The sequence below is a fragment of the Erpetoichthys calabaricus genome, chromosome 10 (assembly GCF_900747795.2).
Source record: "Erpetoichthys calabaricus chromosome 10, fErpCal1.3, whole genome shotgun sequence".
Classification (NCBI taxonomy): Eukaryota; Metazoa; Chordata; class Cladistia; order Polypteriformes; family Polypteridae; genus Erpetoichthys; species Erpetoichthys calabaricus.
In genome coordinates, this window is record NC_041403.2 from 115,444,082 (window position 1) to 115,588,260 (window position 144,179).

Sequence of the window (144,179 nt, forward strand, 5' to 3'; positions counted from 1 at the left end):
CAGCGGGTTGGACAATGGATGGATGGATGGATACCTAGGACATCACATTGCCAGGCATTTTTTGGTACAGCCATTCCAATACGCTCAGTACTTTTGGTATGACCTTTGTACCTACCGATATAACTGAGATGTCATCACCCAGTCTTTGTGGTCATGACTGAAGTCTCCTTATGTTAACATTGCCTTCTTAGCTGTGAGGCTGTTCATATTGTGTGTCTTTTGGCAGGGACAAGCATTATGACTGCATGTTACTAAAACAAGCTTTTCAAATTCTCTTCCTTGCAGTTTTGCTTGGTGCTGACCAGCAGCCATACCACTTGTACTTCAGGACAGGAAATTCACCTGAGGCTAAGCATATTTGGGACTGACCAGTACTTGGATGGGAGAACATCTAAGAGAACATTGGTGTGGTCATCAGGGGGTGCCTATGTTGTGCTCTATGTGTGGATCCCAATGCCCCAGTGCTATGACAAGGATACTGTGCTGTAAAGCCTGACACCTGGTCCTTCAGATGAGACATAAAGTCAAGGTGCTAACTCTTTGTGGTCATAAGAGATCCATAGGCATCTATTTAAAAAAGCAGGGTGTACCGCAATGTCCTGGCTAAATTGCCCACCTTGGCCTGGTCATTCCTATTCATACCTGGACAGTTACTTGCTAATGGTCTCCTTCACTACCTAATAGTGTGCTACTGTGTGGTGAGTATACTGATGCAAAAATGTCCACTGTCACATCATCCAGGTGGATGCCAACCATTGGTGATGGCTGAAGTGCTTCCCTGTAAAAAGCTTTGAGTAGTTAGAAAAGCGCTATATAAATGTAATTAATTATTAATATTGGAATTACTGGTATGTTGGCCAAGTTATCCCTTCTGGCCTTACAAAGAGAGTTCAGAGTTAATGGAGAGAATAACGTAATTTGTGACAGATTTATCACCAGACTATTTCATAATTCCTCCAAAATCAAGGACAACACACCACATTTTACTATATTATAGAAATTGTAAGAACAAGATGGACCGCCAGGTGGCCCAGGTCAAATACACTCTACATTTTCCAAGAACAATTGGCCTCCCAGACGTTCATTTTGTTCTGCAACTGTATAAAGTTGAATTTGGTTTCCTGCTGCCAAGTTACTATTAGTTTGGCTTACTTTTCCTTCATTTACTTTGTTATTAATTACCATGTACTTACATTAACATTACATAAAACATAACATAAAACCTAAAAAGTACAAAGTCTTCAAAAATGAATTAATTTAGAATTGAATATCAATTCAAATACCAGGAGGTGTATACTGTATGTACTGTAAGTACTGCTTTATGTTTTGTGTTTTAAATATGTTTATAATATCAATGTACTGAAATAATAAATTGATGAAACTGAACAAAAAAGCATATCTAAGTATGCATAGGGAATTCTGCCCAGGCTGCTTGATGGCAGTTTAAATTTTGAGAAGTACAGTGTATAAATCAGATCAGTCTTAAAGAACACCTGCAAGACAATGTCTCTATATTGGTGTATTTCACTCTTAGCTCAATAATTTTAGTTTTACCAGCTTTACGTTAGATGTTCCAGAGTTTTTCCATTCCAATTTACTTGCTAATGTTTTCTAAAGAGTGTTGCTAAGTTGCTGGTGAGACCTGTATATAAAAAAAAATTCCTATTCGCATGCAGCCAAGTTTAAAACAACACAGCGCTGAGCTGTAATGATTCATTTGTACAGCCCCTCCGCATCCCCCCTCATTCATCCCACACACACCCCCCACTTCGGGGGAACATCGCCCTTTTAAGCGTGGAGCTGTAGCTCCTGCCATTTAAAACAGCTTGCAGCGGGATGGCAAGGAGGAGCTGTAAAGAGGTCAGACCGGCACAGTGCTGTAAAACTGATGAGGAATCAATTTATCAAGTGTGCAACGCAAAGGGCAGAGGATTCTCCTGGCACAATTAGAAAAGAAAAAAGGGATGATTTGAGTCAAAATGTAGGGCAAGGTAAAAATATGCCTGCTTGGCACTGCACATTTCTTTTGCTTATTCAAAGATAAAACTGTAACTTTCAGTTGTATTCTGATGCAAAAGTGGACGTCAGGTCGCAGACACATAAAAGGATGCTAACAGTCTTGCACGCAGTGAGGCGAACATTTCAAAAGGATTACTTTTTAATCATCATTTATAATTAATTAAATTGTAACAAATACAACTCAATACCAAAGAGTTTAATAAGCAAAACACAGTAGAATTCCCTCTGTGTAAAGTCTAAAATTTAAGATTATTTCAACAACTGAACAGGATTAAGTTTTTGTTGATCTCATATATCAGTTTCCAACATTGCAAGTGCATCTATGAAGAGCAAGATGCCAAATATGAAATGCACCGCTGGAGTAGCACCTTCATCATCGATTAATAAAAAAAATTAGGCAAATGCTTTGAATAACTTGACAAGATCTCAAAGACATTATTATTAATACAGTAAAGCTCACAAGACAACCATAAAGAATAAAAATATCTGTGTGATCATTTTTCCATCTTGCAACAACCTCCCCTTTATATGTGTGACTGAGTTTCCTGTTCTATTATGGATGCACCTCTTCAGTGTCTCCTTCTAACCTTTCCGGTGCTGTTTGACTGTTGTCTCATTCCTCAAAGGTGGCTTTCCATTCACCCGGCCTTTTATCTGAGGTTTTGAGAGAAATCACATTATTTATGATGGCTACATTTATTCCACATTTAGTCTGTGCGTTATCAGATTCTCTGATGATTCTACACTGATGGGGTGTATTGATGAAGGTGGGGAGTCTTTGTTTCTTGGGACAAAGAGAATTGTCTGCGCCATAACATCAGCAAAACACAGCAACTTGTTATTGACTTTCGCTGCACCCAAGAGCCTCTATGTCCAGTCACTGTTCAGGGAGTGTATTTAGAGGTGGTCCACTCGTACAAGCAGGGGCAGATCTACTACGAAATTAATGAAGCTTAAGCTTCAGGGCGTCTAATCCCAGGGGTCCTCAGAAGCAACTTTAGTCCACATTGCTTTAAAATTTTGGCTGTCTATTATATGAGAAGGGTTTTTAAAAATAACAATATTAATGAATGTGTAATTCAATTCAAAATAGCAGCTAAAATCAAAATCAAAAGGTTATCCAAGTATCATATAGGCTAACCATAAATTATTATTTTTTCTTTGTTTTTGTAAAATGTGCTTCTTGTAGCATGTATTCTCATAGGTGTCTAAAATAAAATATTTCTTTGACTCTGGTCTTTTCTATGTGTTATTTCATCATTCTGTGATGCATCAAGTATTTATATAACTAATTTTCATCCCCCAGTAACAAAACTATAAGGCATTGCAATTTTCTATTCACACTAGTGACTTTGACATGCAAGAATATCCAGACAACAATTGAAATCAAAATCTGAGATGTAGTGGTTACATTTTTAAAAACTAGGGGGCTTCACCCACTGCTCACTTCGCTCACCAACACCCCCAGCCAGCACTACACACCAGCTACTTTGCGTCTCTGCAGCTCAAGTATACGGATTTCACTTTCACCAAACAACCAATCTTTTAATTCTAGTGGATACGCCTCTTCATTGGGAAGAAACACTACTTTTCCCTGATGGTAACACGAATTAGATGATCTACAAGTCTCTGACTTAAAGTTTAAATCCGAACAATATATTCAATCTCTTTTTGCTGTTCCATTATTTCACCAAGTAATCATTTCCGTTTGGTTGCGCTAATGTGATCATTACTATAATTTTTCTGAGACTTTCAAATTTTAGCACTTTCATTATCTCTAACCTGCTCTGCATGTGTATCGCGCCAACGTTTTTGAACCTCTTTATAACGTTCTACTTTGTCTTCTGCTCTTTGTCTTTTATTTCTGTCCCTGCTTGGAGTGGAGAGCGCAGGAACTGTGTCTCACAATAGCATTCACACGAATGAGAAGTGATTGGACTGTGGCCGTGGTTGTAAATGTTTGAGATGAGGGCAGGACTTGGCAAAATCTCTTGGCAAAAAGTCTTGTCTTGCAGGACTTGAAATTATCTTTCATGGGACTTGAAATTAAATTGGAATCAAAATCTGAGATGTAGTGTTGATCTGTCATCGAACAACCCAATCAAAGAAGATGACAGTGGTTACCCAGACCTTGTTGCTGGTTGTGAAGGGCCCTCATAACAGTTCAAGCTTCAGGGTTCCAAAACTGTAGGTCCGCCACAGCCTATAAGTACTTGGGGGTCCACAACAATGACAGGTTGGACTGGTCTCAGAACACAGAGGACATATATCAGAAAGGGCAGAGCAGACTGTTTTTTCTCAGAAGACTATGTTACTTTAATGTGGGAAGTGACATCCTTGATATCTTCTTCAACTGTATGATGGCCAGTGCGATCTTCTAAGCTGTAGTGTGCTGGGCTAGTAATAAGCTAATTAAAAGGGCAAGTACAGTTATAGGATGCACTCTGGACCCCCTGGAGGTTGTACCAAAGGAGACAGTTAAAACAAAACTGAGTGCCGTTGTGAACAATGCTGCACATCCTCTCTCTGACACAATAACATTGAGGATTTTCAGCCAACAAATCATTCAGCAGAATGATTCATGTATGTCACAGAATGTCATAGAATGTGTCATGTCACATAATTTCCTGGTCACCTGACTGCCAGTGGGTGCCATTGTTGCAAAGAAAACATGCCCACAGCAAATAGAAAAGATGAAAAAACTGGCAGCAACCTCAACAGAAAAAGGGTGTTATTGTCTTGATCTGGATAATTACTCATATCCTCAAATCAGGCAACTGGCCAATATACTATAAAGTCCTAAAAACTTTTGCAGAAAGCCCCACGTGAAGAAGGACGACCATCGAAACAAAGAATATCTATAAAATTAAAGATTTATTATAGCAAAAGAAGCTATGAGAAGGACAAAATACACAGACGGAGTCAAACATATCCCAAATGTGACAAAAATGTCCCAGAAACACAAATCCAGAGAGAGGTCAAAAAACAGAGTAAAGAAGTCATAGATCAATAAATCAACAAAACTGCAGCAATAATCAAAGAGAACTCACTAATACCCAGTGCATACAATGTCCTGCAAGGGATTGTGTGTTCCCTCAGCCTTACTAAGGCCAATGGCATTCTCTCAATGGAGACACACAAGTCTCCACACAAAACTAATACAAAACACAGAATACTGCAAAAAATAAACGTGAAGAGAAATAGTACCCTAAACAAAGGAATCAAAAAGACATAAAAAAGGAATCTGAACACAAGTCAGGGAAGGAATCCTGGATGAAACATAACAAGCATATGTCAAGATATGTATTTCTTTTCATTTTTTCTTTGCTTTAGTTTTATGAAAACTCTTCATTTCTTCATATTATCATATTATAGTTTTGGAATATAAGGAATCCAGCTAATCACATTGCTATACAGGACAATTAGCATCAAGCACTTTCTGGTAGTCCAAGATTGTGGATTGCAACAAAAAAACATTCACCAGGTTATAGTTTGAGATCAATTTAGGATTTTGTATTAGGTTTAATTCACTATGAGGTGTTATCAAAAAGTATGGTGAATGTTGATGCAGAGCACCATCCAAGAGCAACACTAAACAATTCAGTGCATGTTCTGACATGTCCATCCTAGAGCCGAGTTTGTGACAAGTTTCAACTTGTTTGATACTGTCAGTCATTTGTGAGCCACTGGTGAGTTCAAGTGTGTTTTTCAAGTTTGTCATTAATAATGGATATCAAACAATGCATTAACATGAAATTTTGTTTCAAATTGCAAAAAGCTCAGGAAACCCATCAGATGTTAAAATTGGTTTATGGTGACACTGCACCGACAATTAAGAATGTTTACAAGTGGTTTGATTTTGTAATGGATCTGACTTGGTTGAAGACAAGAAAAGATCAGGACGTCCTTCAACATCAATAACCGAGGAAAATGTTGAAACAGTTTTATTCTTCATCATGACAACGCTCCTTGTTACACATCCCTTCTAGTACGACAATTTCTGTTGAATAAAAACATTACGCTGTGTCCGCACCTACCTTATTTGCTGGATCTGGTACCGTGAGTCTTCTGGCTGTTCCCTAAATTGAAAATGACCATGAAAGGCAAACAATTTCAATCCATTGAGGACATCCAGGCAGCCACGACAGCCCAACTAAAGACACTCTTGAAAGAAAACTTCCAGAACTGTTTCGCAAAGTGGCAGGAGCGTTGGGATAAGTGCATTCAAAGTGGAGGAGAGTATTTTGATGGTGACTAGTAGTTGTAAATCTTTTACTGCAATAAACGTTTCTTTTTTAAAACGTTCATTGTATTTTGTGATCAACATCTCGCATATATTTATATCTTTCAGTTCTGACCACTTGCCTAAGGGTTTGACAATGACTTTACTTTGTCCATTTCCTGCTGCTAAAACTTCTTTACTTGTTCTGCTAATTTCCATCAGTCAGAACAGGCATCATCATAATAATAAATTTAACAAACAATGAAAAATATAAAGATCGCAAAAATAGCACAAATACATTTCCAGTAGGCTATAACACAAAAATGAATACAACTGGGAAGATAACTATCTAGTGCAAACTAGTTGATGACTTCCACGAATTACAACACAAATGACTTCCCAGAAACTGTATGGTCACAGCTTAGTGACACAAAGAGAACCTCCAGGAACCATTTTTTTAACCTTTTGACTAAACCTTGCCTAGTCATCTAGTGTTTCTGAGTCAAAGACTGACAATGTTGCAAACCTAGTTTTGTTAAACCTGAACTCTAAATAGTGTCCTTGTAACAATAGTCAACGGAGAGCATAAAGGTTTGCGGAATTCCACCCCATATACTCGAAAACAGCAAAAAAAGGGGAATAAAGTCTTTACAGACATGAGTTGAAAACTGATATACAAAGGTAAGATGGTGGATTTATAGTGAGAAAACTGGAAAAGAATGGACCAGAACCAGATGTGACATCATTAGAAGGAGCAATCTTGAGAGATGTAAGTGATGTCATTAGTTGGGTCTGCAGTGGGAAAAAAGGAGAAAGTATCAGAGGACAAAGCCAACCCTTGGCTCGGCTGAGAAACACCTATATTTCAGCTGTCTTTCTATATAATACGCTACTGCGGCTGTTTGTTTGTCTGTCCAGGATTTTACATCACCTGTAGCTTGCAAACCGTTTGACCTATTGACCTGAAATTTGGTACACATATACTATGTGACATCTACTATCCACTTTCGGGGTGATGATTGACCTCCAAGGTTATTCCTCTTTTTATTTTTATTTTATTTTATTGTCGAATCAACTCTCAGCAGCAGCCAGTAGAGCACCATTCTCATCCTTACCACTTTTGCTGTCACTTCCCGTACCTCTTCATATCTTAAATCATTCCTGAGGCAGCTAAAGTGCCAGCTTAAGTGATAAATTAAAGAAAACGTACAAAATAATTGCAACACAAACACTGACTTAATCAGTTTTAATGCGAAAAGATGCCGAAGAAAGAAGAGAAGAAGCAGGCCGTTAGGGTGGAGAAAAGAAGAGCTGCTCAGGAAGCAGCAAGCGCATTAACCTCTGAGCAAACGAATGCTAAACATTCAGAGAAAGAAAGAGTATGAAAACTAAGAATGCTCAAGTCAAGTGTATTCACGGCACGTTATTGTGCAGTGCGCCGTTACTGGTATTGAGCTATATTTGACATCGTACTGTAACTGATTTGTTTGTATTTACTTCCAAAAACCCTACAAAGTTTATTCAGAAGCTAAGCACTATTGTTATGATCAAAAGTTACAGACAGGTGTCTGTTATTAAAGACAGTTAAACTATTCTGTTCTCTACTTTGGATTGCATGGAGCACTGTTGTCTTTTTAGCATGTAACAGATGGAGTTTTTCATCTGCATCAAACCAATATTACGATGTTGTCATTTGTCATTGTCACACAAACACAGCTGAGTCTCTGCATCGGCCCTGTAAAACATAAGACCAAGGTTTTGATCCCAGATGTTTTCAAACTGTTGACTTTTATCATATGTTTGTTGAATGCTTCTCTGTGATACCTGCAGCTTTACCTTGTATATTAATATAGATGGCATCAATAAACGTATTTCGTTCTCCATTTTCGTGACTTGAAAATGGGGTTTTCTTCAGCCCCACTGGTTTTTAACCTAACCCTTTTATTCTTGTGATTCCACAGACTGGCAAATTCTAAAGTGGAAGTGGGAGAAGTGCTACTGTAATGTGAAAGGAGTTGAAAATTCCATTAGGATTCTTAAATATTCATTTCAGAGAACTGAGTTGTGCAGCTGTACAGTGTGAGGCATTGTCAATTAACTGGACGGCATATCTTAAAGAATGAAATCCATTTAAAGTCCGATCCAAAAATCAGGCTAGCATGACACTAGATTCAAGGAATGTAAGTTAGGAGTAGTTTGAAGATTACTCTGTTTTGAAATTAATGAAAGTTAAGAATCGCAAATACGATACAAACATGCAATAAAGAGTTCCAGACATCAAAAATCTCTCCTGGTATTATTAGAGTCAAGGTAAAGGATTCACTTCGTTATAAATTTTTTAGTCTACTACACTGTGCACTAACATACAGTACAAACCTAAAAACAAATCAAATGAACAGTCAAAGGTTCTAAGTAGTTTTAAGATGAGCCTGTTTACTTTTTTAAAAATAAATCCCCAAAATTCAAGTTACACTTGGAAAGCCGTGAGGTAGTTGTCTGGATACATTTAGGAATACTTACATCAATTTGAATTTTGTTTTGCTATTTTTTTAAATGGTTTTATTAATCATTTACTTTTTGTAATATTTTATCTTTACTTGGTAACATCATTGAGTCACCATTTTGTCAAGACATTTGTCATGTGGCCATAACTCATTCAAATTTTGTGACAATATAGGGAAAACTTATGAAAAATAATCATTGAAGCAAAAGAACTAAAGAGTGTACAAGTCAAATTCTATTAGAACTAAGTGCTCAGGACAGAAAAATAATTTCATTATAATGTAATTGGGCGGCACGGTGGCGCAGTGGTAGCGCTGCTGCCTCGCAGTTAGGAGACCCGGGTTCGCTTCCCGGGTCCACCCTGCGTGGAGTTTGCATGTTCTCCCCGTGTCTGCGTGGGTTTCCTCCGGGCGCTCTGGTTTCCTCCCACAGTCCAAAGACATGCAGGTTAGGTGGATTGGTGATTCTAAATTGGCCCTAGTGTGTGCTTGGTGTTTGTGTGTGTCCTGTAAACACATTTTTTGCATATTGCTCCCCAACCACCTGCTAAGACTTTCAAAAAGCATTGAATATGGCACTACACCAAAAGTTAATTCTGTAACTAGAAGCTGTCAGCATTAGAGGTAACCAACAAAAACTGCATCTCAGCTTGGTCAACCAACTGGAGACAAAGAGATCAGATAAGAGGAGAATGTACCACATGGAGTAAGGTGGAGTCTCTCAGGGGCCTGTCTTTGGATTGTTACTTTTTCAGATTTATATTTATCCCATTGATAGTAAACATGTTAAATTCACAAATGACACTAAAATTGGCAAAATGGCAGATATTGAAGAGACAGCATAAAGAATTCAAAAAGCTCTGAACAAGCTTCTGAATTGGGCAAAGTTTAATTTAAATAATAATAATAATTTACAATTTAATTTAAAAAAGTGCAAAGTGCTACACGTGGGCAGCAGGAACATCAATGATAAATACAACATTGGAGATAAGTTCTACAGTTAAGCCTCTGAACCTGATTTACAGGTTTATGTTGATGCATCATTTTCATCGTCTAAGCAATGTGCAGAAGCAATTAAAAGGGCAAGAAAAATATTAGGTTATATTTTTAATATAAATTTAACAATGTAATGCTTAGATGGTATAATACATTGGTAAGAATGAGGTCTTGAGGATTGTGTGTAATTCTGGTCACCACACTACATAGGAGAGCAGCCAGGTGCAATCCCAGGATTTAGGGACTCTGGTGTACCCTGACAGACTCAGAGAATTAAACCTGTTTAGTTTCCAGCAGAGGCAACTGTGGGAGAAACTAATCCAGGTCTTCAAGGCATTGATAAAGTAGATCCAGCAGAAAACTTTCAACTTAAGGGTGAATCACATATTCGAGGACATCAGTGGAAATTGAGGAGAAATGGATTTGGGACTGGGCCCAGAAAGAACTTCTTTACACAAAGTGTTGTGGGATTTGCAATAAACTCCTGAGACATGTGGTTGAAGCCTAAGTCTTGACAACCTTCAAGAAGATACTGGGACAGCTTAGCATTAGCAAAACAAACAAGCATGATGGATTGAATGGCCTCCTCTCATTTGTCAAATTTCTTATGTTCTTACGTTTTTGGGTGTGTTTTCAATCCATAATTACTTGAAGCTCAGAATGCCTGTCCATAGGATTATTTCAATTGTGTAACACCCCTACATTAAAAGCAGAAGGGTCTACTCAACCTTTCAATTAAGCTAAAGCCTGATTTAAATGTAAATTCCTTTCCATAGTGATATTAATAACATTTTTGGCTGTTCTGGAATCATCTAAAGCGTTCACTCCAAAGTGATTAATTCCTTAACTCAAAACTACAGGGACTTGTAAATGGTCATTAAATTTCTGAGGCAGTATGGTTCCACTAATTAAGTTTGCCTCATTACTTAATAAGTGACCCCTTCCGTGAAATTCAGGACAGATGTTTCTAAGATGCCCCTTTTTAGCACAATAAAAATAAAGTCGCAATGAAATATGCCTTTACTACTCCTCATTATTGAGACTTGCATATGCTCCTCTGGATTAACTGCAGGAGGTGTTGTTTTCTCTGGTGGAAGGCAATGAGCAAAATAAACTGGCCTAACAGCCACATCAGTAAGGCTAGGCAGATTATACCCTGCATTCTAACATGCTGTTTTATCTTTTAGTTTATCCCAAAACCATTTCTAAATGCTACCATTAGTGATGCTCAAAGTCAGTTTCCAATCTGAAATCCAGCCGAAAGTCAGCTACTTTGTAGCAACATAAATTGCTTCTACTTCAAGTAATACCACTCCCAAAAGTACTTCATCAGTTAGTGGCAAAATGATGTTTGCTGCTTTGGACATTATAATATAAAATAAGCTAAGGTGGAGCTTAAAATTTTACGTTAATTGGGAATTTAAAAATGTGTTCAATTCTCATGACAACAATTCTAATATTTGAGTACTGAAAATTACACTCCTTCTCCCACTGATGCTGCCTACAGCACAGCAAGGGCTTAAACCAAGGCCCATTGTTTACTGAGACAAGAAGCTATTGCAGAGCTTATGTTAAATCTGAGTTTGCTGTGAACACAAGCAGGCACCATGTGTGTGTTGAGCAGTCATTACAGAGTACTGGAGAGTTGCTGTCCTCAATGCTCTAGAGTTTACTTAGCTGGCAAAATCAGAGACATAAAGAATTATTAAGGTAAGGGAAGTCTAAAACCATAGGTTCAATGTTTGAAATACAAACATAACAAAATGATAAGACTATCTAGCCCTGCTTTCTAACTACCTCTATTATACGTTGTCACACACACACACACATGGGAGGCAGCTAAAGGGCTCAAAAGAAGGCAATTCCATACCGGACCAGGGGGTGTCAGAGTGCACTGATCCTTTCTCTTTTTTCCCTACAGACCAGCAACGGGAAGTTCCCTATGGGCCCAAGGACATCACTTCCAGTTCCGGGCCTGATGACATCACTTCCACATCCTCTCCAGATGACGTCATTTCCCCTGTCTGACTTTAAAACCACCATATTCCTTTTGTTACATCAGTTCTTTTTTGGGCTCATGTCTGTAAAGACCTATTACTCAGTATAGTCTTTTTCTGGCCAAACTTTTAAGTATACGTGTGGCCTGTTTGTTTTGTCAAGGCATATCATTTCAGAACATTTAATGATTTTAACTATCTTTTCCTTTATTGTTGCAATATTCTTTCTTCCTGGATGTTTTGTTTGTACACTTTACTACTAATCAATGACAGGTATGTGACGATCAGAAACTGATAAAAATCAGTACGATGAGCAGGCAATTGTCCACACTGAATACAAAAATAGATGAAACATTCTCTTTTAAATGTTGTGTGTCCCACTTCTTGTTACTTTCCATGGGTTTCCTCAAATATATAATTCAATAAAAACACATAAGCACACAAGGATAATGTGCAGACTTCAATAAGATGATGCCCAGGCTGAGATTCAAAAGTGTCACCACAGCTTTTGCATTTGCCATAGGTACCAAAAAAAAGAGCAGCACACTGCGATTCAATTGTTTTAGTTGTAAAGTTTGACAAATGCTGAAAGTATGGTACAGGATGTTTTGAAAATCAAGAATAACTATTGTTTTGTAATCAAATTGTAAGGATAACTTATGAAGGTGGGACCAAATCCCACACTGTATCATTGGCCCTTCTGTTGAAATAACACTGTGCTTTAGTGCTTTAAGGTTTTATCACGACCGTTATACCGCCTGATTCATTTTTCCATTAGGCTGCTTTCGGTGTGGGTATCCCATGCTAATGACTATGCTCTTTGGTTGTTTGGTCACTAACTTCACTTGGTTGGAGTGAGTACAGGATCAAAAGGCCTTGCAGTGGATCTGCATCCTTCCTGGGGCTGCTTTCTGACTACCATTTTTGAGAAATATTTAAGGTTAAGAATAAGCAAACATGAAGCAATGCATTCTGCAAGAAAAAAAGTGTATATTTCTTTTTGATAACATGTTTTTTGTATGTATTTTTTATTAGTATTGAAAATAAATTATTCCATTGTGAAATTTTAACTGTGCGTATCAATTCTAATATATTTTGTTTTCCATTATGTACTGTATAAAGGCATGAGCCCATGATGTCTCGCATGTCTCTAAAGTGTTCTGCACTCTGTGTCAGCTCAATAGAAATGACTTCATTCATAAATTCTTATGCCCCATCTCCCTCCCCCTGTTCTGCCAGCCATAGTTATATTACTCTTATTTTTAATGCCTAAATCTGCCTAGATTAAATGGCTAATCAAAATCTTGTCTTGCCTAATGGGATAAAATTGAAAGATAGATATTACACTTTACACACTTGATTAAACACAAGAAAGGTGTGAAAATCTTTCGCTCTGCTCATTAGATTAACTGGCTTTGGCATTTGCTAAAGACCTGGAAGCAAATGAGCTCTCATGAATATGCTTAGGGTTCAGTCTGCTGAGTCTTACAGGGTCTTACAGACTGGTGAGATTTTAGTGGACTGCCTGGATATGCACTGTATGTAATGAGATCTGAATGGGGATGAAGATTGTCTGTGTCTTACTGTCACGCCAAAAGATGTAAGACAACCGGCACAATTTAAAACCAGAGTGGCATCGGGCACTGATTTATTCAACGATTCCTAAGACTTGAGGGTCCACTCACCACTAGCAAAATAATGCTCTGCAGTCAGTATAAAAACTGGCTTGTCTTGTTATCTCAGAGGAAGCTGTTGTCCCGTGAAGTGCCTGTCAGGCAAGCTATGTAACTGAGCATTATTATTTTTCAGTTTTTGGTAACCTAAACTTTTATTTTAACCTCTGCCAGTTTACTGCTTACCTTTGTATCAAATTTGGTTATTCACTAGACTTGAACTGCTTTAATTTTATTTAAAACTGGAAAAATGGTGCTGTTCTAAAACTTTTGACTATATGCGTATGTGTATAAATATTAACATATTTAAGTATGCATATTTCTGCTCTGCTGTCTTTAATATTCTTACCATTTAAATCTTCCTTATCTTGACATGAGAACATCTGCCCCAAACCCCTTTTACCATATTATTATCATGTTCTTTTCATCCCTAATCTTTCAAGTTCTACGTTGTATTTCAAGTACACCCATTTTCAATTTTCCAAAACATTCTTCTTGAACACGGCCTGTCGTTCAGTCTTTTAACAGTGAAAAAATTTAGAACTTCTCAGTCTGCCCTGGAGAGTTCATTTATTACATCTCCGATTCTTATATCTAACTGGTATACTAAAAATCTTTCACATGGCATTGATGGACTTCCACACTGTTCCTGTTGCTAGAATATTGACACTTAAGTGACTACATACACTATAGTAACGTCTTCTCTGCTTTGGCTGGATTGACTTCCAGCCAGTTTCAGATCTTTCCTATGATAATCATTTACAAAGACATGACATGAAATATCCAGCGTGGTTTTGAATAATTCAGTTTGTCACAAAAAGTGATGCTATGAAACTGGCCATAAGCCTCATGGTTGCTTTATGGTACCCACTCCCTGGAATGTTCTGACAAGGTCTGCCTTTCGGGAAAACATTACAACATGGTCTCAAGAGTTCTTCATTGACCTTGTAACTTCTTATTTGTCAAATGAGTCCAAAGCAAATTCAGAACAGGTCTTAAATATATGTGAATCTGTAAATTATAAATCAGATCATGCCAATGGCGTGTCTAAGAGTAAGCCAGTACTATTTTACATTACCGCACTATTATGAGCGTTTCTTGTTTACTTCATTAAATGTTAACTGTGGTGTTTCTGCAATAAGGGTCAGTGGGGCACATCTGCACCAGATGTTGTACAAAGTAAGTAATAAGCTTTCCTTAATAATTTGTTTTATTATTCAAATGTTTATACCAGCCCTCAAGCTTTGTCTTTGTCTAGGGAAATAGTGCTTTCGTAGTATATCGGGGATTCTTTTCTGCCCATTGCTATTAGGCAATTCCACCAAATGTACTCATTAAGTTTATTTATTTATTTATTTGTTTGTTTGTTTGTTTGTTTGTCTATGAATCGTTTGGCTGTGTTATCTGTCCTGTCATTCTGTATCCTCGTTTTTTATGTTTCTGCTCCTGCATATATCTTAATTTCACCATGGATTAACATAGTTTTTAATCTAATCTAATTTAATCTAATCTAATTAAACTGTCTTTATGATGTTTGCTGCAAACCTGTTTCTAGTTCATGGGTTTGCTTGTATTGACTCTGAAGTGTTCTGGGTTTACACTTCAACTTGTATGCAACATGAATTTTTCAGTCTAGCAATGGGGTTTGAAGGTGAGAGTGTACCTGTATTCTTGATATTTTAAATTATGTGTTTTTACTGGTTAAAGATTTTTCTAGTCATGACTATGCTGTGCAAGCCAATGAAATGGTAAAAAAATCTGGAACCTTTTGTTACCTTAAACATAACCAAAGTAATTTACAAAAGAAAATAGGCCAATATCAAGGATCCATCAAGCACAATTCATTACACTAATCATTATTAAGGCTGATCACCATCTTCATATTCACGCACTAAGCTGACCAAGCTCAATTTGGAAAAGCCAGAATAGATACCTTACATGTGCTCATTTAAGGCAACACTGTTTCAAAGAAGTGCAAAGTGCTTCTGTGAAGATAACAGGTATGTAGAAAAATTATTTCTTTAAGTGTTTGAAGCTCAATCTGTCCAGCAAATACTTGGCTGCATGGTAGTTAGTGCTGCTACTGAACAGCCAGGGGTCTTGTGTTCGAGTCATGCAGGGTGTGTAGTCCACACTTGTTTGCTATGTTATAGTGGCTGATCCTTTTTCACTTCAAATAGTTCAATGCTAAATTTGAGATGATGTTGTTTAAATTGAAGTAGTTCAGAGCCAATAGATTCTTCTAAGAAGTGGGTTGTTTTAAGGTTGATATTCCTGTATTTTGTTAGGTTATATCACTGAACGTTTCCTCCCACAGTCCAAAGACATGCAGGTTAGGTGGACTGGTGACTCTAAATTGGCCCTAGTGTGTGCTTGGTGTGTGGGTGTGTTTGTGTGTGTCCTGCAGTGGGTTGGCACCCTGCCCAGGATTGGTTCCTGCCTTGTGCCCTGTGTTGGCTGGGATTGGCTCCAGCAGACCCCTGTGACCCTGTGTTCGGATTCAGCGGGTTGGAAAATGGATGGATGGATGGATATCACTGAACAGGGCACCACAATGATCAGATGCCAATGCTAACAATACTGCACATCTCACTTGTCATTAGCAAAATAGGGATAGATATTATCTATTAGAGAAGTTGATGTTAACATCAAACACGTCTGCTCACCTTCCAAGCTAGAGCTGATGTTATTTTAGTAGAATTAAGTAGACAGGACTTGTGAGCTTTGCTGTGCTGAATGACCTGTTTCGTTCAGATTATTTGAATGTTCTAAGAAAGTAAAATTCCACTATGCTCTGTAAGAATTTTCATGCCAAAAATGCCACTATAAATAACAGTTAATAATGGTTATCAAAAAGGAAAAAAAAACAGAATATATTTATCAAAATGCCTTAAGTGATTTTTTTTTTCATTTACCATAAATGTATAGCAAAGTTAAGTTGCTAGGTTCATTTAAATGTCAACAATGAACAACTGAAGAGTAACATAAATATACAGCATGTCCACTTACAATAAATACTTCAGGGCTATATAGTCAGTCAGTCAGTCATTTTCCAACCCGCTATATCCTAACACAGGGTCACAGGAGTCTGCTAGAGCCAATCCCCGCCAGCACAGGACACAAGGTAGGAACAAACCCCGGGCAGGGTGCCAGCCCACCGCTATATAGTGTTAAACTTTAATGTATTAGATAGATAGATAGATAGATAGATAGATAGATAGATAGATAGATAGATAGATAGATAGATAGATAGATAGATAGATAGATAGATAGATAGATAGATAGATAGATAGATAGATAGATAGATAGATAGAAACAATATAATAGATTGATGTGAAAGACAATATGTGTTAGATAATTGCTTCATGGTCTTCCAGGGCAAATTGCTGTACGATAGCTAAATGCACATATTAGTCAGATATGAACATAATCTCCAGAAAATCCTATATGTAGTCTCAAGTCTTAAGTGTAAAATAAATCAGTTAATAGGCTACTTAAAATTAGAATAAAAAAATGGCATAAAACCATATTCTAACCAGAAGATATGTTGTAAAGTCTGATGATAGTTTGTAAAACATACCTCCAATAACATCCCCTGGAACACAGTGGTAGAATATGCCATGTCATAAAGGTGCTTCACAGGTCATCATTTAATGAAGTTATACTGTATAATTTTAACCTGTTCATTAAATTCATTGATTTTCTTAATCCACTTATCTAAGTTTGGGCCACACAAAAGAGTACAGCAAATTCTTTCTTATGGCGTTTTCAGGTGCAGCAATTGCTCTTTGTTCTTACCAAGGGCTTAATATTCAGTGGCCATTAAATTATCAAACTGTTTCCCTAAAGTGCTCTTGTTATTCCTTAGTTCTTAAAGCCAGGAATAAAATAAGACATCAGAAGCTCTACTCAGAAGGGGGAATACATTCTATATCTCAGTGCATTTCATTTTGTCCCGGTCGTCATTAACTTCATTAACAGATGAGCAGAGCCGATTAAGCGTTGCGTCCTGCTGAGTCAGCCCTCGGCATGTGCGTGTTCGTGTGTTCGTGCATGAGCATGCGGACGTGTATACGTCTCTCTCCACTGAACACCACCAGAGTACAGATGATGTAGTACAACACCAGAAATTCATGCTGCTCTCTGAAATCAGAAGGCAAGTTTATGAAAACCATTTGATATTAACTAAGCAAGTGCCTGACCAAGCAAAGCGTATATACTTTATAAAGTCTTCAGGCTCGTCTGCTTAAGTAAAATGCATGATTTACAAAAAAAGGCAAAGCAGCGCACCAACAATGCTATTGTGTCACATTATCTACTTTGTAGATATGAGGCTAGAAGTAATAATCTTTAAACAAGGCTAAAGTTACAGATATAAACCTTTGGACTATAAACCTCAACTCGACTCAGTTGTGGCAGTTTCTGGAGTGCACAGCACCAGTGAAGAATACACTTCTTCAGGCTTAGACTCTGTGACAAAACTGCAGGTTTACAGTAGTCAACACATAAACACCACACTGAATATGCTTACTGTAAGTGGAAAATTAAGTTAAAAAATAAACTCCATAATCTACATTTACTAATTCTTTGTATTTATATAGCGTTTTCCTCACTACTCAAAGCGCTCAGCAATTGCAGATTAAGGGCCTTGCTCAAGGGCCCAACAGAGCAGAGTTCCTTTTTTGGCATTTACGGGATTCGAACCGGCAACCTTCCGATTGCCAGTGCAGATCCCTAGCCTCAGAGTCACCACTACGCAAAACTTTATTTTGTTTGATATTTTGTAACCTTCTGTTAATGATTTTAGTTCTAAAATTAAGTACATGTTACTAACATAAAATGCAGTATAACCCAAGTTTTTTTAGGTTTTTGATCACAATCCAAAGCATGCCCACCACAGAGCTACAGGGCCAAATAGTCAGCTCAAATTTACTTGACTTTCCTATTCTTATTCTTCAAGTCTTTCATGATACCCAGTTTCTGGACATTTCTTTTACCCTAATTGTTGTCTCATTAGATCTCTCAGATCTAACCTATGGAAAGATCACTATGCATCCTCTCACCTGAAACTTCCAGTGTAAACTCCACTAATATTGGACCTTTCATTTGAATTCGATACCTCATCAGGCTTGACACTTCACCAGTATTCTATTTAATTGCTGGAGACGTATCCTGACACATTGTATAGTGTGTACCCCAATTCTACCTGCCTCGCTAACATTTTTCCCTAATATAGAATTTTCCACCTAACCATCTGTAGATCTTTTTCTTGCATGATCCCTATTTGAAGATATATCAGGTATACACGGACTGTATGGATCTCACCAGTGCATATTTCTTCAACTACTTGAGATTTTACTTGTATCCCAACCATTTTGGGACACTTCAGTCATATGGCTCAAAATTAGGATGTATTTCATTTACAATTTCTATCAATAATATTCTCTCAATTTGACCTTCTCTTCTATTGCACCATAGTTACTAGATACGTCATTGTGTGTCAACACGTTCTTGGACATTTCATTTACTGTATGCCTTTTCTATTTTTTATGTGCCACCCCATTAGTGGATACTGTTGAACCTGTCACTTATGTGCTGCCCAGTTATGGGTCACCTGATTTGTCCATGTCTAGAATATTCTGATTCCATCTATCCATCCATTATCCAACCCGCTATATCCTAACACAGGGTCACGGGGGTTTGCTGGAGCCAATCCAGTTATATCCCAACAAACTATTGTCATGTATTCCATCTGCATGTCAATGAGTTTTTGTGGGTCACTCCGTTACTGGATACTTTGGATCTATCATTTCTGTGTGGGATTGGAATCATTTATTGCCACGGTGGGTGCTCTGTTATTGTCAGACCTTTATTTAAAATGAAAAGACCTTGATTTAACATAACATGACATTTTTAATCCCATATAATCAAGATCAGAGTTGTTTAGCTTGAGAAAAATATTTTCTTGGCAATTTCCTTTCAAAGTCACTTTTTCTCATTTGGTTTATTACTCCAAACTTGTATATCCCTTTTCTTATGGTTGTTGATTTATGAATAGATTCCTGCTCTGTCCTCTCTTGATTTGCCTGCCTCACTTCTGTGAGCAATCCAGGCCTTTTTAGTCCACTTTCAGGGAAGTATCTAATCTGTCAAAGCAATGTGCCACTACATGGCTTGATGCTTCACTTGTGTGCTGCATCACTGATGGGTGTCATCACATTACTAGATATTTCACTTATGTATCATCCAATTGAGGAGCAGATTAGTTGTTAGAGATAGGGCGAGAAGTGCAGATATTCGGGAGAGGGTTGGAGTAGAGCTGCTGACTTCCACATTGAGAGGAACCGATTGAGGTGGTTTGAACATCTGTTATGGATTCCTCCTTGATGCCTCCCTATGGAGAGACCCCGGGGAAGACCCAGGGCTTGATGGGAGGATTATATTTCCCAGATGGCCTGGGAACACCTTGGGATTCCACAGTATGAATTGGGAAGTGGGAATGGGAAAAGGTTTGTATGAGTCTCTCTGTTAAGACTGTTGCACCCAAGACCCGGTTTCAAATAAGCGATGGAAAATGAATGAATAAATGAGCAAATTAATTAGTTGTTTGTCATTCCATAATTGGGTATAATGAAAGGCAATGGGGTGCAGTGATTGAGGCTTTGGCCTTTAAGCTCTGAGGTTGTATGATCAGATCCCACTGCTGACACTGTATGACCATGAACAAGTCACTTCATTTGCCTGTGGTCCAACGAGAAAAATAAGAAATATAGTCATTTGTATCTCAGATGCTGCTAGTTACCTTGGATAACAGCATCAACCACATAAGTACACATAAAATACTAAGAATAATGATTTTGTGCCTTGCATTTCATGAACACTGACTTCTTTGACACCACATTTGCTGGGCATTTTCCGTATGTGTCTTCCATTTGTTAAACACATCAGCTGTGTGCCATCCTGTTGCTGGACATTGTGTCTTTTTGCCATTCAGTTAATGGGCATACCTGTACATTGTTGTAAATTCTACTTACATGTCACCCCATTGCTGGACACGTGACTTACATGTTCTACAAATGTCAGACACTTAATTTCCTTGATGCCCCACTACCACTTTTTTCACTCATGTACTATATTATTAATTTTTGTTGTAGCTAAGGGGCTTACTTGCTCTGAAGTTTCAGACTTTTTTCAAGAAGAGTTTGCAAAGAGCTTTAACAGAATGGGATAATATACTAAAATGTAATTGTTAATAGTTTAAGAGATTATTAAGAAATATCTTCACTTGGCTGAGCTCTTTTAGAGCTTACGAGATTTCCTTTTCTATGTACAATAGCAGAGCATGCATTTACTTATACTTTTCACAGCTTGTGCTAAACAAATGTATATTTTCAGGGTTCTACCTTTTATTATCCTGTTTTTCTTTTATCTACATTGCCATTTATGAAATGATGAGTGAGGAGGAGGATTGTAATGACCTGAGGTTCAGTGGCTGCCAAACTCTGCACAACAGCAGCTGACACAATGTGCTGAAGATGAATTATTAAATATCACCAAAATCATGTTTCAACTTCCACAGATTCCTTTTTTCCCTTTCCTCTTTCATCCAGCTTTCCTTGTTTCTGTCTGAGGGGTCCCACCAGTGATTGACGCCTTACAAGGCTCCTGCCTTGTTACTTTTACGCACAATCTCGCTGACTCAAATCCTGGCATATGCAGATTTCACACCGCTCAAATTAATTCTACCTCTTTCTTTCTCTCTGTCCCAACCCCCCCTTTTCCCACCGCCCCATCTCCCTCTCTATCACTCTTCGCACTGAGGATGAGCAAAGCATTGCCATCTGGCTTCATGTCAAAATAATATCATTTAATTTGTTGCATGATTAAATGGCTGCTTTCACCCAGCAACTAAAAACAAGGCGACAGCACCAGGAACTCTGTCACTCTTTTACCCCCCTCTCTTTAATTTTATTAATTTCTGCTTTTTTCATTATCTGAAACGTGAAACTGACACATCTCTCAATTCCGCGGGAAGTGATATGTTAGCTGGCAAGATAAGGGAAAATTAATTACCAGGAGGCTACTTGTTTTGAGGTATTCCATGGTTTTGCTTACATTTTGTCTTAAATCTTTCTTTAGAGAGTGAACTTCTCCTCTATAGTAGTCGATTAAATGAAGAATACACCATGAAAAGTCAACTTAGCAATCTAGTGAATTTTAATTTTATAAGTTGACTACTTGTCTCCAGTACTCTATATACGAAAGCTTCTCTGTGCCAATTAAGATTTAGGGTGCCCTCACTCTCTAACTCAGCCAACATGCCACTCTCTTAAATACTGACAGACCTACTTTCAGTCTGCTTCTTCTGAGGGTTACCTTCACCTCAAAGGCCTCCTCTCTTTCTTTGTGCACTCCATTCTTTAGTTCTCTCAACTACCTGAATCTGCTCCTTGTTCTGGATGTCCATCCCATCCCAACAGTTAGAAACTACAGAAGTGGCATTAAGGAGTGAAATAAAGACCTGAACATCCACAAAAAATAAGGCTACATTGTGTGTCTTACAGTCAATCCATATATATTTAAGCCATTCATTTTTAACTACTTCTGCTGGGGCTGAGTTGGTTGTTCCTAACAATAAATTGAAAAAAATCAAGCTGCAATATGAATGAAAGTAGCTATAAAACTGTGATGAGGAATTGAGTAGAACCAAAAGAACCAGGCCAGATATAAAAGGGAGTTTACTTAGCCATGAGTTTTCACATTGAGGCAGGCCAAAATATTGTATATAGCTTTCTTGCAATGATACACAAGGTTAAAAAGAACCAGTATGTAAAGGTAACTGTGACATGCATGGTGTATTCTTCAACAACAGTCACCTCATACCATTTTCTTCCTCATTCCTCAGAATAATTTCTCTCTGTCTTCTTGGATGTTGAACTATCTGTTGGTCAGACTGCAGTTTGTCAGACTCAAGGACTGTGTTTCTGATAAGGATGTGAGCAACACTTGAGCAACACAAAGAACAGTCCTGTCTTATTTACTCTTCACTCTGTACACCTCCAGCTTTAAATATAACACCAGGTCATGGCACTTAGAGAAATTATCTGTCGATTCTGCACTTGTGGGGTGTATTGATAAGGGGGTGTGACAGAGTTCAGGAGTCAGGTGGATGTAGAGGTGGTCCATTCCTACAAGTACCTGGGGTTCCACATCAATGACAGGTTGGTCTGGTCTCACAACACAGAACTATATAAGGGTAGAGCAAACTGTGTTTTCTTAGGAGACTGCATTCCTTTAAGACAGTTCAATCTTGTGGTATGCTGGACTGGTAACATCACTTCCAGAGAGGCTCACCAAAGTAACAAGGTTATTGAAAGGGGAGGCTCAGTTGTGGAACACACTTTTGACCCCCAGGAGGTAGTAGTGGAGGAGAGAATGAAAACAAAACTGAGTGCCATTATGAACAATGCTGCACTTCTCTCTGACACACTAACACTGAGGACTTTGAGCCAACGAATCATGCAGCAGAAGAGCAGGGAAATGCTATGGGGGCTCCTTTATACCAACAGCAATTCACATCTATAATGCCTCACTGGGACTGGGACTGGGACTAAAAAGTCAGAAGTTTTCATTCTGTTTATTCTTTCTGGTCTATGTTCAGACAATAGGGTATGTATAAATATTTTATACATATTTATTTATTTAAAGAGACTCTATGAAAGCCAAATTTCCTCTTGTGGACAAATAAAGTTCTATCTGTCTGTTAAATGCCAGTTCACATAGTATATAAAGCCACAGGTCTTAGATCACTTGGAAAATATAAATAGATGTACTGTATGTATTAAGATATACAGATTGGTAAATCATTAGCTATTAATGTGAAAGGCACTGCATTCATTTTCCATTGATAGTTAGATAAATGGATAAGTAAGATGATAGCACAACACGTATTAAAAGCATCATTGGAAGAAAGGTGGATGTGAAATGCACTCTACGGTATGACTGCTTGTTTAATGTACTGTATGTGAACATCATTACATAAAGTAGAAAGACTTGAGATTTGAAAGTGCCGTATATAAGTAGATGTGAAAGTCACTACATGATTAGCAGATAGTGGGAAAGGCATTATATAAGATACGCAGATCAACAGAGAGATTTGATGTGCCCTTGCAGATAGATAGATAGATAGATAGATAGATAGATAGATAGATAGATAGATAGATAGATAGATAGATAGATAGATAGATAGATAGATAGATAGATAGATAGATAGATAGATAGATAGATAGATAGATAGATAGATAGATAGATAGATAGATAGATAGATAGATAGATAGATAGATAGATAGAGTGCATCCAGAAAGTATTCACAGTGCATCACTTTTTACACATTTTGTTATGTTACAGCCTTATTTCAAAATGGATTAAATTCATTTTTTTCCTCAGAATTCTACACACAACATCCTATAATGACAATGTGAAAAAAGTTTACTTGAGGTTTTTGCAAATTTATTAAAAATAAAAAAATTGAGAAAGCACATGTACATAAGTATTCACAGCCTTTGCCGTGAAGCTCGAAATTGAGCTCAGGTGCATCCTGTTTCCCCTGATCATCCTTGAGATGTTTCTGCAGCTTAATTGGAGTCCACCTGTGGTAAATTCAGTTGATTGGACATGATTTGGAAAGGCACACACCTGTCTATATAAGGTCCCACAGTTGACAGTTCATGTCAGAGCACAAACCAAGCATGAAGTCAAAGGAATTGTCTGTAGACCTCCGAGACAGGATTGTCTCGAGGCACATATCTGGGGAAGGTTACAGAAAAATTTCTGCTGCTTTGAAGATCCCAATGAGCACAGTGGCCTCCATCATCCGTAAGTGGAAGAAGTTCGAAACCACCAGGACTCTTCCTAGAGCTGGCCGGCCATCTAAACTGAGCGATCGAGGGAGAAGGGCCTTAGTCAGGGAGGTGACCAAGAACCCGATGGTTACTCTGTCAGAGCTCCAGAGGTCCTCTGTGGAGAGAAGAGAACCTTCCAGAAGGACAACCATCTCTGCAGCAATCCACCAATCAGGCCTGTATGGTAGAGCAGCCAGACGGAAGCCACTCCTTAGTAAAAGGCACATCGCAGTCCGCCTGGAGTTTGCCAAAAGGCACCTGAAGGACTCTCAGACCATGAGAAAGAAAATTCTCTGCTCTGATGAGATAAAGATTGAACTCTTTGGTGTGAATGCCAGGCGTCATGTTTGGAGGAAACCTGGCACCATCCCTACAGTGAAGCATGGTGGTGGCTGCATCATGCTGTGGGGATGTTTTTCAGTGTCAGGAACTGGGAGACTAGTCAGGATAAAGGGAAAGATGACTGCAGCAATGTACAGAAACATCCTGGATGAAAACCTGCTCCAGAGCGCTCTTGACTTCAGACTGGTGCGACGGTTCATCTTTCAGCAGGTCAACGACCCTAAGCACGCAGCCAAGATATCAAAGAAGTGGCTTCAGGACAACTCTGTGAATGTCCTTGAGTGGCCCAGCCAGAGCCCAGACTTGAATCCGATTGAACATCTCTGGAGAGATCTTAAAATGGCTGTGCACCGACGCTTCCCATCCAACCTGATGGAGCTTGAGAGGTGCTGCAAAGAGGAATGGGTGAAACTGGCCAAGGATAGGTGTGCCAAACTTGTGGCATCATATTCAAAAAGACTTGAGGCTGTAATTGCTGCCAAAGGTGCATCGACAAAGTACTGAGCAAAGGCTGTGAATACTTATGTACATGTGATTTCTCAGTTTTTTTATTTTTAATAAATTTGCAAAAACCTCAAGTAAACTTTTTTCATGTTGTCATTAAGGGGTGTTGTGTGCAGAATTCTGAGGAAAGAAATGAATTTAATCCATTTTGGAATAAGGCTGTAACATAACAAAATGTGGAAAAAGTGATGCGCTGTGAATACTTTCTGGATGCACTGTAGATAGATAGATAGATAGATAGATAGATAGATAGATAGATAGATAGATAGATAGATAGATAGATAGATAGATAGATAGATAGATAGATAGATAGATAGATAGATAGATAGATAGATAGATAGATAGATAGATAGATAGATAGATAGATAGATAGATAGATAGATAGGAAAGAAACAATATAATAGATCGATGTGAAAGATAATATGTGTTAGATAATTGCTTCATGGTCTTCTGGGGAAGATTGCTGTACGATAGCTAAATGCACATATTAGTCAGATATGAACAAAATCTGCAGAAAATCCTATATGTAGTCTCAAGTCTCAAGTGTAAAATAAATCAGTTAGTAGTCTACTTAAAATTAGAATAAAAAAATGGCATAAAACCATATTCTAACCAGAGGATATGTTGTAAAGTCTGATGATAGTTTGTAAAACATACCTCCAATAACATCCCCTGGAGCACAGTGGTAGAATATGCCATGTCATAAAGGTGGTTCACAGGTCATCATTTAATGAAGTTATACTGTATAATTTTAACCTGTTCATTAAATTCATTGATTTTCTTAATCCACTTATCTAAGTCTGGGCCACACAAAAGAGTACAGCAAATTCTTTCTTATGGCGTTTTCAGGTGCAGCCGTTACTCTTTGTTCTTACCAAGGGCTTAATGTTTAGTGGCCATTAAAATATCAAACTGTTTCCCTAAAGTGCTCTTTTTATTCCTTAGTTCTTAAAGCCTTAACTTAATTAACAGATGATTTGAGCAGAGGGGGACCTGTGAACCAATCCACTCTTTTGTGAATACCTTGCAGCAAGATGAATGAGAAGAAAGGTCAAAAGCCAAACACCTGGGGTTCCAACTAGGCAAAACTCCATTTAATTCTAATAAAAACTAAGAAAAACACCACAAATCATGCGCTTGCATGTGCTCTCTGCTAGGGACAATTCACTTGTAATTAGTGCTCTGTCCAGTTGCAATTTCTGTGTTTTCTTGTGTATTTGCTAATGTTGTCAATTCTGAAATGATTTGCCACCTTCTGAGAGCATCTTCCTTTTGTACCAGGCAGACAGAAAGGGGCAGGGCTTGTTTGGCTTCATTGCCTTCAACGGACATATTCTTGAGGCTGTAAGAGAGAAGGAGGCATCCTCTCATCCTTGGTTGGTACCACATACCTTAAGTGAGCACCCTCTTGGCGTGCATACATGACAACCTGAAATGAACAACAATTTCTTATTTCACATTTTGGTGGTTGGTCATGCATCCACATACATAGTTAGGTATGAAAAGCATTATCTCTCTATTATAAAAAAAAAATCATGGAAAGGAGACTAGGGAGACGAGATGTGATCTTCTTGGACAATTTGACGTCCCACACGAGACAAGGCAGTGAGACAACATTTAAAACAAGTTCACAGACATCTAACCTAGCAGTTGTTGGAATGCTTTTGGCAGACACGCTTCATGTGCTTCCAGCTCTTAAAACAACGACAAGCAACAAGCAGATAATGCAGCTCGCCAGCAGTAGCAGCAGCAGCAAGCCAGCAGATAATCTGACTGCTTCTCCTTAGCTTGCATTAAGCTTCCCCCCCACCGCCCCTTAACAACGCGAGTGGCAGAGATGCGAAGTGGCAAAAGGACAGCTGCTGTACAGGCTTTTAAATGATCGATGCGCAGCGCGACAAGTGGAATACGTAGCTTGCCAGCAGCAGCAGGCCAACAGATTATCCAACCTCTTCTTCTTAGCATGCATTCAGCCACCCCCCCTTTACAACACGAGCAGCGTTATACGTCCTGCGAGAAAGAGATTTAACCATGCTCAGGGCTGGAAATAAAGGACAAGTACAGTATTGTTTTTATAAAAGTTTAAAGTAAAAGTGAAAATAATGCATATGTAACAATTCCCATGAAAATAACAATCTCTTTAAATTGTATATCTGGTAAACCAAAGCCAGGGGTGGGCGAGCGAAGCGAGCAGAGGGCAGAGCCCCCTAGTATATTTTAAAAAATCTGTATGACAAAAAAGGAAAAATAAAGGCACTATATGAGAATGATAGGCAATGTAAGGTGATATATGATATTGATATTTTAATAAGTGCAAATGGCTCAATATCATAGACTGACATGAAAGGTGCCCTTTCACAGATAGATAGAGAATATGATGTGAAAGGCACTACATAATAAAACATGAATGTTTGTGAAAGCTTATTTTACCTCATATATCATTAAGATCTGCCGGGAGGCATACTACTGCCCTCACTATGTTCAGTATATGGTGGCTTCATTATTTCAGAGTTAATCTGTGACTTTTGGTGCATAGTTAGTAAAACAGAACTCTACATTGCTGTACACATTTGTACTCTACAATTCATCCCAAGATGAAAAATTGAGTGTGTGTTTGATAAGGAAATTGGACAAGGGTCTCTGTAACCACACAAAGTGAGATGGTAAACTGCAACATTTACTAGGGAAATATTTAATGGAGGAGAGAGGGGCAAAGTCTAAAAAGTAGAGATTGACTGTTGAGGTCATCAAGGTTTATTTTTATATGTGCCTAATTAGGAAAGCAAAGTGTGGTTCTGAAATGACTTCCTCCTGAATATGAATTTGTGACTCAAATGTCATCTTAATCACTGTACAGGAAAACCGTGTACGGTACAGGAAACCAAATTCAGAATACAGTACAGTCTGATTGCTTATCTGTGCACCGTGCACTGTCGCCAAGCAAAAATGTTGGAACTCCTAGACGACTAAAGTTCATCCTTACCATGCCAGCAGGAGGTCCCTAATGTGTGTTTAGGCTCCATGGCACAGCACACCTTCGTCCAGCCAACTGGCAGCTCCCTCTCCACTCCTCGCTTCAAAATTCTACTGTAAATATGAAGGACTGGAAGAAAGCCCCATTTTAAAAATCACAAAATTCAGTATGTCGAAATTCATAAATTAGTACTTTTAAAACAAGGAGGCAGTAACTATTTCCAGCACAATTTGTCTCATAATTTTAAAATGCTTTTGTTTATAGTGTGTCTGTAGCAGGCTTTTTTGGATGAGCGCTGCGATAATGAACACAATTATCTTTTCTTCTGGTTTATTTTATCTTTGCAGAAATTCAGATTTTTTTTTTTCATCGGGTAAAAGTAAAATCCAGCAGTCTTGGCTCTGTGCTGAGCAGACAGTTACTCGTCTTCCAAAACACCCCATTTAGCTGATATTTAATGAAAAACTGGCGCCAATCCTTGCAGAGTCATTAAGGCATAAATAATGGGCACAATGTTAGGCTGTTTGAATCATGGCAGCCCCTAGTGCAGTTTGCAGAGTGCTTTGATACGAGTCTGCATGAGAGTGGGAAACAAGAAAAGGGGGCTGTTGGAGCTTAGAGGGACTGGATACTCTGTTTTTACCAAAGGGTCTTTGCTTGCAGCACACATGCAGCCTAGGAGTGTAGCTGTCCTAGTGACTCCATCTCCTAAAATTCCTCATGTTTTGCCTTTCTGGGATAAAGGTTTCAGTTCCTGTTACACTCTTTAAAATTTTTTCTTCTTGCATTCAGTTTGGTCCACTCTTTCAGATGCCCATTTCCTGATTGTCCTCAGCCTATGTCATTGCAAAGTGAAATTGAACACTAAGCAGACTCTCATTTTTCTTACTTCACTCATGGTGTTTTGTTCACACTTTGTGCAAAAGATGGAAAATATTTTAAACAAAGTTGTGTGCCTGCAAGTGGGAGCTCAGCTGTTCCTGTTTCTTATGACATACTGCTTGTTCTCTATAGCCTAGGAGGATAAACATTAGCTTGCTGTGGTGGAGAACAGAAGTGATCCCCTGTCCAGCAGTGCTGCACAATGTCTGCATAGCCCAAGAGCAGCCCTCAAGGAAGCCAGGGAAGAGCCTGGAGACTTCAAGATAGTAACTCCCCCCATCTCAATCGAAGCACAAATCATGGCTGGCGAGGTGACATTTGGAAACCCAAGGCAGTCATCTACTACCTTTTAAATAACAATTACAGCAACGCACCTTAATTTGATAAGAGAGTAGAATCAGAGCATCTAAACAGACCCATCTGAAATTAGATCAGGCAGTCAATCAATAGACAGGGCCTTGCAGATACTACCTGTCAACAGCCACAGGAAAATGGATGCCTAAGAAAGCCATAACTATGATAAATTTACTCCTTGAATCTACGGAGCACAGCCCCCTCCTCACCACCACCACCACTACCACCACCAAGCTCCCCCCAGCACCCTGGCCGTCTGTCTTTGACTAATGTATGCGGTAAAACTCTCCTGTACTGTCCCAGTCACTGGCGTGCCGGGGCTCTGATCACACTATCAATCTCAGCGTCGCCACCGAAAGCACATTAAAATAAATTTGTCACTGTAAGTTTATGAAATATTGATATTGAAAGGGGGGTGAGGGCGATCTTTCAAAAAAGGTGGGGGGAACGTGTTGATGTTGTAATGAATTATCTTCAGGCAGTGAATAATAATAATAATAAAAACAAAAAAACCATGCAAGTGAGTTGTTTACTGCCATCAAGAAATCAGTCCTAGAATAATGTGAACGTAGGCATTACTCTATCTATCTATCTATCTATCTATCTATCTATCTATCTATCTATCTATCTATCTATCTATCTATCTATCTATCTATTATTTCAGCTCATATTAGAATATGGGAAGTGTATTTTACTAATGTTAAAATTTCATACCTTACACAGCAAGTATTTTTTTCTTATTTATAATAATTACACAACTTTTTTTTTAAATAAATGCATGTTTTCCTTTTGTTTTAATAACATGTTGCCTAATCCGTCTGTTTTTCTGTGGAAATTTACATGATAATGCTCTTGACATCTTCAAAGTGGCTCTAGATAATAAAGTGAAAATTTAGATATTAAAATTGTATACTTCAAACATAATAATTTTCAAAATGTGTGTATTGTGACAAGGAGAAAATGCCTTAAAAAAAGCATGATCAAAATAATTTTGAAAATACTATGTCATACTCCTCTTAAATCTATCTATCTATCTATCTATCTATCTATCTATCTATCTATCTATCTATCTATCTATCTATCTATCTATCTATCTATCTATCTATCTATCTATCTATCTATCTATCTATCTATCTGTTATATAGTATTCCTATCTATCTATCTATCTATCTATCTATCTATCTATCTATCTATCTATCTATCTATCTATCTATCTATCTATCTATCTGTTGAAGTCAGTCCGTGGTTTGCCACAGTCATTGTGTATTTTTGTTTAAACCAAGGCCAGCTTTTAATTAGAACTCGCATATTAATGAAGCATATACGTAATTTACCTTTATTATGTCAATACAGAATGATACAATAATATTTACCATTTACAGAAATTTTAAAAATAGGATTATATTTGCCAAATCGTGGGATTTTGCTGTGTTTGAAATGCCATTGTTATTGAAGTGGTTACTTGCTAATGATTTCAGAGTCAGAAACATTATTTAGATACGGCTTCTCTTTAGCATTCAGTTGCTGTGTCCTGTCTTTTTCAGTTGTCATTATTTAGAGTTCATAATCTATGGAAAAGGAAATAAAAAGAAGAAAATTAAAATAGGCTCCAGTTTATTGAAGTCCTCAGAAAAACAATACAGATTTCACGTTAATTGCCTTTTTGACCACAAAAGGAGAATAAGACAAGGGCCAGTTTACTGAGGAGGACATCAGTCAGAACTAGCATTCAGTTTTGCTCAAATAGTGTCAGTTAACCCAGAGCAGGCACAGGTGCTTCATTGGTGTTGCTGGTAGTGTGATGATCAGCAAGCAACTGATTAAAAAATAAATATAACAGCTAAATCTTTTAAAAGGCAAGATCAGTGCAGTTTATTCATACTTGATAAATTCTTTTAATTAGGAAATCAACCCCATTGTGCATTTCTAGATTGACACAATAAAGGGCAACATTGGCAAATATGGCATTTTTTATTAAAATATATGTCGAATTAACATCAGCCCTTCACGGACTGAAATGAGTAGCTCAGATCTACCAAATACTGCCTCATCTTATCAATCAAATCTATTTTACTGTAATTGATGCCTATGTTATATAACTTATCACTTTAGTAATGTTCTTTTTGAGTTGTCTTTCAGTCTTTATATGTGGTGACGCCTCTTTCTGCTTTTCCCCCTACTAGCTGCATTGCTGAAAAATGTTTAAAATGTTTTTATAAAATGGGACATGCAGATGGTTATACAAACTGAAGTGGTCTGTCCCAGTACTTCCCAGGTGGTTGGCCCTAATTTTAGCATTCATTCCAAGCAACTGCTGTTTGATGTTCTGTCACTTGGTCAGTGCCTTCTTAGAGGTGGTAGCAGAGTGTGAAGAGGATTTTTATTCTGGGACACTTTTTTTAGGTTCTAGATGCACTTTTTGTAGTTTTCTGGAGTACTGTAGCCATTTTACCTGCATTGTTTTAACTTTTCCAGTTAGTGCGGCACAGAAGATTTTGTACACCCCTTTTTAGCCCTCCAGTTGTGGGCACCGTCTGAGGTAATACAAGAGCAGTAGGATTATTCTCTTCATAATTCCATTTCATTTCCTGCAGTGCTGAACGTGTTATATAAACTTCCTAAATAAATTCTAGTGAAGGAGCTATGCTATTATGTTATGACAGAGCCCAGTTTACTTAAAACCAAAAGACAGGTGCGACACTTTGACAGTTTTACTCTTCTTGTTGTAAAGTTCCCTACCAGGTTTGCAAGGTGCTTTCATTATGTAGCAGTGCCCCTTCTCTAGCACTTCAGTCCTCACCAGGCCCAAACTGACAGTCAGCAGGCCTCCACAATGTAAACACAAAGAGCTGTCAAGTGCCTTATTGAAGCTATGGTTGCATGTGCCCTGTGGCTGAAACACCCAGAGTGAATTTTGGACTGATAAAAACAACAGTTTCTGTGTGTGTGAATTATGTAAGCAGTTACAAAATGGATGGGTGGTGATCTTGACATTTTTCAATAAAATCCTGGTGTTGCATAGTGGAAGTAACATATTTAGTATTACAAGTCTGGCTTTGCTCAAATAAGCAAATAATCAAGTGGAAAAAAACTCTTGGAAGAAAAGTTCCTGCCCAGTACCATGCAGATTTCTGATGCCCAGTGTGACTCGGAGTATGCCTCCATGCTTTAATACTTGTAGTCAAGATGCTCATCGCCTCTAGTTGTGTGATCTTCTGTCTAATGCACCGACTGTTAGGTGAGGCTCAGACATTGAATAGCAACGGAAAACATGCATGAAAGGATGAAATGTATGGTTGTTCAACAAGAATCCAAATAGCAGACAGAAAGCTCATAAAGACAGACAGAAGCTAACACAGACAAACTAGAAGCAAAATAATGGATCATCTTCATCAAAAAAGCACAATGGCAACAGTGGCAGAAAAATGGGAAATGCTGCGATTTTTGCAACCAAACATCAAAGTCTGAATGATGCTATTACAAAGCCTGGCTAATTCTTATTATTATTATTAACAAATAGTAGAGTTTTGTCAAATGTACAGATTCCTTTTTGCATAAAGAAAAGAAAAAAAAAACAATATAACTTTTCAGAGATAATTCAGCCACCGGGTCAATCCAAAAGCATCCCTTTCAGCTTATTACTCTTACTCGATAATTTCAAAATTAAAAATAATATTAATATTAAAAATAATAATAATCATGTCTTAGTTCTTACTGTTCCAGACATTCGATTGACACACCTTCCTGGCCTCATTCCTGCTTTGTCCCTCATTCTACTGGGATAGGTGATGACACCAAACCCAATGGCCTTGAATCACTTAAGCAAATTTGAGAATGTTATGTTATGTTTTGTTTCTTATTTATTTCCTCATTTTATGGCATGTACTGTATCTGAATTAGTATGTTAAATAAACCAACAGTATGAGAATGGAGCAGTTTTGGTTCACGATTTCTACATACATTGCACTGAGGTTGATGGTCAGCAGCTGAACGGTTCTCAGTCAAACAACCTGCTTCTTCAAATAGAATAAGAAATGGCTCTTCTTTATCTGAAGCTATGTTTAACTGTGAATGGCATTTCTCCAGCACAATAGGAAACATGTCCAAAAGCTTTGTGCTTGGATCTGGGCTATGATCGCATTTCCCACTTGTATGAGATTGGAAAGACTGGAAATTGGCTAAAGGGTCAAGCAAGTACATTTTGGAATTCTCATGATCCTATGTCATCTACTTTACCAATTACCTTTAATGTTTTAGCATGAAGCCAAAGATGTAACAGTCTCACAAAGGATATGGTTTGTCAATTTTACACACAGCGCAGCCGCCACTCCGCTTACATTTTAAAGCTGCACAGTGCCATGGATCTCCACTGATCCTCCAGCAGCCCAATATGATTCTTTTGTCTTTTCATCTGACTTGATTGTTGTCTGTGAAGAGAAAACACATCTTGAATGAGCCTATAACTGATGGAAACACTCCAGTGCTGAATCCTGAGGATAACCAAGTAGCTTCTGTAATTAAGTTATGAAATTAATCCTGCATTTCAAAAATGACTTTTTGTTTTTTTTTTTAATAATGAATTACTTTCTGCATGATTTAAAAAGTAATACTTAAGCCAAGTGAGCAGCTTTTGTTATCAAAAATATCAGCAGTGACAAATTTTGTATTTTGGTAATTACCAGTTATTTTTTCCCTAAAAAATATCAACTTGTTTTATGTTATGATTAAGAAATTCAGACACAATTAACTTTTGTTTTATAAAAACACACGGGCTGTTTTCAAAATGGCTTCAAAATTTTGTATTATGCATTCTAAAAATGCAGACAGTGTAATAACAACAGCAAGTCCGATTTTGCTCATAAAGGTAAGTTCAAAAACAAACACCTTTGTCAATAGTGCTGCAAAAGTCCAAGAGGGTTAAATGTCTTGGCTTGCATAAGGGTTCCTCAAATATTCTTGCAGTTCTTTTGAGGACCTTTGTAGGAATAAAGATTGAGAAGCACTGTGGTAGACCACAGAGGAGTGTGATGGACAGCCAGGTTGAGCTGCTCAACCCGGCTGACACCCCCAGGACACTAGATGGCAATTTCCCTGCAGCTTAGTGGTGCCCCAGATTCCCACAGGGCACTATGGGAGATGGAGTTCGGCTTCACAGCCGACACGGGGACTTCTGTTTCCCATATAGTCCGGAAGTACTCCCAAGTCATGGGGAAGGAAGGGCAGAAGTACTTCTGGGCTGAAGAAAATACAAGTACCCATCTGATCCGGAAGTGCTGAGGAATCACACGGACGGAAGGACAGAAGCCCTTCCGGGTCAAGGACTATATAAAGGACTAGTGGAGACCCAGCAAGAGGGCCAGAGGGCCGGAGTTAGGAGGGAGTGTGACGGAGCTGCTGATAGAAGAGAATTGTTGTATTGTTATTATAGTTATTGCCTGTTTGTTGTGGTGGAGGTGCTTTGGGGCACTATAGGAAAGAAGTAAAAATATTCTTAGTACTTTTAACCTGTGTCCAGTGTGTTTGTCTGTTGGGGAAAAGGTGAGCAACAGTGTCACCTAGCACCCACTATCACGGGAGAAAGAAGCAAATACTGTATGGGCCCTGTCAAGAAATGTTGGAATCCACAGCAAAGCAACGTGTTTTGCATTGTTCGCCTTTCTTTGGGAAGGCATATTGTCATAAAAAGGTAGAATAACTTGGGATTCAAGTAAAACAAATACAATCAGTATAGATGAATACATTTTAAACAAAGCAAAAAGAAAAGAAAATATGATATAGTGAAGATTTTATATATAATTAGCAAAAAATATTACAAGCTTATATCTATATGATGACAAACATATTGCCATTGAGTTAATATCTTTGGTTCATTTTACATATTTTGTACCTTCATTCTTGAAGTCCTTTTGATTTTTGGCCATGAGATTTTTTCAGTCATGCCCTCCTCTCAACCATATTCAACCATGTACACGGTACTCTCACTTCTCATTCGTGTGAATGCTTTTGACAGACATAGTTCTTGCTCTCTCAGCTCTTATAAATTTTAATGTTTTCCTCACTTTAAGTTCCCAATTACAGAAGACATATTATGTCCAAATCTTATTGAAGAATTTCATCACAAAGGGTTATCAACAGTAAAAATGAGTACACAAGCAATCCTAGCAGAGAGAAATGATGAAGTCAAACGAATTAACATCAAAAATGTCGATCGGTTACACAGCAAATTGGTTAAATGCGTATCAATAGAATATGCTGAAACAGTTGGTGGTGATCGTGCAGAAGATAAAAACATCAATTTACAATATCTAAAGAATATCTACAATCGTTAACACCGTCCAGTCTTCCTCCACACGAATTACTGTAGAAAGAATGATGTATCCAAGAAAGGTAATGTAGTAAATCTCCAGTGGATAACATTAGAAAACAAAGGAGATCTTGCTATGCCATTTGTATTAAAATATTTACAGTGTCCGATTAGAATAGCTTTTGCAAAGACAATTAACAAATCTCCAAACATTCGAAAAAGTCATTTTATTTAATAGAGAGAAAGAAATGAAATGCAATCACGGGCAGTTATACATTGTGTTGTCACAATGAAAGTCCAAACAGAATCAAAATTCATTGCGATATTGACGAAAATTTAAGATTTACAGTAAAAATGTAAGTTTAAAAGTAATTTGCGTATTAATTTCAAAGCCAAACAGAACAAAATCGTATTATGCAATGAATAACTCTAACACAACATGAAAAATCATTTGCTTTCAAATTATTACATTTTACTATTTTTTAATATGGTTAATTACTTGCTGTAATGGAAAATAGTTAGTTCTATTATGCATGTGTAACAATTCCCATGAAAATAGCAATCTGTTTAAATTGTACATCTGCATCTCCATGCGTGTAGTGCAGGCCTGGGAGTTGGCAAGCAAAGCGAGCACGGGCAAAGCCCCCTAGTTTTTCATAATATCAATTATACTTAGAATTTCTTGATAATCCTGTATACAATCTTCATTATATCCCATCTTTTTCCATCTATACTAATTGTATTTCTTGATTCTCTGCTTATTCTACCTGTTTCTAATTTATTCACAATAAGGAGACTGGTGCAAATGTTGGGTGTTTAATTTATAAAGGATCTCGTCACGTGGCGCCATTATTGACATCTAATGTCTAACAGTATCTTCTCTCCCCGATGCATGCCACACTTCCAAGCTCCTCGTAGATCGTAACCACCGCATGACCACATGATGAGGAGACCTCATTTCTGTTTTTTTCCAATTCTTTTCATTTCTGACTTTTACCATATAGTATTTTAACTACAGTCTAACCTGATGGTATAGTGTTCAATTACATAATTCTACATTTTTATTCAGTTCTTTCTTTGCTGGTGACAAATTTGCCTGCTTTTTCTTATATACCTTTTTATTATTTTCAGGCTACGAGCACTGTTTGTGTTTTTGATCATGACTTCAGTTTCTGGAGTTGATCAAAATGACAAATCCATCCTTTCTTGGTTGTCTATTGGTCTCATTTCAAGAGCTTTTTTATCATCCACTCTGTTAGAAGGGTTTGCTCTTAAAGTGGATGAAGTCAACATGATAGAGGAAGAGGTAAAACATGGCCTGCAGTACTTTGCCATTATTTACATTGACTCTGAAGTTGAAAGTTACAGTCAGTTAAGTAATAAAGCTGTCATTTTTACAGCACTCATAAGCTGAAGAATGCACAATATAAATGTGTTGTCCTTTAGCCATGTTTACTTATTTATTTTTTTAATAAAATCTGCAAAAGCTGGTTAGAAGAAAGACCAAGATGTTGAAAAGTTGAGATATTCTGAAAAAAAATTATTTGCTGGTGAGGTCCATACTGCTAGTCTGGTAATCTTTTTTATTCTGCATAGCATACAAAGCAACCTCTTAACTTCTTTACTTGTAAATTGTTCTCTCACCTTTAGAAGATCTGGTTAAAAATGTCGAGCTTCACAGAAGCACAAGAACAAGATGCAGTAAAACAAAAAAATGTGTCCAGTGGTTCTAAAATACATCTTCTATAAACAATGTCATAAACACGACAAAGAGCCACACAGAAATAAAAGGTTTGGGGCAGCCATCAGTATATTGTTCCTGGCTGCAATGGATAAGTGTAAGGTACTGATTTGTACAGGTTCGAGACCACAACTGAACTGATTTGCTGGCACAAAGATGCAGGAGAAAGTGATGTCATCACTGGGACTGGAACCAGAAGTGGTGTCATTGGGCCTGAGACCATAAGTGACATCATCAGTAAGGGCCAGAACTGGAAGTGATGTTGTTGGGCCCAGGGACCAGAAGTGGCATCATCACTGGGGCCGGAACAGGAAGTGGTGTCATTGAGGCCGGAACTGGAAGTGACGCTATCGGGGCCATCCCATAACTGGTTTGCAGAGAAGTGAGCAAAAGAGTTAGTGTACTCTAATACCCCCTGGTCTGGCATGGAATTACTCTCTTTCAGGCCCTTTAGCTGCCTCCCATGTGCACGTGTGGGACAACACGTAATTCCAAAAATGAATCCAAATGACAAAAATTTAATGTTTGCTTTTGTCCCTGCTGCTTGTGCTGGGCAACAACAGTTTTGGAAGATAATGAAATTAGAAGATGGCATGGAATGGTCTGAATCAAACTGGAATCATAACTGGGAAAACAGTAATTAAATAAAAAAAATCATGAAGTGTGTTCAAAATCATGCTCAGAGATTAGAGTGGTTTTGCATTCTTTTGCAAAAGTACTTGAAGTCTAAAATGTGCAGCTGGAAGTTTATTATGGAAGATATTATTAGAGGATACATGAACAGTCCACGTGACAAATTCACTGAAACACTGCACATGAACACTGTATCTTTTACAAGAATGACGGGCACCATGCTACTAGTGCTGACACCCAATCATCTTCACTGTCATTCCTTGAGGCGGTCTGCAGCATGGAGCAGGGCTGGATGTTTGAACCATGGCTGGATGTTGGTGACAGTCATTCTTACAGCAGATTCTCTGTTTGAGTGCTTGTGTTTCAGTCAGCTTGTGATGTGAGGCTGCTTGTATATTTTCTTTTAATACATTATATGGCCAAATGTTTGTGGACATCTGACAATTACATCTATGCCTGCTTGTTGGACAACCCATTCCAAAACCATGGGCATTAACATGGAGTTGAGCCCCCTTTGCGGTTTTAACAGCGTACACTCTACTTCAGGTACTGATGTTGGATAAGAAGATATAGTATAATTTGGATTCAGCTTTCCAATTCATTCCAAAGGTGTAAGCGCAAGGATCCTGCAGGCCACTTCAATTCTTCCATACCAAAACCATTAAACCACATCTTTATGGATCTTGTAGCATTAACACTGTTCTTCAATTGAACCAAGAAGCCTAGTCCAAACCTTGAAAAACAGCCCTAGACCATTATCCCTCTTCCACCAAACTTGACAGTAGGAACATTGCAGAAAGTGGCATTCTCCTGGCATTTGCCAAACCCAGATTTGTCCATCAGACTGACAGATAGTGAAGCAGCATACAATGTTTCCAATCACAGCACTCTTCACTCCACTCCAGCTGACGCTTGGCATTGCATATGGTGATCTAAAGTTTGTGTACAGCTGCTTGGCCATAGAAACCCATTTCATGAAGCTTAAAATTTGTAGCTCTTGTGCTGATGCCGTTTCCACAGGCGGTCTGAAACTGTTGTGAGTGATGTAACAGCAGATTGGCAATTTTTTATGTGATATACACTTGATATACAGCAATGTGAGTTTGCCTAGTCTACCACTCCGTAACTGAGCTGTTATTGCTTCTAAATGCTTCCACATCATAATAATAGACCTTACAGTTGACCGGGAGCAAATCTAGCAGAGGAAAAATTTCATGTACTGATCTGTGGTAAAGGTGGTCTCCAATGACAGTGCCACATTTAAGTTACTGAGCTCTTCACTATGACCCATGTTAATTTCAGTGTTTGTTAATGGAGGTCCTATGGTTGTGTGCTTGATTTTTTGCACCCATTAACTGTGGCTGAACACCTGAACTCAATAATTTGGAGGGATCTCCACATACTTTTGGCCATATAGTGTATCATCAAACGTCAAGATCTCAAATCTAAATTGGAAGTCCTTCAGTGAGAGAACACATAACTATTTTATATACTGTAGTTCCTATAAATAACATTTTTTTCTCTGATGCCATTTAAGAGGCTCTGTAGAATGCAACCCCAAACAATTTCATATAAACATTTAAAAATACAGATTTTACCCCAGTAGAACAGGCTAAACAATGGCTTAATGGCAGTTGTGGAATAACAGCCTGTGGCTTTGTGGTTGTAAGACCACCTTCTTGAGCAAGTGTTATGGAAGGTAGGTATGTACAACACACTTTATTACTTGGTCAATAGTGTAAAGAAGCTTTGAAGCACAAAATAATATTATCATTTTAGCAAGGCTTTGAACCGTTTTAATTCTTGAGTAGGGCTTTAGTTCTTTATATTTAATACAGTCTCAATAAAGCACCCCAAAAACGGAAGCTGGCAATGACATTTTTAATCTGTTTGGAACTGCTAAAAAATAAGAGTAAGCACTCAAACATGTAAGACCTAAAATGCAAATTCATCTTCAGTTTAACATACGTGAGATTATTTAACAGTAATGAGACTGTTCCTATTTCTGTTTCATGGAGGTAGATATGGGAATGCTGTGCATGTGTTTGTGAACGGCATACATCGACATGTGTGAGCCTGCATTTGGACCGCCATATTCTTCAGCGTTCTATCACAGTGAGTTGAAGCACCTTGTTCATGTCATCATGGCAGAAGAAGATGTTCCTGTGAGAGTACGGCAGTGGTGTGTGATTGAAATTTGTGTTAAGCTTGGGAAGAGAGGTAATGAAACAGCAACTGAACAAAAAAAAAAAAAACGCTGAAAGAAGTTCTCCTCAGATGATGAAGCGGAAAGCATCAAAGTGAATTTGCAAAACAGTTTGAAATTTGTCTTTAAATCATTCTTGAAATGCTGTAAAAAAATGCATTCATAAAAGAAAAATGTTCCAAGCCTGTGGAGTCATCCAGTTCTGAATAGAAAAATCAGTTTCATTACTTTTCAATCAGCCCTTGAATTTTACTGAATTCATGATACTAATCGACACTGTGCTTCTGTTCAGTTCAGTTGTAATATGTTTCTGAGTTGTTATCGTCCATCCATCCATACATCCACCTGTTTTTCCACACCCTGTTTTTCAGTTGCTGCGATGAAGGTTGCCAGAGCCATTTATAGCACATTAGTAGCAAGACACAAACCAAGTTGGGAAGAGATGCAAGTTCAGCACATACAGTAGCATACTCATGAACATATGTTTTCATTTACTTATACTAGACCAATTGCTCCATGTTGTTAATTTCCCTAATAATATATAGATCTTTGGGATGTGGGAAGAACCAACACATCCTGGAAAAATCCACTAAACGTTGAGGACAATATGACAGCTCCACACAGATCATGACCAGGCACTGAAGTTAGGTCCTTTGAGGCATTAGGGAGCAGCGTTAACTGTTGTGCCAATAAACCTCCCTCTTGTCACGAACTGCTTTACAGTTCTCAAGCTCTTCTTTCATCTGTGCACATTCATTACAATTCAATAAAGGTTTAGAACAGCACTTTCAATGAGTGTGTAATCTGCCAAATGATTCACAAAGAATGATGTAAAGGAACTTTCTTCTTTTTATCAGGAAATTATTCTGGCTGTAAAACTTATTATTGTATAACACTAATTTGAACTGATTTTCAATGTAAAAAATCATGGTAAAAAAAATCAAAAGCTTTGGATTTGAGTCATCTTTCCTTTTATTTATAGCGTTTAACAAATAAAACTGTGTTCTTTCTCCAGAGTACAGTTTTCCTAGTAGCCATTTTTATTGTTTATTTCAATTAAACCAATATGTGAATCTGCTGACTAGCGCATAGTATAGGCCCATCCTCCGAGTGCATAAGTAGGCAGGTGGCCACGTCAGCTTACAATAAACAAGGGGGAATCACAATTACTGAAGTTTTCTAAATATAGGATCACTCAACAACACCCATGGATACTGACTTGACTTCTTAGAAAATGGAAACTAACGACTTGTTTGAAATTTTGGGACAATAGAAAAGTGTACATTTATAAGGTGGCAGGACTGACAAACCTGACTTTTCAAAAGGATTTTTTTTGCTTTCGCTTCATTTTTGTTCCTACTCAGCATATTTATCCATGTGTTTATTACTTTTAATATATTGCATAACAGAGAGTACAGGAGTTCAGCATCACCCATCATTTGAATGTTACTGTAGTGGAGCAAGCAACCTGTGGCAAATGTTAAATTACATTGAACTGATGCACTGTTTAAAAACTTTATCATTCTGGTGATTTAGATTAAATCAATAGACACCTCATTGAAAATTAAAATACTGTTCAGTAATTAAGACTTCCACACAAATGTTTTACATAGCTGAAATACAGGACTCCCCCTATCCCTCATGGAAGCCTTATATAAGGGGTTGGTGAGATCTCTTCTGTGTCCAGCACATTTCACCTATTGTTTCTACCAGTCCAGTGCTCTTTGCAGTGGCTTCTAACATGGACTTCCAAACTTTAGAAGAAACAAGGGAATAGTGTCCTCCAGGAGATGCTTACACTTAACACTGGAACTGCCACAACCGACACATCCTGGTGTTGTGCTTTTTAAATCTTTAAACATTTCCTCAGCGTGTGTGTCACACTGTTGTCCCTCCTTGACATCTCCTATAGTTTTCTGCTTTGCAAATGCCCATTCGGTTCAAAAAATATGATTGTTGATGTTCTTCTTTGTTATTTTACACAAAAAACACCCTATTACTGCCACAAGTGACGCCATCTCAGTGTGAATTGATGTCTGTCTCCTCTGGCACACAGTTGCATATTCTTTTCATTTTGAAAAATCCAATCTAGCCACCTGTAACGAAATTATTACCGTATAAGCTGGGTCTTGTAACCTGAAAAATCGATCATAAAATCAGACCCCGACTTATACACCCATTCAAAAATACGACAATTAATTTTTTTTTTTTTGCATCTTCTTGCTTCCTCCAATCTCGCACCAGTTTCGCGGACATATCGAATTTTGTTGCACCAGCACCACTTCAATGACTTTTACTTTAAAACCAGCTTCATATTTTCTTCTGATAGAACACTCCATTGTAGATGTGTAACAAGAATATTCCAGGATGTGCTTGGACAATGTGTCAGGCCTTCAGCTTTAAAACCTGCTTTCTGGTTTCTCTCAAAATGGCTTGCTTTCATAGTTTATATAATGTTTCATTTTCTCTGTACAATCTAAAATACTTTTAAATTGGTGTATACTGCATATACAAGCTAAATCTATGTCTAAACATGAAGGTACAGCAAAAAAAAACAAAATCACACATATGCTTGTTGAAAGTGACATGCAGGATGGATGGGCATTCTTACCAGGAATGGGGAAGGTTCCTTGCCCAGAAGGGAAGCACTAGGAGGATGGATAGGCATCCTGACTGGATATGCGTACAATAACTTACCTGGCCTGGATAAAAGGGAAGGACACAGAGGAAATGTCTTAAAGGACTGTTTATTCCCCCAGGAAGAGATGTCAGCAGCCCTGGATGTTGATGCCTGTGTGGACGCCAGCAGGGAATGCCTGGAATTATAGTCTGGTAGCACAACCCTGCTGAGGTCCATGGGTGCTGCAATAGGGAATTACACTCCCTACTATTTAGGACTTTCGTACGCCCCAGAAGTGCTTCAAATTGACAAAGCCCTGGCGCCGGAAGTACTTGTTTTACAGTTTTGTTGTGCTGTAAAGTTTCTTTCCATGGCCTGGTCATTAAAATGTATTGCGACTGTAATAAGTGTATATGTTTAATATGTCACTGTACTCTGTACAAATATATTTTATAAATCTGCTTTTCTTTCTACTCACCTGTACAGCTAACACAAAGCCAGATTTAGCACACAGTAGCTCGCCATATAAAAACTGCTAGGCAAGCATTAGAAGACAAGACAGGGACAACTGCGAAATGGGCATTGTATACTATTTTTTGTGTGTCAAAGTCAGCATGAAACTGCATCCTCTTTGCCCTGTTTGGAATGGTATGATTCACCTAAGTGAGGGCCTGCACATGAAGAAAGAGTATAAAGCCTTGGAGCATTGCCCGGCACACCTTTGAAGCCGACGGACATCCAATACTGAAAATTCTTCCAACGCAGTGATGAAAACGGCAGACTCTATACATCAGGCCCCCACTCCCGAAGTGGGTTCTTGTCATGACTTCCTTTGTCTGTTATGCAGCGTAAACCATCATTAAAGAAAGCTAAGTTATTTCTCCTATGTGATTTCTTAACTGCCGTATCACCAAGGGAGGGGTATCGCCTTTTAATATCATATATATATAGTTTCGGGGCCACAATTACAAAAGAACTCATTCCAACAAGGGAGCTAACGCCCCCTGCTGGATACAGTTAGTAAGTAAGACTAGGCCAGGGCCCCTAAATACCAGCACTTAGGAAGAAGTGAGCTTTCTTCCTTTAACTGTCTGCTTTTTCAGATGGCTATTGTATTCCATTTAGACATGCAGTGGCAAAGTGCAGAGAGTTCTTGCTTTATATGTGAAATGGAGGTGGATGATAGACAATTTCTGCGGTGGGTTGGCATCCTGCCCGGGATTGGTTCCTGCCTTGTGCCCTGTGTTGGCTGGGATTGGCTCCAGCAGACCCCCGTGACCCTGTGTTCGGATTCAGCGGGTTGGAAAATGGATGGGTGGATGGATGATAGACAATATTTCACTCTTAAAAAGGCATTTTGTATACTGACTGGACCATTTCTCATTAAAAGCAGGTACTTCCTTGTCTTACTTGTGCAATTTACCTTAGAAAGTGCAAAAAGAATTATTTACAAAATTTCTAGAATTGCCATCCCACCCATGTAAATTTTTTCCACTGGAAGGAGTTAAAAAAACAGCTGAACCTGATGGGAAGATCACCCATCTTGCAAAACTGTGCCCATAATCAAAGTGCAAAGTCCCATAATCAATATTAATAAGTCAATATAAAAAAAAAAAGCCTTCTTGAGGCACTGCCTTATTTTGATGTATTACCTTGACACAGTGACACAGCAGTTAGTGCTGCTGCCTCACAGATCCAGTGTCCTCAGTTGAAAACCTGCACCCTGTCTCTGTCTGTGTGGTGTCTGCCTGGGTTTTTCTTGACGTACTGTACACTGGTTTTACTCCCACACCCCCTACTGTCACTTCTGTACCAGCTCTGTGTGAATGAGTTTGAATGAGTTTGGGTTTTTCCCTACAATTGACCTCACCCAATTCTGTCAGTTCCAGCCCACCACAGCACTGAATTGGATTAAGCAGAGTAGACAATGTTATGTTATTTTTTATTTGATTGATTTTTGTCCTGCGGTGGGTTGGCACCCTGCCCGGGATTGGTTCCTGCCTTGTGTCCTGTGTTGGCTGGGATTGGCTCCAGCAGACCCCCATGACCCTGTGTTCGGATTCAGCGGGTTGGAAAATGGATGGATGGATGGATGGATGATTGATTTTTTTTTCCTTTTTGGTTATAAATTGCTCATACCTAATAATGGTGTGCTTTCATGCTCAGTACCTTTTTGAATCTCATACCTTTTAATAATTTGTAGTTATTTAAGTTGTAAAACAAATTAATTACATTAAATAATGCATTTTAATAACATCCACAAAGCTGTTCACGTAGGCAAAATTTGCAAAGAATGCAAAACAAGTACACTTCAGTAATTTAAAGATTGTTTTCTTCAGTAAAGCTGTTCTCTAAATGAAAAAATGAATATTGCCAGGAAGAAGCAAATACTTCCAATTCTATTGGGCATCATCCTTGTCTAATTCTGGGCTTATTGCATGCTATCCCAAAGTTATTATTTTACAGTATATAGAGGTTTGGCTTTCAACCCACAAGAATAATAGAAAGTTTGGTCCGCTTTGTTGCAGCTTTGAGACAACCCTCTGTTGGAAATGCCTAACACTCCCAAAAGTGGGCCTTTAAAATAAGTTCTAAAACAAGACATTTATATTGTGCAACTTTCAACATTGCCACCCCATGCATTTCATAATTTGACATGTAATTTTCTTTGGGTCTGTTTACTAGCATTAAGAAAATATGATATGATACATTAAAATAATAAATTGACCGGCAGGAGGCCACTCTCTAGTCTTTTTCTAGCAACAAAATAAGCAATACATTGCGGCACGCTGCTGGGGGTGGTACCCAGCCGGGATGCCCAGGAGGACCGGAGGAGGGCTTTTGCCTCCTCCAGACCACGAGGGGGTGACTACCCTGGTTGCTTTGGGGGCCACAGGTACAGAACTTTGAAGCTCAACCCTGTAGGGGCCCATGGTCGCCGCCAAGGGGAGCCCGGATGCCTTGGCAGCCCAGGACCTCAGCACTTCCGCCACAACCCGGAAGTGCTGGGGGAAGAGAAGCAGGGACACCCGGAGTGCTTCCGGGGATGCAGCCCGCACTTCCGCCACACTGGGGAGTGTCGGTGAAAGATTGCCGGGAAACATCTGGAGCACATCCGGGTGCTTATAAAAGGGGCCACCTCCCTCCCAGCTGGAAGGCGAGGAGTGGAGGCGGCCCGAAGAGACAAGGCAAAGAGTGTGAGGCCTGGACTTTGGGGGAATTTGGGGTTGTGTGGCACTTAAATTGTAAATAACAGACTTGTAAATAAACGTGTGGTGGTGATTACATCATGTCTGCCTGTCTATGTCCAGGGCTTGTTCCACAACATATAAATGTGGCTTTGGGCACACCTAAACACCCACAATCTCTTTGCTGTCTTTTATAGTCCATATCTAACCTCTGGCCACCATTTTCTTCTAGGGAGACTATCAATTTGTCCATCCATTAATCCATCATCAAACCAGCATTGGGTGACAGTCTATCATGGGGCACATTCATGCACACACCTGTACTCAATCATGCGGTATTAGTTTTGATTAATGGAGTAACCTGCCACTCAAATCTTTAGAACGTAGGAGGAAAACTGAAGTACCAGTAAAAAGAAAAGTCATTTGGACACAGATAGAACATTCACACTCCACACAGACAATGCCTAAACTGGCAGGAGAGCCCAGGACTCTGAGGCAGCATCACTAATCACTGGGTAACAGTGCTGCCCCACATTTATCTGTTTAATTTTTTTATCTCACACCTTACGTTTTACATATATAATACTTAATGTGAGTAGTGACATCCTTCAAATCTCCCACAACTCTGTGATGGCCAGTGTGATTTTCTAAGTTGTGGTGTGCTGCGCTGGTAACATCACTTCAACAGAAGCCCACTGAATCAACAAGCTAATTAAGAGGGCAGGCTTGGTTATGGGACACTCACTGGACCCCCTGGAGGTCATAGCAAAGAAGAGAATTAAAGCAAAACTGGGTGCCATTGTGAACAATGCTGCACATAATCTCTGTGACACACTGACACTGAGGACTTTCAGTCAATGAATCATTCAGGAGTGTGTCAATGCAAAGGGGGGCGCCTTTATAACAACAGCAATAGGCCTGCATAATGAAGCACCGGGACTACTGAATTTTCTTTCTTTTTAATTTTTTTTGCTTTATAGTTATTCCAGTATGTGTTCAGACCAAAGCGTGTGTGCATATTTATCTATTTGCTTACTTATCTGTCTGTTTATGTGTTTATTTATTTAATGAACTTCTGTAAAAAGCCAAACTTCTCCTTGGGGACAAGTAATGGCCTCTGACTTCTGCTGGTCCATCCCTTATATCTTTCCAGCCAGGCAAGAAGTCATTCTCTCATCTATCTATCTATCTATCTATCTATCTATCTATCTATCTATCTATCTATCTATCTATCTATCTATCTCCTTCCTGTTTTGCTGTCGCTGTGCATGCTGGGTGGTTGTCTCGAATGTGAGCAAGTGGAACTGGTGGTGGACGCTGTGAGGTAAGTGTGGTGATTCTTTTTCTTCTGATATTCTACTTTCTTATTTCTATCCTTCTAGATTCTGTTTTGATTTGGTGTGAACTGCTAAACATGTTTTGAACTGAGTGGCTTAGGCCACAGCAGCTGAAATGGCTGCGAATCTTGAGTGTCTAAGCCGTTGCCATGGGGTTAAACTTATATCTGAGGAGTTTGTCCCATTGGAGGTGAGGGTGTTGGTGTTTGGTGAAGTGGTCGGATGTGAGAATATCAAGACAGCTTCGCAAATGAGTGGGTCGATTGTTGTTTTCCTGAGCTAAGTTGATTTAGTTCCCACAGTGGTTGACAAGGGGGTCATTATTAATGGCTCCTTTTTACAGGTTTACCCTTTAGCCGTCCCATCCCGTAGAGTGACAATTTCGAATGCACTGCCCTTTCTGAAAAATGAAACTATAGCAAAAGAGTTGGAGCGGCATGGACGATTGGTTTCGAAAATTTGTTATATTCCATGAGGTTGTAAATTGCCGGATTTAAAACATGTCTTGTCATTTAGGAGACAAGTTTATATGGTTTTAAATAGAATGGATGATGAGTTAAATGTGGCAATGAAGTTTAGAGTAGACAGTTTTGATTACATGATTTTCATCACTTCTAACGAAATGAAATGTTTTGGGTGTGGGAGTGAAGCGCATTTAATTAAACAGTGTCCTCAGAGACAACATTGCTCAGGAATACGCCGTCTTTCTCATGACCCTGGAAATAGAAGTGTCAGTGTACCAAATTTACATTATGTGGAATTAAACCCTGATCACAGCTCTGTGCAAAAAGAAGCCTCATTAACTAACATTGCGCTATTTAACTCGAGGTCTCTTAATGGCAAAGCATTGGTGCTGTCAGAACTCATCACTGACACCAAACTTGATATTCTGTGTTTAACGGAGACTTGGCAAAAACCAAACGAATTTTCGTCTCTCACAGAGGCGACTCCAATTGGTTTCACTTTCCACACAGAGCCTCGCAGCTCAAGACAAGGCGGCGGGCTTGCAGTAATTGTCAGAGCAGACTTAAACATTAAACGAATCCCGATTGACTGTCCATTGTCTTTTGAGTGCCTGGCTCTTAAACTAATAACGAAATCAGGTCCTGTCTCACTCATTGTTCTTTATCGTCCCCCAAAATACTTCTGCCAAGAACACCCATTACGGCAGAATAATAGAAAGTGGCCACGATAACCCAAGGGTTCTGTTCTCTGTAGTTAATAAACTACTCGAACCCGCATCTGGCCTAACTACCTCTTCTACTGAAGTCTGTGAGGAATTCTCCACTTTTTCCGTAACAAAATTAAAGATCTAAATAATTCAACTAACATAAATACATCATCTGTTTATATCTCTCCCTGTTTTCCCACTCCATCCAGCTCCTTCTCTAAGTTCTCACCAGTCACATCTGCGTCTGTTAATAACCTGCTTTGTAAGATGAGGCCGACTACTTGTGTACTGGACCCCATCCCCACCACACTACTTAAATCCTGCTTTCATGCCATAAGCCCGACTGTTACAACAATAATAAACTCATCCCTTGACACTGGCTCTGTGCCGCTCACTTTAAAATTGCTTCTGTAACCCCAATGTTAAAAACGTCTGGTCTTGATGCTGACAGTCTTAACAATTTCCGGCCTATTTCCCACTTACCTTTCCTGTCAAAAGTTCTTGAGCGTGTTGTAGCTTCCCAACTCACCAATTACCTAACCTCTAATAATTTGATGGAACCCTTTCAGCCTGGTTTCAGAGTGTGACACAGCTGTGAAACTGCTCTGCTACGGGTAACCAATGATTTGCTTATGGCAGCAGACTCTGGACAAACCAGCATATTAATTCTGTTAGACCTCAGTGCAGCATTTGACACTGTCAGACATGACATTCTACTGTCCAGAATGGAGAACATGCTGGGTATCTTGGCACTGCCCTCCAGTGGTTCAGTCCTATCTGACTGATAGGCAAGAGTTTGTTAGTCTTGGCAAGAGCAGATCCAGCTCAGCGCCAGTCACACAAGGAGTCCCTCAAGGCTCTGTTCTAGGTCCTCTGCTTTTCTGTATTTACATGCTTCCCCTTGGCCATATTATCCGTAGCTATGGACTGGGTTATCATTTTTATGCAGATGATACTCAACTCTACTTCAATGTTAAAAGTGGAACTTCATCAGAGCTTTCTTAGCTCACAACCTGCCTTAGTGAAATTAAAACCTGGATGGAGCAGAACTCTTTAAAATTAAATTGCAATAAAACTGAACTCCTGCAAATTTGGGACTAAAATGCAACTTAATAAAATGAGCTCCTTCCCAGTCCATCTTGGCGGTGATCTCATCAGACCTGCCTCTACTGTAAAAAATCTTGGTGTCATTTTTGATTCCTCCCTCTCTTATTCCGCCCACATAAATCACATTAAGAAACTTTCTTACTTTCACCTCCGTAACATATCCCGTGTTCGCTCCTTCCTCTCCTTTTCTAACGCTGAGAAACTTATCCATGCTTTTATCACATCCCGCATCGATTATTGTAATTCCCTACTGGCAGGTGCCCCTTCTAACCTTATATCACAGCTCCAGCTTATTCAAAACTCAGCTGCAAGAGTCCTTACTCGAACCAGCAGCAGCGAGCACATCACACCCATCCTGCTCCGTCTCCACTGGCTCCCTGTGTCTTACAGAATCGAATATAAAATCCTACTAATAACCTACAAAGCTTTAAATGACCTCACACCAAACTACATCAGTGACCTTCTCCATCACTATGTGCCTGCCCGCCCACTAAGGTCCTCTGATTCTGGCAATCTTGTTGTGCCCCTCACTAATCTACACTCCATGGGTGACAGGGCCTTCAGCTGTATAGCACCCAGACTCTGGAATGACCTACAGAAATTAATTAGATCACCTGACTCCATGAATTCTTTTAAAAAACAACTCAAAACTCATCTGTTCAGGAAGGCTTTTAGCTCTACTTGACTTTATTACCTTTCTCTCAGTTTACTTCTCTGTCAAGATGCTCATGTAACCTGTATGTGTGTGCTAGACCATCAATTATGCTTGCCTGTTTCTTTTTTTTTCAGAATTCACTGTCTTAATCTTCTTTATTTATTTATCTGGTTTGTACAATGCTATATACTGTATACGCTGCCGTTCTTTATTATATTCTGTAAGTGCCTTGTGCATGGGAAAGGCGCTATATAAATAAAATGTATTATTATTATTATTATTATTATTGTTATGTTTTTATGTACTGTGAGAGGCTCCAGGCCTTTTTTAGTAAGATTGAAAGAATGGTAGAAGGGCTGGGAGTCCCGTATAATGGCACAGTGTTTGTATTTGGGGTGAAAATTACAAGACAAACAAGAGAAAATATGAACTTAATTAATTTTATTATTGGGCAAGCAAAACTGTCAATATGGAAGACCCATAAAAACAAGATTATTGGGAGTGGGATTCAAGATGTTATTGTCTTTTTTATAAAGGTGTGTGAAAATAGGATATTAGTGGATTTTAATTTTTATAAGTTTACGAATAATTTAGGACAGTTTAAGGAATTGTGGTGCATAAATAATGTACTTTGTAAATGTGTTAATGATAATTTGCAATTTGTGCTCCGAATTTGGTGTTTTACTTATAAATTGGGATGATAAATAATACAAAGGATAAGTGGGATTGGAGGGTGGAAACAATGGGAGGGCTTATATAAATATATTTTTTATTCCAAAAAAATCTGAATATGTAATAACTTGAAACAAGATATTCATCATTAGGAATGTGTGTAAATGTTTTGTGTAGACTTAAGATTGGTTTTGGTTTACTGTTGTGATTTTTTTCTGTGTTTTTTCAATAAAGTTTAGTTTTAAAAATATCTATCTATCTATCTATCTATCTATCTATCTATCTATCTATCTATCTATCTATCTATCTATCTATCTATCTATCTATCTATCTATCTATCTATCTATCTGTACAGTATATACAATAGATAGAGTTAAATAGAGTTTTTCTCAAGGTCTTTTCCACAAGGATTCAGGATAAACAGAGCATAACTAAATGTGAGAAATGATTACATAAGGTAAGCTGATTTGTGTTCTCTATTAAATAATGGTATGTATTTTAATACAAGCATTAGACAGGGAAGTAAGAATTTCACTATACTGTATATGTGACAGTACTACTACTAATATTACTACAATTTTAAAAAAAGCTTAATGAAGAACATGTCGATTCTTTATTATGTTTTTAGTGTACAGGCAGAATATCACTAAATTACTGTTTAACCACAGCTTGCATGTCAACATCCACCTTCACTGTGACAGAAGTCTTTTTAGAAAACATAAACACTGTATTTTGAAAGTTCAGAGGTCACTATCATTTCTCTTGAAGATGTCAAGAGTTTAATTAGGGTCCTGGAAGCAACACTGCAACCCTTAAATTAGCTAAACATATAAACATGCATGGGAGCCCTCAGCTGGAATAACAGTGCCCTCTGCTGGTGCTCCAAGCTCAGGCCAGTCTAGGGAACAGCAGCTTTCTCTCACAACTTGCAATGGTGCTGCTGCTGCTGCAAGTAACTTTGTTTTTAAAAATCTTCCCATCAAAGTTTTCAAACATTTTTTTAGATATTAGATATAGTCCCTTTTTTGATGAGTTTAATGGTGTAAGTATTTAATTAGGCAAAATGAACAGAACAAAAGTTTTAAAGAAGCTTATAGATATCAGACATTCCCTTCAAACTGCACAGGCATGAGCAGGTTACTTTGATAAAAATGTACAATGTTTGGAGTTCAGCTATGGTTCGGTCAAGGAAAAATACCCAGTGCACCTTGAAAAACTTGTAATCAATTTTTAAGATTCTGTGATGTGTGTGTGCATGAAAGAAATGCACCACAGCTGACAAAAGTGCTCTACTGAGCATCAAAGTGAGGATGCTGAAAAGATGTAGGACACAAATTTGTTTGTATTTTCTTAAACCCCAGCTGGAATTTTGCGGACAGAAACTTCACTAAGTCATGACACAGCACCTCAATAACATTCTGTGTGTGAGAGAGAAAATGAAAACAAGGGATCACAGGAAGTGCTGCTGACAGATGGAAGCTAGGTAATCAGTCTGTATTTTATATGGCACCTTTTATAAGCATAACATATCACACAATCAATAGAGAGAAATTAAACTAGGAATAAGAATGTACAAAAGAACTGTAGGGCCTACAGAAAGTATTTGAGCTAAGGAACCAAATAAAGTCAATTTGCAGATTCTAAATGCAAAGTAATCAGATATGCATCCATCAGTTTCTCCTACTCAGGGGTCGTAGAAGGCTAGAGCCTATTCTAGGGGGGTCACGTGCAAGGCACACACTCATAATCACTGGTTCCAGGGCCAGTAACCTTAATGCATGCATCTTTCGGATGGAGGAGGAAAAACAGAGTACGCAGCAAAATCCCCAAAGACATAGATAAAGACGATGCCAAACAGAATGTGAAAAGCCTGTGATTTGAACCCTGGACTCTGGAGCTGGGAGACAGTATTTATTATTTATTAAAGAAATTCTCTTACAGAATGGTTTGTTCTTCTTTACTTCACGTCATCCATCCATCTAACCTTTTCTTATTAGCTCATGATCCGGTTGTTGGATGCTCCGCTATACACTGGAGCATGGTTACAGCTTTAGGCCACATTTCTAAAATGATACAAACTAGTGGATCTACATAACGTATGTTGCTGCATGTCCTTTGTCCCTGCCCAGGAAATGAAACGATAGCACCTCAGAGGTGAGGACATTTTCCAAGCTCCTTGCACATCCCCAGATAGCACTTACCCCCTTGCCGCACACGGCTCACACCCCACTTGTGCCAATGACGCTAAACAGATAAATGCATTTGAAAATCAGCGTGAAAGCTGTCTGCTGGAAAAGGTTTGAATGTAGAACTTAAACTGTTGCCGCCTTGCAAAAGTAATTAGCTCTCCTGGCTAGAAAGGGAGGTGGAGGGTGTTAAACTCTGTGTTTTGTTTACAGCAAGAATGACAAGTCGCAGTGTCTCTGACTGCAGGCGGCACAGATTGTGCATCAAGGCGCCGTCACACTTTGGCGTCTGAGAAATCGCGCCCCTGTCAGGGTTCCAAAGCAAAAATTAGCTGAGGCAAGAACTTGATGACAGCAAATGTATTTTTGTGTGTGTGCATGTGTGTGCGTGTGTGTGTGTGTACGCCTGTGAGCATGTTGTTTTGTTTTATTTTTTTTATTTTCCCCTGCATGGACAAATTCAGAAGTACAGCCTTCATTCTTATATAGCGCCTTTTCAGTTAACAAAAATCACTGCATACATAAAATTGTACAAAGTGATATGAATGGAAGAGTCTGCAAGCTGCCCTTGACACATCAAATGCAACCACACTGCAAAGGATATAAGAATACCGGAAACATAAAAGGAAATTTAATTGCTAATGAATCAGTAGGGAAAATGTAAGAGACCCCTGTGGGGAACAGCCCGGACACACACAGGTAGACATGATTTTAAAGCACCACACACGTTTACTTACAACTATTTACACAGGTGAAACACACACAACCCAGTGCCGCAGCACCAATCACCCCAAAGTCTTGGCCTCTCATGATGCCTGTACTCTTCTGACCGCCTCCACTTCTCTCCTCAGACTTCCGTCCTTCTTCCACCCGACTCCAGCCATCGAATGGAGGGAGGCTGCCCCTTTTATACACACCCGGACATGCTCCAGGTGCCTCCTGATGAGCTTCTGCCGCTCCTTCCTGGTGTGGCGGAAGTACCGACTGCACACCCGGAAGCACTCCGGGTGTCCCTGGTCTTCTTCCCCCCAGCACTTCCGGGTGTGGTAGAAGTGCTGAGGGCCAGAGCTCCTCAGGCATTGGGGCACCCTCTTGCGGTGACCATGGGCCCCTATAGGGTTGAGCTTCTAAGCTTTTTTCCCGTGGTCCCCAAAGCTGCCAGGGCGGTTGCCCCCTCATGGTCTGGTGTAGGTGTAATCCCTCCACCAGCCGCTTGCCATACCCCCCTAAAATGATAAACACAATGGATTACAGTTGAGGTAGGACCAAGAAGTACTTCATGAAAGGAGAAGATGTGCTTTTGGTGTTGCCAACTAGGCACCTCCAGTAAAACCATTCTAGCGAGGACAATATCTACTTCGACATAGCATCAGCCATACAAGGGTGCTCCATTCAAACTCCTGCCAAAAAAATAAAATTATGGAAGGTACAAATGACAGTGGGTCAGATATCTTCCAAAGGACTTCAGATAGATAGATAGATAGATAGATAGATAGATAGATAGATAGATAGATAGATAGATAGATAGATAGATAGATAGATAGATAGATAGATAGATAGATAGATAGATAGATAGATAGATAGATAGATAGATAGATAGATAGATAGATAGATAGATAGATAGTGTCATGGAGGACAGATGGGCATCCTGGATGGACAAGAGAACGACTTCTTGCCTGGACAGAAAGATATAAGGAATGGACCAACAGAAGCCGGAGGCCAGCAGCAGTTCTATTCCCCATACAATAGGTGGCGGTGGTCATCTCGAAGCATCCCAGTCTGGACACCCGCAGGGGTACATGAGAGTTAACTTACAGAAGTGCAGCCCTGATGGGGTCCCTGGGTGCTATTAGAGGGCACTTCTGGGGGTATACCTCTCTGGTTACCACATGACCCAAAGTGCTTCCAATATGACACACCATCATGCCAGAAGTATTCCCAGGTCCTGCCTTAAAGGGGCCCGCCACTTCACCTCGATGACAGAGTAAGGATGTAACAGGTGATGCTCACCAGGAAGGAGGACGGATAGAGAAAAGACAGAAGAAGAACGCATTCTTGTGACTGTGTCACTTTTGGAAGCCTTTGTAAGATAATTGTGATAATAAACCCTTGTGTCTGGGGTTTGGAGTGCCCTAGTAGTCACAATAGATAATTCTTTTTCAGAGTATAGTTAGGTCCAGCTTCTTCAGCATGTCCACTACAATGACAAGACAGTTCTTATCACAAGTCAAGTGTGTAAAAGTCCATCCATCCAACCCGCTATATCCTAACTACAGGGTCACGGGGGTCTGCTGGAGCCAATGACAGCCAACACAGAGTGCAAGGCAGGAAACAAACCCTGAGCAGGGCACCAGCCCACCACAGGGCACACACACACAAAGCACAATTTAGGATCGTCAAGGCACCTAACCTGTATGTCTTTGGCCTGTGGGAGGAAACCCACACAGACACGGGGAGAACATGCAAACTCCACGCAGGGAGGACCTGGGAAGCGAACCCAGGTCTCCTAACTGCGAGGCAGCAGCACTACCGCTGCGCAACCATGCAGCCCATGTAAAAAGTTCCATCTTAAAATACTCGATTTTATGAATGAAAAAAAAAAACACTGATTAAGTTTCCCACTATCAGTGATTGTCATCTCAAGTCTCCTTAAAACTGGAAGATTCTTTATCCACTTTTCAGCATATTTAACCTCACATACCCTGAACTGTAGTTCTGCAGTGTTAAAGTCAACTCGTGGCACTCTGCTCAATGTAATGTTAATATGTGCACTTCTGCTTATTTAACATTGTAACAAAAAAAAGAAAAAACTTTTTTCTCCATAATGTGTGTAATGAATGTTAAATCTTCTGATTCTAGGATACTGGACTTTTGTCTTGTGTTCCTCTCAGTCTGCACTGGATGTAATTCTCCATACTTTTTATATAATTTTGTTCATTCGATTTGGGAATTATTCAAGAAACAAAACAGGTCTGGCTCAACTGTCATAAACTGTCCACATTTTTGATTTATTCTCTACTTTGTTCCCTGTGACACTGTATTGGATTAAACACAATCGAAAATGGATGGATGGACAGAGGAATTTTGTGTGGACTTCACTTCAGAAACTGTCGCCACATCTTAGGGGTAGTCAGAAAGTGGACCACCATTAATATTACCAGGGGTGCCATTACACATGTCACGACCCAGTCCAGAACTGTATTAATGGGCTCAACCTCAGTCTTAGCCTCACAATGTATTAGCCTTTTAACAACATTATTACTTTCAAAAATAGCAACATGTATTTTATAACATTACAAAATAAATGCAAAATATTATTAACACACTAGGGGGCTCTGCCCAACCCCTGCCAACCCCCGTGCAGGCCCTATGTGCTAGTCATTTCCCGGATCTGCCGCTTGCAACGAATCGTGCTGTGCTTTTGGTTAAACACGAATATCAACTCTGTTATTTGATATCTCCATCTATCGAAACTATTATCGCTGACAATTCGTCACATGTTGGTTTATTATATATGCGAGCGTGATCTTTTGGATTCATATAGAAAACCAAGAAAACTTCTTTGTCCGTGTTTTTCATGTAAATTGCATGTAAAGTGTGATACTTTTGGATGTATGGATTTGTATCCATTATTGGCTGTAGAATTTCTAATACGTCCGATCGTTTAACTCTTTCAATTCTATGTTGCATCGCTTCTCCATGATCATAAATATAAATCTGACCGAATTGCAGTTTCTTTGAAATTAAACTTGTAGTAGCTATTGCGGCACCGATTTATTCGTGCAAATCTGAGACAGAGGCTGCAGGCCGAGGGGAGGGGAGACCTCAGGGGTAGGGGGCCGCTTGAGTCGGTCTACCTCACACCACGTGTTGGAGCGTACCTTGCCTCTGCTTAGCTAGCAATACCTGTTTGTTCAGCAGACATTATCATCTAAAGATTGTTAAAGAGTAATGTTTGATGTTTTTGAGAGACAGAGATCACAGCTATGTGTGCTTTAGAGGGTAGCTGCTAATTGCCAGAGATATCACGGCCATGTGCTCTTCTCTCTACATGGGAGATGCTCTCCTGTCAGAGCTGAACAAGATCAGATATAGTGCCAACGTCTGACGTTAGAACGTACCTATCTTCCACTTGTCCAGAGATACCTTGCCAACTTTTTAAATTTTTGGCAAAGAGATCACAGCTACATTCTCACCCCTGATAGCAAAACCAAAAATGTTGTATATCAAGAGGCCCTTGGATACGAAAGCTATCAATATAAATTCCTCTCAATACAAATTATTACATTTTTTTTTTAATTGATTTTTAAAGTTTGTCCTGTTTCACTACTACACGGGTGGAGCCGCAGGGGACAGCTAGTATGAAATACAGAAGGTTCAGCCATCTACTTTACCAACATGCCAGCCACCACATACATCTTCTTCCAGTGCTACTTTGCCTCAAAACAATGAATCATGGGCTGACCCAGGCCATAGGGGCACAACGTTTCTCAGCCACCTCATGGCATCACAGATGACCTGTGAGTTAATGGAATGTAACAGTTCACAGTTAGCAAAAGCAACTTCATTCTCTCAAGGTGTCTTTATTATGTTAGACCTTTTATTATAGCTTTTTTTTGGCCAAAACATATTATGTTTGTTGTATGTAGGCTACACCCAAACCATATGTTGGTCAGCTAATGGCTTCCAGCACAGTGTTCATGATGGAGCTGAAGCTTGGCTGAGATATTCTAGACCTTTAGGCACAGTTCTCTGAAAAGTGACAACAGGAAACATTCTTCAGTGCAAATACACAGCATTGGCCCTCTTTAAAATGAATTACAATAGAGACAGTGCATCATATTTATAAATTATGAGGTTTAGAATGTCTGTCACGTTAATGAACATTATGATGATCTCTTGGTGATATGAATTATTATTCGCATGAATCATCATTTAGGTGGTTTGGCTGAATTTCCCAACTTGGGCATGTGTGTCATCACTTCCCAGTTTCTCCAAAACGTATGGATGGATCCGAGTTGCCGTAAATATACGCACACTCCTCCATCAAATTTTCTTTTATAAATTCTGACTTTTGCTTGGAAAGGTGCGTATGCAAGTTCTGTAAATCTGACCCCAGGTCAGAATTACTATGTATGTCAGAGGTGAACTGGGAGATGTGATGAACAAATCACAATCAAAATGTCAGGCAGCTTCAGAACTAGAAAATGAGATGTCAACCTCAAAGTGACATTGGCGTTTAGAGGCTGAACTGGAAGATGTGGTGTCCAGCTCAGTGTCACAGTGGCAACCACTAGCTGAACTAGGACACCCAGCTTAGATTTACAATGGTAGCTGAACTGGAAGACGTGATAACCAGCATACAATCAAGACGTTCAAAATGAGATTTTGGATTAGAACCTCAGAGTCATCCTGAGACTCAGGATGAAAACACCTGTTAAAAATTTTACTGAACACCAGTACCCAAGATAGAATTTTAAAGTCATAAAAAACACATTTTGTTAAGTCTCCATTGTTCAAAATTTATGTTTTTTCTCTATAATTTATGCATTTTTTGAACACAGACTAAGTTATTCTGAAAAAGATAGAGGATGTTTTGAGCCACGAGAGCCCAATGGTCTGTGGCATGTACTGCTTTTCTTCTTTCCTGTTTTCAGTGCCATGATACAAGCTCATAAGCTCTTCTTCCCCATAAGACTGCAGGGCATGACATTGAGAAGTTCTTCCAGGTGGCTGTTTTTTTTACCTCACCTCTGATGGAAAGCTAACCTTAGAAATCTAAGACTTCTTTGAGAACATAGGACTCGCCACACCCCACACTCTTTCCTTATGCCCTTGTATCCCATACTTTTGCTTTTCAGTCAGGATTGAAAACAGCTCCTGAGGACATTAGCAGCTCGCTACTCTCCCATCATCAAAATGATGTCTAGCTTAAGGCATGCCAAAAAAAAACTGCAGAGTGCAAAAATCCCTTTTAAACAAGTTAAACCAGATGAGCCACAGCCATCCCGCTCGTCGAAGCAGTGCAGGCCTTGCGACTCCCTCTGAAGCGCTCTGATCTCTGATTTTATCTCCTGCAATCCTGGCTTTCCAGCTCAGCAGCTAAGAAAGTGCCAATTGCACAGTTTAAAGGCCCCAGTGGCGCGAGCATGATAGATAGTTTAAAAATGAGAATGTGTGTAAAAACACACAGACGCAGCTGTCAGGCAGCGAGAGGCCAGACTAGCATGACGGTGTTTCTGAGAGAGGAACGAGACAGCCTCACAACTGGAGTGCGTGCTATTTTTTTTTTAATTTCGTTCTCTTCTTCTTTTTTTTAACACCACAGCTGTGTAGGAGTTTCCCCAGCATGCCCTTGGCTGTCAGCAGTCAACTTATTACAGCATTCACCCTGGGAGGTCACGACCCCAGCAGTGCTGCAGCCTTGACATGACATCCCAGAGTTCAGCCACCTGTACTGCATGTCTTCCCATCTGTGTCACTGAAAGAGAGTAGATGAGGTGGTGGGGGGACAGCTTTGCTTGCTTCAGTAGCCCTAGTTTGCTCATTTTATTTTCACTGGCATGACCTAAGGACACTCATGTGCAGAGAAGGGGATAAACAATAAGGAATAATTGCACAAACAAAGTCCTAAATCCTCATGTGGATCTAACTAAAGGGTCTCTTGTTTGCTAATCCTGTCTGCCCATAAATGCAAAATCTCACTGATTTATGACAGGGGGGTGATCTGATTATATGGCAGGAAACAAAGATACACAGGTTAGGAAAGCACTTTTGCACTGTTGGGTTGCCCTCTACTGGCTCTTAAAGAGTCATTCACCTTTTCTCACAAAATTAGACATGCAGTTAGATCACAATGTTTTCCTCTGCATTTGAAAAGGGTAAACATGTAGAAATATAACATAACATAACATAACATAACAAACATAATATAATATAATATAATATAATATAATATAATATAATATAATATAATATAATATAATATAATATAATATAATATAATATAATATAATATAATATCTGCCCGGGATTAGTTCCTGCCTTGTGCCCTGTGTTGGCTTGGATTGGCTCCAGCAGACCCCCGTGACCCTGTGTTCGGATTCAGCGGGTTGGAAAATGGATGGATAATATAATATTGTAATGAGCAATGGGACAGCAGTAACAACATACCCACCAACTTAAGGAATTTGACGTTTTATTTCAAACTAACAGAACAACAACCCCAGGTACAAACTAAACCTCCCTCTTGTTTTGTATACTGGAAATGTGTGCTTTACTTCTTAGCGTCTTAACCTATAAGTCTGGCCCTCCTTCAAACCTCACTCCTTCAGAAGAAGCACCTCCTGCCCTCCCATTTACCTCCAGCTGCATTCAGACTTTGCCTACCTTTTTTCATTTTCCCTGAAGGTTCCTCATATAATGCTCCCAAAGCATACATTTCTCACTGTTCTCAGTCTTTTCCCTGGACCTTCCTAACTGCTTCAGCTGCCAACCTGCTGCTCCATTATAATATAATATAATATAATATAATATAATATAATATAATATAATATAATATAATATAATATAATATAATATAATATGGCGGCACGGTGGCGCAGTGGGTAGCGCTGCTGCCTCGCAGTTGGGAGACCTGGGGACCCGGGTTCGCTTCCCGGGTCCTCCCTGCGTGGAGTTTGCACGTTCTCCCCGTGTCTGCATGGGTTTCCTCCGGGCGCTCCGGTTTCCTCCCACAGTCCAAAGACATGCAGGTTAGGTGGATTGCCGATTCTAAATTGGTCCTAGTGTGTGCTTGGTGTGTGGGTGTGTTTGTGTGTGTCCTGCGGTGGGTTGGCACCCTGCCCAGGATTGTTTCCTGCCTTGTGCCCTGTGTTGGCTGGGATTGGCTCCAGCAGACCCCGTGACCCTGTGTTCGGATTCAGCGGGTTGGAAAATGGATGGATGGATAATATAATATAATATAATATAATATAATATAATATAATATAATATAATATAATATAATATAATATAATATAATTCCCCCTGTGTCTCCGGTTTCAAAGACATGCAGGTTCTGTGAATTGGCAAAGGTAAATTGGCCCTACTGTGTGTGCGTGTGCTTACGTGTGTGTGTGTGTGTATGTTCATCATGCAATAGACTGGTACCCAGTCTCTGTGTTGTTCTTATCTTGCACCTCTGATTTCTGGGATGGGTTCTGCCTTGGATAAGTGGGTTAGGAAAATGGATGGATGGTTGCAGTGTCTTTATGATATGTCTGATGTCTGTGTCACAGGGGCCAAAGCAATACAAGTTCACTTTTAACACCTTTATCTAGCCTGTTCCTTTGATTCTCACCCCTTTCCTTAGTTATCATTATACAGTAAGTGGTGGCTCTGAGGCTAAGGATCTGCACTGGAATCTGGAAGGCTGCCAGTTCAAATCCCATTGCTGCCAAAAAGGATTCTGATCCGTTGGGCTCTTGAGCAAGGCTCTTAACCTGAAAATTGCTCCAGGAGTGCTGTACAATGGCTGACCCTGCACTCTGACCCTTCAAAAGGGTTTATGAAAAGGCAATTTTCCCTCAGGGATTAATAAAGTATATCAATTCAATCCAATAAATTCCCTATCACACTCCTATTTACTCACAGTCTAAATCTGATTGCAATGCACCCATATTTATCCTTCAGCTCCCTCAGAGAGCTATCTAGGGAAGTGCCGTAAGCCCTCATACAAAATGTTTTGCTCTGGACTCTGCTCCTTCTCTGCCTTCCACTTCCCACAGCTGTCCACTAAGTGTCAGGAGATGTCACAATATAATAATGTCATTCAGTGTGGTGGCCCAGTGCTGCCTCAAGTATCCAAAATCCTCCAGACAAATCCTGAGTTTTCCTCTCACATCCCCAAAAGTATGAAGGTCAGGTGCATTTACAATTCACAAAGGACCCTGTGTGATTGTAGGTGTGCATGTGAGTGAACACTGCCATGGACTGCTTCCTGCCTTGCACTCAGTACTACCAGGACAGTCTCCGGCCACCAGTGGCCCTGCACTGGATTAATTAGGTTCAAGAATTTGATGTTATTTTTTGTAATAATGTAGTATTAGAATGGTAAAAAAGCTGTTAGCGAAGCCTTTCAATAAATTTCAAAACCTTTGAATCGGCATATTATTGGTTAGTACTTTTAATTCTGATATTTTCCTCTACAAATATTTCACCTTTGGTTGATCCTAAAAACCGTGATTTAACCTCCTAGCCTTTCTCAACTACTCTTTCATCAGTAAACTCTTTTTTTGTTAAAGTGTTCCTAACATTTTGAAATTAAGGGAAATTTCCTTTTCTGTTTTACGTTTTGGTTTAAATGTTTTGCCTGCTTTGTGATTATGAGTTTGTTTATTGATTTTTGCTTTTACTCACTGAATATCTACTTTTTTGGGGCTTCAACTTCCTACCAAGTTTGAATATTCACTCTTTTCAAGAGCTCTTAAAATATAATTGACACACATGCAAAGTCAACCCTTACAAAAATGTAATCCAAACAAAATGTATTTACAAATATATTTACCTATATGAATATATTTTAAAATGTTATAAAATGGTTCAAGGATAATTTTTACAGTATCTCGCAGTATACTGAACTGTAATGTAAAATATGTGAATTATTACAATTTCTGCATATTGCAACATATTTTCCAAAATATCTAAAAAATGTATTTCAGAATTTTAAAAATAATACACTATAGGATTCATTTGCAAGTATATTTAAAATTTACTGTAATAGCTAGTCATAACATACTGTCCAGTAGATACTTCTGAATTATATATAAATGGCAGTATATGTTTAAAGTGTGTTAACCTGAAATTGAAAATATCATCGATACGTGTTTGTTATGTGGAGATATGTTCTAAACCAAACCACACTGTGACATAAATTATATTATTAACCGAGTACAAATAAAGTAATACAGCTGTAAATGGAAGCCTACGTGTACTGGTGGAGCAACTTACACTACTTGTAGTGAGTCATGGGTATGCTGACGGTGAACAGACAGGTAAATTGTTTGAGAAGAACAATGAGATGCACCTAAGAAAACAAAAAAAAGGAATAGTTGGGAAATAACAATTAAACACAAAGCCAGGACATGTAACAAAATCAAGGTTGAAAGAACAAGCAAGAGATAAAAACCAAACAAAACACAAAAGAATATTTGGGGCAAAGTTTTTTGAAAGAGTTCTGGTATCTGTAGATCAGATAATTAAATAAACTCTGGTATCACTTTAGATTAAGTACATACGTACTTATAAAAATTGTAGAATAACAAGTACAATTGAGTACTTAATTATAGCGTTGCACTGTATTACACAGTAAGTACAAGGTAATAACACCTAGTTACTCTGTAATTATATAAGTAATTACATGGTAAGTACAGTATATTAGGGACACTAAAGTGATATCCAAACTCTTAGCCATCCTTTTGTCCCATCACCTTGACTACAAATAGGTCATAATCTCTAGTCAACCACCCCTAGAAACGCGGGGGGGAAAAATGAATGAATGGAACTCAAAATGTCAGTGATAAAGACATAAAATGACATCCAGGAGGTTGGAATAACAAAACATAGCAGTTAAACAATAAAGACTTCTGAGTAAAAAAATAACAGAAACAGAATCCTTAAACTCAATAACCTTCAATTCAAGAGGTAGACAATACTAAATAAAGCCAAATCACGACAATCATGAAAATTAGCTGGAATCATTAGAAATATTGTGTGCAGCTTTTCCCAGATAAAAAACAAATAGTGATGAATGATCTGTCCGGTCTGGCCATACAGAATATTTGCATGTGCTATACACAATATATTTGAAAATTTGTTTTCAACACTAGGGTAAGGTTAATATATGTTTCCTTACATTTCAAACATACAGTAATTTAAAAAAAATATCCGATGATATTAATAGGTATGTCCACAAAATTTTTGGGTATATAGTAATATATTTCATTTCTGAAACAAGTTGACTTACTTGCTATAAAGGATTATTCGATCATAACAGCTACATTATTACCCGATTTCCTTTTCTAATGTAATGTACAAGATCAAGATATAGCACAGTTGTACAATTTGTGATTTCTTAAAGAACAGGCATAGACATTTCTGAAATGTTGCCCTTACCAAATAAATATATCAGGGCTAATGTTATTAATTCACTTGAGCTGCTTACTGTTGGACTTGCTATATACAGTTCTTGGTGATAGTGGTGGGAAGTTTTTCTTCTTCAGTTTAATATCGACAGAAAATAGTTTATTTTGACTTTGGAAATATTTTGCTACAGCATAAGAGCTCACATTAAAATGCTAAGTAGATAAATATGTGTACAAATCTTTTGTCATGCACAATATTGTGAGTTTCAAGGTACTGAATACTTTTAAATGCCAATAGATAGATAGATAGATAGATAGATAGATAGATAGATAGATAGATAGATAGATAGATAGATAGATAGATAGATAGATAGATAGATAGATAGATAGATAGATAGATAGATAGATAGATAGATATTTGCAAAAAGGATATATTTGCATAATTAAGTCATATATTCAATGAAAATTCAGGGCTTTATACACAGTATAGTAAAGCTAAAATTGTGGACCTTTAAGTCTCACTGATATCATCATTTATGGGAGATTACTTCATTTAAACGTACTGTACTTGTGTATAATGCTCCATAAATGAATATCTTTTAAGCCTGTTCTTTTTTAAGAACCCATGCTGCAACCAGGGGACAAGGTGTGGTATATAAAAGCTTCTAAATTAGAAGAGCACATCCTTCAATGAATATTGCTGGGTGGCAGAGAATATAACCCATCAGGTGCCAAACACGCTACAATCCCTGAAAGACTGTGCATCATTCCGGTATAGAAAAGCAAACCCTGAATTAATGTTCCCTCACACAAAGGCATTTGCAGAGGCTTTGGACAAGAGGCCCTAAGGGACACAAGACAGATGTGAGTGTCTGAGTCAATGATGAATTGGTGCCTTTCTAAATTTGCCTTAATAATGCTCCTTCAGATCGGATATACATATGTGCAATGAAGTATCCCATGCAGACCCCATCATTGTCGGATAATAGCAATGTGATTTAAGGAAATCCTTTCTGAAGACATGGCAAGAAAGAGGAGCACAAGCAGCTGTCATGCTGGCACTGACAAGATGACAAGAGGCCTGTCAGACAGACAAGGTTTATCTGCTCCACCAAACCCCCGTATATATTTTTATGTTGGTTTTATTTGAGACATTGGGAACATGACTACACAAAGTCAATAAGATACATTAGATGTACTCGAGTCACTCTTGAATACACATCAGTCTTCTATTACTCCATGAAGTTGATGCTCTCCACATGTTTTATTAGATTGAAGATTTCCAGTGCTCAGAATAAGGATGGATGAAAAGTATCTTTCCCAATATGCTTTCAGTCAGTTCAGAAAGTATTCACAACCATTTACTTTCTGCACACTTTATTGCATTATAGTTTTAATTTTAAATGGCTAAATGTTCCGTTTTTACCCTTCAATCTACACTCAATAACCCATAATGGCAAAGTAATGACAGGTTTTCAGAAAGTTTACAAATGTACTAAAGATCCCAAATCAAAATCTCTCATTTATAAAAGTATTCAGACCCTTTGCTGTGGCATACCAAATTGTGGTCAGGTGCATCCTGTTTGCTTTATTATCCTTGAGATGCACCTAGAACTTGATTGGAGCTCATCTGTGACAAACTGAATTGATTGGACATCATTAGGAAAGGCACATGTTTACCTTTGTATGTAAGGTCACACAATTCACATTGCATATCAGGACAAAAACCAAGCCACAAACTCTCTTTAAACCTCTGCGATCAAATTGTGGTGAGGCATAGATTAGGCCAAGAGTATTAAACCATTTCTAAAGATGTTAGTGTTCCCAGGAGCACATTGGCCTAAGTAATTATGAAATGGAAGAAGTTTGAAACCATTAGGGCTCTTCCTAGAGTTGCCTGTCCGGCCAAACTGAGTAACTGAGCAAGAAGGTTTTTAGAACTCAATGGTCACTCAGACCTTCAGAAAGTCTCCTGCTGAAATGGGAGAACCTGTCCAAAGAATGACTATCTCAGCCACAGTTCATCAGTCAGCCTGCATTTTACAAGTTTACAAAATAGCATTTAATTGACTCTGAGAGCATGAGGGAAAAGATTGCCTGGTACTTTTGAGACAACAAATGAACTCTTTGGGCAGAACTCCAAGCATCGTTACCAGCAGACACCAAATGCTGTTCATCAACTACCTAATACCATCCCTAAAGTGAAGTATGATGGTGGAGGTCTTTCTCTGAAGCAAGGACAGTGAGACTGGTCAGAATTGGAATGGTGAGGGGGTGGGAAACATGTAGCTAAATACAAAGGGGTACTTGCTCCAGATTATAAGTGACCTCAGACTGGGGCAACAGTTCACCTTTCAGCATGGCAATAACCCAAAGCATACCACAAAGACAATACTGGATTGACTTCAGATCTTCAAGTCTTTGACTGTCCTTGAGTGGCACATTCAAAGTCCAGACTTAAACCCCCATTGAAAATCTATGGACAGGCACCTGCATATGGAAGTTTACAGATGCTTCCCGGTGTGTATGGCCACTACAGTCTAATGGATACTGATTTTTAGATGAATTCCAGTTCTGTTTCTTTGCGTCCTTGAGGATATATTTTAATTTTTGATCTACTGGGCAACAAAAAGAAGGAGTAAACAAAATAAGAATACAAGTTTGCATTCAATAAAATGCAACAAACCTTAATGAACATTCCTGCACAGATTTTTGAACCCTTCTGCTATTTGAATTAGCTCTCTAAATTTGTCTAAATTCAGATGATTACTAAGAACTTCTTTTTTACAGCTCACATCTCTCCCTGTGACCGCTTCCTTTTTCAAGTGAGTCTTTTTTACGGCCTCTCTTCCCAACTCCAGACTCCTCTAAGGGACCCTTTCAGCTAAGCCCACAGTGATAGAAGCCATTCCAAGCTCCATACCTGTTATCTCAGTACTTGGAGCCTTAGATAGCCCTTCAAAGGCAAAGTTTCTCTTAGAGGGGCAACAACCCCTCTTCACAAACAGGCAGTTAGATTTGTCCTGTGCAATGATACTGACATTACAGAAAGAAACAGATCTGATGAAGCCTATGGTTATGTGCTCTTGTACTGTGCCTTCAGTAGGAGGTATGACAGAGAAAAGGGAAATGAGAAGCTCCACTGCTTTATGAAGCACAAAATCCATGTCTTTTTATTACTTATTAATAGCACACCTCTCTGGGAATCAAAACTCTCTCTGAGAATTGCCCCTTTCCAGCATTCCCCACCCTATCATGGTAGAGAGGTTTGTGTGCCCCTATGACCCTGGGAGCTATGATGTCTGCAAATTATATTATGAGTCTGCACAAGCTGGCCATAATCAGAGGGTAGTGCTAAGCTTCATGTCAGCGACCTCAATGACTCAGCTTTGATGCTACAATAGTGTTAAATGCTGAGCTGTAGTACATACATTGGATTCTTACATAACAGTTTTTATCATCCATGTGTGCCAGAATGGTATGAACGGCAAAAGATGTGGCAACTCCTGAGGATAAATGGTGATGATATGCAAACAAGAGGTCGTCTAGTCTTCTTCAGATCAGCCATTTCCATATCTTCCTGTTCTCTGCATCTTGCTCTGTCATTTCCATCATCTGCATGTCCTCCCTCACCACATCTATAAACCTCCACTTAGGCCTTCCTATTTTCCTCTTGCCTGGCAGCTTCATCCCTAGCATGTTTCTTCCAATATACTCAGCATCTCTCTTCTGCACATGTCCAAACCAATACAATCTCACCTCTCTGACTGTGTCTCCAAACCGTCCAACCTGAGCTACTAAAGTACTCATTTCTAATCCTGTCCATCCTTGTCACACCCGATGCAAACCTCAACATCATTAACCAAGCCACCTCCAGCTCTGTCTCCTGTTTTTTGGTTAGTGCCACCATCTCCCACCCATATAACATAGCTGGTCTCACTACCGTCCCGTATACATTTCCCTTCACTCTTGCTAATAACCATCTGTCACAAATTACTCCTGATACTCTTCTCCACCCATTCCACCCTGCCTGCACTCTCTTTTTCACCTCTCTTTCACAATCCCCGTTACTCTGTACTGTTGATCCCAAGTATTTAAAATCATCCACCTTTGCCAGCTCTACTCCCTGCATCCTCACCATTCCACTGACCTTCCTCTCATTCACACACATGTATTCTGTCTTGTTCCTACTGACCTTCATTCCTCTCCTCTCTAGATCACAATGTCATCAGCATACATCATAGTCCATGAGGACTCCTGTCCAATCTCGTCTGTCAACCTGTCCATCACCATTGCAAATAAGAAAGGGCTCAGTATCGATTCCTGATGTATTCCCACCTCCATGTTGAAAGCATCCGTCACTACTACCGCAGACCTCACCACTGTCACACTTCACTTGTACATATCCTGTACCATTCTTACATACTTCTGTGCCACTCCCAACTTCCTAAAATACCATAACTCGTCTGGAGGCACCCTATCATATGCTTTCTCTAAGTTCACAAAGACACAATGCAACTCCTTGTGGCCTTTTCTATGCTTCTCCATCAATACACCAAAAGCAAACATTGCATCTTTTGACTATTTGGAGTATTCATTTGTCCCAGTACCAGACTTTCAAAATAGATAGATAGATAGATAGATAGATAGATAGATAGATAGATAGATAGATAGATAGATAGATAGATAGATAGATAGATAGATAGATAGATAGATAGATAGATAGATAGATAGATAGATAGATAGATAGATAGATAGATAGATAGATAGATAGATAGATAGATAGATAGATACTGTATGCAATCAAAATAGGAGTAAGTGGCTCTGGTCTATAATCATTAATCATTGATAGTCCACATTAGGAATAGGAATAAATAAAATGAGCAGTAAGTGGGACAAAAATGGGGACAGTCAAAAATTGAAGTCTAAGTAAACACACATGCACATGCATGAATACCAGAAGAGATAGAAAGACAATCAAACGACCAAATCCACAACGCAAAACTAGTAACAAACTCAAAAAAAAAAAATCAAAGCAAAAGGGTCTTAAAGCTAAAATGTTTTTATTTATTTTTATTTTATAGTGTATTTTAGGTTGTACTATTATAAGAAAGCATACAAAAAACATGACAAGGGGTCCCAAGCTAAGATGTAGTAGTGCGCTAACTACCATTTGTCAAAACAAATCCGTAAATATAGTCCAAAAATGACTCAAACTGCATACTGTGCATCTCTAAGGGATGGACTGGCACCCCAACTTGGATGAAGGGTGATTCTTGCCCTGGTCAGGGGGTCATAATGGATGGGCACTACAGATGGAGGCATAACTCGGCCAGGATGGTCCTTGATTGTTATCCCGGTCAGGGTGGAAGATTAACGGATGGGCTGGGGAAGGTGGTCTGCCAAGAGTATTTCCTTCCCCAGTACCAGAGCTGGCAGTACTCCTCTGGCATAGCCCCACTATGGACACCAGCAGTTATCCATGGGATTTGTAGTCCTGAGGGACAACCCTGTCAGGATCCTTGGGTGCGGCCATAGGGTGCTGCAGGGAGAAGAACACCTTGTTTTGTGGGGCTTTCATGTGACCTGGAAGTGCTTCTGCTGTTCAGTGCTATGACACTGGAAGTACTCCCAGGTACAAAGTAAATGAACCTGCTTGACTTGAGGCGGGTGGAAGGGGGAAAAAGCTTACCTGGAGGAGTGGAAGAAGAGAGAGAAAAGAGAAGGAAAAGAACACAAGTATTTCATTACTTTTAAACCCTTTTGTAAAGTATTTAATTGTAATAAAACTTGCATTTAAACCCAGGACTTGTGTCGTGGTGGTTATGTCTCAGGTTAAGGGCGCAGCAATGGCCCCTTCTGTCACAATACCAAAATGATAAAACATCTCCTGAGATGTTAACAGTGTGTTAGGAGTGGCTGTATTTTCTTAACCTTTTGAACTTGATTAAGTTTTTTTTTCTGTCTACATATTTCAATAGAATCTTTGGCAAATATCATTATTGACTACATTTTGATTTTAAAATGTTTTGGTTTTGATAAAGTCCATCCATCCATCCATTATTCAACCCTCTATATCCTAACTACATGGTCACGGGAGTCTGCTGGAGCCAATGACAGCCAACACAGAGCACAAGGCAGGAAACGAACCCTAGGCAGGGCACCAGCCCACCGCAGGGCACACACACACACACACACTATGGACAATTTAGGATCGTCAATCCACCTAACCTGCATGTTTTTGGACTGTGGGAGGAAACCGCAGTACCCGGAGGAAACCCACACAGACATGGGGAGAACATGCAAACTCCACGCAGGGAGGACCTGGGAAGTGAACCCGGGTCTCCTAACTGCGAGGCAGCAGCGCTACCCACTGTGCCACTGTACCACCCTGTTTTGATAAACTCTTGTTTTATAAATGCCACTGATGCCATTTTGTTTTCTCACTGATCCCCCTATTTTTTTCTCACCATTGCCATGATGCAGCATCCCATTTTCAGGGGACTTTCCCTGGAAGTTTCACCGTATGTCCATTCAATGCCAGTGGCACAGGTATTCAGACATCTAAGACGGAGAATAAATTTTCAAATTACTGCAAGTGCACAAACATGAATTTTTTTTCGGATTTAAGGTTTTGACTTTCACTTTTACTTAGACTTTAAGTCTGGTTTGTCACTTCAATTTGACCACTTTATTGGTTTTGACCTTGCATGTATAAGACTTACATTTCATTCTCTGGTTCTATTTTCCCTGTTAGCCCTTTTGGCTTCCCATTTTATCACCAGGTTGCATAATAAATGTCCAGATAAAGCCCAGGAATTGGCCAATGAAGATTTTAGAAAGAATCCCTAGCACTTCACAGTGCTGAGCAGACACTGACTCACTTAACAATGTCATTCACAGAAACAGAGAAGGCTGAAGCTTTCAGTGCTGCAGGATCTCAAATGGAAGGAGCTTTCCTGCCATGATCAGACATTAAAGTCATCAGGAGAGAAAATGGGGATGAAATTGGATGAATTATATCAAATCCAATGTGTTCCCAAATTCTAAATATATTTCTATTTAAATTCAATGTACTCACATATATTAATGTTAAAACAAATAGATTTTTAAAATAATAACTATCATCCACATTATCAACACTCTTCGTAATTCCAAACAATTGTATTATGTCACTTCTCATTCTTCTCTCACTTTAGCTGTAACGATTCAACTCCGACTCCGTCTCTCCTCGCTAACAATAAATCATATTGGTAGAATAACTTGTACTTTTTAATTAGACCTTCTGTGATGCTCGTATGCGTCACTTTTACTATTGAGAACAAACCTGCACACAATAATCCAGATGTGACCTTAAAAGTGTTGTAAAGACTATCCTTTAACTTTTTAAAGAAATACTCTACACGTGACTCAGTCTGAACTGCCTGCCTTCTTAGTTGTCCACTGTCTTTGAACCTTATCAATTATTTTTATTGCTTTCCCTTCTTCTTATTTTAACCCCTTTGACCCATATTTGCCAGTATCTGAATTCTGTCCAAACCATTCTGTGAGCATATCACTAAGGCATCAGCTAATCCATTTATCTTAATGCTGTCTTCGAATTTTAAGAACTTGCTATTTATATTTGATTTATTTATGATATTAGAGTACCATTTGTCATTTTGTAACTGTATTGTAACTATGTCAAGATTTCAGAAATGTCAAAAATATTAATTTTTGCATGAGTATGGAGCCTCAATAAGGTTTGAAGACACTGTGCGCATTTAATGGATTATTTTTTACGTTGTTTCCATTTATTAGGCCTGGTTTGGTGTGCATACAGTCGTTTGAAAAAGTTTGGGAACCCCTCTCAGCCCATAATAATTTATTCTACTTTCAACAAAAAAGATAACAGTGGTATGTCTTTCATTTCCTAGGAACATCTGAGTACTGGGGTGTTTTCTGAACAAAAATTTTTAGTGAAGCAGTATTTAGTTGTATGAAATTAAATAAAATGTGAAAAACTGGCTGTGCAAAAAATTGGGTCCCCTTGTAATTTTGCTGATTTGAATGCATGTAACTGCTCAATACTGATTACTTCCAACACCAAATTGGTTGGATTAGCTCGTTAAGCCTTGAACTTCATAGACAGGAGTGTCCAATCATGAGAAAAGGTATTTAAGGTGGTCAATTGCAAGTTGTGCTTCGCTTTGACTCTCCTCTAAGGAGTGACAGCATGGGATCCTCAAAGCAACTCTCAAAAGATCTGAAAACAAAGATTGTTCAGTATCATGGTTTAGGGGAAGGCTACAAAAAGCTACCTCAGAGGTTTAAACTGTCAGTTTCAACTGTAAGGAATGTAATCAGGAAATGGAAGGCCACAGGCACAGTTGCTGTTAAACCCAGCAGGTCTGGCAGGCCAAGAAAAATACAGGAGTGGCATATGCGCAGGATTGTGAGAATGGTTACAGACAACCCACAGATCACCTCCAAAGGCCTGCAAGAACATCTGGCTGCAGATGGTGTATCTGTACATCGTTCTACAATTCACTGCAATTTGTACAAAGAACATCTGTATGGCAGGGTGATGAGAAAGAAGCCCTTTCTGCACTCACGCCACAAACAGAGTCGATTGTTGCATGCAAATGCTAATTTAGACAAGCCAGATTCATTTTGGAACAAAGTGCTTTGGACTGTTGAGACAAAATTGAGTTATTTGGTCATAACAAAAAGTGCTTTGCATGGTGGAAGAAGAACACCACATTCCAAGAAAAACACCTGCTACCTACTGTCAAATTTGGTGGAGGTTCCATCATGCTGTGGGGCTGTGTGGCTAGTTCAGGGACTGGGGCCCTTGTTAAAGTCAAGGGTCGGATGAATTCAACCCAATATCAACAAATTCTTCAGGATAATATTCAAGCATCAGTCACAAAGTTGAAGTTACGCAGGGGTTGGATATTCCAACAAGACAATGACACAAAACACACAATGACAATGACCCAAAATATACAAAGGCATTCATGCAGAGGGAGAAGTACAATGTTTTGGAATGGCCGACACAGTCCCATGACCTGAATATCATCGAAAATCTATGGGATGATTTGTAGCAGGCTGTCCATGCTCAGAAGCCATCAAATTTAATTGAACTGGAGAGATTTTGTATGGAAGAATGGTCAAAAATACCTCCATCCAGAATCCAGACACTCATCAATGGCTATAGGAGGCATCTAGAGGCTGTTATATTTGCAAAAGGAGGTTCAATTAAGTATTGATATAATATCGCTGTTGGGGTGCCCAAATTTATGCACCTGTCTAATTTTGTGATGATTCATATTGCATATTTTCTGTTAATCCAATAAACTTAATGTCACTGCTGAAATACTACTGTTTCCATAAGGCAGGTCATATATTAAAAGGAAGTTGCTACTTTGAAGTTCAGCCAATGATAAACAAAAATCCAAAGAATTAAGAGGGGGGTTCCTAAACTTTCATATGACTACATACATGATACCCTTTTTTATTGTACTTTCCTTTTTTCACGCTTCTTTACTATACCTTCAATATTTATATCTTGAATGTTTGATTTATTTTCTCTATGTAATGCTGTTAGAGTTACAGAAGGACTGTAAAATTTACAAATTTGTTTGATTATTAAACATGGATTTATGAATTTTTGCATGCACTACAGTAACATGGTCTTGAATCCATCTTCTCAAAATGTCATGCCTTCTTTCAATTATTTTCTATCTATACGTCACCAGTTTACTTTGAATTTTTTTGGATGCTATGAGTTAAGAGTGTATTCTTTGAAAGTTTATATGTGCACATTTTGCCACACTATTAATACAGAACACTGAAAATTGCTCCATGCATGCTGTAAAATGGATGACCCTGCAATATGACCCCGAAGTGTCATGTGATTAATAAAGTATATTAAATAAAAAAAATAAATAAAACATTTACAAATACTTGCATGGATAATTACATGCCTTCTGTAGATGCCAAGCTAGATAGGCTGGCATCCTGACCAGGAGGTAGGGTGGTTCCTTATCTGGACGAGAAGCTATAAGGGAAGGGTCTGGATGGGCAGGCATCCCATCTTGGCTGGTTGCTGGTGCCTTTCCTGGCCAGGAGATATAATGGAAAGACAAGGAAGGACAGTCCAAAAGGACCATGTAGTCTCCCAGTATGCCAGATGGTAGATCTCCCATTTTTACACTCGCAGGGCACCTTGGGGATTGTAGGCCTGATGGACAGCCCTGTCATGGCACATTCATGCCACCAGAGGGAGCTGTAGGGAGAGGACTCACGCACTTTAAGAAGATTACGCCTAAGCTGGAAGTGCTTCCATGGCTTCCTGTGGCACCAGATGTACTTCCCAGCTATGGCAAAAAAGATTCCAGTCAACCTCATCCATGGGAGCTGGAGTAGCAAGACCCTGTTGGTCGCATTCCATGTGCTTTAAAGTCATTAGACATAAAAAAAATTAAAAATCTTGATTTATTCTAGGTTTTCTTTGACAAATATTCATGCTACTTTGAAGGTAATATGAGGGTAAATTAATTATCTACACTTTGGTGATCATTTTGTTTGGGTTGGCTGTACAGCTTTAACCACGCATATGTGAAAACATGGTGTGTCTGTGGTCACAGTGGTAAAGCTTCAACTTTGATCAATCAGTTTCTGTTGTTGTTTTCTAGAAGTAATGCCCACTCTGCTCTCTACTTGCACCAAAAAAGAGCAGCAAACAGTGATACACTTCTTATGGGCTGAAGGTGTACAGGGGTCGAAAACCATACTGGCCTATTACATAATATGGTTACAAATGGATTAAGATGTTCAAAAATGGTTGCACAAGTGTTAAGCACAAGGAAGGAGCAGGACGCTCATCCACGTTCACTACCTTGAGCGAGTCTACACCAGGATTCTAACAAACCAACAAGGATTTCAGGCACTGACTCATCTTCAGCTCATGCAATACCCCCTTAAATACTTCTATGCTTTTTCCTATTTTTGTAAAATAAAAAAGAGAGACAATTTTAAATTCTTTTTTGTAGCTCAAACAGTGAAAAAAACAGTTTATTTGCATTTCTGCTAAATCTCAGCTAGGGAAACATACATGAAGTAACGAAGTGAGGCAGCGAGCAGGCTCAAGTGGAAACTGAAAACTCAAAAAGCACACAAACACAGTAATATTAGTTGAAGGCCAAGCTTCCAATAGTATTGGGTTCACCAGTTCCTGAGACAGACTGTTGGACTATGAGGAATGCTAAGAATTGTCAACTGCAAAGATTTTAATGCATATATAAATCCTTGGAAAGCTTTACAGTGAAAGACACTACTTTAAGCTTTAAGCTACCTCATGCTCTTGAGCTTTCTTATTTCAGCTTTCAGTGTTTCTGTCTGTCACAGAAGCTGCTCCAGCCACAACACGGAATAACTAAGACTGAGCGGACGAGTGCAACGTGCTCAGGAAATCTCCAGACCATGCTCTCCTAGCATATGAAAATCAAAACAAAAACAAAACAGGCTAATTTTGGTCTCCAAAATGCCACCTTATGAGAACCAAAAAAGAAAAGATATTCCAAAAAAGAGCTCTTCTCAGCAACACACAGTCTCTCAGTTTTGCGAGCAGCCTTCCTCGTGCAATCACAGTCAGCAAGACCTGATACAGACACACTTCTTCAGTGAAGTTGACAGATATGAAGCTAATAAAACAAGTTTCAAATTGACTCACAGCAGGCGGGAATTAGATGTGATGACATGATTAAAAAAACACTGCGATTTCTTTTTTTTTTTTCATTTCCTTTGGAACTTCTGGTGAACAATAAAGTGCAATTCCACTCCACTCCTCTCCTCTCCTCTCCTACACTTCTCCTTCCCTCTTACTGTTGCGCTCTTCCTTCCATTGTTTGTCTGTGCCCCAAATCTTCCTTCTGTCTTTGTTCAGTTTCTTGCCCTTCAAGTTATTTTTCTTTAGTATTCCTTTCATCTATTTGTCTTTTATTTTTAACTTATCTTTGGAATCCTTTTACTTTTTACATTTTGTTTTAACTTCTCTCCCATTTCTCTTTCAAGTTCCGTGCTTTTTGACTACCATACTTCCTTCTGCCTCCAATTAAAATGTCTGATGGCAGCAACCATAACATTTAAACAAAACTAACATCCAAGTAATACATTTTAAAAGGAATTTGGGTCACACACTGACAGGATGAGTAGCAGATGGAAAAATATGCAATGACAAAGGGCCCTAGGGACAATTGGATTTCTGTCCATTTAAAAATTCTATATGAACTGCATTTCCATGTTCACTGTACATAAAGTAAGGTGGCACAGTGGAGTGATTTGATCCCTTCTACGGAATGAGACCATCATATTTATGTTCTTTTCATGTGCACTTAACCTGACTTGCCAGATTAGGTGATGACAACTTAATTTGCCAACTACATTTGTAAGATATTCAAGTAACAGTGAGGCTAACAAAGGATCCACTCACAGCCCTAATTTGAGTGTTAAGGTCAGCTATGCATTTCTAATCCTAAGCATCAATGAGGTAAAAAGAAGTATCTAGTGTGCTTAATCCTGCCAGCATGCAAATGAGGATTAACTGTGTGCAGGGTGGTGAGTTAAATAACTCAAAGCCTGAAGCTAAAATAGTTTTTTAATCACTTTTATTTTAACATTTAAACAAACCATAGTACAGAAACTGCACTGGTTAAAGTAGTGAATGATTTGCAGGTTAATGCTGACAGGGGCCATATATCTGCTCTTGTTCTCTTAAACTTGACTGCAGCATTTGACACCATAGACTTCATGATTCTTATAAATCACCTTAGACAGTGGGTGGACCTCTACCGCGGTGTCTTGGTTTCAGTCCTATTTAACAGGTAGACAATTCTTTGTTAGTTGTGGTGATTGTACTTCAGAGGTTCATAACATTATATATGGTGTACCACAGGGATCTTTTTTGGGCCTGCTCCGTTTTTCAAACAACATGCTTCCAATAGGCCAGATTATGTCAAAACACAAGGTGAGTTACCACAGCTATACAGATGACACACATTTATCTATAGTGCCTGATGATCCTCACACTCTTGGATCTCTGATCCAGTGTCTTAGCGGTATTCCCAAATGGACGAGTAGTAACTTTCCCAATCTAAATACGGAAAAACAAGAAATCTTAGTGACTGGCAAAAATGGAAACAGCAAGGGTATTAGGAAAAATTAGTTTAAAAATCAAGGCGGAGGAAACAAATTTAGGGGGAATCATTGACTCTGACCTAAACTTTAAATCTCACATTAGCCCTATTACTAGGACAGAATTTTTTCATGTAAGGAATATTTCAAAAGTTAGACCTCTTATAACTTTGCAAGACACTGAACAATTCATTCATGCTATTGCTTTTAGCTAGTTAGATTACTGTAATAAACTCCTAACAGGACCACCTAAGAAAAACATCAATTGACTACAATTAGTGCAGAATACAGCAGCCAGAATCTTAACTAGGAAAAGAAAATGTGAGCACAGTTCACCAGTTTAAGCATTGTTACACTGGTTACCTGTGTCATTTAGAAGAGACTTTAAAATAATAATAAAGATTAATAAAGTCTTAAATAATCTTGCCCGTTCCTATATTTTGGAATTCCTACTCTCCAAGTTCTCCAAGTATAACCTTAGATCTTCTAATGTTGGTCTGCTTACAATTCCAAGAACCACCAATAAAAGAAGTGGCCTTTTGCTGTTATGCACGTAAAAATCTGTAGTACTGTGGTGTTGCACCATGTTAGCTACTGTGGATGAAATAAGAAGTCAGGCAAAATTACACCTTTTATTATCTAACTAAAAAGACAATATGCCAGCTTTCGAGGCAACTCAGGCAACATTACCCTTCTAGATAGATAGATAGATAGATAGATAGATAGATAGATAGATAGATAGATAGATAGATAGATAGATAGATAGATAGATAGATAGATAGATAGATAGATAGATAGATAGATAGATAGATAGATAGATAGATAGATAGATAGATAGATAGATACTTTATTAATCCCAATGGGAAATTCACACTAATTACATATCTGTTTTATAAGATCATACAGATTTATTTATTTTTTGTTACCTATTAATATTCTTACCTAATCTTTTTTTTTTTTTGTTTTCTTGCAACTATGGCATGTTGTTAATCACAATCTTATTATGAAAATGTGCTATATAAACAAATGCTATTGTTGTTAACTAATGTTGCAGAATTTGCAACTCTGCTTTACTGTAGCTAGGTTTAGTGGGTTAATTAGTTTACTTGTCTTTTGGAGTTTTGTCTCTCACTTGGGTGTTCTTATGGAGACTTTAGGAAGCAGTAAATTAAAAGTACAAAATAAAGAGAAATATGTTGTCATGGTTGGACATCTGAAGATCATCTTCTGGACTCTGTTAAGTTATGCAAGACCACCCCAGGATGAGAGAGGGCGCAGATACTAACTGTGTCTTCTCTTTTTGTTTCTACAACTGAACTCTGCCCTTCAAAATCCCAGAGGCCGTGTCTTTTCATTCTGGCACGATATAAAGCCGAGACGTTCCCATACGTTCATTTCAGGGAGAAGATTCCACATGCTGGAACTCCCTGTGACTGACCTGCTCAGACGAGCCCTTTATATTCCAGAGATCCTAGTTGGCTAAGCAGACATGTAAGAAGCCTTTTTTCTGCTGTGCCACTGAGCGCCAGTTTCTGTTCTGTTTTCTGGACAATAGCATTAAATAAAGTGACACGACTGACACCCCAACATATGTTAGGGACTCCAGTATTCCTTCCATTCATCACAATGTTCATTAAAAATTTTTGATTTTTTTTAATCTACCCACTGCCCTAATTTAGAATAAGTGAGTTTAGAAAATGAACAAATGAATGAATGAACATTAGTAGTGAAGCCAAGACAGATCCCAAACACATATAGAATTTCCACCCTCCCAGGAGCTCAAGGTTTTCAACTCATTAAATTATATCATTAAAATGGATAAGCCAGCAAATTCCAATTCTGAGAATTAAAAATAAAGATGCAAGTTCAGTTAATTTTGGTGCAAGAACTTTAAATGAATTCTATCACCTCTGCTGTTAGAAATCTCATGGAATAAATTGACAAAAACTAGGATTAACTGAAGAATATAAATCACAATGATTACTAAATATTGCTCAAATAAAAATATAAAATGTAACTGATTTTCTCTGATTTTAATCTTGTTTTGCTAAACTTAAAAGAAAAAGGTTACCCACTAAGACAAAACTGACTTGAAATATTACTTGTGTGCACTGATAGCACAATCATTTATGTGTTCCTTTCTGACAGGCAACAGTAAAATTGACTGACTTCAACATATTGGGTCATGTTACTCATAAAATGATATATTTTTAATTATAAGTAACTGTTTTCATGTCTTTATAAGATATCCACAAAGTCAAATTTATGAGAACTTAGCTAGAAGTGAGTCAAGTTCAATAATTCTGGTGATGAATGCTATGATAATTCGAGGGCACAATCAGGCTGCAAAATTCAAGTGTCAGAAATATGATGAAATACCATTAAAGAGGACAGCATGCCAATAAGGTATATTGCAACATCTTTGCTCTCTCCTTTGGGATATGGTCCTGAACACATCCAGGATGAAATGTTGTAAGGAAGAGAAGTAGGATGATTGGGTTAAAGCAACTGCCATCCTCAAGTTAAGCAGGTGAAAGCAGAGTAATGCTTCCACACTCTAGCTGTGTTTCCTGGCAGTGGTAGTTTCAGCAGCTCACCCTGCTGGACAGGAAGACAGGAGGTGATCTCAGGTCTTTTATGGTCTACCAGTTAACCCATAATTGCTTCCCAGAATTGCAGACAACAACAACAACAACAATAACAACACCATTTATTTCTATAGCAAATTTTCATACAAGCCATGAAGCTAAAAGTGCTTTACATGATGTCAACGAAAAAACTGCAACATAAAAAGAAACAAAATAGAAATAAATAAATAAAATGATAAATAAGAACAAATCAATGTACACATTAAATAATGCATTGTAAGAACAAAAAACAGAAAGCTCATTCAGTGATTCCTGTACAATTAATTGCAAGATCTCAAATCAAAATGCAAAACAAAAAATAAATGTGAGGAGTGCTCTTCAAACGCGAGTCAAGAATTGACTGCCTCAATGCTGGTTTTAACACTAGAATCCCTGAAACCTACGAAAATATTTGTAATGCCAGGCAACCTTAAATTCCTTCGCACCTCGTTATTAGCGTCTTTGTTTTGCAAATGTGTCAATCAGCAGTAGCAGTTAGCAGCTTGATCACTCATCCCCCTCCAAGGCAGCTGAATTCCATAACAAAATTCTCAGAGCCTGAAGTCACTTTATCTTGGATTAGGAAAAAGGATAAAAGGAAATCCTGAAGCGAGACTTTTTGAAAGAGATAATATCAAGTCCCGCGAGAAGAAACTTGGGGATGAGATTTTTTCAAGTCCTGTCCTCTTCTCAACCATATTCAACCACGCACACGGCCCTCTCACCTCTCATTCGTGTGAATGCTTTTGTCAGACAGAGTTCCTGCTCTTTTAGCTCTTATAAATTTTTACGTTTTCCACACTTTATGTTCCCAATAAAATTATTATTAAAATTATTATCTCCAAATCTTATTGAAGAATTTCATCCTGAATGGTTATCATCAGAAGAAATGAGTAGACGGCAATCTTAGCACCGTGAAACGATGAAGTCATACGATTTAACGCAAAAATTGTTAATCGGTTACATGGCAAATTGGTTATATGAATATCAAGAGACTATGCTGAAACAGTTGGTGGTGATTGTGCGGAAGATGAAAACATCAACTTACAATATCCCGAAGAATATCTTCAACCATTAACACCGTCTGGTCTTCCACCACCCGAATTTCTGTTGAAAGAAGGATGTATCCAAGAAAGGTAATGTAGTACATCTCCTGCAGATAACATTAGACACCAATGGAGATCTTGATATGCCATTCGTATTAAAATGTTAACAAGTTCCCATTAGAATAGCTTTTGCAAAGACAGTTAACAAATCACAGAGACAAACATTTGAAAAAGTCGGTTTATTTATTAGAGAGAAAGAAACAAAATTCACTGACAGGCAGTTATACATTGTGTTGTCACGATGTAAGTCCAAATACAGAATCAAACTTCAATGCGATATTGACAAAAATGTAATTCAAAAAATTGTTTTTACTGAAGTTTTACAGTAAAAGTGTAAGTTTAAAAAGTTTTTGCGTGTTAATATCAAATCCAAACAGAATGATATTGTATAATGCAACGAATAACTCTAAAGCAACATGAAACATAATTTACTTTCAAATTATTATGTTTTACTATTTTTTATTATGGTTAATTACTCGCTGTAATGTAAAATAGTTAGTTCTGTTTTACTGTGCATATGTAACAATTCCCATGAAAATAAAAGTCTGTTTAAATTGTACATCTGCATCCCCATACGCAAGCGGCTGAACCACAAAGTGGCTAGTATGTAGCGCTGGCCCAGGGGTTGGCGAGCGAAGCAAGCAGGGGGCAAAGCCCCCTAGTATAGGGTAAATAATATCTTGTTATTTGGGATGCATACATTTCATGTGTGTTCCGTATCTACAATGATCTGGGTAAATGTAGGATGATGGGAAACGTGAGGCAAGAAATGTTGAACACATAACTAAAACAGAAACTTTTTCGTGCAATAGTAATAATGACAAAATGCTGACGTGAAGTGTATAATGTGTGAAGACTGAAATCCAAATATCAAATAAACACTTTAACAAAAGGTATAATAAAACAAGTGTGCTTATATTCAAGAATACAGTATACCCAAAGAAAAGGAAATTATTCAATTTACATATTGCTGACAATGTGTAAAAACCGAAGCCCAAATATCAATCGACACAACCTAAACATGTCCATTTGGCTGGTGTAAAGGTGAGAACAGCTGCTTCATAATCAATAGGTTGCGTGTTTGATCCCGGGTCCTCCCCGCATTTATCATGTTGAGTAGTGAGCTGCTATTATTATTACTATAATATAATAAAAACATACATTTGATTTGAATCTATAACACCCAGTGTAAATTTTTGCTACTTGTAAAAGTTTGAGTTTTTTTTTTTTTATTCTTTCAGTGATGTTCACGTGGCACAACAAGCTTGCCTCTCCCTCTCTGAGTTGACGGCATTTATCTCCATTCTTTTCACAACAGCATCGATGACCACAGTTGGTGCTGTGGTTGATGCCGGGTCAGAACTATTTGTTGTACCAGCAATTAAAGATACCATGTCCCATGACCACAATCAGACTATCATACAGCATTTGCACTTTAACGACAAAGACACCTGTGAAGAACATGTAAAAACCGACAGATTTGCTGCAATCTTGGACATCTGGTAACATTTTATTGAGAACTGTGTTTTGAGTTACAACCCACGGCAACATATTACTGTTGATGTGCAACTGTTTCCAACCAAAGTCCGTTATCCTTTCTTGCAATACAATCCAATCAAGCCTGACAAATTTGGCATAAAGTTTTGGATTGCAGCAGAATTTGGAGATAAACTACATGTGTATTGCTACTCCTGATTTAGAAGATCCCAATCGTTCCACAGGAGAAAGACTTTCCAAGACTGTGGTCATAAAGCCATTTCTGGACAAAGGCAGGACCATAACAATAGACAATTTCTTCACGTCGCTTTCACTGGCTAATAGACTGTTGCATTGCAGCACCACTCTGCTTGGCACCATAAACTGGGATGGGAACTTCCACCTGCAGCTAAAGTCAATTCAGTACGTGTGCAATTCTCCATGCTAGTGTTTAGATCTGGCAGTGCCATGATGACGGTGTATGCACCCAAAAAGAAAAAGTCTGTCTGCATTCTATGCAGTACTATGCACCATAACATAGAGATTGAGCAAATTATCCAACCACTTCATACTGTTCATGTGGATTGAGGCTTCTGTACTAGTTTTAATCAGTTTAACCCAAAGAAATACTGTATACTGAAACAAAACTTGAATTTGCACAATTCTGTAAAATCAACCCCATCAAAAGTGGAGTGAAGGCTTTCCCATATCCAGGGATAGTAGGACCTCTTGAAATTCACATTCTATAACAGAACATATTACATACCAAGTACTGTTTCTCCATCTTCATAATGATGTGAGGTGATTTAAAGATGAGTCTCTCTGTTTGTTTTAAAGTCCAAATACTAATCACTCTGTTGTGTGGGATACTATTGCTGATCATGTTACACATACTGACTTTAGCACAAGCTCTTCAACAAGTGCCCATGACCCCTCTAATTGCTCTAATATTGCTCTTACAGTAGCATTATTAAAAAAAGGTTTTGATAATTTGATTCCCTTATTTGTGGTGTTTTTGACCTTTTGAATGTTCTGAGTGATATCATAGTTTCCATAAAAGGAAAAAATGTGTAGCTAACTTGATCAGCAAGACAACAGATTAGTCTTGTCTGATTATATTTAAGTACTAATGAATATACAGATTATTACATTAACAGGCTGAACTATTTATTCCTAAAAGAAATGGTAAAATAAATAAACATGTGTCATATTTCAAAAATCATTTTGGTAATGCCCAAATAAAAGAAAAGAAAAGATAACAACTTTCATTATCATTTCTAACACTAGATCAGCAGCTTTACTATTAGGCTTACTTCTAAGCAAAATTTTGAAACCTCTCCCTTGCAGTGCTTGTTAACTCTATTATTAATATGTATCTTATTTGACTAAAATTATCTATTGCCTATTATGATTTGTAAACTTCAAAAATATATTGTGCATTTTACCTGCTGAAGTACTGAGATGTTATACAGTATATTGTTTCTGGGGTTTAGAGCAGGGGTGGTCAGCTCCAGTCCGGGAGGGCCACAGTGGCCACAGGTTTTCACTTTTTAATTAGTGACTAGTTTTTGCTGCTAATTAACTTAATTTAATTGATTTGCTATTTAAAACTCAGACACTTTAAATCACAGGTGAGCAACGCCAGTCCTGGAGAGCGACAGTGGATGCAGGTTTTTGTTCCAACCCTGTTGTTTCATGAGAAGTCATTTATTTTTGTTGAAGCTCTTAATGCTTAAGTGACATTTTGCTGCTTCATTTTAGTTGTCTTGCTTGTTAAGATTTTGAACTCTTAACTGTTTATTTTAGTTATTTTTGTTAACATTATACAATAAAAATATACATTTGATTTGCGTCATTAACAGCCGGTGTAAATTTATAGTACTTGTAAAAGTTAGCATTTTTTTTCACTTTTATTCTCTCAGACATGATCACGATACATACATTTTATTGTATAATGTTAACAATAAGAGCAGCTCACTACTCAAAACGGTAAATATACGAGGCAGTTAGGATTCTTACCACTGGGCCATGGAAGCTGTTGCATTATTCTTGTTGCATTATGCTTGCTTTTGTGAAAGTGTTTATTTGATCTTTGAACTTCAGGCTTCACACATTACATGGTTTATTTCTACATTTTGTTATTTATTACTAAAATATGTGTTTACACAGATTATTGTAGAAACGGAATACACATGAAATGCATGTGTTCCAAATAACCATCTATTTTAATTCTAAAATTCCAGCACTTCACTCCCAGATAATCAAGGCTGGAACTGGAAGACTTTGTTTTGTGCCCGTTCTGCAGCGGTGGGGGGATGGAATAGTAGGCTGCTTGCTGCTTGTCTTTATCGGCACATTTACAAGACAAAAGACGCTGACGGAGAGTTGTGAAGGAATTTAAGGTGGGCCGGATTTACGAGTTTTTTCTTAAGCTTTGGTAATTCTAGTGTTAAATAAGATCTCTTATTGAGAAGGATTGTTTTCTAATTGAGCAAAACCCTAAACCTGCAGCCTCCGTAGCCTTCTGGGACACACACTGTTCACCCTTGGTTTAGAATCTGATGTTCATTTTTGTTTATAACAAATGCTGACAAAACGTTTAACTTATTTGTGTTTTTATCATCATGCCACTTCGTTTTTCTGTAGCATGTATCAAGTGTTTCCATGAAAGTCCTTTCCAAAATTATCAAGAAGGATGCATGTTTGTGACGTCAATTAGGTAACTGTATATAGGTCATCACAAACATTACCAGGGTATCCAAGATCTTTGAATCACTGTGCAACAAAACTTTGTTTTGAATTTTCCACTTAACAAATCCTGTATGTTTAACTAAGAATTTTTGATTTGTGTTTTGGTTCTGGTGAAACAATATCTTTTGATTCCTGGTTTTGACATTTTCCTGTTCTTTGACTTACTCCTTTCTTGATCATTGTCATTTTTGATTTGCTGTTTCTTGCGAGTCTGTACGCTGCTTTCAAATTATCTATTGCTTTAGCTAATTTATATCTTAATGCCTTAAAGAGATGTAGCACATGTTAACAGAATGAAGATATTCTGTTTCTATCTATCAAAACTGCAACATTTGTACTCCAGTTTTGCTTTAAAACTGTAATATATTTTTCAACAATGCAAAACTGTGGCATGCCTCTCGATAAAAAATTGGTTATTACAAAATGAAAGGGAAAGAAACGTTCAAATGAAATATAGAACTAAGAGAAAAATCAAGCAATATCCTAACAACAAGAAAAAATGTAAGCCTTCTTGACACTTTTTGTCTAAATAAACAATTTGCAAAGCTAGCTAATAAATGAATGGGCACCTGTCTAGTTGGCAAATAAATAAAAATAGCTGCATTCTCTTTGAACTGAAATCAGCTGTGCTCCCAAGTGTTTCTCTGTCAGGAATATGTTATTTATTAGCTTACTTTGTTTATATGTGCTTCTGTATGGTTCATCTTTTATTTGTTTAATTATATTTTCCTATCACTCATGTCACCCTTTTTTGAGCTTGTCGTTCTGTCTGGACGTTTGCACGGGTGCTGCCATGTTATATGTCTGGCTGCTGTGATGCTACATAGTTAGTAGCAACATAGTGATCATACCATATGAACGGTAATATTATTCAACCTTAATATATAAAATATGCTAAAAGTGTAACTTCTTAAATTCAGAAGTTTAAGTTCTCATTTGTCCATTGTTTTAGAATTTCCCTTATATTCTGAAGTGTTTTCATGTTCTGATGTTTCATGAACACATCTTACTGTTTGTGATGGTTTCCACAAATTCATAAAGAACTTTAATATTTAAGCCACAAGGAAGTAGTCAGGAGTTTTACACAAAAAATCTTTGTCCTTTGGACTAAACCCGGGCTTGCAGGCTCTCATTCATTCCCTCCATCTATGAAAGACGAATTGCCTGAGCCCCATAAAACAGATCACCTGGGAGTGGGGAATAATAACATGGTCATGTGGCAAGAGTGAGGATTCCTCCACTCAAAGACACACTGTGGATACACTCCTACACTTGCTTGTTTATCCAGGGAGCAAACACCCAGGGGCTGCACATTTCACCAACCCATTCTAATTTGTCTGGCAAGGGAATTCATTATTTTTTTCACCTTCATCACTCATCAGAAAAGGCCTTAGCTAGAAACTTTAGGGAACACTTCTGTCCTCTGATGTCAGGGGCTGTTGTAAAGTTTTACAAGTGTATATGTAAAAAAATGTAAACAGTATTAAGAAACTTTAAAGTTTATGTTTGAGTTAAAAGTGGAGTTCTAGAGTGTTCAGTACTGGGATTGATATATTTTGCTCCACATATGTTTTCACCAAGTGAGATCTCTTTGTTCATGCACTGACAACAATTTACCAAAAACATACAGATGGTCGTTCTCAAACATCCTTGGTTAATTGCTTCAAAGAAATTAAATGACGAAGGAGTGAAAAGTACTTAACTTTAAAATAGATTTTATGTATTTTAAATGGGTTGAACTTTTAAAGAATGGAAAGCAGCCCAGTGACGTATCTAGAGTTTGTTGCTGCTCGGGGCGGTGCTTCAATTTGCCGCCCTCCAACATATCTGAATATGTTAACCTATTTAAATAGAAAATTAAAATGACGTATAGAGAAAAATTAAGATACATTTTGCATAGATTTATTCATATATAGAGAAACAGCACTAATTTTTCACAAATAATTATTTATAAGCATCAACTAGACAAGAATATAGTATACAGTAGGTGCACGTGTTCTAATTATTAGTTTAATATAATTACACTGTGAAAACCAGAACCAGTGTAGTGTACAAACGATAGGTGGGGATGTTTTCTGTGCAGAGCAAGAACGCATTCAGACTGATAACGAAGCAAAATTATAAATTGTAAGTTACAGGTAGTTGTTTATCTTCCTAGAAATTATTATTAGTGTAATGTTTATGTTTATTTTTGTTGTTGCCTCACAATTTTCAACTGCTGTGTCTGATGCCGTCACAGAAAGACAGTCTGAAAATTATTTTTGAAGCATTTGTGGATAAAAATTAGATAATTTGACTTTTTTCATTCATGAGTGATATTTTTCCAAACCCTGCTGGTTACACATGAATTGTAAGGAGCCTTTTGGGCAATAATGCCACCCCCAAAAATGTGCTACTCGGGGCAAACCGCCCCCTCCACCCACCCCTAGCTATGCCACTGAAGCAGCCATGTCAACTTTTAATTCAAAAGGCTTACACTTTAATAATAATTTAAAAATATTTGAATAAATATGATTTCTTCCCTATTTTCTTTGCTGATCTATGTATTATTGCTTAATCTGTCTTTATATGTATTACAGTGATCCCTCCTCGATCGCGGGGTTTGCATTCAGAACCCCCCACGAAAGGTGAAAATCGGTGAAGTAAAAACCATATGTTTATATGGTTATTTTTATATATTTTAAGCCCTTATAAACTCTCCCACACTCTTATAAACATTTCCCGCAGTTAAACAGCATAAACCCTTTATATTCTCTTAGATATTTGGTAAGATTCGTTGAAATTATGTATGTAAACACACTGTATATATTATGATTATTCCTTTAGTATTAGTATCATATTTCTAAAATACAAACACTGCAGTCATGCGCCATTTGCATTCTGGTAATGTTTACATTCTCAGCTGATTTCGGCTGGTAACACCGCCAATTGTTGCCATTTGTAAAATGGTACAGTTCATTTGGAACATCATTTATTGCTGTTATTATTATTGTTATTAAGAAAAATTTAGTTTATTGATTAGGTAATGTAAAAATAAATGAAAAATCTATAACATGTAAATATAAATAAAACCTAAATGTTATTTTAAAGATATCGAGTGTCTCTGATATCACATATGTTACAGCCATTACGATAGACAGGCCACCAGCAATAAATACGTACAATGCAAGAAAAATTGTATAAAATGTGTGTACAGCTACACTAAATGTACGTACATGTACTAAGTACGTAGAAAATTAGTTATGGGTACTCACCAACAATGCCACGACGACTTGTCCGATAACGATGAGATATATGTTACTGCAAAGTTAATTCTTTACACAGCGAAACACGTTGATTGCTGAATGAGCAAGACGAGATGCTGGCTAACGCAAAGCAGAATCGAATGCTGCTCTCCGTCGCTGAGCCAATCAGCACCCAGGAACTTAACCGCGTGCTCTAATTGGGTAGCATCTCAGCCATCCACCAATAGCATCTCCTTGTATGAAATCAACTGGGCAAACCAACTGACAAAGCATGTACCAGAAATAAAAAGAAACTGCAGAAATCTGTGAACCAGCGAAAAATGCGCGATATATATTTAGCTTTTTTTTTATGCTTACATGTAAAATCCGTGATAGAGTGAAGCCGCAAAAGTCGAAGTGCGATATAGTGAGGGATTACTGTATTCCATTATCTCAGATTTGCATTTTTTCACTTTATTAATACCTTAACTCTCGGGTATTCATTTACTATTACAGTAATCCCTCCTCCATCGCGGGGGTTGCGTTCCAGAGCCACCCGCGAAATAAGAAAATCCGCGAAGTAGAAACCATATGTTTATATGGTTATTTTTATATTGTCATGCTTGGGTCACAGATTTGCGCAGAAACACAGGAGGTTGTAGAGAGACAGGAACGTTATTCAAACACTGCAAACAAACATTTGTCTCTTTTTCAAAAGTTTAAACTGTGCTCCATGACAAGACAGAGATGACAGTTCTGTCTCACAATTAAAAGAATGCAAACATATCCTCCTCTTCAAAGGAGTGCGTGTCAGGATCACAGAATGTCACATAGATAGAGAAAACAATCTCTAGCAAACAAATCAATAGGGCTGTTTGGCTTTTAAGTATGTGAAGCACCGCGGCGCAAAGCTGTTGAAGGCGGCAGCTCACACCCCCTCCGTCAGGAGCAGGGAGAGAGAGAGAGAGAGAGAGAGAGAGAGAGAGAGAGAGAGAGAGAGAGAGAGAGAGAGAGAGACAGAGTTTGTTTTTCAGTCAAAAATCAATACGTGCCCTTCGAGCTTTTAAGTATGTGAAGCACCGTGCAGCATGTCGTTTCAGGAAGCAGCTGCACAAAAGATAGCAACGTGAAGATAATTTTCAGCATTTTTAGACGAGCGTCCGTATCGTCTAGGTGTGCGAACAGCCCCCCTGCTCAATCCCCATACGTCACGATCACAGATAGTCAGCGCAAGAGAGAGAGAAAAGTAAGCAATCTAGCTTCTCAGCCATCTGCCAATAGCGTCCCTTGTATGAAATCAACTGGGCAAACCAACTGAGGAAGCATGTACCAGAAATTAAAAGACCCATTGTCTGCAGAAATCCGCGAACCAGCAAAAAATCCGCGATATATATTTAAATATGCTTACATATAAAATCCGCGATGGAGTGAAGCCGCGAAAGGCGAAGTGCGATATAGCGAGGGATCACTGTAGTTTTTGTGGTTGTTTGCATGGGTGCTGCCATTTTGTATGTCTGGTTGCTACAATGCTACATAGTTGCTAGGAACATAATGCACATGCCATATGGACTGTAACATTATTTGATATGTAAGATATTAAAAGCTTAACATCTTAAATTAAAAAGTATAAAGGAAAAAATCAATGCTTTCATACAAAAAAAAATCTCAAAAAATTATTTATGCATCCTTATCTGTTGTGAATCTCCATTACGGTGCCTAGGAAATTTGTGTTTCTGTTGGTTTGAATGTTCAGGGTGTTTTTTAACATTTATCTATTTTAATAAGTTAAAAGTTAGTATGTGCAATGGCTGCACACTCTGTTATTTTATCTGATCATTGGATGCAACTTAAAACAATAAATAAAAAAGGTGTCAGTTAGGGGAAAGGATTCAGGTTAGCTCTCGGACCTTCGTAATTGTGTCTTGACAAAGATTTGCTTTTCATGCTTTGGCTGTGATATTTTGGTTTTGCATTCTCTGATAAAAAAACACTGCCTCCTTCTTTTTGGTTTTTCTCTTTCCTACTTGTACTGCTTGGCCTTACACCCTTTTTCAACACTCAGCACTTGCAGGTACGTACAACATTTTAAAAATGTATCATTGTAATAATCTCAGACAGTTCCTGTGGTAAAGAGAAGCATGGCACTGATGGCATCATCAGCACACAAGGTCTGGGATATGAAAAACGAAACAAATGAATAAATTATCTAAAGCTATCTAACTTTTTTTTGCTTGGTAAGTTTTGGAAAGGAAGTCCTACATGATTCCTTTACATCTTATTTTGCACTCAAGTCATCAGTGACGATCTTCAGTTTATGAGTAATCCAGCTGTGCATCACTCACTTCAAATTCAGAACCAATTTAGAAGCAATTTTAAGGAAGAGAAGCTCCTCTCTTTGCTGGTCCTGGGTGCGATAACCTTATGTGTACACCAGCCTTCTTTAACCCCTACAGTATGTGACTCCTGGAGGTCATTAGCTACTGGACTTTCAGAAATACTTCTTTCTTGGCAATGTGTATTTACCCTTTGAATAACTACAGCTCAAATGTAGTATTTCAGCAAAACACTATTTGCATGTACAAGTTGCAAACAAAGAAATCTCCTCAACTCTTCCAAACCATACCTGAATGTATGTTAGTAACAAGAATGTCAGCAGAATGTCTATCAACTAATTTCATAGTGTGTACCTCTAGACAATTAAGGAATGATGGGTAAGGGAAATCTTGACTAATATTTCAAACAAGGCATGGAATTCAGTCATTCAAAACATGCACTTCTCGTCAGCCTGTGTAAAGCATGGTGTAATTCATGTTACAATTGTATGCTGCTTTCAGTAATAAAATTATTAATAATATATCAGAGGTTGGACCCAAATTGTGAATGATTTTGTAAAGCACTGGTGAAATTAAGTCATATGTTGTGGAACTGCCGTCAAATAAACACCATTTTGTGGGCAAACATTTGCTGATTTATTAAGAAGTATGGGAAGTATCCTTTAATGGCATTGTCTGGAGTAACACCAAAAGGGATAAGATCACATAACAATCAATCTATTGTGATTTCTAATACTGAATTGCTGATGCATCATCTTATCTTGCATTTACTGTATTAGAAAGATTAAGTTCTAAAAATAATGAGCTGGGTAAATGCTTCTCTTTAGAGTGTTTTAGATGGCTTAATACATGTGAGGAACTATCTTTTAATGGACATAGTGTCCACGTAACTGTCTGACCTGGGTAGTAGTGAGACTTTTTAAGTGTTAACTAGGGTTTATTTCATTTTTTTGGTTAAGTTGTACTGACTGCATTTTCCAAATGGACTGTGTTTGTATATCATAATGTGGTTTTCATGTGTCTTTTAAAAATGCACTTTAAAACGTTACATAACTTTTACCAGCTAAAAAAGTGCATATATTTTTACTTGACAAATGTAACAGTTTGCTATACATTATAAAGCCCTTGTCATTTGAGTGCACTTATAGACAGACAGACAGACAGACAGACAGACAGACAGACAGACAGACAGACAGACAGACAGACAGACAGAGTAATCCCTCGCTATATCGCGCTTCGGCTTTTGCGGCTTCACTCCATCGCGGATTTTATATGTAAGCATATTTAAATATATATCACGGATTTTTCGCTGCTTCGCGGGTTTCTGAGGACAATGGGTCTTTTAATTTCTGGTACATGCTTCCTCAGTTGGTTTGCCCAGTTGATTTCATACAAGAGACGCTATTGGCAGATGGCTGAGAAGCTACCCAACTTACTTTTCTTTCTCTCTCTCTTGCGCTGACTATCTGTGATCCTGACGTAGGGGGTGTGAGCAGGGGGGGCTGTTCGCACACCTAGACGATACGGACGCTCGTCTAAAAATGCTGAAAGATTATCTTCACGTTGCTACCTTCTGTGTGCAGCTTTTAAGTATGCTGCACGGTGCTTCACATACTTAAAAGCTAAAAGGGCACGTATTGATTTTTTTATCTGTCTCTCTCTCTCTCTCTCTCCCTGCTCCTGACGGAGGGTGTGTGAGCTGCCGCCTTCAACAGCTTTGTGCCGCGGTGCTTCGCATACTTACAAGCCAAACAGCCCTATTGATTTGTTTGCTCCTTTGAAGAGGAAGATATGTTTGCATTCTTTTAATTGTGAGACTGAACTGTCATCTCTGTCTTGTCATGGAGCACAGTTTAAACTTTTGAAAAAGAGACAAATGTTTGTTTGCAGTGTTTGAATAACGTTCCTGTCTCTCTACAACCTCCTGTGTTTCTGCGCAAATCTGTGACCCAAGCATGACAATATAAAAATAACCATATAAACATATGGTTTCTACTTCGCGGATTTTCTTATTTCGCGGGTGGCTCTGGAACGCAACCCCCGCGATGGAGGAGGGATTACTGTACTTTATTAATTCCAAGGGGAAATTCAACATACTCCAGCAGCACCTTAACGTTTACCCTGTCGCTGAAGCTGCTCCTCTGTTTGGAGATGACATTGTTCAGAGGATGCAGTGGATTTTCCATAATTGATAGGAGACTGCTGAGCGCCTGTCGCTCTGCCACAGATGTCAAACTGTCTAGCTCCATGCCAACAATAGAGCCTGCCTTCCTCACCAGTTTGTCCAGGCGTGAGGCGTCTTTCTTCTTAATGCTGCCTCCCCAGCACACCACCGCATAGAAGAGGGCGCTCGCCACAACTGTCTGGTAGAACATCTGCAGCATCTTATTGCAGATGTTGAAGGACGCCAGCCTTCTAAGGAAGTATAACCGGCTCTGTCCTTTCTTACACAGAGCATCAGTATTGGCAGTCCTCCCAGGTATTTATAGGTCTGCACCATCTGCACACAGTCACCTCTGATGATCACGGGGTCCATGAGGGGTCTGGGCCTCCTAAAATCCACCACCAGCTCCTTGGTTTTGCTGGTGTTCAGGTGTAGGTGGTTTGAGTCACACCATTTAACAAAGTCATTGATTAGGTCCCTATACTCCTCCTCCTGCCCACTCCTGATGCAGCCCACGATAGCAGTGTCATCAGCAAACTTTTGCATGTGGCAGGACTCCGAGTTGTGTTGGAAGTCCGATGTATATAGGCTGAACAGGATTGGAGAAAGTTCAGTCCCTTGTGGCGCTCCTGTGTTGCTGACCACAATGTCAGACGTGCAGTTCCCAAGACGCACATACTGAGGTCTGTCTTTAAGATAGTCCACGATCCATGCCACCAGGTATGAATCTACTCCCATCTCTGTCAGCTTGTCCCTAAGGAGCAGAGGTTGGATTGTGTTGAAGGCGCTAGAGAAGTCTAGAAACATAATTCTTACAGCACCACTTATTTACGTCCACATTATAATTTATCAGTTTCATCATAATGAACTTCACAATACTTTAGAGATTTTAAAGCCTTGAAACTTTACTCCCACTTTCTGATTGGTGCTTTGTAGTAAACATATCCCATAGTTTCTTATAACACTCCTTTGTCATCATAATGTGGTTTTTCTTAGGTGCTCTGTTGGACTGTTGGAGGTGTCCTTAAGTTCACGAAAAACACCTTCAATGTCCACATTCATCTAACAACATGTGTGACTTCCAGTGGTAATTGTAGCATTTTTAGATGTGTTACTATTGTGAAAAGATCAAACTCGACACACTTAAAAAGGTTTGGGGCAGCCACCCATATATTACCCCAGGTTGCAATGGGTTGATTTAGTAGATAGAAGTGTCTTGGTTGGAGTCCAGAATTGAACTGACTTAGGTTTTGCAAGATGGCGGATTTAAGGAGGAAGACCGGAAGTGATGTAGGGGAACCAGAAGTGACCTTCTTCTGACATCATCTCTGGTGCCGGAACTGGAAATGTCCTCAGCCTAGGCACCGGAACCAGAAGTGGCATCGTTTTAGCCGCCGGAACCAGAAGTGATGTCTTCTAGGATGGGTCAGACAGGTTTTCCCGCGGCTGGCCTGCCAAGGCAACAGGAGAAAGTTTAGTGTACCCCACCACCCTATGGCCTTGTGTGCAATTACCTTCACTTGGTCCATAAAACGTCCTCCTACTCGCACGTGCGTGACACTATATACCAAATGTATTAATGGCACAAAAATAATATATTCCAAAAAAGTCCCAAAGTCCATGGGGGTGAAATGAAATACTGTTTTATTGTTGCTTAATTTTGTTGGCAATGTGATCAGTTTCACATCATTCTTTATAATAAAAAAATGTTAGAAGCAAATGCCGGCATTGTTAAAGCAAAATAATTTGACAATTTTTTTTACTTTAAAACTAGAGACTTATTTTAACAAAGCTATACTCCTGTTAGATGTGCTGGCCAGATTGCATACATCACATTTTAATAAATGTAGTAATCATAGTATTACTCCACTGAAACCCATCAACATCAGTCTAAATGCCCAGGGAGGGTCCAGCAGTCAAATTGATTTTGATCTTTTTTTTTGGCTTAATGTATGTGTCCCCTTGTGGTTTATTTTGTTAAGTTTCTTTTTCATCTACAACATGTTCTTTTCCAGATAATTTTAGGTAAATGTATACATATTGTACTTTACTTGCTTTGCAGATATTTAGCAGTTTTACTAAAGTAATTAAAAAATACATTGTCTAGAATGTGACCATTCCTCTTGCCTTACAGGGACTGAATTAAAGGTAACTCAGGGAAAAGATTTAAAGGTCACGCCAACCAATCTGATTCCTTTACAGCCCAGGCGTCACTAACCTGGAGGAAGAGCAATAGCCTCACCACTCTCTGTCACCTCAGTTTCCTGGATTATAAAAAACTGGACTTTGTCATTTTACTCTCCTTTTGATATCTGAAAGGATTCATGGAGAGGCTGCACTAGTGCTTGTCCTAAAGCGCATTCCTATCCCACTTTTATTATGACTACAATGCACATGATTTTGCAAAATTCCCTTCCTTCTTCATGATTACTTGCATTTTTTTTATTTACAGCATAAATGTATTCACGGTGGGTATGTGTTTATCTAGCACATATCATATGGTATTTGGATTTGCTGTTAATTTGTCTGTATGCTGAATGTGAAATGGACTGCGTGGTTGCATTGTGTTTGGTACCTCATATCTCACAAGTTCAGTCCCCGTCCATTGTTTATGTGAAGTTCTTCATGTGTCTGCATGAGTTCTCTTCCAGGTAGTCCTTTTTTCCTGCCATATCTCCAAACATATATTGGTTATGTTAATTACACTGGTATGCACCAAATCCTTTAAGTGTGCTGAGTCCATTTCTGAAATTGGAATTTCTCTACCATAAACCATTTCTGCAAGATACCAGATTCAGTAAAAAAGGTGTTTTGGAAAAATGTTTTACGTTGCTTTATTGGAAAAGTATTTTTCATGCTGACAATGTTATTTGAAGTATATTTTCAGCTGAAAAATGGTAGACTCATTCATTCTTAATGTTACTTGAAGTTGAAACAACCCAAAATCAAATATTTGCTGCACATTTGTTGCTCTTAATCAGTATTTTTTCTCACTTCTTTTTCTTTCAGGATATTTAAATATTTCATATTTAGAATGCTAGGAAGGTTCCTTTTTACTGTCCAGAACAGAGAAAGATGTTGTTTCATTGGCTTTTACTGAAATACAGTATGTGAGGACAGGTTGATCTATCCATTGTCTTGGCCAAGTAAGCAAATGGTAAAAGAATACAAACATTTCTTTTACTAAGAAAAAAAAAAGTTTGCCACAGTTTACCTGGGAATACAAAGGTGGAACACTGGCAGGAATGAGTCGAGAAGCTTCTCTCTTCTTATATAGCACTTGGGTTCCACATGACTTTAGCAATTTATTTCTAACATTCTCATGTAGATTTATTCCCCAAGAGCATGGACATTGGGGAGGCTCTACCAGAACTCTGCTCAAATGGAGAAACGATATAGTGGAAAGTGGAGCAAGTCTACGTTAGCAGACATCTGTTGGTCATTCCACTGTGAAACACCTTCAGAGAATTATAATTATACCAAGTGACTACTTTTTGTAAGTAATAATTATATTTAAAGCAATTATACAGTATGTGTGATTGATTATTATCTAAAGAATTCATTTTTAAAATATATTAGAACAGAATAGAAAGCCTTTATTATCATTGTTAAATAATTTACAATGAAACTACAAGCACCACTCCAAATGGGTGCAAAAGCAGACCGACACTACTTTTGTGAAAAAGAAACCCAAACGCTACAAACACATAAAACAAAAAAGAAGAACAACAAAAAAAAACTGTAATATTATATATAAAAGTATACTTAAAAAGAAAAAATAAAATAACAATCAAACCATTAATAATAATTAAATAATACCATTTCACTGGGGAGTAGCTGCACAAGAGCAGCAACAGTATGTATGAGTCTATTTCCTAGCACTGACCAAAAATGATTTAATCCGCCTTAATTTGCTTATTTTTGTTCAATGTATTTATGGCCATTGGATAGAAACTGTTTCTGAATCGCTCAGTCCATACTTTCAAAGATCTAGAACGGCAACCAGAGGGCATCAGTTCAAAGAGAATGTGACCACGGTGTGAAGGATCCTTAATGATGTTTATATCTCTGGTGAAATAGCGGGAGCAGGCAATATCTTCCAGGGAGGGCAGACAAAAGCCTGTGATTTTTTTGTGCTGTGTTTATGACTCTCCAGAGAGCCTTCTTGTCTGTTTCCATGCATCCGGCATACCTTACTTTGATGCAGTATGCCAGGATTCTCTCAATGGTTGAACAAAATAAAGCCACCAATAGTTGCATTTCCTGAGGACTGAAAAGATTACAATATGCAAGCTTTTTTGAGAAAGCTTAGGCCCCTTCTTCAGGCAAGATGTAACTGAAGAAGGGGCCTGAGTTGCCTCAAAAGCTTGCATATTGTAATCTTGTTAGTAAGCCAATAAAAGGTGTCATTTTGCTTGACTTCTCACTGCATTCATAATGGCTAAAACGGTACAACACCCTAGTACTACTGAGCACTCCCAGAAAGTCCAGTTTCTATTGCACTTTTTGACCATTGCTTTTTTCCCCTAAAAATGTATTTATTTATCTTTTTTTTTATTTTAACCCTTCATTTCTCAAAAACTGGATGCAATTCTGTTGCCAGATTTGGATTCGGCACTCTCAAATCTATAGTTTTTGATGAAAGTGAAAGTTTTTTTTTTTTTTGCTGAACAATGTTATTAGCCCTACAAGTTCAGGTCTCTGCGGTGGGTTGGCACCCTGCCCGGGATTGGTCCCTGCCTTGTGCCCTGTGTTGGCTGGGATTGGCTCCAGCAGACCCCCGTGACCCTGTGTTCGGATTCAGTGGGTTGGAAAATGGATGGATGGATGGAAGTTCAGGTCTGTTTCCTGCTTTGTGCCCTATACTGCTGGGATGGGCTGTAGGCTCCCACCTCCCTGGAATGGATTAAGGCAGTTTGAGAATGACTGACTGACTAAATGAACTGAAGTCACATGGTGGTGTCATGGCTAAGTGATTTGACCTGGAACCACAAGGGTGCTAGTTAAATTGTCACCTCAACCTTGACTCTAAATTTTAAAATCTTTGTCAACAGCTTTGGAGCTTTGGTGTATCCACATAGCATCAGCTAAGTATATAAGAAAAAGATTCTTTCTGTCTGCGGTGGGCTGGCACCCTGCCCGGGATTGGTTTCTGCCTTGTGCCCTGTGTTGGCTGGGATTGGCTCCAGCAGACCCCCGTGACCCTGTGTTCGGATTCAGCGGGTTGGAAAATGGATGGATGGATGGATTCTTTCTGTGGAACTTTGTAATGTCCAGATAAATAAGCAAATAAATGGATGAACAGAAGTAAATGCACCATTGGATTAAAATTATACAGTGCATATACTGTACAGCATACAGTATATGACCATTTTTTTATGAGTAGCTAGAAACATTTAAAGAGCTCTTAAACTAAATGGCTCATTCTAATTTAAAGTTAAATATTGCTTACTCTGTGATGGAGCTAGAAGTGGACTTTCTGCTGAGCTCTCCCATTCATTTCAGGCTGGAGTAAGTCATTTTTGGCAGGGGGGATTTTCCAACAGAAAGAGTGCAGCTGTGCTTCAATTGTTCTCCTGCGCCCGGTTCGTCTCCAGGTTGGGGGCCTGGCTATCATTAATAAACATCAAGAGAGGGTCCACAAGGGAGTGTACAGGCAGCTGTGACTGCCCACCAATTACTCCCTAACAATGCCGTTTGGCAATAAAAATTACCCACGTGCCTTAAAAAGAAAAGCCCTCCACCATCAGATTTATGTTACAGCTGAGAAGTAATTAGTACCAGTGTGCAAGAATGTGAAATTAGCCAATGCTGTGGGGCACACTGATGTTTGCAGAGATATAGTGGAAAAATGCTGAGAACTCAGAAATAGTGAATCCTACTGATATCGATTGGCAAGAGGTCAGGGGAGTCTTTTACTAGTAAGCACTGATGTCCAATAAGTCTGGAAAGGATTCTGAGACTCTAGAGAAAGAACAGTCTAGAAAGCAATTCAGAGCACTGCACGCTGGCATCATTAACCTGTGCTACATTTTCAGTCCTGTTGTCTCTTTGCTTCTTTCTTTTCAGTTAATCATTCTGGTGATCTCAGCACAGAAGTCTTGTGCCAAGGCATAGTGAATAGAGCAGTTAATGTGTAATTTATAGGAAGAAGAGTGTCATACAAATGATAGATGTAAAGACATGGTTGGACTGAAATTAGAGACATAATTGGAATTAAACAAGTTGATAATAAACAAGAATGAGGGACAAGAGAAGTATGTGGTGAGAAGGCAAAAGTTTAAAACAAAATTAAATAGAGTTTGTCAAGTGCACGGCTAAACAAAGGGATCACAAGAAGGACTGAGAGGGACTCCCAGAGACTCTCCTGTATGTCTTTGTATTCCCCAGCTCAACTAAGCCCTCTCTGTTTAAAAGGACCCTAAACAGGTTTAAAATTGCACCAGGGCTTCAAACCCCATTAACATCTTTATCATTAAACTAGATTTTCTCTGGCTATTTCTTAGCCTTATTTTACAAGTTATAGCTGAAACATGTAAACATGTAAAAGTACAAAATACATGAATATAAACAAAAGAATGTTGGCTATGATGCTACTTAAGAATCAAGTAATAATCAATGAGCCTTTGATGAAGGACAGCTAGTGTTCCTTTTTAGGCAATGGCACACTATGTTTTACTTGAAAATTAAAAAGCTTAAATGATCTTTAAGTTTTGAAGCAATTCTGTCATCACTTGATAAAATGATTTAGCTTACTTTAAATCCAACCCTGAGAAAGAAATCTAAGTTCTTTAAACAGCAATAAATAATTCATTCTGCAAACAGCAACAGTGTTTGGAAATCACAGTCCATTTTATGTTAACTTTACTACATGGCATTAATTATTTTTGCAGATACTTGCAGCCACCATTTGTTTGGGATGTGTTTGAAGTCATACAGCTTATAGAGAGCCAGCAAAGTGTCATGCAGACAAACTGCTAATTCAACACACATTCACACCATTGCTGTGTGGGTTGTGTTAACCAAAACACATTCCAAATTGAAATGTCAAAGCATATTTGTCCAGCATACGTAAGTCACTAGTTTTTCTTTACTTATTTATCACTAGCTTCTAACATTTCCTTTTTTGTCAGTCTCCTCCTAATACAGAGAAGTGTCAGAACCAAATCCAACTGCACAGCAGCAACACCATGGACAAGGTATGTCCCCAAATTGTAGAAAATCAAAGTTTGTCACAGGAAACACTAATGAACACAGGCTCATTCACTCTTACAGTGCGGTGCCCATTTCAGGATATCCTCATCCCTCCAACAAAACGTCATCCTTTTTCTGGCAAAACTCCATTGTGGTATGTGAGTGAGATCTCTGCTTCACCTTCCAGCCAAGGTGCCAGAACAATGAAAAGATCTGTACAGTTTATTAATGAATCTTAAAGTCTACATCAAATAACTCTCTCTGTTTATGGCTCAGATGTGGCAATGGACTACTTATTAGCAAATAACCCAAACACATTTTCCTGCAATAAACAAAGTAATACAATTTATTGATAACATAAGGATAATAGAAAATAGATATATGCAAAAATAAAAACAAAGACAATAGAAAACAACACAAAACATAAATCTGCGCTAGCTTAGTTTGATCCTTTTCACTTTCATATAGAAAAAGGCACATACCTTATGAATTCTATTTCCTTAATTCTTACCTAAAGAAGCATTCATGAAAATATTCTCTTAGAAATCTTTCAGCCTGTCAAGATTGAAAACATCCTTAGCTATTTATTAAATTTCTAGTGCCTACACCACGATGGACTTTTTCTCATGTAGCATCCTCTGTTGAAGCAGACTGGCGCAGGCACCTTTTAGCCCCAATGAAGGCACTCAGAGACTCAGGACAGACAGCAGAATTGTACGGCACACATTATTATTGTAATTGTTATGCTGATGACACCCAGCTCTATCTCACTAGCAAACCTACTGTTACCTTTCCACCCTCCTCACTTATTGATTGCATAGCAGAAATCAAATCCTGGTTTTCTTTAAATTTTCTTAAATTAAATAGTGAGGTTCTCCTCATTGGTACAAAATCAACATTATCCAAAACTGATCATTTTTCATTTGTTATTGATAATTCCTCTGTCTCCCCTTCTGCACAGGTTATGAGTCTGGGTGTCATCCTTGACCGTACTTTATCCTTTCAGTCCCACATCAATAACATCTCCTGGTCTACATATTTCCACTTGCGTAACATTAATCGTATTCGCCCCTCCCTCACTCCCCACACCACTGCTATCCTTGTTCATAGCCTTGTCACTTCTCGTCTGGATTATTGCAATTCCCTTTTCTTCGGTCTTTCTCGCAAATCTCTTTATAAGCTTCAACTGGTCCAGAATAGAGTCCCCTCTATTCACCATATCACTCCCGTTTTGCAGCAGCTTCACTGGCTTCCAGTTAAGTTCCGCATTCAATTCAAAATTCTTCTGTTAACTTTTAAGGCTTTCCACAACCTTGCCCCTCCATATCTGTCTAACTTCCTCCATGTTGCCATTCCCTCTCGTACCCTTAGATCCTCTTCCTCCATCCATTTGACTGTCCCTTTCATCCGTCTTACCACTATGGGGAGCAAAGCATTCAGTTGCTCTGCTCCCCAGCTCTGGAACTCACTACCAACTACCATCAGAGCTTAGCAATATTGAATCATTTTAACTTTTGAAATTTAATTTAAAACTCATTTGTTTAAGACTGCTTTTTCTCTTTAATTACAATTGCTCTGTCTGATTTTAATTTTTGTATTTTAGTTTTGTTTATAATCTGTGTTTTATCTATTGTTTGGTGAGTTTAGAAAGGCACCTACAAATAAATAAAATGTATTATTACATACAGACTCAATTCAGATTTTTTGAGCCTTGATCCTTAGGCATCTCTTACATTTATTACAGTACTTATCATGCAAGCCATTATTCATCCTCATCTGACTCCTATCATTTCACTGCTCTAATCTTGCCTCTAATTAATTCTACTAATATTTCTTAGCTAAGGTGGTGTCAAACCCCTCTCTGTCCATCATTTCTGTTTGACAAGGCCTATGCTTACTCCCCACTGGCTCGACACTTGCTACCAGTATTTACAGCCAAAGAGTTCACATTCCCTCTCTAAGCGACGGGCACATCTTTCTCCAGCTCTCCTGCACGTTTAAGTTTTGGTTTAATGAACTATTATTGGTTTCTAGCTCATACAGAATAATACAAAATATGCAGGCATAAGCATTTTCAATCCTAACTCTTACATCTTAATACTTAGTAAAACATTTTGTCTACTTTTCTCATGTCATTATAATACTTTTCTAATACGTAGAGATTACCAATTTTAAGAACATATTTTTCTATGCCTCCTGTACAAATTTTAACTTTTCTAGTACAGTACATTGTGAAGGGTATGGGTGCATTTAAAGATCATGTTAAAATATAGATGATGCATTCAACATATCTACTTGCAGTATGTATTTGCTTAGTTATATTTTAAAACTTGCACATGATACACTTTCTTTATTGAAATATGGGAAAATCCATCTATCTATTTTCTAAACGTGTTTTCCATAACAGTCACAGCAAGCTAGAGCCATCCCATTAAACATCTGGCACATGGAAAAAACAATCCCTGGACTGGGTGCCAGCCCATCACAAGGTAAACAGAAACCAGAGAGCATATCGGGGTCCAATTTAGCATCACCAGTCCACCTATCCTTCATGACTGTAAGCATCTGAAAGAATCGGCAAGTATGTGCAAACTCTACATAAGGAGGCACCTTGTGTCCTGGTCTCCTTGTTGCAAGGCAGCAGCACCACCTTAACATGGGAACAGTTTATATTAAGTGGTTAAAATAATAGAAAAATGCATCATCATCCTAAAATGCGCATTATGCTACTCAAATGTTAAATAATAGAAAAATAAAAATGTTGCTTTACACATCAAGGATGTGAACATTATTGTTTTATGCTAAACAATTAAGAAATTTGCAAAATGAAGAATTTAAAAGTGTAGATTACAAATAATATTATACTGTATAGGCAAAGCAGAATAAGGGGTAACAAAGCTGCAGGGTGCAGGAGTTTCAAGGAAAAACAAGTTTTGAATGGGATGAACACAATCGGCTGTCTAACATGTCCCAGCCCATGTAAACCCGAAGATGTGTATATACCTTAAAATCAAGACTGACAGGTACTTAAAACAAACAATTAAAACAATCGAGCAGTTTAACATGTCAGGTCAGGTCAGGTTGGAGAGTATACCCTGGTACAGCGCATTGCTGTACCCACCACACAACGAAACCGCTCAGGATCCTGATTGGCAACCCCCCAGGCAGACATGCAGTTCAGTCCCATCCTCTGGAAACAACCCTCTATCTACCACAGCCAGGTGTTACGTGGGTGTCCCCTTGGCCTGGTCCAGCCGCCCAGGTCCTCACCAATGAGAATCACGCCACATAACTGTAGTGCCGTAACTGACTCTCTCTCACAATGCAGGTAATGTGTCTCATTCAAGGCTCATTCGACACAAAGTCAAACCAGAGGTGCTCAAGGATTCACTGAAGAGACACAGTAATGAAGGAATCCAGTCTTCGTCTCAGGTCACTGGTTAGCGTCCATGTCTCACAATCACATAGCAAGACAGGAAGCACCAGGACTCTAAAGACTTGGACCTTCGTCCTTTTGCATAGATATCAGGATGGCCACACAACCCTTTCCAGCAACCTCATGACCTTCATTTAACATGTCGACAGTGTAAAAATGATTGACAGCTAACCTGTCCCCTTTCAAAGCATTCAGTTTTTTTTTCTTACATGAGTTAATGAGGGAGGAGAGTAATTTAGGAAGAGGTCAGATGCAGGAAGGTGGATGGCGTTTTGTCAAACTGTGAAGTGCAGTTGGTGTTTTTTAAAAGGTTGGAGGATGGATGCTGTTTTGAAAGAGGTAGGAGGGAGAATGGGGTAGGATATTCCTAAAATAGACACAAGTTTATGGGGCTAACTTACAGACAGGTATTAACCTAATATACACATTTTGGGGATATCGGAAAAATGACACACAAATGCAAAGAAATCATGCAAACTTCACCCATAGAGCTGTGAGGCAGCTGCATTAGCCACTGTTGCCTTCCATACTAACCTGAAATATTCAATCCCCAGTTGTTTATATAAGTAAAAATATCACACCGCATAAAGAAATACAAAAATCCAGATAGATGGAGTTGGTTTTGATGCATTAATATTTAGACACAAAATTTCTGCTGCTATAGATGGTTCCACAAATATTAATAAATCATGTCTTACTTTAAATGTATCTTTTGACAGTTTTAGTTACAAATGTTATTTGCTCATCTCCTCTGCTGTTTTATATCATATCATAATCACACTAGTTCTGTACATTTTGGCATTATTATTAATTCAAAAATCTTTTTTTTTAGTGAGCAATTAGTTACATTTTAATAACATCTATTTTCCACTTAGAAAATTTTGACATGGCTGTCATAACCTTATTCTATTTTTAATTTTGATTTTTCAGCTACTTGAAATAAGTAAGGACCCATTGGAATTTTTTTGAAGAATGGTTATAACTTCTATTAATTTTGAAACAATTCAGTCCCCATACCAAGGTCCAGGGTTTTAGAGATTTTCTTAAGTGTCACCATACAACAAAATGAAATGCTAGTAACTCCTCCATACAGGTTTTATTTATTGCCTTTTGAATTTACAGAAACTTTTTTGCAAGCTTAATTATTACATGACATGCTGTTAGAGCCATTTGTTAGTTGTTTAGGTTATTTTAAGTTGATAGAAGTATTTTTTTAAGTTATTTTAAATGTTTGCCTATATCTTAGTGCATAGTATATGGGACATTATATAACCCCCACAAGCTAAATTGAAATGGCATATTCTAAATATTTCTTGTCTCTCTGAGTGCAGATTAGTCCCAGTTAGTGACCTGCCAATTTCAAACCGGGCCCAGTTGTATGTGACATAATGTGCTCAACTGAATGTGCCAGCACCATGCATATAGAATGTACTGAATGTATTAAGTAAAGCAAAGAGAAATAACTCATCCTTAAGTATAGAAAACAACTGAAGTTTAACAAGAAAAAGTTAAGTTCAAAGAAGAAGCATTTATTCCTTTTTTGCCTTTTAATTCTGCATGTGCATCAACTTTTTCATCTATTCTTGTGTGAACTATTTACTTTGAATTTTCATTATCCCTTTACTGGGCTGAGAATTTTCTTTTGGTACGAGTTTGACTCAGACTTGATCCTGCCTTACCAACTCAGCAGCTACACATAATGCAAACCTGTTATTGCTTACTTAAAATGACAATTCTCCAAATTAGCATACACATTGAATGATGATAAGACACTATAAATATTGCATATACTAAAAATGTGAATCCTTTGATATGTGGGAATACAGTCCATCATAGAATATTATCACTCATATACTCACACAGATTCTCACTGAATTCTTAAAATGGATTAAAATAGTAAAATACTAGGGCCATATTTATGAGTAATGCGATGGACTGGCACCCTGTCCTGGGTTTGTCCCAGCCTTGTGCCCTATGCTGGCGGGGATAGGCTCTAGTCATCTGTGCCCCTGGACTGGATTAAGTGGGTTAGAAAATGACATGACGTATTTATGAGTATCTGGACAATTCAATTACTGACACCAAACAAAAAAGAGGAACTGAAATCCAGTAAGGGATTCCACAGGAACACATAAAGAAAATGCAGATTTTATAGTCCCAGGCAGGAAGAAGTGGGTTGGTAGGTGCTCTTAGGTGTAACTTAATTATTTCAATGATCAGGTTTAATGGAAACTGCATCTCCTAATCTGTTTAAGAATCAGACAGAATACACACACACATCATGCTACACAGCAATGCTTCGACTCTGGTAGCTGTCACTCTGTTATACCAACAGACGATATAATCTGTCACTGAACGCTGGACAAATGCCAGCTAGCATGGCCACACAGCTCATGGTTTGTGACATGTTGTGCTTCATTTCTCATGGAATGTGCTCTTGGTCAAAGGATTCTTGGGATGAATTTGTATGTCTTCGCTGGTGAATTATGCTGTTTCACTTGGGTTCAGTCCTCTTCACAGATTACTTACTATCTCTGCTAAGGCTGTACATTCTCTCCATGCCCATACGAGGTTGTATAACTGCTGTTCATTCTGCATTTGATTTTTAATAACTGATGACTCTGCAAGGCAGAGTTGGGCATTTTGTGAAAGCATGCAATCTGATGGAGTTGTACTCCTACCGTCAACGTTAACAATCAATTTTTGTGTAGCCATTCAAGCTGTTATGATATATTTTTGAATTAAGGTGAGCTTAATTATGTAAGGCCTCTTTAAAAAAGTATGTTTATTTAGCTATAGTCCTACTTTGATGCATTTTCAATGTGTCTCAAAGTACAATTTATTGGCTCTATTCAAAATTCGGAGTTCACAGTGGCCAATTTAAAAAAGAGTTATGTGCAAGATTTTGGGGTTGTAGGTCATAATCTGGAAATGGGAAGTGTTTTTTTATAAATGGCTTAATGGTCATGCAGTTTTTTCATTTTCTCTGTCTCAATAAGTGGATGCCTCTCCTCACATGTGATGGTCCAGTTTATTAGCCACTAACTGAGTGAGTGCTGCAGAAGTTCCCACCCTGAATCTCGTCTTTAATGACTTTATGCTTCTCAGTGTAGTGGTAGCAGCAACACTCTTTTTTAAAAAAAGACAGTGCTCTATACCACTGGCCACATTTAGAAGAGCTGTTCATTCTTAAGGACATCAGACAAAACAGGTCATTATGTAAACTTTATACAGTACCATCAGCATATCGGGACTCTTCCTCAAATTTATAAACACACATGGAAGCAAGTTGATTTTTAAACCAAAATACAGCATGTTCAAAATACATTAAAAAAAAAAATTACAAGAATTTTACTGTAGCTTGTTCATCTGTGGTTTGTGTTTTTATATGCTGGTTCTGTGCTGATTGTACTTCTCTGATGTCGACATGATTCAAAAGCCTTTTCTTTTCTAATACACTTTTTAAGCTTTTTTCTCCACTCAAGTTTTTGCCATCTCAAATTAGTCTTTATAACAAGAACTACAGACTTCATTGTGAGCTGATATTTACAGGTCATTTAGATCACTTGCTTGCATGTCTTTGTTGTCATGATGTAATTTTTACATATTTTAGTGTTTTTAAATTTACTGGTTACTTCAGTGAATGATCTGCTAGTGCAATGGGTTTAGCATGCTGAATATTTTTTTAATAATAACCTAAAATAATATAGAAGCCTTATTGTATTATTTTAACTTGTAATTAGTATAGTGCATATATATTTAAAAAAATATGTTGACTTGTTTTGTAACAGATTTAAATCTCATTTTGGGGAGGAAGAATATGAGGCATTTTGTAGTTGATGAAGGGCCTAGTTTGGTAGAAGTACACAACAACAGTTACAGTCTGAAACCATCGGGGCTGTGGTGCTATATATTTGGATTTTGATTTGAATATGAAAATGCTTTCATATCTGCTAGAAAGCCACAAACGCTGTATTCTTCTATCATATTTGTTCTATGTCTGGAATTTTATTGCTTAATCAATCGACTTTTTTAATAAAAAAATTGACAGTAGCATGTAAGCTTTTATTTTATTTTATTTGAAGAGAATTACATTCCATACAATCAAGTCACGCAAATGATGTCATAGTCAAACAAAGAAAAAAAAAGATATAAAGAAAAAGAAAATCCAAAAGTTAAAAGAAGAAAGCAGGATCAAAAAGAGGCAAAACTTAACAAGGCAGAATTCAACCTCCACCCAAAACATGTTAAAGTTTTACATGAAAAAAACTGTTTTAAAACAAATTAAATATAAAGAACTTAGCAGTCTGATTGAATTCACATTTTAATTATCATTGTGTACTTCTAGCAATAAAAATATGTCATCTGCTTCCATAACTTTAAATTAAACTTTCATTCCGGTGGAGGGCAGCATAATGTGACTTGCAATTAATGATGGGCCCCCTTTTGCTAGAAGTGTACAGTAATAATTACAAGTTGTAATCAATAAGCTGCTATCTGCTTTGTTCATATGTTCTTATAAATTGTTTTTTTTTTGTATTTAATAGAAATGTACTGGCTCAATTTATTTGAAATGTAATTGCCTGATAAAGTGCAATACAGCATTCACGATATCCTGTATATAAACTGTACATATATATATATATATATATATATATATATATATATATATATATATATATATATATATATATATATATATATATATAAATATATAGTGTGGCACCCAGCTGGGGTTCCTACCCAGACGGGATGCCCAGGAGGACCGGAGGAGGGCTTGTGCCTCCTCCAGAACACAAGGGGGCATCCGCCCTGGTTGCTTTGGGGGCCACGGGTACAGAACATGGAAGCTCAACCCTGTAGGGGCCCGTGGTCACCGCCAGGGGGCGCCCCGATGCCTTGGGAGCCCTGGACCTCAGTACTTCCGCCACACAGGGGTGTGACTACAGAAACCCTCAGGAAGCACCTGGAGTCCTTCCGGTGTGTATAAAAGGGGCCGCCTCCCTCCAGTCAGGGGCAAGAGTCGGGTGGAAATGGACGAAGCTTGGTGTAGAGGAGTGGAGGCGGACCAGAGACTGAGAGAAGGCATTGTGTTGTGGCCAGGACTGAAGGGGTGATTGGTGCTGCGGCACTGGGTATTGTGCTCACTACTGTTGTAAATATTAGTGTAAATAAACGTGTGTGGTGAATCAACATGTCTACCTGTCTGTGTCCGGGCTGTTCCCCACAATGGCATCCCAGATGGAACTCTCTGCCTGTTAAAAGGCAAGGACCCCTAAAAAATAATTTTGTGGGCAGTCCGGAGCAGCAGGTTACCCCACACACGCGCTGCGGGAGTGACGCATGCACAACCCCACGAGAGTGATTCACCTCATGGCCCGACACCGGTCCACTAAACTGCCATGTTCCCCTGGTGTGGGGAAAAGATCAAGGATGTTGCCGGAGTGCAGCGAGCTCCAGCAGGCACACTGTTGCTGAGGACGTCTGGAACGGCAGCACGGCGAGGACGGCACCACAGAGAGACGAGACCCGGGAGGTGAGTACCCTGCCTAATGGCTATCAGCCCCGTGGGGGCAAGCTTACCTTTTGTGTTGCAACTGCCTGGGTCTGCGTCAGTGGCAGCGGTGTGCCGCTCCTCAGGCTGTTGTCAGCGCCGAGGCGGCAGCATGTGGTGCCACGAGAACGGAGTCGCTGCAGCTCGACAAGCCTCAGCAGCTGCTAGGCTCCAGGAAAGCACATCACTGCACCAGGAGAAAGAGAAACAGAGCCAAAATGGCCGCGGACCGGAAGTCCCTCCCCGTGACAGGCAAGGGATTGGACGGTGTGTCCTGTGAGCCCGCCAATGATTGGATGCAGGCGGGCCCAAGGAGTGTCAATCCCGGGCTGAGGAAGGACCCGACAGGGCCTTTGGGAAGGCCCCTCAGAGAGCAGCCGGTGGATATGCCTGACAAAAAGGTAAGGCAACTGCCGACTGACTCTATGTGCTTGCCAGCAGCTCTGCGTGAGCTGGAGGAATGCCTGCAGCCCGCAGAGTCGCTTTTACAGGTGGTACGCGTCCTCCGGAGAGGACTGAAGGAGCTGGAGGTGAAGACGGCCGCGTCCGTGATGACGCTACGACAGTGGGCGGATCGGCGTGGCGCTGGAGTCTTCAGCCGGAGGGATGCGGCGGAGAAGGTAAGGGAGACCGACTCCGTACAGAGAAGGGGAGATCCCACCGATGGGGCCCGTGACATCCGTGATCGGAACCATGTCGGTGGGTCTCCAACAGTGGATGTGGCGGTGCAGGCTGTTCGCAAAGTAAGGGGAGTGACAGCGAGAGGGCAGACAGGAGAGGGGCTGATAAGTGCCTTGGGTCCTAGCGCCCGACGCCCCGAGCCCGCGGCAGTCTCCCGTCATTCTGCATGGACGCAGACGGACACGGGGCTCCGCGTTTGCCATGCGCAGACTCAAACTGTCGGGGCATCCAAGAGGGAAAGGGGGGACCGAGGGGTGAACACGGTTCCTCCAACAAGAAGGGACGTGCAGCTGGGTGCACACGTCCAGAGAAGGGCCACTCCCCAGAGCCAGTGGAAAGGAAAGACATGCAGGTGGTCCCATCAGTATTGACATCCGGAGGGACACGCAACCCACGGAGGGGGTTCCGAGCAGGCAAGTTCCGGGGTCCTCGTCAAAGGGGGGAGCGCTGGAAGGGTGTCCAGGCAGCGGCTCTGCCCCCTTGTTTCTGTCTGTTGCAGGACTGGACCCGGGACGAGCAGTAGGACCTGCTTCTTGGGAAGCCGACCCTCCTAAGATGGACCGTCTGGCAGGACGACACTGCACTGGCGATGGGGCAGCCCCACGACTGGTGGAAGGCGTGAGTGGCACAAAACAGAGGGGCGCCAAGACCTCGGAGAGGGGGCCGACGAAAAGAGTTCCAGGGTGCCGGATTGGACCCTGGACAAAGAACTGGACCCTCTTTGGGGTTGAAGCATCCTCATGGATTGTGTCACTCAGACCAACGGGTCTTCACTGGCGTTGGGGCACTGTGGCACCTGGCTGGGGTTCCTACCCGGACGGGATGCCCAGGAGGACCGGAGGAGGGCTTGTGCCTCCTCCAGAACACAAGGGGGCGTATATAAACGTGTGTGGTGAATCAACATGTGTACCTGTCTTTGTCCGGGCTGTTCCCCACAATAGTATGAGCCAAGCAGGATTGTCTAGCATCCCAACAAGGATTGAAGGTACTGTAATTGCTTGCCAAGGAGGATGACTGTAATAATGGAAGGGACAGGGGAGAAAGCCTTCTAGAATGCATACTCCCCCAATACGATAGAGGGCAGTGCTCCTATGTCACTGCTCCCATGTCACTGCTCCCATTTTCCTGCCTGCAAAGCATGTAGGGAAATGTAGTCCATGGGACAGTCCCAAACAGCACAGAGCATGAAATAAAGAAACCAAAATGATCCTGAGCTGATCCAGGTTCACTCCATTTTCATACAACACGGTGGTTACAGGCTTCTAGTTTCTAATTAGAGCAGAGTTGGGTAAGTCAATTGCTGCTGACTCCTGTAGCACAAGAAAACCAATGAAATCACCAATTCTAAATCACGTCTGTTACAAAGAATTGAAACTTAGCTACCACCCACCCACAGTGTCACACAGCTTTGTTTTTCATGCTTAGCTTACACCCATTTCTGTTTTAGGAAGTATTGGTTATTCAGTTACCAGAGCACTACAACATCTACAGTTTTACAAAGAAAAGGTTCATTATCACATCCATCAGGTTTATTGGACAGGCATATTTTACCAAGCTTGCATCTACTCAGCTAAATTAAATGGTAAATAAACCTTATTTGTGGAAAAAAAAGAGATGTTCCTGATGTACACAAAGAAGTACCCAGTGCTCAGAGTTTAGAGATACACATAACTATGTGCTCAGAAAGAAAATGAAACAATTAAACTTGCAATTTACTGTCACTTCAGTATGTTGTCTTGTGAAGTCGAAGAAAGAGGTGGCTTCAGTCAAGTCCCCAGCACATATGCAAGTTCTGTCTGTAATCTCCTTTTCAAAATAATTACTAAACAATGAAAATCAGTCCAACAATTTAACTGCCAAAGCAATCTAGGAATTTCAAAATTCTGTACTGTAACATGAGATTCCAAGATTTGCTTAATTCAAAATCATGGGGAGTCGGAGCATATCACAGGAGAACTGTGATTTAACCCCGGGATTATCCCAAAACCCCTACCCCATATTGTGTTCTGTGCTCTAATGAATTGCTAAGTAGGGGCCAATCAAAAAGGACATTATAAATAGCTCTGCAATCCCACAGCAATTTGTCGATTCTCCATTTGTAGGTGATAATTGATTATACTTTTTGTCCTCCAGTACCTTCTAACAATTTTCTTCATATTAGTTTAAATAAATAAATCCATTTGGATCATTATTTCTGCTTCCTCGCCTGCACTACTAATGTGCAGCACAGCAAATGTTATTAAAGCATGGGAGTCTTGACTATATCTTGGCAGCAGGGACGACTTTGTATTATTTTGAAAGTAAATACACTCTGATCTCTTTTTTGTTTCTTTTACTTTGCACATGACACAACAAATGACAAATGGTGGAAAATGCTTTTTTCATATAAAGGAAAATGTTTGCAATTTCTTGCACGTAACCATGACAATCTTTTACACATAACATGCTTTTGAACATGTACTGTAATTTGTTCACAGCAAAATCAACATTGTTAAATTCACATTTTAAGTGTATTTAACAACAACAACATTTTTATTTATGTCTGTGGCACATTTTCATGATCAAATAAAATATAATTAAATAAGAATAATAATGAATAAATAACATACAAAAAATAAGTCAAGACACATTTGCATTAAATAGATATACAATTAATTAAAAAATTGAGCCCTTATAAAGAATATTATTTTTAAGTCTCTACAGAAAAGCCAATAGGTAAGGTCAGATACCTAGGATGATAGGAAAAAAAATTCCAAATAAGCTAGACAAAAAACAAAACAAAAAAAATCTGCAGAGGTTCCCAGGCCAAAAGGCCACCCAGCCCCCACTAGGCATTCTACTTAACATAAATGTTCTTAAGTCATTTCTTGTTGTTTTTAAGACTTCATGTTAGAGGATCCGATGCAAAAGGTCTCATGGGAAGCTGAGGTACAAAGTATCTGCTTTCATTCAGACATCACAGGCAGCTGCCCAGGACTTTGATCAGGTGGTGGTGGCACAGACTGGAAAAACTGGAAATTGGAACAGAAAGCAGAGAAAGGTGGAGATTTGTATTGATTTCAACTTCATGGAGTATATGATCATTCTAAGCACGTATGGTCTATTAGGAGAAGAACTAAAATGTAACTACGAAAATGCCAAATTTAAAAAGTGGGATTTTAGCTTTCTTTAATAGTCCATGGTGTTAGCCTGGCATAACTCCATTGGTAAAATAATCCATATTTTTGGCATAATAATAAAAGGCCGCCTCACAACTTCTTTATGCTTAGTTCCTGGAATAGTAAGTAGAACACCATTAGAGGATGTAAAGTTACAACTTAGAATGTAGGGGACAGGCACTCCAAAATTTAGGATGAAGTAAGAGTATTTCAAACTTTATATACCATTAGTAACATTTTAAAGTCAGTTCTAAAGGACATGGGTAACTAATAAAATAATGGCTAGACTGGTGAGTTGTGCTCAGGTTTTCTATCCCTGGTTAAAATTCTTCCTGCTGCATTTTGAACTAACTGCAACGGATTTATGTCTTTTTTAGGTAGTCCTCTTTAGGAGTGCTTTACAGACTCTAGCACACAATGTTAGACTGGACACCTTCCCATTTATCTTAGCAGATCAGTTTAAATATCTAGGGGTAAATATCACAAGTAAACTTAAAGCTCTTTTTCATTAAAATTCTACTGTCTGCATGGAAAAAATTAAATAAGACATGAAAAAATGGTCTACCCTCCACCTTACTTTACCAGGGAGAATCAACACTGTTAAGATAAACATCTCTCTTTTTCAAAGCATACATAAACAAATAATTTTTTAAGAAATTAGATTCAATCATAACCTAATTTATTTGGAATTTGAAACATCCACGCATCCAAAGGGCGACCCTACAACAACCAAAAGCAGAAGGTGGCATGGCACTACCTTACTTTCAGTTTTATTACTATACAGACTATACTATACAGGCTATACAGACCTGGACATTGACACAGATTGATGAACATAAACAGTCCTGGTCTTCAACAGAATTATTAAAATCTTGTAGTACTGCCTTATATTCCCTGCTTTGTGTCCCAGTAAATATAAATTATTGTCAGTACAATAATAATCCAATTGCCTTTCATTCACTCTGAATATGGAACCAATGTACAAAGCACTTTAAGACAGAGAAGCTCTTATCTGTTGCAACTCTACATGACAACCACCTATTTCTACCTTCTCACACATGCACAGTATTTAATGACTGGAAAATATCTGGGATTAAAACATTTAGAGACTTGTACATAGATAATGTCTTTGCGTCCTACGAACAATTATACTTCAAATTTAACTTCTCATCAACACAGTTTTTCCACTACTTTCAGCTTAGAAACTTTGCTAAAAGGAAGTGGAAGGTAGCAAAGCAGAGAATTCACTCGAGCTCCAGATACGCAAAGCATAGAATTATTCAACTAAAAAGTATATATCGAGCCCATTTGTCTCGCTTAAAACTGTCCAAAATGTTTCCAGGGCAAGATCCAACCTGCGAACGCTGCAACCAAGCTCCTGCCTCACTGGGTCACATGTTCTGGGCCTGCACCAAACTAACATCATTTTGGACCAAAATTTTTAAATGCCTTTCAGACAGCCTTGGTATCACAATTCCTCCTAACCCACTAACAGCTGTGTTTGGTGTTCTTCCAGACGGACTTGAAGTGGAGAAGGACAAGCAAACGGTGATCGCATTCACTACACTTTTGGCACGCAGACTTATTCTATTAAATCGGAAGAATCCTAATTCTCCTCTGATAAGTCAGTGGGAAACCAATGTTTTATATTATTTGAAATTGGAAAAAATCAAATTCTCAGTTAGAGGATCTGTACAGAATTTTTTCAAAACCTGGCAGGATCTAATCAATATTATTTTAGAATAAGAGAAATGACTATTACCGCATTTAATTCCCTTCTCCATCTCTTATTTACCTATATATTTTTTTCTCCCTTTCTTTTATTTATTGTTGCCTTATTAAAAAGCCCTAAGCAATTCTCCTTTGGCTTAGCTCTCCTTCTCAGGGGTGGGGTTTGATTTGTCTTCAATTTTGTTTGGTTTTAAATTGATCTATTTGTATAGAATGATTACAATAAAAATTAATATAAAAAAAGAAACTTTGCTAAAAGGAACCTGCCCAATTTTATTCACTACCCACTTATTTCTAATCCAGAAGAATTATTGATCAATCTTGAAGATTCATGTAGCATCTCTAGTTCCTTCCTTTCAAAGATCCCAGGTTACAATGGGGAAAAAATCATTCACTTAATATTTCAGAAAAGGAGTGGAAAGTAGCCATGCAGAGAATACATTCGTGCTCCATATGTGCAAAGTATTCAACTTAAAATCTTCTATCGGGTACATTTATCTCAATTAAAATTGTCCAAAATGTTTCCAGGGCAAGATTCAACACGTAAATGTTGCAATCGAGCTCCAGCCTCACTGGGGCACATGTTCTGGGTTTGCACCAAATTAAGATCATTTTGGACAATAATCTTTGAATGCCTATCATATAGACAGCCTTGGTGTCACAATCACTACTAGTCTATTAACAGCTGTGTTTGGTGCACTCCCAGATGGGCTTAAAGTAAAGAAGGCAAACAAATCATAATTGCCTTTACCTCACTGCCAGCACATAGCACTGCTAGCACTTGCTTAACTGGAAGAGATCCACCCCACCTCTTTTAAGTCAGTGGGTTACTGATGCCCCACACTATTTGAAATTGGAAACAATCAAATTCACACTTAGAGCACCTGTTCAAAACTTTTTTCTTAAATATGACAGGATCTAACCAATAACATTTTAGAATAAACATCTATATCGGGGAAGAAGATACTCTTCCTTGCTTGATGCTTTTAAAGATTTGCTTTGTTGGTTGGCTCTCTTGTTTTTCTCTTGGGTTGTCTTTAATTTTGGCTTGTAAAGTTTGACTTAATTGTGTGGAATGTTATTAAAATCAATATATTGTGACGGATGGCCAGGGCCATTGCCCGGCCAAGACATCTCCATGCTAGGAGGACTGGGGGCGCAAGCATAGCCAGAGCATTACCTCCCCCGGGAGTGCTAGATGGCAGCCCCCTGGGGTTGAAGCGATGCCTAGCACTCCCGCAGGGCTTCATGGGAGTTGGAGTTTGATACAGCCCTGTTGGGATCCCTGCAGCTGTTGCTGAACCCTTATGGGCAGCTGTTCCGCCACACCCGGAAGTGCTGCCAGAAATAGGTCATCAAGCACCTAGAGCACTTTCGGGTGCCTTATATAAGGGGCCAGCAGACATTACTCGGTGAGCCAGAGTCAGGAGGAGGAAGATAAAGCTGAAGTGATTTACAGAAATCTAGTTGACTAAAAACAAAGGTGTCAATTAATTTCTTAGCATCTTGCAATGTTCTAAGTGGTCGAACTTTTGCAGTGTTCCTTAAATGGAAAAATACAGTCCTAGTAATCTGGTTAATGTGTAATTTAAAGTTTAGGCCAGAGTTAATAAATTCTTTACTTCTGCCTTGATTTTTAATGTTTAAATATGCATCTACTCTTTCCATATATAGAATTTTTAAGGATGGAGGTTGCTGGTGCTTTTGCTAATAATGCTAATAGTGACTGAGAAAAAGCATTAGGAATGTGCTTTCATGCTGTATTTAAGTGAGATCTGGAGCTATGCTTCCAGTATCTGTGAGATTTTGTTTCTCTCAGACACTTTAGTAGCCATTATCTGGATTTACTCTGGCTTGTTGGTTTCCTCCCAGCAAGTATTTAGGAGTGAGACCTTTCTTCTCATTTCATTCACCATCTCTTCCTTCTGTGTTTTCTTTGACGGCTATCTTGGCCTGAGTCGACTAGTAGATGTGGCCACAGGTTCCTCTGGACTGCATCCCAACTGATGCTTTGTAATGCTCATATTGGGAGTATTGCAGATGAAAATATTTTTAAGAAATAAGGGATGTCCTGAAACATGAAAAATGTAAGAGAAATAAGGAATGGTTTCAATTAACCTAGGAGCTCAAATCACTTGCTGGTTAAAGTGACTGATTGTAATTATGAAGGGATAAGACATGTACTCCAAGAGCAGAAAAAGTGCATCTCATCTTGATGGGGTTCATACCAAAAATAAAGTCAAGTCAAAGTGATGATCAGAAATGCAAAACCTTCATATAAATTCTGTTAAAAGTTTTGTGTTTTGCTTTTCATCTTATCCATTTCTTTATAGCTCTGTGTACACATTGACACACACGTGTGAGTAGGAGGCAGCTAAAGGGCTTGAGTAATTGTAATTCTACACCAGACCAGGGAGCGGAGGAGTGCACTGACTGTCTCTCTCAGTTTCTTGCAGACCATTCTCAGGAAATCCCGCCGGATTCTGGCACCTCTGATGATGTCACTTTCCGATTCCGGCGCCTGGTGCTTGTGATGACGTCACTTCTGTTCTTGAAGACGTCACTTCCAGTTCAGGCATCAATGATATCACTTCCTCCACTGACCTTCTAAAGCCGCCGTCTTAGCTCCACCTATTCAGTTCTGTTTTTGTACTCAGTATTGTGAACAACTCTGTTAGAACTTCAACCTTTTGCAGCCAGGGCATATTATATGCGTGGCTGCCCGAAACCTTTACAATGTCTGTTGGTCGTTTTTCTGACAACATGTATTTTTTTTCTTTAATATCAAATACAATTATGTTCTTTTTTAACCCATCTATCTGAGTGAACTACTAACTTAGTTAAGTTCTCTTTCCCAGATCATAATTTTTATAAGTAACTAGTTGATTACCCAGTGGCTTCGCTCACTGAGTGCAAGGGAAAAAAATAAAATGTAGTCTGTAAGTTATTAAAAAGTAAAACATTAACATTTAAGAAGTAAAGATACATTGAGCACTACTGGAGTGGTTTCGGGTAAACTACATTTTAAAGGTGCTATAACACAACAGGTACTGTAAGTAGTAGATCCCTTGTTAAAGGCGCTACACGACCGCTGTGGTATAGAAATTACATTTTCTATGTGATCGTCCAAATTTTTGACTGACAACCTTGCACTACATGCCTGTGATTTACCTGTTAAAATAATTAATCACAAAAGCAACCTTGAATGTTGTGGGGTTGTAGTGACCCGAACTTACCTTAAGGCACAGTAAGTAGTTGTGCAGGGCAATTTACAAACAGAGTCCGGCTTCAATGGTGCCAATTACACTCATTCAGAAAGATTTCAACTCTCCCAGGAGCCGACGGGGGACTTGAAGTGTCACAAACAGTGCGACAAGAGAGGACGCTGCCCGAAACTGCGAAGCTCTTGACTGGTCGGAGCAGCCCGACATTCCGCGCCTCCTAGCATCCACTTTGTTCTCAAGACCCGTCACAGCTGAAGGTGGTCTCGTCTTCACATTGTTTACAGCTCGGCACAGTTAAAAAGTAGAAAGACGCAAAGCTGTTTTCCTCGTCTCTTCTACTATGAAGTACTGTTAAACTAAAAAAAAGTTAGAATGTGGCAGTTTCAGTGACAGTCACGTGGACGAATAAATAAAACTTCTCTGTCAGAACGCGCCTGGCGGCGGATGGCTCAGCATTGTAGTCCAGACAGGAGGGGTGGGAGAGGGTGACACGGGGCGCACACAAATAATAACAATTCATAAAGATAATATAAAAATGGCGTCCACAAACGAAGTGATTAGTTCCTGTGTTATAATATGTTCTGTGGTCATAGGTAATTTCCATATCGTGTGGTCATACGTAATTTCCGTTTCATACGTAATTTCCATATCACGTGGTCATACATAACTTCTGTTTCAAACACAAAAAGAATTTTATATATATAGATTTTAACATCTATATGTATATTTTTTCAAGGAAGCTTACATTGACAGTGTTTGATCATGGATTTTTTCCAGCATTTTAAATTATTTTATTTTTCCTGTCTATGTGTTTCTTTTTCTAGTGGAGAGCTTTGTTTTTCATGCATTTATCTATAATTTGATAATGAATGTTTGTTATTTGGTGTATCCATTGTTGCTTGTGTGTAACGTTTCTGTTGTTTTACTTTAATTAAACCCTTTTGAATATATGAAGCACTTTGTGCATGGGGAAAGTGCCATATATATTAAAATGTACTATTACTTTCTTCTGTAGCCACTTGTTATACTGCATAGTCCTGGGGAAGCAGTGCCTGTTGCAGCAGTTTTGGGCTCACACAGCTTTTGGGCTCTGGTCCATTGCAGGGCACACACTCTGACTGTTAGAGGCAGCAGATCTAATACCAAATGTGCATTTTGAAAACTGGAGTACTCTTATAAATCCTTTGTAGACAGAAGGAGAATGTACAAGTGTCACAAAGTCACAATCAAACCCAAATACAGTGGAACCTCTAGATACGAGTTTAATTCGTTCCAGCACTGAGCTTGTATAGCGAATTTCTCGTATCTAGAACAAACTTCCCCATTGAAAATAATGGAAATCCAGTTAATCCGTTCCGCACCCCAAATATATTAACATAAAAATCAATTTTCCTAACAAATAACACTGATAAATTATATATACTGTAGTCTACCTTTAATAAATAACACTGGTAAATAATATAACTGATTATTAAAAGAATCAAAACAGGTGTCCAAAGTGCAGTAGAGCATTCAATAAATCTTTAAATAAATAATCCTTAAAACAGTTGTGAAGTGGAGGTTTAAAATACACAAGAATAACAATCCTTTAACACGAGGTTAAAACGTCAAAAGGATGCAGTCTTTAAAAAACAGATGACAATCCCCGGTGCTTCTTCTCTGTTAGCGTCTCACCTGCGGGCTCTGCAACAGGCGAGACACTCTTAATGCAGCTGACCTTCTCTACACCGTCCTGCTTCAGCTGTTTGGCTCGCCTGTTCAGCTCACTGTTCAGCTACACGCGAGCCTGCGCTCGCTCTTCCGCACCAACTTACTGCGCCCGCCTGCCTGCCTGCCGCAACCTCCGTTCTCTCTCCTCTCTTTTCTTTTACTTCTTCTCCCCCTTAACCAGCTCGCGCTTATCTATATATGCGGGGAGGACATGGCAGCTGCAGCCCATCAGCCACAGGAACAATCATGGATGTGGGCAGTTTGCCACCTGTGCACTTAAGTGAGAAACGCAGACACCGCAGATCGCGACTCGCAACTGCTACCACGCCCCCTCGCTAAGCCGCGAGCTATACCCACAGCCTGGGTCGTGGCTCGTTACGCGAGCCAATGCTCGCATTTAGATCTGAAATTTTCACTCATACTTTCCTCGTATTTTGAATTTCTCGTATACAGAGGTGATCGTATCTCGAGGTTCCACTGTATCTGGATCTTTAGGGCAGTAACACTAACAACTACACCACCAGGCTTCTGTATGTCATAAACTTAATTTTTAAATTATATTCAATATATAAAAAGAGGACAGTTGTAGGACACAAAGGCACAAGAATGAAATAAGTCATACTAATTTGATTGTGATAAGTGCTTTAACTTTGTAAACTAAATGATGTGTTTGATTTCACGGGGGAAGACTAATAGGAGGAGGAGGTGGAGGGCTGATAGAGAGAAAAGGACAGAATTTGATTGTAGTTTTCAATTATCCTAATTGATAGCACAGCACAGCTTGTGACAAAAACCCAATCAGTACAACTTATGAAATAAGAAAAAAATAATATTAATGTAGAAAAGGGAATATTTAGAGAAGGTGGTTATACCCTCAAAAATGGCAAAACAAAATTGAGGCATTGGCAGATGGTGAACTATGCAAATACAGTGAGTTCCAACAGGACAAACTTATACAACACAAACAAACTAAAAATACTCTTACACAAAAATACACATCACATCTTTTCCAAGTTGTAAAAGCACACCTACTTGCACAGAACACAATCAAAGCCATCAATACATATACAATACCAATCCTCACGTATTCCTTCAGAGTTATACATTAGTCACAAACAGATTTACAACACCTCAAAAGGAATACACAAACACTACTCACAAAACACACACAACTGCACCCCAAAGCAGTCACATTACGATTCCCTTTCCACATACTGAGGGAGGAAAGGGTCTCACGATATACATTAATTAATTTACACAACACACAGATTTATCATTTAAGACAATTCTTCCATACCAAACAGCATACATCAACACAAAACAATAGTTTGTACAGACACAAACTACACATCTTTTAACCAACATACTACAGGCAACATCACCGAGGAAATAACAAACACACAACTGAAAACATAAGCACTGACCCAGGAAAAATTGCATTGCATGGCAGACATCCTAAAAAAGTTGAACAGCCTTGCACAGATAAGATTGTGCCAAATAACCAGCTAATTTGTGATTATATGTTTGGCAAGACTGAAGGATTTATGCTCGTCATACAAGATCAAGTTTAAAACACAAGCAACTGCAGAAAATATATTGTTACAGATAACATTACAGACAGTACATGCAGCAATTGCCACAAGGAACAAAAAACAATCCAACACATCAAATCAGGTTGTAAAATCCTGGCACAGACAGACTGCATGTACAGACACAATCCAAAATGAGAGCCAAAGTCAGAGGCAAACTTGTAGACAAATACAAACCATTGTAAGCTGGATTGGGACAGAACTATACTGACATAAAAACAGTCTGCCATAGCAGACCAGACACAACACTGGTAGGCAAATAAAATATGGGTCTAATCCTATTATAACAAATACCAAAGTAACAAAATTTTCAGAATAACGCATACTTTTTGTTGCTCCGGACAAACATTCATACAGCACATTTAATGGATTTTGTTTAAACAACATGTAAATTTCAATATAACAAACATTTATTTTAATCAAAAATGGTCACTGAAGATAATGATGCAATGCAAGAAATACTTAATGCCGCACCTACACTTTTACCAAGTCTCAGGAACCTGCAACAGGCCTCTGTTCTTTTCAGACCAAAACAAAATGAGTCTGTTGCAAAGTTTCTGGTCTCAGGAACAGTGTAGGTGCGACATCATACAGGTACAGCTGAATTCTAAGTCAGTGCTCCACCAAACATCCACGTGGGTAGTTGTGTCATTTACAGATACTGTACAGTTTAAGTTTCATAGCTCTTCTAAAAGGTTTCTTTCCAATGATCAAAAAAAGTGAAAAACAATGTCCGTTTACGCTGAAACAAAAAAGTTCCATCTAATGTCCCATTTTCAAATAAAATATTTTAGCAGTTTAAAAAGTGCTGTTTTTTAATACAGGACTTGTCAAGCTTGGGTCACAAAAGAGACAGGAAGGGGAGTTCAAATTTCCAAAGAAAAATATAGGTGCTTTATTATTGTATAGAGAAGGCAGGTACAGTCTCAAGACTTCACTCAAAACAGGAGCTATTACTTCAGCACTCAAGCATACGAGATAGGAGCTGTGATCTGCTTTAGCTCCCATCTTCAGATTAGAAGAAAATCAGCAGCTCGAAATCACTGCTGTGGCAGAACAGCAGAGTGTAAAGAGGAGCAGTTCAAAACCTAGTGTTATATGTTCTAAACATCATGCAACAAGCATGTTATACGGTAAGCCTGTTCCTGGAGAGGACAACCACTTGGTTTACCCTTGGTTTACTGTTTACTAGACGCAACAGAGCATTATGGAGCTGTCCTTCCGCCACTGCTCTCAGAGATGGCGAATTGCTGGTGACCCCGGTCACAACAGTATGTGCATTTTCCTCATATTCGTTATAACAAAATTTTCCTTATAACAAAATATTTTTGTGGTTCCATGGGATTCCACCAGTAAAACCACAGATATTGCTGACTTTGCCTTACCAAACACACACAACTTACAAAATACACACACAAAAAAAATGCAGAAGTACATGGAACTGACAGAAGAAATACACCACTAATGGAGACTAGACAGGGTGATCTTTGTGCCCATTGTCGTCACCACCATGGGTGTCATCCCACATGCCTTACGCAAAAGCCTACAAACATTATATATAAATCAATGCACTTGCATTAAAACTACAGAAATCAGTCCTTTTAAATATATGTCTCACAGTGAGGTAATTCTTTAATTCTTTAACACAAACACAATCCCTAAAACATTGACACTTTACACACATAGAACATAAAACTGACCTTTGTCTTGGCCAAGGTCTGATATAGAGAGTAGAAACAGGACTATCACAGAAAATATTTCAAATAATAATAATAGTAAGAAGTTGAGAGAAACTTTGTGAGGGTTTAGTTAATTTAAAATACAGTTAACTCATTTATACCACAGAAAATTGACGTTAAAATAATTAGTCTGAAAATGACTAACGCATGTAATTAAATACTGTTGATCACACTTCTATACTTTTTATGCATGAAAACAGCCATTTTTAACAAAATAAATTTGTCTTTAACATTTAAATCCAAAATTCTGTAATAAGCCTGAACCACCTCCAACTTGTGGGAGTTTTCTTTTCTCTGTGATAAAATCAATGGTTGTTTTTCCTTGCCAAATGCTCACAATGCTGGCTTCAGTTTCCAAAACAATAATTAGGTTTAGTAAGCCTTGTGAGCAGTAATACACGTAATGTATATAATTAGCAATTATTCATAAATACAGTACAAAGACACAAAAATTAAAGAAAGCAAGGCAAGCTTAAGCACTGGCAGCATAAGAGTCTTGCTTCATTCCTTAATTCTACAGTCTTTAGCACACAGCAGAACAAATTTTATCTTGGCGCTAAAAAACATCTATCATTTTTATTCAGCTACATTGTGTATATATATTTGTTTGTAATAACTTTAGAAAATAATAAGGCTGCTTCTGACAGACGTGTTTCACACAGGACAGGTTACAAGAAAGTATAGTGGGGCTTAAAGCCCACTCACAGCCAGTCCATAAATGAGCAAGAGGTCTGGAGGAGAGAAAACACAGATACTGAACTGGATGAAAAAAAGACAGGCCAATGGCATATGATTTAGAAAGAAAGAGAAAGATATGAGAAATTAAAGGTACGTTTCAGTGGGCAAGCAGGAAAGCCACTCAAGAAGGAAGACATGGTACCAGTGGCGTAGCGTAGTGGGGGCGGCAGGGGCGGCCCGCCCCGGGCAGCACTTTTAGGGGCGGCAAAATTTCACAATAAATAATAATAATATCTTGTAAAAATTTGAACCATACCTAAATAAGGGGGTGGCGGACACCCACGCTACGCTACTGCATGGTACTGAGCCCAAATAGGGTAGCCCAAGAGAAATATACATTGTGTTTATTTGTGAGTATTCCTAATTTGTAGTTAATTCTCTAATGAATTCATTTTTATACAATTTGACATCTTTAGCATCATTTTGGGTTTGAGGATGCTACAAGAGTGATTAGTAAGAATGCCTCCCTGATCCTTCCTAGTTGGGTGAGAGTCTCCTTGAAAACATCTTAACCTGCATTGTTTCACTGACATAGATAGATAGAGATAGATCGATAGATACTTAATTAATCCCAAGGGGAAATTCACAAATATCATATTCATATTCATATCCATATTGCCAATATCTTCCACAAGCCTAAGACCAGTGATTTGGGCTGAATCTGTTGTGTTTCAGGGATTTGCAATACTTGTAATAAGTTTGTTTCAATTGTCTTTGTAGGGTTTGTTTATTTAGTTGTTTCAGTGACACAATTTTGTGCTGTTTTTTTTTGTATGGTTGTCAACATTTTGTGATGGTTTTTGGATGTCTCTGATTGTGCTGTTTATGACATGCTAGACACATGATCAAAGTGAGAGGGTCATGTGTCATACTGCATCATCACCTCCCACCTCCAAAATATAGTGGTTTCCCATGATAATTGTGAGAAAAAATGAAAAATGACCAGGAGAATAAATGTGCAATGAGAATCATAGTCATTGACAAATTAAATCTGGGAAGAGCAATCAAAACAGGCAACTAGGACCTGGTGGACAACACGAAAGCCAAAGTCAGAGGCAAAACAAGTTCAAAACCGAGATGAGGCCTAGCACTAGGACTACATAAATTAAACAACTAACTGCAGCAACTATTTCTTTTCTAAATCCATAATGGCCTGTTGGGCACAGCCACCACTAATGTGTCTGTCTGCAGAGCTATAGAATATAAAATGACTTTCAAGATAATACAACTTTATGTATGTATGTACATTCAATTACAAAAGCACACCTCCTGCTTCAGTTACCCGACCCCTAACATAGGATACCAGGATACTGGGTTCTGTTCCCAGCCAAGAATAGCTGTCTGTGAGTTGTCCCCTTGTCTTTATGGTTTCATGGTACAGTAGAACCTCTGGTCACGAACATTTCCGAACACGTACAAATTGGGTTACAATCAAAACGTTTGCTAAAATTTTGCATCTGTTCATGACCACATGCTCTGGTGGCGAACAAAAACGCTGGCGGCTAGTTTCCCTACGCGTGTTCGTACACACCGATGATTTCCCATTCTCTGTTTCCCATTTTCTTTTGTTTGCGTATACAGGGCCTAATAAAGCAGCTGATGTTGCAAAAGGAGTTACAATGTTAACCAAGCAGAGGCCTCAAGTGCTGGAAGAGGTGGAAAAACTGTTGCTAGTGTGGTTGAACGAGAAGCAACTTGCAGGGGATAGCATAAGCGAGGCGATCATATGCAAGAAAGCCAGGAAGATTCAAGGCGATTTGCTGAAAAAAAATTCTTCTTCGAGTGGCAAAGGTGAGGAATTTAAAGCCAGTAGAGAATGGTTTGAAAGGTTTTGCAAGAGAAGTGGCATTTAATTTTTTTTCCCTGTGCTTAAAACTCATAAAAAAGTGTTTACAGCAAGTGGTTCGTAACTAACTTTGCTAGTTTTTTCTGTTGTTCAAGGTTTTCTCAGTGTTACTCAATGTTTTTGTGCTTAAAAAAATATTCATTTACATACAGTTCGTAAGGTCTGGAACGGATTAATTGTATTTACATAAAATCTTCTGGGGAAATTACATTCGGGTCGCGACCAAATTGGGTCACCTCCAGAGTTTTGGAACTAATTACGGTCGTGACCAGAGATACCACTGTATTTCTTTGGTTAATCCAATGTCCTCCCACATCCAAAGGATGTTCAGGTTTGATAAACCAAACTATTTGAAAGCAGCGTCAGATCGAAGGTTTGGGGGGGAGGGGTTGTGGGAGCATGAACGTGACTGAGAGAATAAAACTGAAAAAAAACCTCAAACTTTTACAAGTACTATAAATTTACACCAGCTGTTACAGACACAAATAAAATGCATGTTTTTATTGTATAATATTAACAATAAGAGCAGCTCACTACTCAAAACGGTAAATTTGGGAGGCAGCCAGTATCAAACCAGCAACCTCTTGATTAGGAGACAGCAGTTCTTACTGCTGCACCACACAAGATATCTCATCAATATCCTACCCTAACCTGCTTCATTTATCTTTGGTTATATTCTTGAATAAAAGCGCACTTGTTTTGTTATACTTGTACCTTTTGTGAAAGTGTTTATTTGATATTTGGACTTCAACGCTTCACACATTATACACTTCATGTCTACATTTTGTCAATTATTACTAAAACGTGAAAAACGTTTCTGTTTTAACAATGTGTTTATGTAGATTGTTGTAGAAACAGAACACACATGAAATGTATGTATTCCAAATAACGATATATTTTTTACTAATACATCTCCAGCATGTCACTCCTAGATAAACTGAGCAGTGAGAAACTTCTTTGCGAATTGAACTGCAGCAATGGGCTGGGGGATGGGATAGCAGGCTGCTTGCTGCTTGTGCTGATTGATGCATTTACAACACAAAAGACACTGACGGAGAGATGCAAAGGGATTTAAGGTGGGCCGGAATTACAAGTTTTTTCATAGGCTTCAGTAATTCTAGTGTTAAATGGGGTTTACCAGAGTGGCACCATAAATGTTAGCACCGATTAAGAATATATTATACAATGCATACAAGAAACAAGGAAAAGATTGAGCATCACACGGCAAGAACAGGAGTATTACTAAACAGTGAGCAAGAGTTCAGACTAGAATACAACAAGGAGGCAATAAAAGAATATGATCAATGTAGAGCATATGATATTATTTATCTTGGCTTTCAGAAAGCATTTGATAAGGTGCCACATTAGAGGTAGGGTATCAAACTAAAAGAAGTGGGAGTTCAGGTTGTAGATGTATGCAAAATAGGCTCAGACACAGGAAGCAGATGGCTATGGTGTGAGGAACCTTATCAGAATTGGCTGACTATGAGAGGGGTGTTCCACAGGTGTCAGGGCTAGGGCTGCTGTTATTTTTAATATATATAAAAAATTTGCTGGTTAAATTTGCAGATGATACCAAGATAGGTGCATTGGCAGATAATCTTGAATCCATCAAATCATTACAGAGGGACTTGAGCAGCATATAGGGTTGGGCAGATTTGTGATGGGTGAAGTTTAATGCAAGTAAACATAAAGTATTACATTAATTATAGTGTTAATAATCCATCCATTCATTTAAAGGACCTGTTTAATGTAATAGCAGATTCCTTTTAAGCCAGCGCCTAGTCTATCTTAGGCAGGAATCAGTCCTGGACAAGCAAAAGCAACCTTCCAGGGCAGCCTGCCCACTACAGGCCAACTCCCTCCAGATGTTATTACACACATGGCTCTGCTTTGTCTTCTCGCTCTCTCTCTCTCTCTCTCTCTCTCTCTCACACACACACACACACACACACACAAACTAGCTCTCACTAGCTTGTTCTTTTTCTCACTCTCTTCTTCCTGATGAGACATGGTTTTAAAATATATTCACATAAACGTGGCATTACAAACAGCATTACATGCTGATGTTTCTTCTCAGCTTGTACACATGACAGCTTGAAATTTTAGGCAGTCCGTGTCGCCAGCATCAGTGATGTAAGCAAATCCAAATTTGGACCTTATGTTGCGACTGCTGCTGCTAAAAAAAGTGACTTAAGCTCATCCGTCATTCAATCAAATTAAATTATTTTTGTTTAATTTTCCTAAAATTGTCTCTGAGACACATTAGTTTCATAAAGTCCCTAAAACACAGAGCTGCAAGGTAGTCATCCTTGAGTTTTGCAGAAACATATTTTCTTTCTGTTTATATATTTCATGTTGTGCATGTGTACAAGTGCATCTAAATCAAAAGAAAAGCAAAAGTGATCAATTAAGCTGAATTTGTATTATGTGCATAGATAGATAGATAGATAGATAGATAGATAGATAGATAGATAGATAGATAGATAGATAGATAGATAGATAGATAGATAGATAGATAGATAGATAGTATACACATTACAAATCGTGTAATGTCAATTTAAAATAAATTCACCTCAGCAATATTTATATTTTAATTAAAACTTGATAGTGTAAAAAGAATAAAGCAACTTAATTTCAGGTTCACAAAAATAGACACACTGTAGACAGTGACATGAAGAAATTAAAACGGCCTAAGGTAAGTAAAAGAAAAAAAGAGTGTTTGAAAGTTTGCTTTTATACATTTAAAGTGCCTTTGAAATGCTTACATCTCCCAGCATTTTCTTCAAAGAGGCAGGTAGCAGGCAGGTCTTGTACAGGACACCAGGCTGTTGACACACTACAGCCCACAATGGTCTCTTTAGTGAATTCAGAAGCAAAGATAGGGGGAACTCGGGAGCAATAGTTTGGAGATAGCAGACTCTGGTGAGATATAAATCGTGATTGTGTTTCCTGCTGTGGAACTTTCCTTTTCACATACATAAAGCCTTTAAAGAGCTTTGAGAAAAAGGAAGATTCATTGATACTGTATAAAATTCTCTTGAAAAAAGTAATATGCCAGGAAGTTTTCAAAACATTGATCTTTATTCTATTGCACATACAGTAACTAGCACATTATTCATATTACTTTTATTTGCAAAATGCATCTTTCCTTTACTGTTGACAGACCATTTATATGCTTTTAGTCTGGCACTTTGCAGACGTCTCTGTGTGCAGAGTTTGTCTGAAATTGTTCTGTAGTTTGCAATTATTTTCTTCTTGTGAAAATCCTACAAAGTCAAATGCAGCAGAGAAGAGCTCTTTGAAGACTATTGCATCCCCCCATCACACTCCATTCCCCTTCCTATTGTGTCCATTTGATCAGCACATTTCTATTAGGCTTTGAAAGTTATGCTTAAATCTTCCTCATGGAAAACCAATCGTAATACCTCCTTGAATTTATAAAGTGCCTGTCTTAATGCAGCTCTAGTCATTTCAAGGAGACAGGCGAAGGGCTTCAGAAAAAAAAAATTAAAAAAAAAATAAAACAAAAGAGACAAACAGCCTTTTATAAGCTGAGTGATAAATCACATAAACCTTCTGCTTGAGACTTTGTGTTTTACAGGGAAAATAATGATGTTTTATACCAAATTAATGATTCATGTCAACTTGAAAGTGGCAATAAACTATTTTTAAATTAGAAGAATTAAGGAGTATTGTTAAATATGTTTTAAAATAAATAATAAAAAAAACTTTGTTTCCCAGCCAGACATCAATTTATGACTGATGAAATTATAGTTATAGTATGCTATTAAAAGGATTATTATAACAGCAAACTGGTAACATAATCATTTATTGAAGATTACAAATTAGTAATTCAGCCAGGATCCGTTTATTTATGATAATTTTCATTTGTTTCGTTCATGGCAGGTATTAGAAACAGGTATTTAAAAAAATCAGATTTAGAAAAGATAAGCAACATGCAGTACTTTAATAATAATTATAATCATTCAGTCTTTTAAGATATAATAAAGTGTTATTAATTTTTAAACAGTTTTTAAGTGAATGTGTTAGATAGATAGATAGATAGATAGATAGATAGATAGATAGATAGATAGATAGATAGATAGATAGATAGATAGATAGATAGATAGACCTAACAGTCATCAGCATTTTATACTAATCACACAGAGAGAGCAAACAGAGATAATACACAGTGTATAACTGAAATTGATAAATGTATTGGCCAGTTAAATGTATGCTAATGCATATGATAAAATAATATCTATAATGTGAGTACTTTTTGATTACTTTTGACCACTAATACCATTTAGAAAGTCATCAGTAATGATTTTGGAGATTATTGAGAGGAATTAACAAAATCGATAATGTATTTATTCAACTTTCTCTGTAGATAAACAGATAGCTAGAAAAAGGCGAGCATTGCTGCTTTAAAACAAACACGCTACACAAACTGGTCCAATTAGAACGGCAAAAGCATTCCCGGCAATTAAAAAACTACAAAGCTTGGCATTTTTTTTCTTTCTTCTCATCAAATTATATGTGTGTTTTTTTTCCCTGCCTTCCTCCCCTAATTCCAGGTGGAAAACATGTTTTCTGGAGGCTTTTTTTCTCTTGTAAAGGTTAAAAAAAAGCCTGATTGCGTAGTTTGGCAGGTAGAGGGCTGTGAGTGCAGGCTGTCAGCCGGGGCCCCTGATTACCCAGTACCATTCATCAAAGTGTCACCCCCATGACAGCCTCTAATAAATATGCTGCCACAGACCCCGCTCGCACCTGGCAGCCGCCGCAACGCGCCACAACACAACGCAAACCTCATTTGCTAATTGCTGCTTTTCCCATCAATTTTACTCCTGTCTTGTTCAGTGTCAACAAGAACTAAAAAAAGCCAGGGAAACATGTTAAGATAGCAGAAGATCGGTTCTTGTTTCCTTTTCTCTTTCTTATTGTTTTTTTTCTTTGTATTTTTGCTGTAGTGGGATTTGCTAAAAATGCTGACATAACACTGCCCACGCCAATGGCCCGGGTTCAAAGCCTTATTCATTTGCAGGCAGGACGAGCAAATGTCAAATCTAACCAACAGGAAGTAATTTAAGTATCACAGAGGAAGAACAGAGAGATGGAAGGAAGACTGTTCAGCAGACTGCCTTTGATGGGATAGATCCGTCCATCCACTTCTCCTGTTGTCTGTCTTGCTAGTTCCCTGCTTATTGGAACTTCCATACTACTCAGTTATCCAAATATTTACCATTCACAATTTTCTTCTTACTTTGTCACCCATTTCTTTTTGATCACAATGATATCCCTGAGGTCTGGAGCCCTAAGAATTTATAATTGTAAAACACTTTTAATAGACGGTATGGTGCTACTGCCTCACTGATTAGGCTTTGGTTGTGAGTTATGTGGAATTCACATGTACTCCCCATGCCTGGGTGCATCTCTGGTTTTGTTTCTCCTTCCCAATACCAAAGACATGCAGATTCAGTTAATTGCTAATTCTTAACTGGCCATGCATACATGGATCTGTATGAAAGCATAAGAAGGAACATCAATGGACTGATAGACACCTTTTTCAGAGCAGTTTTTCCTGCCTGCTCCCAAGGCTGCCAGGACAGGCTCTAACCCCAATCATCTTGAGTTGGATTAAGCAGGTCTGGGAATATTATGTAATATTATACCCTACTAGCTGTGTAAGCCCGTGCTGTAAAAATCCCGGGGTCCTAGAAACTATTGAAATCATCAGAAAAAAATTGAAATGTAGAGATGTCAGTTAATTGAAAGGAACTACTCTGGGCATCTCTCTCCTAGGAGGATTTGTTTTGCCGACGTACTTGCCTCGCTTGTGTATTAGCGGCAGGAGGTAAAAAAAAAAGGGATACCGTTTTGTCGATGTTAGTGGCTAAGTGACTTTGTCTTTCTTCTGAGGTTTCGTTTTGCTGGACTCACTTGTGTTATTAGGAGCTAAACGAGTTTTCTGTTTCCTCAGAGGTGGAGCACTTACCCCAACTCCATCTCTCACTTCTGGGCTGGACAGACACACACACTTCCACACGTAGACTTTTATAAATAAGAGACTAGGGGGCTTTGTACACAGCTCGCTTCACTCGCCAACCCCCCTGCCTGCACTACTTAGCATCTCTGCCGCTCACGTATGTGGATTTCACTTTCACCAAACAACAAATCTTTTAATCCTCCCAGATATGCCGCTTCATTAGGAAGAAACATTACTTTTCCCTGATGGCAACACGAAATAGATGATCTACAAGTCTCTGACTTAGAGTTTAAATCCGAACAATATATTCAATCTCTTTACGGTGTTCCGTTATTTCACTGAGTAATAATTTTCATTTGTTTGCGCTAATGCGATCTTTACTATCATTTTCTGAGACTTTAGAATTTTAGTAATTTCATTACATCTAACCTGCTCTGCATGCATATTGCGCCAATGTTTTTGAACCTTTTTATGATGTTTTTCTTTGTCATCTACTCTTTGTCTTTTATTTCTGGCCCTGGGCGTGGTTAAATCTTTTGGCACAAAGTCTCATCTCGCGGGACTTGAAAGTATCTCTCTGAAAAAGTCACGTCTCATCCCAGGCTAAAAAGTCTCGTCTTCTCTCAGGATTTTTTTTATATAATAGAGATAAGCATAAACCATATTGATATGAGAAAGAGAAAACTTGGTAGATTGAATGTATTAGTATGACCAGAAGTGAAAGTGAAACAAACTGAAACTGCTGTTGACTGTGTTTGTTTACACCTGATAAAGCAAGAACACCACATATTTCTTTGTTTGAAAAGTAAAACCACAAAGGAAGTTTTTCTCAATCTCAGCACCTACAAAACCCAGCCACAGGGGATCCACAAACCAGTGTGTTTCTTTGTGCCGGTCCCAAGCCCGGGTAAATGGGGAGGGTTACATCAGGAAAGGCATCTGGTGTAAAATTTTGCCAAATCAATACGCGGACAACAATACAAATTTCCGTACCGGATCGGTCGAGCCCCGAGTTAACATGACCGCCACCAGTACTGTTAGTCAACAGGGTGCTGGTGGAAATTGGACTACTGTTGGCCGAAGAAGAAGAAGGAGAAGAAGGGGGGAGAGGCATGTCCAGAGGCAGGAGGAGAGGAGGAAAGTAAAGAGAGTGGAACTGAGGGTAGGAACTTTGAATGTTGGCAGTATGACTGGTAAGGGGAGAGAGTTAGCAGATATGATGGAGAGAAGGAAGGATGATATATTGTGCGTGCAAGAGACTAAATGGAAAGGGAGTAAGGCCAGGTGGATTGGAGGTGGATTCAAATTGTTCTATCATGGTGTGGATTTGAGGAGAAATGGAGTAGGAGTAAATCTGAAGGAACAGTATGTCAAGAGTATTTTGGAGGTGAAAAGAGTGTCAGACAGAGTAATGATTATGAAGCTGGAAATTGGAGGTGTGATGATGAATGTTGTTAGTGCATATGCACCGCAAGTTGGATGTGCAATGGGTGAGAAAGAAGATTTTTGGAGTGAGTTGGATGAAGTGATGAACATTGTACTCAAGGGACAGAAAGTGGTGATCGGAGCGGATTTCAATGGGCATGTTGGTGAAGGGAACAGTGGAGACAAGGAGGTGATGGGTAGGTATGGTGTCAAGGAGAGGAATGAAGAAGGTCAGAGGATAGTGGATTTTGCCAAAAGGATGGACATGGCTGTGGTGAATACGTATTTTAAGAAGAGGGAGGAACATAGGGTTACATACAAGAGTGGAGGAAGATCCACACAGGTAGATTACATCCTATGCAGAAGAGTTGATCTGAAGGAGACTTGAGACTGCAAAGTGATGGCAGGGGGAAAGTGTAGTTAAGCAGCATTGGATGGTGGTCTGTAGGATGACGTTGGAGATCAAGAAGAGGAAGAGAGTGAGTGTAGAGCCAAGGATCAAATGGTGGAAGTTGAAAAAGGAAGACTGCAAGTTTGAGTTTAGGGAGGAGGTGAGACAGGCACTGGGTGGCAGTGAAGAGTTACCAGACAGCTGGGAAACTGCAGCAGATGTAGTAAGGGTGACAGCAAGAAGGGTGCTTGGCGTGACATCTGGAAAGAGAAAGGAGGAAAAGGGAACCTGGTGGTGGAATGAGTAAATAGAGAAGAGTATACAGAGGAAGAGGATGACAAAGAAGAAGTGGGATAGTCAGAGAGATGCAGAAAGTAGACAAGAGTACAAGGAGATAAGGCGCAAGGCGAAGAGAGAGGTGGTGAAGGTTAAAGAAAAGGCGTATGATGAGTTGTATGAGAGGATGGACACTAAGGAGGGAAAAAAAGGACCTGTACCGATTGGCTAGACAGAGGGACCGAGCTGGGAAAGATGTGCAGCAGGTTAGGGTAATAAAGGATAAAGATGGAAACGTACTCACAAGCAAGGAGAGTATGTTGAGCAGATGGAAAGAGTACTTTGAGAGGCTGATGAATGAAGAGAACGAGAGAGAGAAGAGGTTGGATGATGTGGAGATAGTGAATCAGGAAGTGCAACAGATTAGCAAGGAGGAAGTAAGGACAGCTATAAAGAGGATAAAAAATGGAAAGACCATTGGTCCAGATGACATACCTGTGGAAGCATGTAGGAATTTAGGAGAGATGGCAGTGGAGTTTTGGATTGTTTAATGGAATATTGGAAAGTGAGAGGATGCCTGAGGAGTGGAAAAGAAGTGTACTGGTGCCGATATTTTTAGAATAAGGGACCGCAGTAACTACAGGGGAATAAAATTGATGAGGTACAGCATGAAGTTATGGAAAAGAGTAGTGGAAGCTAGGTTAAGAAGTGAGGTGATGATTAGTGAGCAGCAGTATGGTTTCATGCCAAGAAAGAGCACCACAGATGCAATGTTTGCTCTGAGGATGTTGATGGAGAAGTTTAGAGAAGGCCAGAAGGAGCTGCATTGCGTCTTTGTGGACCTGGAGAAAGCATATGACAGGGTACCTCGAGAGCTGTGTATTGTATGAGGAAGTCGGGAGTGGCAGAGAAGTACGTAAGAATTGTACAGGATATGTACGAGGGAAGTGTGACAGTGGTGAGGCCTGCGTTAGAAGTGACGGATGCATTCAAGTTGGAGGGGATATTACATCAGGGATCAGCTCTGAGCCCTTTCTTATTTGCAATGATGATGGACAGGTTGACAGACAAGATTAGACAGGAGTCCCCGTGGACTATGATGTTTGCTGATAACATTGTGATCTGTAGCAATAGTAGGGAGCAGGTTGAGGAAGACACTGGAGAGGTGGAGATATGCTCTAGAGAGGAGAAGAATGAAGGTCAGTAGGAACAAGACAGAATACATGTGTGTAAATGAGAGGGAGGTCAGTGGAATGGTGAGGATTCAGGGAGTAGAGTTGGCGAAGGTGGATGAGTTTAAATACTTGGGATCAACAGTACAGAGTAATGGGGATTGTGGAAGAGAGATGAAAAAGAGAGTGCAGGCAGGGTGGAGAAGAGTGTCTGGAGTGATTTGTGACAGACGGGTATCAGCAAGAGTGAAAGGGAAGGTCTACAGGACGGTAGTGAGACCAGCTATGTTATATGGGTTGGAGACGGTGGCACTGACCAGAAAGCAGGAGACAGAGCTGGAGGTAGCAGAGTTAAAGATGCTAAGATTTGCACTGGGTGTGACAAGGATGGATAGGATTAGAAATGAGTACATTAGAGGGTCAGCTTAAGTTGGACGGTTGGGAGACAAAGTCAGAGAGGCGAGATTGCGTTGGTTTGGACATGTGCAGAGAAGAGATGCTGGGTATATTGAGAGAAGAATGCTAAGGATAGAGCTGCCAGGGAAGAGGAAAAGAGGAAGGCCTAAGCGAAGGTTTATGGATGTGGTGAGAGAGGACATGCAGGTGATGGGTGTAACAGAGCAAGATACAGAGGACAGAAAGATATGGAAGAAGATGATCCGCTGTGGCAACCCCTAACGGGAGCCCCTGAAAGAAGAAGAAGATTATCAGCACTTACAACATCTTGCCTTGAAGAACCTTCTATAGCATTTCTAACTTACTTAAAAGTTTTTAAACATTACCTTTCTGTCTTTGGTCATTTGAAGTGTGTTATGTTTTGTTGCATGTCCACGAAAGAGAAAGCTATATGGTGTAAGTCATGTGCTCTGTGAACAAATGGTGGAAGGTGTTCACAATGCAAATACAACACAGATTGCAGCTAGAGTAAGATCTTTGTTATTTAGGTAAAATTGTATATTTTACTTGAAATAACACTAAATAACAGTGGCATTTTTTATGATATCTCCACATACACCCACACAGTTTACAAAATTTGAGAAAGACTCCACAAAGAAAGTTAATGAAAAGACCTCTTTATGGTTGTTCTGAAGTGCCATCTTCTATTGCTCTTATCATAGTTCAGCATGCCAAGAACGTTTTTGGCACAAAAGCTAAAGTAAATGTAATATGTGAAGAAATGCATAATATTTTTCAAAACTATGGCAGATATCTACACCAGAGTCAACTGTGTTATACACCAATAGTGGGATTATTTTCCATTGATAAAATCCTCTGTAGAATACAGTATGAGGTTGATCTGGGGACATTCTTTTCAGCGGAACTAATTATACTTAATACAGGCAGCTTTTGGGTATGCTGTTTTCCTTCAGTTTCGGGATCTTGGCCCAGTCCCTACTTGTGCAAAGTTTATAAAGTATCCCATTGTCTTGTTTCCCTTACATCTCCATTTCCTCTTCTCAAGATAGTTTCTTGCTTTGTAACCAGTATTGCTGGTAATGCTTCATGGGAGACTGTACAAACATACAAACAGTCCATGTCTTTTGTATATCTTGATATGCCTGTTCAACCAAGTTCGAAAGGTTATTCATTTTACTGTTCTCATAATATTTGCAAATCTATGTAAGTACTCCAAGCTTGCACTTACGGAAGAACGCTACGTAAGAATGAACTTAAGCAATGCCTCTTAGTGAACTTTGCAGTTATAAAGCTAACAGCTGAAACTTTAAGCATTTTATCTTCCTCATCAAAGAGACTATTATTAACCTTTTAATTTATATAGTGCTATGTTCATTAAGTAAAAATAAAAATACAAAAGAAGGCAGTACAAAATGGCAAAGAAGATCATAAGACAAATGCAAGGCAAACACTGAGCCAGCCAATGGTGCTCGCAGCCAAAAACAATATCAAACAATAAACTTAATAAACATGGGAGAAGACTGAAAATGAAAATTGAGGGGAAGTGCAGCAGAGTCAGCATCAGTACAGTAGAAATACAAAGAATTAAATATAGAAATTACAGATTTAAAGTAGAAAATATACATCTCTTTGAATATCTTGAAGTGTAGTTCAAGGGAAAGGTCTACCCCCAAATTATATTGCTTCCTTTCATCCTGACAATTTTGTGTACATTGTCCAGAATTTGCCTTCCAAACCAAATCAGGGACTACTCGGTTGCTTTATTGACTCCAAGGTGGGGGAGGACTGGGGCGGCTTTATCTCAAGTCTAGGAGACCCCTCACGCCAACAGTTCTGAGTGTCATCCGTACTACTGACATGATAAAAATTCCCAGGCTGCCTGCACCTGTTCAACTTTATAAATTACTAGCCAATCCCCGTGGCTCTGCCCATGTAGTAGTGAAAACAGACAGTGAGGAGCCGCCTCGCCCGGCTCCCCACTCCTTTTGTCACACTTCCTCCTCCACTCGGCCCACAGCCTCTGTCTCGGATTAGAGTGAATATATCGCTCCTGCAAGCGGACTATGATTCTTGGCGCGATGAGAGAAATCACAAAATCAACCGGAATGTTCAAGCAAATTATAGAAAAAAAACCTGCTCTAAATCCATTAAGTAGTTCTCTCGTGAAAAACGGACAGACATACAGACAGACAGATGTTGGATTTTTTATATATTGAGATTACAGTACTAAATGTATTTTGCTCTTCCTATTACAATTATCTTTGTATTTTACTATTAAACACTCCATTTGTTTTGTATGTATTTTAGTTGATGTGTGTTAAGTTGGAAAAGGCAGAGGTTAAGGGAGGAAAAATAGTGAAAATGATAATAACATTCCTCTTTTGCTCACAGCATCAACTTACTATATATACTTGCGTTTAAGTTCTCCCGTGGATAAGTCAGGGCTTGATTTTACCGCATAATTTCCCGCATTTTATAATATCCATCCATTTTCCAACCCGCTGAATCCGAACACAGGGTCACGGGGGTCTGCTGGAGTCAATCCCAGCCAACACAGGGCACAAGGCAGGAACTAATCCCGGGCAGGGTGCCAACCCACCGCAGATTTTATAATATTGGTCATATAAGTCAAATGCGGAAAACTCACGCTATTGGTTCAAAAGATTATGATACACTAACGGCCACCTGAGAGAGTAATCACGGAGCACACTGCCTTTTTTTTTCTATGTATTGTGCCTATGTGACCACACAGTAATACCTGAACTATTCCAAAGTGACGTTTGCACTGTTTTATGTTTTTTGTATCTCACACCCTCATACACCTTTATCATAGGAGCATCCCTTATCTACGATGGATCTTTGATCAGAAGAAAATATGAAGCTGGTTTTAAATTAAAAGTCATTGATGTGGTGAAACAAATTGGTAAGTGCGCTGCTGTAACAAAATTTGATATGTCTGAGCAACTGGTGAGAAGTTGGAGGAAACAAGAAAATGTAAAAAAAAAAAATTAAGGGTCACATTTTTGAACGGGCGTATAAGTCGGGTTTGATTTTATGATTGATTTATCGGGTTTTAAGACCCGACTTATACACGAGTATATACGGTACTTGCATATAATGCATAGAGCAAGTGAAATTGATTAAGCCATAAGCATCTCTTCAATATACTGTACAAGTATTTGGTACTTATATATTTTATTATGTCAAAATTTATTGTTCTTTATTCAGCAGAGGACTTTATTACAGGTGAGTAAACTTTTATTCTTGCAACATAGGGATGCAAATTTAACAAGCAGCAGAAATGAAATAATGAAGTGCTTTCCCTGATTTTCCGATAGTTTGCCTGGGGTGTGCTGCATCTTCACTGGCCATGCCTGATACAATTTTATTTTTTTATTTTACGTAGGCTAAAACATATTAACATCCAAGTGTACTACTGGATGAAACTGCAAATTCTAGTGCAGCTCTCTAGTTTTAACCAGTTGCTGATCCACTCTCAACCATAGCTATTATTTTATTTTACTTTTCTGTGGGGCTTCTGGTAGCATGCCAGGGCTCACCATGGTAGCAGATGGTATGGAGTAAGTTCCCAAAGACAAGTCAGCACAGCTGGCCGCCCATGTGGAAAAGGGGGTAAGTGGAGAGGCGGGGGCAGGGTTCAGTGATATTCAACGTGGCATACAGCATCTGCTCTCACAGCCAGCCCAAATGCCACCCATTGGTACCCACCAGTCTGAGGCACAACCTCCTACCTCATCCTCTCTCACTATAGAACTGCACATCCTCAGCTAAAACAAAGTAGTTTCTGCTTATTCAGCTGTCCCTGCTGAGGAGTTGCTGCCACTTCAGTAGAGAAACCTCAAAGCCCAGAGGAACTAGACACTAAACAAATTCTTACAAGAATAAGTAGAACATGTCAATGAAAAAGCATACTTCAGAAGCAGAAGCTGAACAGGACAGAAATTTTCCTTCCAGATCTTGTCTCTAAATTTCTAACGTCCATTTTGAAACTTAATGAATTTACTAATATTTTCAGTCATGAGTTTTGGTACTTCCTCTTAAACATATCTATTTATGTTCATTGAACAATACCCTAAATTCTTATCAAATTAAAAAATGTACTATAAAGTGAATCTTTTTTTTAAATTTCTGTGCTATATGATACGCTGCAATAAGAAATCAGAAAATCCATGTGAATCAGGGAGATTGTCAGAATTCCACACTGACAATGGCTGGTCCAGGAACTGAACCAGGAGGTGATAGCCTTTCATTTGCTGTACTGCTGCACACTTGGCCGTACATCTGCCCTGTCTATTAGGTGGATTGGCCAATCCACTTCCCACCACTGAACCAAACCAAAACACTCACTCTGTTTCTCAAAATTATTTGTAAATACGGTTAAACCCAAGTCAGACTCGTGGCGACATATAACAATCAGTGTTAAGCCCAAATAACTTTCGGAAACAGTATCCTGAAGCCATCTTGTGGTTAAAATGACATTATGCTGCAAAAAATCATGAATATTACAATGCATTCTACCAGTTTATGGTAACTCTATATTACCTCTTCAATATTCCTGAGTGGAGCCTTCAACCAAAAACACAATAGCAATCAAAAAATCGGAAAGCCAGTTTTATCACAAACTGAAACTGAACAATTGCCCAAATATAGCAATATTGTAGTGAAGAAGTTTTGAATTGGTCATCAAATGTTGACATAGCTGCGGTGGGTTGGCACCCTGCCCGGGATGGTTCCTGCCTTGTGCCCTGTGTTGGCTGGGATTGGCTCCAGCAGACCCCCATCACCTTGTGTTCAGATTCAGCGGGTTGGAAAATGGAGGGATGGATGGATGTTGACATAGATAGTAAAAATGATGCATACGGCACAGCATGCCCAAACTACTGTAATATACCTAGTGAATTCAGCCATGCGAAGCTTCATCATGGTGCCATACTAGCTGCGTGACAAAAATGTAAAATGATTGAGATCAAGTCCCAGGGAAAGAAAAACATTGGCCACCTAAGCACTGCTCATTATGCAGCCAACATTCATGTCAGGGGAAATGTGGAAGTCATAAACCCTTGTAGAGTGGTAGCCTACAATAACAGAAGGAGCGAATCAAACAGAGAGTGATATTCTACTCTCTCATGCCCAAGTAACAAAAAAATATATATATATAACAAAAGTATGCAAAGCAACACACGTCTGCTGATCCAATTGTGACATCACATGTCACAAGTAGGATGCACACTAAATCTGCATCAGAACAGTAGTGGACAATAGACATGACTTTCCTACTGTATTTGTGTTGATGTTTTCATATTTACATGTTTCTATTACACATAATAACATTTTTTCTTGTTGAAAAAAATGTAACATTTTTGTCTAATTTTTCCTGGGATAAGCATAATACTATAAAAGTTTAAAAAAGTATCAGAAAGTTTATTTAGACATTAAAAAAGTAGTAAATGTATTCTATTGTTTTGTCACTTCCTAGTCCAGCCATTTGCAACCAAGTTATTTAAAAGTGAGTTATCCATCATACAGGTAATAGCAGTTTGATATGGTTACTACTGTATATTTTCTGTACTGCTATATTAAATTTGTACTATTTTTGTGTTTGTCTTTTTTGCATATACATTATTTATTTAGCTGTGCTAACCCTAATGCTCTGAAGGGGGCGGAACACCCAAAACACGTCAGCTGATTGGTTGCTTATACAATTCGACTTCTTCTTGGGTTACTGGAACACTTGATGATTATGAAATTGATTCAGTAATCACATTGTTGCAAGTTTTATGGACATGAAATAATTATTATAGGCTAGTCTCTTTCCTATATATTCTGTCATCTTTTCTTCCAAATTTGTAGCAGTAGTATGAATATATACTATATAATTATATATTTGTTTGTCATGTTTGCTTTGAACATCCTCACTCATTTTACTAAAAAAAATATTTTCAACATGCATGTTAAACTTATGGCAGCTTTTTGGTTTTCAATTATGTTTAATAATTTTGATTTTTTGAGAGTGTATAATATAATTGTTGATTTTCACTGTTTCATATTTTTATTATTTTATCTTGCATTATATATGTTTTTAATGTGTGTATATGAAGAATTGTATTTATTTTTTTAATTAGTCTAACTTAACTAATTCTGTTGTGTCTTCCAATATCTAAATCCTTATTCCCATCACTGTACGTATTTGAATGTGTGAAAACAAAAATATGCTACTTGCTTAGTAACATATTGCCACATTCTTTAGTAGTTAATGTTGGATGCTTTTTTTATTTTTGTTAATAATTTAAATGTTTCATATTATAATTATAATTGTTTATATGTATAATCATAATTGTTTCTTTGCTTGTGAACTAGGACACTAGTAGCCCCTTTATAGCCCATCTATCTATCTATCTATCTATCTATCTATCTATCTATCTATCTATCTATCTATCTATCTATCTATCTATCTATCTATCTGTTTGTCTGTCTTTCTGCCTGTCTGTCTGTCTAATAGTAACATTATAAATTCATGTTTCACCCGGAGTCCATTGTTGTAATCTCATTATTCCTTTGCCAGCCAGTGCTCATATGCAGTTTGAACTTGGATTTCAGACACAGACTTCAGGGAATCTCATATAAATGTGGACAGTTGGAGTCCAAAGGGCCTTGTTGCAGTTAAAATGATTATCTCAGATCCATCAAACCGAAAGTTGTTAATTAGGGCCTGGTGATTAATGAAGAGGAGATTAGAAAAGCGCTGTTTTTTTTTTTTTTTTTTTTTTTAAACACTCCCCCTCCCACCAATCTCCCCTTTGCTTCATCAGAGGAGGCTTAGCTGCTTCAAAATCTGCAAGAGCATCAAAGCAGAATGTAGTTGCACGGTTGACATCTGTTTTGGAGAGGAACCGCCTGGAGGTTTAAAAAGAATTGTGACTCACCAGCAAATGTTCCTATCTTTGCCTGGAAAGAGAAGATCAGCTATGATGGTTTAAGAGAACAACTAGGGCAAATTTGCAACCCTATTTTAAATTTATTATTTACACGTTTGCAAATGACATTTACATTTTGCAAGCATGGAAGGCATAGATTGACTAAATGGTTGCTTAATTTCCAAGTTCTTGAGTGTTACTGTTAGTAGGGTTGGAAAAACTGATGTGATTCTATACATTTAATTTCTTACTTTAGAACTGGGGATGGCTTGAGGGTGTACATGTTCTCTGAGCACCTTGTGCAGGCTGGAGTTGATGGCTTTACTTTCAATGATACAAATGGCATGAGTTAACTGATATACTGATTTGTGTACTTCTTCTTTAGAAGAAATCTTACTACTTTCTTTTTAATTCATAGTTTGTGTCTGGTCCTGTTTGAGTGCTGATCAAGAAGAGATGACTGCTTATCTGCAATGATTTCCTGAAGATATAATTAGAAATACTGCTGCAGAACGCTAAAGAATATTTCCTGATCTGGCCCCAATCTCTGTGGATATCAGACATTTCTGGCAATGTAGTTTCAAACTTGCATCCACAGAGTTCTTGCCACCCTCTCTGGCATCACTCACAGATGGTTTGCATCCTGCATCTTGGGCAGATCCTACAGTTTGTACTGGCAAGGAGACTTTTCAAGGGTGCACCAGACATGGACAAGGGTGCTCCAAGGATCGGTGCTGAGTCCTCTATTTTTCTCTCTGTACACCACCTTGCTGGGTTCCATCATCCAATCCCATGGGTTTTCTTAACAGTGCTATGCAGATAATACACAGCTGTACCTGTCATTCCCTCCTGAGGACAACACAGTACCAGCTAGAGCAGGGGTGTCGAACTCCGGGCCTGGAGGGCCGCAGTGGCTACAGGTTTTCATTCTAACCCTTTTCCTAATCAGTGAGCAGTTTTCACTGCTAATTAATTCCTTTTCCCCTCATTTCAATAGCCTTGTTTTTAAGGATTCAGTTCTCTGAATTGATTTGTTTCTTCATTAAATGGCAGCCAAACAGAAATGAGACGTGAAATGAGCCAACAGATGAGCAGCTAAACTGGGATTTCAAACTCCAACCAATTTCACTCCAAACAGTCTCTTAATGAGAAGCTGATTCTTTCTGTTAATTAAGCCCGTTATTTAATTCAGTGGCTTGTTGCTGCTCTCATTCTACCACAGCAGATATTTTCAAACCTGTTGACTTTTCTCTTTTTTTCTAAGAACACCGTCAAAATGTTTTGGTGACCTGAGAGATCAACCTTACTGAGACCTTCACCTTTCTTTATTTTCAGATATTGTGTGATAGGCACAGGTGAGCTGGTCATATGGTGGCTTGTTTGTCTCATTATTGTTTGGCTACTAATTAAGGAAAAAGAGACAATTAAGGGGCCTGAGTCAAGTTAATTAAAACTAAAGCAAAAGAAGTTAATTAGCAGTAAAACCGGCTCACTAATGAAGAAGATGGTTAGAATGAAAACCTGCAGCCACTGCGGCCCTCGAGGACTGGAGTTCGACATCTGTGAGCTAGAGTCTCTGCATATCTTACTCATGTCTCAACCTGGATGAAAGACCACCATCTACAGCTCGGTCTGACAAAAACAAGCTACTTGTGATCCCGGCCAGCCAGTCTGTTTAACTCCCCATGTCTGTACAGCTTGGCTCGCTATCGCTAACACCTGCTAATTTAGTACTTGGGGTGCTGACTGATGAGAAGCTATCTTTTTCCGACCACATTTCTGCTGTTTCTCGTTCATGCAGGTTCACTC

The 144,179-nt window shown here is 38.7% G+C and overlaps 1 long non-coding RNA gene across 1 annotated transcript; it reads right to left on the bottom strand.

Moving 5' to 3' along the window:
• Positions 1-30,893: 30,893 nt before the first annotated feature.
• On the bottom strand, positions 30,894-109,524 carry LOC114658563 (uncharacterized). The gene is made up of 3 exons (XR_003717415.1): positions 109,379-109,524; positions 33,703-33,792; positions 30,894-30,933 (listed from the first exon to the last, which is right to left on the bottom strand). It is a non-coding gene; the product is annotated as an uncharacterized LOC114658563 (long non-coding RNA).
• Between the last annotated feature and the right edge of the window lie 34,655 nt (positions 109,525-144,179).